The sequence below is a fragment of the Ochotona princeps genome, chromosome 28 (assembly GCF_030435755.1).
Source record: "Ochotona princeps isolate mOchPri1 chromosome 28, mOchPri1.hap1, whole genome shotgun sequence".
Taxonomy (NCBI): domain Eukaryota; kingdom Metazoa; phylum Chordata; class Mammalia; order Lagomorpha; family Ochotonidae; genus Ochotona; species Ochotona princeps.
The window spans coordinates 20374249-20496961 of record NC_080859.1 but is presented as its reverse complement, the minus strand read 5'-3'; the positions used below and the strand labels follow the sequence as shown (position 1 = coordinate 20496961).

General features: G+C 46.8%; 5 protein-coding genes, 8 non-coding genes and 1 pseudogene across 15 annotated transcripts; 9 read left to right on the top strand and 5 right to left on the bottom strand.

Moving 5' to 3' along the window:
• Positions 1-1324: 1324 nt before the first annotated feature.
• FAM169A (family with sequence similarity 169 member A) lies at positions 1325-33562 on the bottom strand. 2 transcript variants are annotated; one of them, XM_004586166.2, is made up of 13 exons: positions 33449-33562; positions 20089-20229; positions 18536-18635; positions 18133-18218; positions 13911-14082; positions 13145-13324; positions 12313-12441; positions 11749-11861; positions 10228-10267; positions 9328-9466; positions 7020-7176; positions 4970-5173; positions 1325-2309 (listed from the first exon to the last, which is right to left on the bottom strand). In XM_004586166.2, the coding sequence occupies exons 2-13, from the start codon at positions 20218-20220 to the stop codon at positions 1761-1763; spliced, it is 2001 nt and encodes a 666-aa protein (XP_004586223.2). In that variant the 5' UTR covers positions 20221-20229; positions 33449-33562; the 3' UTR covers positions 1325-1760. The 2 variants fall into 2 exon arrangements, with proteins under 2 accessions (XP_004586223.2, XP_058512298.1); XM_058656315.1 differs by lacking the exons at positions 18536-18635; positions 20089-20229; positions 33449-33562 and having other exon boundaries at positions 13911-13981.
• Positions 33563-50279: 16717 nt separating this feature from the next.
• On the top strand, positions 50280-60870 carry LOC101531661 (H-2 class I histocompatibility antigen, Q10 alpha chain-like). 2 transcript variants are annotated; one of them, XM_036497579.2, is made up of 8 exons: positions 50280-50377; positions 54001-54108; positions 55525-55785; positions 56794-57069; positions 59140-59412; positions 59516-59620; positions 59912-59941; positions 60168-60870. In XM_036497579.2, the coding sequence occupies exons 2-8, from the start codon at positions 54060-54062 to the stop codon at positions 60179-60181; spliced, it is 1008 nt and encodes a 335-aa protein (XP_036353472.2). In that variant the 5' UTR covers positions 50280-50377; positions 54001-54059; the 3' UTR covers positions 60182-60870. The 2 variants fall into 2 exon arrangements, with proteins under 2 accessions (XP_036353472.2, XP_058512250.1); XM_058656267.1 differs by having other exon boundaries at positions 59488-59620.
• Positions 60871-66361: 5491 nt separating this feature from the next.
• Positions 66362-70231, top strand: RACK1 (receptor for activated C kinase 1). The gene is made up of 8 exons (XM_058656268.1): positions 66362-66602; positions 67332-67503; positions 67950-68097; positions 68269-68364; positions 68536-68646; positions 69230-69370; positions 69697-69807; positions 70125-70231. The coding sequence occupies exons 1-8, from the start codon at positions 66494-66496 to the stop codon at positions 70188-70190; spliced, it is 954 nt and encodes a 317-aa protein (XP_058512251.1). The 5' UTR covers positions 66362-66493; the 3' UTR covers positions 70191-70231.
• Positions 66823-66890, top strand: LOC118760375 (small nucleolar RNA SNORD95). Its single transcript, XR_004996749.1, has one exon. It is a non-coding gene; the product is annotated as a small nucleolar RNA SNORD95 (small nucleolar RNA).
• LOC118760372 (small nucleolar RNA SNORD96 family) lies at positions 67750-67827 on the top strand. The gene has a single exon (XR_004996747.1). It is a non-coding gene; the product is annotated as a small nucleolar RNA SNORD96 family (small nucleolar RNA).
• Positions 70232-71363: 1132 nt separating the features above from the next.
• TRIM41 (tripartite motif containing 41) lies at positions 71364-81316 on the bottom strand. The gene is made up of 6 exons (XM_058656159.1): positions 80346-81316; positions 76732-76827; positions 74071-74301; positions 73564-73586; positions 73272-73399; positions 71364-72891 (listed from the first exon to the last, which is right to left on the bottom strand). Exons 1-6 carry the CDS (start codon positions 81168-81170, stop codon positions 72290-72292), a joined length of 1905 nt encoding a protein of 634 aa, XP_058512142.1. The 5' UTR covers positions 81171-81316; the 3' UTR covers positions 71364-72289.
• Positions 81317-83609: 2293 nt separating this feature from the next.
• TRNAV-CAC (transfer RNA valine (anticodon CAC)) lies at positions 83610-83682 on the top strand. The gene has a single exon. It is a non-coding gene; the product is annotated as a tRNA-Val (tRNA).
• Positions 83683-86752: 3070 nt separating this feature from the next.
• TRNAK-CUU (transfer RNA lysine (anticodon CUU)) lies at positions 86753-86825 on the bottom strand. The gene has a single exon. It is a non-coding gene; the product is annotated as a tRNA-Lys (tRNA).
• Positions 86826-87220: 395 nt separating this feature from the next.
• On the bottom strand, positions 87221-87292 carry TRNAA-UGC (transfer RNA alanine (anticodon UGC)). Its single transcript has one exon. It is a non-coding gene; the product is annotated as a tRNA-Ala (tRNA).
• Positions 87293-87918: 626 nt separating this feature from the next.
• Positions 87919-101084, top strand: TRIM7 (tripartite motif containing 7). The gene is made up of 7 exons (XM_058656160.1): positions 87919-89070; positions 89701-89796; positions 92408-92638; positions 95707-95729; positions 95946-96061; positions 96536-96571; positions 100449-101084. The coding sequence occupies exons 1-7, from the start codon at positions 88552-88554 to the stop codon at positions 100958-100960; spliced, it is 1533 nt and encodes a 510-aa protein (XP_058512143.1). The 5' UTR covers positions 87919-88551; the 3' UTR covers positions 100961-101084.
• Positions 101085-102890: 1806 nt separating this feature from the next.
• On the top strand, positions 102891-102963 carry TRNAT-UGU (transfer RNA threonine (anticodon UGU)). Its single transcript has one exon. It is a non-coding gene; the product is annotated as a tRNA-Thr (tRNA).
• Positions 102964-104241: 1278 nt separating this feature from the next.
• TRNAP-UGG (transfer RNA proline (anticodon UGG)) lies at positions 104242-104313 on the top strand. Its single transcript has one exon. It is a non-coding gene; the product is annotated as a tRNA-Pro (tRNA).
• A 263-nt stretch (positions 104314-104576) lies between these two features.
• TRNAV-AAC (transfer RNA valine (anticodon AAC)) lies at positions 104577-104649 on the top strand. The gene has a single exon. It is a non-coding gene; the product is annotated as a tRNA-Val (tRNA).
• A 12793-nt stretch (positions 104650-117442) lies between these two features.
• On the bottom strand, positions 117443-120907 carry LOC101532616 (inorganic pyrophosphatase-like; annotated as a pseudogene).
• Between the last annotated feature and the right edge of the window lie 1806 nt (positions 120908-122713).

The following is a 122713-nucleotide window of genomic DNA, read 5'->3' as shown; positions in this document are numbered from 1 at the left end:
AAACAGCATGACCGGTAAATCTGACTTAATTTCAACATTTGTTGAGAAAACAAATACCTAATTTTCAAAGTGAAATAATCTGTCTCGTCACTGACCGTAGGACAGAGTGCACAAGGCCTTAAAGGAACAGGAGGGTTTTAACTATTTTGCCTGCAGAAAGGTTTTAATTCAGCTAATTAGATCTTTCTAAAACAGCACCATCTCAAAGTATAATAATATGACATCATCTAACTAATGCCTGAATGAGCCTTCTACATCAATAAGACAAAAGTCATACTGTGTTTCACAGCAGGGGCAAGACCAAGCTGTATGAGAAGCACTACACACTCTCCTTTATCAACTTCAGTACAAATTTAAGTGCATGTAATACTTCCCGAATTTTGAGATTGTCTTTAGTCAGCAGCTAACGATTTTGTTCATTTTTAATTACATACGAAAATTGATAGTTGAGAATTATTTTCTTCCCAAATTCTTCTACTCAAAGGCTTTTAGAATGGCACTATGAAGCACAAAACAGGCTTGCTCACAACCAGTATTCACAGAAGAAATAATCCAAAAGGCCGACTGAAGTCTCCCTTCTGCCTGAACTGCTTTTAGCCTCAGCTGAGGGCAACTGACATTCCTGCCCTTTTAGTCTAAAATTATGGAATGCAGTTCCAAATCTAACAAGTGGACAGCAGGGACAAGCTACAGGCAGGCAGGCAGCAGGTCTTCTAATCGGGGGAAATCCTGCCATAAATGAGTTGCGGTGTTGCTGGCTGGGTAGGTGGAGGGGTGGGAACATAAATAAGACCCCAGAGTGAGGGTTGTGGCAGAAGCCTCAGAAAAGGGATCTTACAATACTGAAAATACAATGACAACTGAACAGGGACAACAATACACTCTCCACTTGAACCTAAGCACTGACAGGAACCAGGTAACCTGAGTTAAAACTCTACCTCTGAATCATATGAGTTGGGATGTTTACCTGATTAGAATAAGTAAAAGTAGATGCTTTAATCTTGCAAGCATTTGCAGCAATTCAGAGGGGAAAATTAGACCAAAGGAATACTTCAAATAGAGCCTGTTTGCCTCAGTTAAATTCCCAGCAGTACTTTTAATAAGAGACGTTGAAAGTCATAAACAAAACTTTCTGGATACCTTTCCACAAGCATTGAATTTAAGGAAGAAAATACATGTACAACTAAGATTACAATGGCTAAAGTCAATATCACTTCCACAAAATTTGTGACCACAAATATCTGTTTTTGTGCTCACATAGTTGAAGTTATATTTAATTTAGTGACATTTAATTTTTGCTTAGGCAAGCTTGCATTAAAAAAAATCCTGATTTATACTGAAGATAAAACTCCAAGAACCCTCAGCAAGTTTAACTATTAAAATCCTTAGTATAAAAGGTTTCTGTGATCCTTACAGGCAATGGAAAGCCTACTACTTTGATTTTTAGGTTGTTATTTTTTGAAATACTAATGGTCAGATGCCCCACCAGCTAAACAAAATAGAATATGATCTGGTTTCCCAAAATTGATACATGGTTAATAAAAGTTAAAAAAAAAAAATGCATTTACACAAATAGCCTGAAAAATTAAAAAGAATGGTGAATTTTAGATCCTGAAGGGAAGAGAAAAACTGCATGGTTAACAAGTTCAAATTGTAACTTTGGAAATGTGTGTCCTGTGCGCCATGCTGCTTATTAATTACCTTATTTTAAAAACAACAATAAGGTTACAAACAAGAGGGTTTTTCTCATCCACGTTTCTTCAGGTCAGCTTGGCTTTCTTCTTAGCAGGTCCTTTGTGCCCTTTGGCCTTTCTTCTTAAATTCCGCCTGTCCACCACAGGCACCTCCACCTCTATTTCTTCCGAGCTGCTATCCGCAGCCTTCTCTGCCGACTGTGTGAACTGATCGAGTTGCTCCGAAGATGCTTCCGACTGCTCCTCAGACTGGCTTTTCTGTCCTGCATTCTGGGAAAATGGCACATCTTCAAGTTCCACCTCTATGAGAGAACTCTGAGCAAGAGCAGTAGACGTTTCCTGGGGCTCAGTTACCCCCTCCTCACCCTGGTCTTCCAATGAGGAAGTGGGGATGGGCGATAAGTTCTCAGAGACAGGTTCTTCAGACAACTCGGGTGTCACAGAGTTTGGAAAACCACTGTCCAGTCGATCTTCATTGGACATAGCAGCGACACTGTCTGAACTCCCAAAATGTGCCTTCTTTTTAGAAACAAAAGGCAGTTTCTCTTCTGTGTACCCCTTTTCATCAGATGGGCCTTGGTCTGTCAACACATCTGAGTCGGTCGTATGTAGAATCTGAAAATAAAGGAGCTTTTGTAATACAGCTCAAATTTTTAGACGTGAACATGCAATGACTCTGATCTTCATTACTTTGGCAACTGTGTGTACTATTCTGCACAAATCCAAATTCTTCTAAATTGTCTCATATTCTGATACACTATTGTTTCTAAAGATACACTAAAGGCCCCCAGCGAGCTAGGCTAGGGGAGAGCCAGGCAGAACTAAGTGACTATACTCACTGTATGTGCATGAGCAACAGTGAGTACTGGCTGGCTGGGTTTTGCCACAGCATCGACCAGCAAGTGTTGAGGCAGGGGCAAATCCTGTCAGGCTAGACCGCAGTGCCACCCAGGAACTGCAAGATCTGGGCCTGGGACTGGGCCTAGTAGGGAAACTCAGCACACCTCTGTTGGGCTGTAGCTCCCACCAGTGAGCATTTGAACTAGAGCTGGGGGCAGGCCTGGCTGGACAAGCAATAGCACCTGCTGGCCTAAGTGTGCGCTGGACAGTAGGACTAGTCAAGGCAGAGCTAGGCTGCAGCACCAATACATGTCTATAAGAACCAATGGGATGCAGAACTGACTGGACTGGCCTGTTGTACTTACTTGCATGTGAATGGACCAAGGCTGGAGGGGATGGGCCTGGTAGGGGTCGCTTCAATTAAGCTGGGAGGGCCCGGTGGCGTGGCCTAGCAGCTAAAGTCCTCGCCTTGAACACGCCAGGATCCCATGAGGGCGCCGGTTCTAATCCTGGCAGCTCCACTTCCCATCCAGCTCCCTGCTTGTGGCCTGGGAAAGCAGCCGAGCACGGCCCAATGCCTTGGGACTCTGCACCCGTGTGGGAGACCTGGAAAAAGTTCCCAGCTCCTGGCTTTGGATCGGCATAGCACCGTCCGTTGCGGCTCACTTGAGGAGTGAATCACTGGACGGAAGATCTTCCTCTCTGTCTCTCATCCTCTCTGTATATCTGACTTTGTAATAAAATTAAATCTTAAAAAAAAGAATTATACCAAGAAAAATAATAAAAATGATAATAAAATAAAAAATTTCAAAAAAAAATTAGGCTGGGAGTTGCTTCAGTTAGGCTGCAGTTCCTGCTGGTGTGTGTGAAGGCAATGTCACCGTGGAGGGCAGCGTTGGACTGGGCTGCAGCATCCCTGGTTTGCATATGAGATGGGGCGGAAGCCTGAAATGACTGGGCGACAGCAACCAGAAGTGTGTGTGTGTCAGCTGATGTAGGTGATGCACTGAGCTGGATTCTGTACTGCCTGGCATACACAGCAACTAGATCTGGGGTCAGCTCCAGTGAGGTTTCTTTTGGGACACCACGCTGTCCTCCCCAAACAACTGGACACTGGACTCAAAATTCTAACCCCCAAGGAAAATCACAGGATGTGTGGTCTGACCGCGGAGTCCATGTGTCAATAGTAGGCCTCCTCTGTTGCCGAAGCCTGTTTAGTGCACGGCATGCTTAGATGCGCGTGGGGGATATGACAGATCACTGGGACCTGCAGAGAACATCTAGTATGATGGGTGGCAGAACAAATGGGAAAACTCTCCTGGCCAAGCTTGAACAGCAAGTATCTGGGCGAGCAGACATGCTAAGGTGGACCAGGTCAGTTCTTGAAAGGATTTCCTCAACCTTGGAACAACAAAAACACCACCACCTCAGAACTACCAAAACCACTTGGGCCATGCCCTCGGAACATGCTCCACACTGAGGACCCTAGGATGACACCGAGTGCTCGTCCCACGTCCCAGGGTACTGATGCAATTAGGCTGCTGGGAGCAGTCCTCTCCACTTCCTTCGTCCCGTCCTCTAGATTCAGGAGGGAAGGAAAAAACTGGAAACAACTGCCTCATTTACTTCCCCCATTCCTCCATCCTTCTCATCCTAATCAGTGTTCCACAAGGGCATGTATCCCTCTTGACAATGTAAACATCAAAAATAAAATAAGTATGGCCTGGCGCAGTAGCTTAGTGGCTAAAGTCCTCGTCTTGCATGCGCCAGGATCCCATATGGGTGCTGGTTCTAATCCCAACAGTCCTGCTTCCCATCCAGCTCCCTGCTTGTGGCCTGGGAAAGCAGTCGAGGACGGCTCAAAGCCTTGGGACCCTGCACCTGTGTGGGAGACCCGGAAGAGGATCTGGGCTCCTGGCTTCGGATCGGCACAGCACAGGCCATTGCAGTCACTTGGGAAGTGAGTCATCGGACAGAAGATCTTCCTCTCTATCTCTCCTCTCTGTATATTTGCCTTTCCAATAAAAATAAATCTCTAAAAATAAGGAAATAAATGATAAGACTAAACAAAAGACCCCACACCAAAATTTTTCTCTACCATCAGCCTGTGTCTTTAAAGTAACTAAACCACTGCATTGCTTTGACTATGAACACAAACATTTAAAATAAAATCTGATACAGTTTTTCTGAGTATTTCCCTCTGTAAAATAAAGCTCATTTTGCTACTATAAATTGTATCTGAGTAAGGTTTTATAAAATATTAGAATTTAGGGAATACTGCTATGCATTCACTTTCTTATTAAATATTATTAAATTTTCCTGAGAGACTGTGCAGGTAAATCTTAGAGAAGAAATATAGTCCAGTTCTTCCTCAGTAACACCAATATTTCTCTACTTTTATTATTTTAAGAAAAATGATGCTATTTGCTTCTTACCTTATCTGCTGCAACAGTCTCAGGGGGTTTTGAAGGCTCGACCACCAGGGGAGCAAAATTTGTAGGCTCTTCACTGGAACTGAAAGACTGCACCTTCAGTTCTTCATCTAACCCCTCACTAGCAGAGTCCTCCTCTTCAGTTACCAGCGAGGTCTTAAGGCTCTCATCCATCAGCTCACCATTCACAGGCTCTAATTCAGATTCCTACACCGTGCGGTGGGAGGGAGGGGAAGAAAAGTTACAATATGATTAAAAAAAAAAAAAAACTTGTTATGCAAGATGGGTCCCTTCTCAGCCTCTATTTGTAATCAACCAAATTGTGGATGAATTTTAAATATTCAAGGGTATCACCTGTCTTTATTCCAATACGTTAAGCTACCGCTTACAACACAAGCATCCCATACAGGGGCAATCTGAGCCTCCATTGCTGTGCTTGTGATCCAGCCTCTACTAATGCACGTGGGAGAGCAGCGGAAGATGGTCCAAGAGCTTGGGACCGTGCAGCTCACATGGGAGACCCAGACAGGAGTTTCAGATAGCTGGCTTCGGCTGCACTCAGCCTGGGGACCAGTGCGGCCATTGAGCAGGGAAAGGGGGCAAACCAGCTGCTGAAAACACTCTCTCTGGTTCTTCATCACTCCCTACCACAAGAAACTTAAAAAAAAAATCGTGCCTTCTAAATCTTTTTTTTTTTTTAAAAAACAACCACAGGATCTAAGTTAAATAACAGGCTTACTCATGGAAAGGGGACATGTATGTTTTAGGGTCAGCCAAAGGGAAGAATCTGTGAGTATACCATTCTCAGGCTCTTCTTGTACAGCTAGGACAGGACCAGGACTTTGTGAGAAACTCAGGAGAAAGGGTCTGCCTCCTCTTGTGAGCCCTTCATAGCAGTTAAAATTTATTTCATTTTGTTTTAAAGGCAGAAACAGAGATCTTCCATCCAATCACTGCTTTACTCTACAGCAGCCTGCAACAACCAGGACTTAGCCAGGTTTGGTCAACAGTAGAGAACTCAATCAGAATCTCCCATGTATCACAGGGATCCAAGCACGTGAACCATGGTACAGACCAGCAGGTAGCTGGAGCAGAAGAACAGGCAGAGCTCCAACCCAGGCACTACAACATTGCATGTGGGTGTCCCGAGCTTTATCTCGGCCACTGCGTCATTAGCCAGCCATTCGTAGGAGGAACTAGAGAGAATCCAGATTTAATGTGCATTGTATTGAGCCAGCTCATCAGCCTGGAATTCTTGGGCCTGTTAGAACTTATAGTTTACTCTGGAGCCCGGCAGCGTGGCCGAGCGGCTGAAGTCCTTGCCTTGAACGTGCTGGGATCCCATATGGATGCCGGTTCTAATCCCGGCAGCTCCACTTCCCATCCAGCTCCCTGCTTGTGGCCTGGGAAAGCAGTCGAGGATGGCCCAAAGCCTTGGGACACTGCACCCGTGTGGGAGACCCGGAAGAGGTTCCAGGTTCCTGACTTTGGATCGGCGCAGCACCGGCCATTGCACTCACTTGGGGAGTGAATCATCGGACGGAAGATCTTCCTCTCTGTCTCTCATCTCTGTATATCTGACTTTGTAATAAAAACAAAAATATATCTTAAAAAAAAAAAGTTATAGTTTACTCTGCCAGAGGGAGGAAGTAGCCATCTCATGGAAAGAGTCTCGGCCAGCTCACTTAGCCAAAGCCAGGACATCTTGGAATAATTCCGCACATTGTAGCACATTACTGAAATATGCAAATGAGATCTTTAACACCCTCCAATTTCCCAAACCTCTCTCTCTCCCCTTCCTAATTTTAAATCAATAAATACAACATAACCAACATAGGCATTCTAACTGCTTCAGTGAGGTTATATAATCTGTGCACATGTTTTTAGGAGTGCTTAATTCCACAAATTAATTATATTTTAAATGTAATAATTCATTTTACTAGTTAAATCTATTTTGCTTTCAATATACCTCCAATTTTTAGGAACTGTTAGAAAAGAAAAAGTTAAACTTTAATTTGCTCTCCTTTCTTTCACTGAACCCACGAGTCCACACCTTTTCAGCATCTTGCTTCTCCGGGCGTGGCTGTGATTCGGGGACAGGCCGCACATCTTTCTCGGTGCTTTCATCCTCAAATTCAATCGCTCTGTGCTCTGCTTCTTCTTCCAGGAATTCTTCTGAGCTCTCTGATGTGTGCGCCACCGTGTCCAATCTGAAAGAGCAAGAAGATATTCTTAGTTATTTTATTAAAGATAAATATGAAAGTTCAAAAATTCTTTGTTATTTTTTAAGGATTTTTATCTTTACTGGAAAGTCAGATTTACAGAAGAAAGAAAGAGAGAAAGATTTTCCTTCTTCTGATTCACACCCCACAACGGCTGGAAGTGAGCCTATCCAAAGCCAGGAGCCAGGAGTTTCTTCCAGGTCTCCCAGGGGACCTCAGGGTCCCAAGGCTTTGGGCCGTCCTCCACTGCTTTCCCAAGCCACAAGCAGGGAGCTGGATGGGAAGTGGGGCAGCTGGGATACAAACTGGCGCCCACATGGGATCCCGGCGTGTGCAAGACACCGTGCCTCTGTGCTGGGCCCAAAAACTCGTTAAGTTCTATGCAACAGCTCAGAAAGCTCAATGACTACCAAGTAAAATTGAGGTTCTTCAAATACTGACTAAAACCCCAGCATTCTAAACTATACTGTCAAGGTAGTACTACCGCTAAGTGCAATCAGTAACCCTGGGGAATTCCAAGGCAAACGCCCACATCAAGGCCATTCACCATACAATGAAATACCAACTCCCTTCTTAAGAACTGAACAATAAGGCAGGACACAGTCCCTGCAGGTAAGCGCGAGAAGCATGATTGGAAACAGCCCAGAATAGGCCATGGAAAGTTTCCCACTGGCATGCATTCGGCATGGGTCAGGAGCAGACCAGGCTGAATCAGTTCATGTCATCCTCTGGCAAATCCGATCACCAGAACAGAGTGTGGAATGGGCCGGGTTTGGTTGCGACAAAGCCAGTACACATTATGGAACGCCAGGGCGTGGTTGCCTGTACTGGATATGAATGCAGCACCCATCCAGCGCACGTGAGATCCAGGAAGGGAGGGGCAGAGCTGGCGGGGGGGTTAAGGGGCTGGTCCCCTCGCTGGACAACCACTCCCACTGGAGAGTGTTGGCTGGGATAGAGACAGACACGACTAAGCAAGGCTACAACACTTGTGCGCTGCATATGGACAAGATCAGGGCCACAGCATCAGCTGGCAGAAGCTGGCACTGGGGACTAATTCTGTCGAGTCAAATCACAGGACCACCTAAAGAGTGCATAAACCGGGACAGAGAGACCTGGGAGGGAAAAAGTGGGTTCCCCCTTCTTGGGTCACTATTCCCGTGGGAGGGCATGAAAACTACGACGGGGGCTGGGATGGCTAGATAGAGAGGTACTCAACAATATCTGTGAGGGCTGGATGGTTGAGTTGGTTAGATAAAACCAAGCTTTAATACCCATTGACAAGTACCAGAGCCAAATGGGATGGGGGACAGATTGGTCTTCTGCTACACATACTGGCAAACCAGGGTAGGGGGCGGTCTGGTGGGGGTTATTGTGGGTCGCCCCAACTAGGCTACAGCTCCCACTGGTTGATGTAAGGGCCGAGTATGTGCTGGGCCGAACCAGGCTGGACTGCAACACCCATTGGTTCCAGTGGAAGTAGGAACTGAAAACAGAACCAACACAGCAATTGCAACCACCAGCTGATCAGGGTGATGGACTGTGCCGGGCCCTGTGCTTGCTAGAACATACAAGAATCTGGTCTGGGAATACCTCAAAGTATCTTTGGAGATCTCCCCACTTGAACTGCTGGACTCAGAATTCTAACCAAGAAAAGACAGAAGACAGAATAGGACAATCATTCATCTCAGCTACATGTTGGCAGCGAAATATGGGACAAATGGAGACTTCATGATGGACCATATCAATCAGTGGACCACCTCATCGAGCGAAACTGGCAGTGACTCATAACTGGAGAACTATTAACTCCACTTGAGCACATATCTCAGAGCATGCCCCACATCCGGGACTTGGGGTGGGCGGGAAACCAGGTGGGGCTTCTCCCTCAATATCCCCTTTTACCTCAGATACATGATGGAAACAATATGGACATAATAGCATTGCCCACCTCCCTATCCCCCTGAACCTTTTTTTTTTTTCTTCTCTTTCTTGATTTCCCTTCAACTATAGTTAACTATGTAAAGATTGTCAACAACAATACAATAAAATGGATTATAAAAAAAAAAAAAAAAAGAACTGAACGATAAAACCGCAAAAGTCAAGAATAAACAAAATAAGGTAAGTAAACAACTTTATTACTTGTTTATCAAAGCCTGCCGGGTCTTTTCATCTTCACCTAGCGCACTATTCAACTCAGAATCCTGAAATCGTTTTCCAATCTTAGGCCGCTTCAGATGACCACTCCGAGTACGTGTGGAAAGACATGTTTTATCATGACCTGAGGGAAAACAACAGCAACATTAATCTTAACCATGTATTTAAAGGACCACTTATTATAATCCACAAAAACACTACAAACTCCTAAATGACTGCCCTTCCCTCAAGTTAATTTAAAAAAAAAACAAAGTTAGCTCTCTTTCTGTCTCTTTAAGATTTATTCATTTACTTAGAAAGTCAGTTACAGAGAGACTGGGCGAGACAAAGAGAAAGATCTTTCATTCACCGGTTCCCTTCCCAAAATAGCTGCAACACCCACAGCTAGACTGGTCCGAAGCCTGGAGCCAGGAACTTTTCCCGGGTCTCCCACACGGGTGCAGGAGCCCTAGAACTTGGGTCACTCCCTAGTGCTTGCCCAGGCCTTCAGCAGGAGGCTGGATAGGGAAGTGGAACAGCCAGGATACAAACAAGTGCCCAAATGGGATGTTGGCACTGGCATGTAGAGGGTTAACCTTGCCAGCCCCGGCATCTTTGTCTAAATTATCAATGTGAGATATTACTGTCCCTGTTTTTACAGCCAAAAAGAGAGAGGTACAACAGCTTACTTACTCAATACTGGCATTATGAAGTGGGTGGTGGTTATGGTGGCACTGGAGCCCAGATCTGGACTCTGGAGCTCAATAAGTTTTCTTCTGGTGACACAAAACCTGTGTGTGTGTGTGTGTGTGTGTGTGTGTGAGAGAGAGAGAGAGAGAGAGAGAGAGAGAGAGAGAGATTGTGAGGGTCACAAATACTTACTGAAAGAGTGGCCGAATTTCTTACCTTCAGAAGTGCTTGCGAAGGTATCTTTTAGAGAATCAATCTGAAACAGAGATGAAACCCAAAGCTGTAGACTGTATTTTCTGTCTTTATTCGTGTTATTTCATTCACAGGTTCAAAGAAAAACTCTTTCAAATAAAATTTGTGTTAAGAAAATTCACCTGAAGCAGAAAAGGGTCCTATTATAGCTTCATGTTACGAGTCTAAGAACCTATGCAAGCCATGTAGGCTAGTGATACGCACCCGAGCTACACACGCCTCTGTCCCCGGCCACTTGTCTGAGTTCACACTTTCTTCCTTCGCTCTCACCTCAGCATTTAAGGAAATTTGCTGGTGAATCCAAACATGCAGCCTAAGTCCAAACTTCCCTCCTGATTTCTGAAGTTCAGTTTCCAATGAAACACCTCCTGGAGGATTCTCCATTTACTATCTCATCTAGCCTTTTCCCAAATGAACTGTCTTTTTCCCCAATATCATTCCCTATTGTATGGTTTTTTTTTTTTTTTAAGATTTAGTTTATTTTACTGGAAAGGCAGATGTACAGAGAGGAGGAGAAACAGAGAGGAAGATCTTCCATCCGATGGTTCACTCCCCAGTGGCCGCAACAGCTGGTGCCGCACCAATCTGAAGCCAGGAGCCAGGAGCTTCATCTGGGTCTCCCACACGGGTGTAGGGTCCCAAGGTCTTGGGCCGTCCTCTATTGCTTTCCCAGGCCACAGGCAGGGAGACGGCCAAAAGATTTTTCTGTCCTTCTCTCTGTAAATCTGGCTTTCCAATAAAAAACAAATAAATCTTTAAAAAAGAAAATTCATCTCTCACAATGAGATAGGAACTTCGCAGAAATTCAGCCGAGGACTTCTGCTCTGTGTTCTTACACCAATGAGCTCTGTCTTCCTACCTTCAGAATACCCGGTATTTGCAAAGTGCATTACAAATCCTAGCGGAAACAGCCTTCAACGTTCCAGGAAAACGTCACAATCCCGGCTTATTACTAAATTTATATGTGCATGTACAATGATTTAAACCTAAATGCTTTTTTTAATCTAAATGTTTATTTATACACACTAAAATTAAAAATGGAAAAATCTCGGTATCTCATGTTAAGAAAAAATGAGTATCAACCTGTTAACAGAATAGACAATAAAATATTGTGCTACTACTTAACAATTATGCTTTGGAACAGAAAAAAAACAGTTAAAAGTAGCACAACAAAATAAAAACAAAAATGAACTGTATATAAATATATGCTTCATAATAGTAAACTGTGGTTATAGATTCCTATTTTCTTCTATATCATTTCATGTACTTCCTAAATTATCTTTCTTTAGCTTGAAATACTATTAATATCATTAGAATTATTTTTCAAAGAACGCTAAGTCCTAGAAATCAATTAACAGATGATACCAAGAAAATTAACATAGTTGAAAAACACTGGGATGCTAGCATGTAAGTTTAAAATGCTAACTGAATATATTTTTAAAGAAAGAAAAATGATGTTTTAACATAAACATCCAGTATACCTACCGTTAGCTGTGCCTCCCCGGTCTTAGGGTCTTCAGTTCCTGCTTCGTGTTCTGGAACAGACACAATCCCACAGTCTCCAGACACAGCTCTTTTAGCTTCATTCTGGGAAACTGCTGTGTATAAAGAATTTGTAATACTGAAACTCAACCGGGTTTGGGGCTTAGCTCTAACATTGTACTGATTTTCATAAAAGCTTTCAAGAGGGTACTGACGTTAAAAGGAAATTTTGAGATTGCTATAGAGTCTTCAATATTTATTTCAAGTATTTAGTCACCTTGGAGAGGCATGAAATCCGGGGCTACCTTGCTACCCTGGGATCTATTTCATATGCCACTGCTGGGTTGATTTCTAATCCAGAATTCCCATCAATCTGTTAACACTTAGCTGAGCTATTCTAAGTTCTCATAGTAGAGACTCAAAGTTAGGATATAATAAAAATCCAAACTTTAAACTAGAGGGTCTTTTACTAGAAAGCGCACATGATAACACATTTGAACTGTAAGACATAATTATTATCAGGAACTTTTTAAGCTGGACTTGGGTTCAAACTGAAAACACTGCTACCTGTGACTTTAAGCGCTTCTCTCTGTAATGCTCTGGTGGCTGGGATTCGCTGGTACCAGTGGCCAACACCTTCAACTTCCCAGAGCAGTTCATGGTCTCCGGGATATTTTTCAAAGTATTGCTTGCAAGCTGAAAAAGAATTAGAATTTTCTAGAAATCTCTTATTATCAACTTCTTTGAAAACAAAAAGAAGATGGAAAGTTAATCAACTTACTTAATGGAACCAGAACAACTTTTGTGACAACCTGCCAGGAAGGCAGCTCAAGGAAAACACACAACTGTCTAATTTATAAGTAATATTTAAGACCTCCCAAAACGTTTTAATATGACCATCCAATAAAACCCTAATAAAAACATGCTTTACCTTCACAGAGGAAAATACTAAATGTCACTGAGAGATACAGCAGAACAGAATAAAACAGCTGTCAGACTCAATCAAGCAGTATCAAAATACCAGTTCTCAGCAAATTAATTTGCAAATTCCATGAAATTCTTACCAAAATCCCAAGTTTATTTTTAAGTGAAATTTTACAAAATGTGATTCCAAATTTAAAATGAAATAACAAAAAGGTTGGGACCAGCCCAGCACGGTCTGCTATGTCAGAATCTTATTTTGGAGTGTTGGAAAGAATTCCAACTACTCTGCTGTTGCCAGCTTCCTGCTGATATGTCCAAGGGGGCACTGAATAATGACAGCTTAAGTGCTTGGGACTCTGTCATCAAAAGTAAGCCCTAATGGGTCAACAACTCCAAATGTAATTACTATCAATATATACATGTGTACAACATTCTGGGTCAGTCAGTCAGAATTTGTTTGAATTTAGTCCTTTACCTGTATACATGAGAGAAGACAGTGGATACCTCAAGCCAAGTGTGTCTTCTGTAAAGGAATCGACAAAGTCTTCTAGCATATGAAGCCCAAAATCTTTCCCTCTATGTTTCTTTCTTACAAACATTGTATCAAGAACTGGCAGTTGGTAACTTTGGGTGAGAAATGAGGCACACGTGCTTCCTGCAGTAATAACAACAGAAACCAAATATTTTTCACATTAAAATACAAACACATTTATCAAACCTGACTTAAGCATCTCCCGTACATTGCGGAGACTGGAACGGATGTTTGACACAGGGATTAACAGCACTGAAGATGCCCAAATCCTCAAACAGAGGGTCTTTAGCACAAGCTACAGTCTGGAATCTGAGGCCAGCTTCCTAATGGCGTACTCCCTGGTAGGTAGCCCATGATTCAAGTATGGGAGCCTCGCCACCACTCTTACTGGAGTTTACAAGCTCATGGCATTTAACTCAGTCCCAGACTGGCTCAGTTCCAGAAACTGCGGAAGTGTGCCAGAGGATGAAAGTTCTGGTTCCCCACCTTTCCGATAAAGTTCAAATAAAAACTTTAAAAAAGAACATTAAACATATAAATATTATAAAATATTTCTTTGTTATTATATGCCAGGCAAGAACGTGATAATGAGAAGAACTTTGTATCATATACTATAGGATAAACAGCTGTCACTGTTTGAAATACAGTCAGCTAGATGTATTATATATACTATTACTGTTCTATAGACTTACACAGCTTTAAAACTCACCTGTAGGCTTCACTGAATAAAACCCAATGGCCTCTCCTTTCTTCCACAGAATCTTAGCATAATCAGTACTGCTATGACACAGAAATGGGATCTCATTTCTTTCCATTTCCTGTTTCCTATAAATAATTCGATTCAGAACATACAGAACCACTCTCTCCCCAAGGGTGCTCACCTACAAAAGAGTCAAACAACAGGCCTAAGTTAAAATATGCATCAGTAAGGAGAAGCCATTTACCCTGCTCCAGCTCCCACACTTCACACCAGCATTCAAAACACTTTAAACACATCCATTTAAGCATTTTATTAACACAGGTGTGAGATTCACCATTTATACCACTAGCGATCACATTGGGGGGGGGAGGGGTGCATAGAACAATACTTTTTGGTAAAATTCCAAAACAAACTAAACAAGTGCCCAATATACCAATCACCCTGTGTCTCGTTCAGCATTGTGCCTTCTTTCTGCTTCCAGCTGCCCAGACACAGGGCCTTCCAAGCCCAAGCGCAGCCCCTCTAAGGACAGTCTCCTAGCTCATTTTCACTTCTGCTTGCCAGCACACTAAAATACACACACACACACACACACACACACACACACGTGTGTTCTTCCCTAAAGACAAAAAAGAACAATCACTTCATCTGACGAGGGAAGTCCTAATTATGCTCTTGGGAAAGGAATCTGTCACACCTTTTCCAGGTAAAATGTTCATTTCACAGCCCCATGTTTTGTTTGTACCATGGAAACAACCTCCATTCTCCCTCCATCTCTCTCTCTCTCTCTCTCTCTCTTTTTTAAATTATTGGAAAGGCAGATACACAGAGAGAAGATACAGAGAGAAGATCTTCCATCCAATGATTCACTCCCCAAGTGACCACAATGGCTGGATGGAGCAGCACCAATCCGAAGCCAGCAGCCAGGAACTTCTTTCCGGGTCTCCCATGCGGGTGCAGGGTCCCAAGGCTTTGGGCCGTCCTCGACTGCTTTCCCAGGGCACAGGCAAGAAGCTGGATGGGAAGTGGAGCTGCCGGGATTAGAACCAGCACCCATATGGGATCCCAGGCGTGTTCAAGGCGAGGACTTTAAACCCTACACTATGCTAACATGCCGGGCCCTCCCTCCATCTTTACTCCCCTTTTCCAGATCAAACAACAGAAGATGCTGCCAGAAACAAGGAGATCTAGTGAAATACACTTGGGACAACCACATCAAATAATGATATCAAGGAATCGGTCTTCCCCTGAGATACCTTTTACTGCTAAAATTGATAGCTCTGAACATAAAGTCTATTTTCTCCAATGTTACCAGAAAATAAAACAAGTTGGCCCTTTGATTAGATCAAAGAGGAAAAATAATGAATTTACACACACATACTATCAAAAACAAAGCTAGCAGGGGCTGGCTGGCACAGTGAAACAGCAGGTAAAACTGCCATCCATAGCACCAGCATCACACATCCTGGCTGCTCTAACTCCAATCCAGCTTCTGGCCCATATGCCCCTGCTCCCACGTGGGAGACCTGGATGAAACTCTTGGCACCCGGCTTTAGCTTGTTCCAGCCCTGGCACTGCAGCCATTTGGGGAGTGAGCCAGAGGATGGGGGATATCTCTCTCTCTCTTCCTCTTCTTTCCAATAAACAATTAAAAAAAGAAAACAAAACAACCTAGCAGGAGATGTCGCTTATTCAGCAACACAGTAAATGAAAAGAAGCTAGTTAGTATCAAGTTACTACTCCTCCGTCCCCAGCACAGCTCTGCACTAAAACTCCTTCCTCATACTGAGCTGAAATCAATCTTTCAAAGACTGTACCATAGCACGGCCCGTAAATACATTTGAAGAGAACCGTGATGTTACCTCCAGTTTTACAACTGAGTTCGAGAGACAAGCAAAAGAAAAGGCCAATTTAACACAATTTAGGATACGCCTTTCATTCCAATCCTCTCCCTTAAAACTGCTCTGGATCCTAATACTTCTCCTCTTGTGTGCAAACATGGATGAAAGCACCTAAGATACGGCTGCGAGAAAGAAGGTTTCCATGTAGGTTCAGACCCTTATTAGTTTAGCCTACATTCACTTTATGTCTAACTAACTAAAGCTCGTCTTTGTACATGCTGTTTTCGTTTGGCTTTCGGGGTGCTCCTCTACAAGGAATCTTTCTGAACCTACAGGCATCACATTACCTGTATCCTTATTCAATTGAATTTAATCCCTCTCTCTCATTTCTTAATTCTGCTTTCCAGAAATGTTCTCCCCATTCAGTGTTGTGACATGCAGAGTTGATAAGCAGGTCATCTATGTCTTCCTCTCAATGACTGATGCCATGGTGATAACCACAACAGAAATAAAGGACAAAGATCTGCCAAGCAGGAGTCTCTTCCGCCCAGTGGAGCTCTAGCTTTCAGGCACAGGGCTATGATCCTCAGCATCTCTTTTGATTTTCCCCACAAACATGTGAACAGGGGGAATAAGCCATACAGTCACTTGTTCGTTAAATAGAAGGATGGTTACTCTCTCCTGCGTTTTCACTAGCCATCTGTTTCTGACAGAGCAGGATTCCACCAGGATGGTCTTCACTGATTTCTCCACTTCTTAAAAGGCTAGGTATTGCCACAAAGGTGCTGAAGCTGAGGGAGACCTTACAGAAGTGCCAATCATTCCCATCACCTTGTTTTCTGCTTTGAGGCCTTCTTCCTTCTCACGTGAGGAAGGGAGGGTCAAGTATAATCAGTAATATTCCTCCTTTAACCTTGACATCCAGAGGTGCTCTATGATGTACAAACCTCAGCCACATGTAAATACCTTGGGATGAATACCTCCTTCATAGACTGGATTTCAATCATTCTTGACACGTTTTCTTGATTTCTTCTGTTTCAACCATCCCACAAAGATGAAGTGCAGCAGCTGGCACCCAGTGAACTTTTCAAGTTTTTATAGGTTTGAGCTTTCTTAGCAATGTCAGGTTGATATTTCTGTTCATTCTAGTCCTCTCAGCGAGGACCGCTGCACCTAGGAACGGGCAGCGGTGCTTCTCCAAAGAGCAGGCAGTCTCCTTCAGTCAGTCTAATACACTTCTATCTCTCCACTGTTACCGTACATCACTCTAAGAGCTACAAATGATCTCAACAATCTATTATCCTTTCCTACTTCCTGAAATAGTCTTATTTCCATAGATTCCTCATCCTGTCCTAATTATCCTCTCACAAACAAAACACCAGAGACGTTTCTTATACCCTTTTGCCTATAGCATGATAACCAATATACTTTCTTTTTGGCTACATTACTTATTTTTGGTAAGTTTTCTATTCTTTCCGGTCCCTAAAAGAGTAAGTCTCCAGCACTCTTCAGTTGACTCAATTCTATTACACCCTTGCACAGGGTAGAAGCTTGCTCTCTGCAGAGCCTGCTCACTCCACTGTCCCTGACATGGTGAGGGCACCCGAGGAGGCCCTGCTACCAACCAACCACCATTCCTAACATGGTGAGGGCACCCGAGGAAGCCCTGCTACCAACCAACCACCGTCCCTAACATGGTGAGGGCACCCGAAGAGACCCTGCTACCAACCAACCACCATCCCTAACATGGTGAGGGCACCTGAGGAGGCCCTGCTACCAACCAACCACCGTTCCCAACATGGTCAGGGCACCCGAGGGCCTGCCACCAACCAACCACCGTCCCTAACATGGTCAGGGCACCCGAGCAGGCCCTGCCACCAACCAACCACTGTTCCCAACATGGTGAGGGCACCTGAGGAGGCCCTGCTACCAACCAACCACACAGTTCCCAACATGGTGAGGGCACCCAAGGGCCTGCTACCAACCAACCACACAGTTCCCAACATGGTGAGGGCACCCAAGGAGGCCCTGTGAACAGTCAACTCTCCTGATCAGTCACTCAAGGGGACAGAGAAGATTAACACATTCACAGAACCAACTGTTTGCTACTAAAATCAGAAACTAGAAGTTAAAAAGCAGCCACTACTCAACTAACCCAAACATATTCATTCTGCATCGCCGCAATTTTCAAATACCTTTAGAATCACACAAAATCAAGGCAACCCAATCCGAGGGCCGGTTTCATCAAAAGAATTAAATTCTGGAATTTGAACCTAAGCTGATTGTTCTGAAACGGGAAAGAGCTCAATAATGTCAAGAGTTACCACAGGAAACACTGTGAAATGGTCTCATAAAAAGCCCTTTCATTCAAAACTACAGGATTTTGTTACCTGCTTGAGCCCTTCTCTAGAAGGGAGAGATGTTTTCACAATATCATCAATTGCCCACCACTGATCAGCAAGGTAAAGTGCCACAGCTAAAAGAGAATGAATGGTCATTAACACTTAGGACTTAAAACACGCAGTATCATCACTTGTAAACGTTTATACAGATGCTTTTAAATATGCCCAAACCTTATACTTCACATTGCAACCCCATTTATAAAATTTTTAGCTCATCCCTTAAATATTTAACTTTGAGCAACTGAGAATTAATGTTCCTAAAATTAAAATTTAAAATGTGTTTTAACAAAATACTTTCATGTAGCTACCTTTTAAATGAATTTCTGTACGTTTAGAAAAAAATTGTTTTTAATTTACAAAATTAAAGCAAAAAAATAAAAAAGAGTGAGACCTGTCAGTGAATCCTCAGGCGCAAACAGAGCCAGGATTTTCTGGGTCTGATCTCCACCATAAAGGGGCACGAAGCCTACATTTGAAAGACTAATAGGAATCTGAAATGACAATTAATTAAAGATTAATAAAGCATCTGCCCAAAAAACACACAACACCAACCAGTTCTCAGAGTACAGAACTTTCCCTGTAATAATTTTAGCTACATAACTTAAACTCACTGGAGATAACATATATTGTTTCTTTAAAAACAAAACAAAAGGAAAAAAAAATCAAACAGATTTCTGTTTTTGAGTTTTGTCTTCTTGGGTGAACCATGATAATGCTTTCTAATAAGCGTTACTGTGTTCTAGAAACATTTTTTAATTAAAAAAAAAAAAGCCACAAATAGCTCATAATTACTAAAAGAAAAAAAAAGAGCAATAATTTGTAATCTTTTATTTGCAGTATACAAGGACTAAGCTCTGTTTCCAATTAAAAGGTCTTTTATTTTTCCCTGTGAGATACATGCAATACTTCAATTAATCCATTGAGCCAACACTAACTTCCCATTTAGAGACATTACTACAGTTCAAAGAATTATAAATTACAGATATTACAGAAATCTTTTTAAGGATCTGTGCTTTGATGTTTCCTGAAGAAACCCCAAGGCCCACACAAGGTACAGAATCCACGACTTAAATCCACAGTCCACTTGGAATGACTTCCAGTCTACTAATCCATCATACCATATCACGGCTTATTCACTACAAGGAATCACTCTCCTAATGCAGAAAACAAAATTCACCACCCAAAATAGCAGTTCTGATGATAATTTTTAATTTTTGAAGACATTTTCGATCTCAAAAATTCTGATCTAAATGTCAATTTGCTCAAATAGCACAACTCTTACCAACTGGTCAATTTATTACCCATAACTTTAAAGGTGAAAGAGATAAATATTAAGCAATAACCTGTGCTTGATTATGATACTTCACTAACCAATATGTATGACTTTTTCAGAATCAACTTCTGAAAACTTAGTGAAAATAATGATCAATACTTTGAAAAGTAAACAGGGTTTTTCCTCTCTTGGAACCTTCTTGATACTACAGCAGGAGATTTCTATGCTTAATAAATCTCCCTCTGGGGGCCAGCATGGTGGCCTATCAGGCTAATTGTCTGCAGGGCTGGCATCCCACATAGGCAGCAGATTGTGTCCTGGCTGCTCCACTTCTGATCCAGCTCTCTGCTTATGGCCTGGGCAAGCAGCAGAGGATCACCCAAGGCCTTGAACTCCTGCACATATGTGGAAAACTGCAAAGAAGCTCCTGACTCCCAGCTTCGGATCAGCTCAGCTCAGCTCAGTTCAACTTTGGCTATTGCGTTCATTTAAAGAGTGAACCAGTGGATGGATTACTTCTCTCTGTGTCTCTCATTCTTTCTGTAAAAAAAATCTGCCTATCAAATAAAAATAAACCTGTTAAAAAAATTTTTTTAAAGAGGACACCGACTTCATGCATTATAAATGGAATAGAAAAAAAAATTGAGAAAAATCACTGTGGAATGCCTTACCGTAACATTGAGAAAAGAAAAGCTCTCTGGATTTTCAGGATCTCCACACCTTAAATCTGTCATGTAATCTTCCGCAGAAGTTTCCAGTTCCTCATGACTGCAATTATCCAGCATATCCACAGGGAATGCCATTCTTGTTAACTAACAACATAAAACAAAATATTTCACAATAAAAAATACTATCCACCTTTACTCACAGAAAAAAAAAAATTTACTGCAATACTGCAATATTTTACTGTATGATTTACGGAAAAGCAAAGTGACAGAGAAGAAAGGAGAGAAAAAGTGGAAGAGGGAAAGAAACGGGAAGAGAGAGCTGGGTCACTCCCTCCAAGGCCAGAAGAGTCAGGGCTAGGCCGGGCTGAACCAGGAGTTGGGAACTCCATCCTCGCTCCCAAGTTGATGGCAGGGGCCCAAGCTTTCCCAAGCACAGGGAGCTGGCTCTGAAGGAGGGCAGCCGGAACTCACAGCAGGATTCCGATATGTGATGCCACCATCCAAAGAATTGGCTTCACCTGCTGCGCGACAATGCCAGCCCTGTCATATTTTAAAAAGCTCAAAAGAATCTTCATGAAAACTATTTCAAACGATAAGAAAATAAAATATGATACGCATTAAACCTTTTTAAAACTCAGTAATGTATTTAAAATTCTTTGACATAACAGAACTCGCGCAGAACCAAGTTTTCCTATAAACAGTAATACTAAAAAGAAATAACGAATGTGAAAGTAAAAGTGAACAGCAAAGACCTCACTTGGGGCCCAGTGAGGTAGCCTAGTGGTTAAATCCTCACCTTGCAACCCCTGAGATCCTATATGGACACCAGTTTGATATGTAGCTGCTCCACTTCCCATCTAACCTCCTGCTTGTGGTCTGGGGCCTTGGGAACCTGTGCCCCCATGGAGGTCCCAGAGGAAGCTCCTCGCTTCAGACTGGCTCAGCTCTGGCCACTGTGGCCACTTGGGGAGTGAACCAGTGGATGGAGGACCTTCTCTCTGTATCTCCTTCTCTTTTTATATATCTGCCTTCCCAATAAAAATAATTTTTTTAATCACAGACAAATTAAAATTGGCTTAAATTTAAGACAGCATAAAACTATTAGAGGAAAACTATGAAACACTTCTGAAAGACTGAATCACAACAGGGAAGACAAATCGTTCCTGAATATTAAGCTTCAACATCGTAATACCAGTCCCCCCTAAGACAACCTACCAATTTAACTCGATCATTATGAAAATAACATTGGTGGCTTTTTTTCTTCCCCTGAACCCAGGTAAGTTGACTATGAAATCAAATTGTAAGGCCATCCTTATCACATCTAGAAAAACGATACTAAAACTCCTATGGAAACACAAGAGAGCCTGCATAGCAAAATCAACCTTGACAACAACAACAAAGCTGGGAGCATCACAATACTAGACCTGAAGACTTAAAATAGGGCAATTGCAATCAAAACAGCCTGGGACTGGCACCAAAAAGTAGACATATAGATCAACGGAATAGGATAGAGTGCCAGAAATTAATCCACACACTTACAGCTAACTAATATTTCACAAATGACCTGAAACCAATCCCTGGAGAAGGGACAGTTTCTTCAACAAATGCTGGAAAACTGTACCAACGTGTGCGGAAGTACGAACCAGGACTCCCTACTCACACCCAAAGATACCAACTCTAAATGGATCCATGACCTAAATCTACTCCCTGATAGAATCAAGTTACCAAATACAGGGCAAGTTCTCCAAGACACTGGAATAGGTAAAGACTTCCCGGACAAGATCTCAGCACAGTTAATTAAAGCAAAAAATAAACAAACCGGATTACATCAAGCTAAGAAATTGCTGCACTGGAAAGGAAACTATCCACAAAGTGAAGAGACTACGGAACTGAGCAAAGTTTTGCAACTCATGCAACTAAAAGGGTTAAGATCCAGGATGTATAAAGAGCTCCAGAAACTCAACAACAACAAAGCAAACCAGTTAAGAAGTGAAAACAGGACATGAACAGTTTTCAAAGGAGAAATGCAAAGAGCAGACACATGACAACAAAACGTGTCAGATCACTAACCATCCGGCAAATGCAAATAGCACCCACAATTAGAGGTCGCCCTACCCCTGTTGGAATGGATATCATCTAAAAGTCAAAAAACAATACATGCTGATGAGATGTGGGGTGAAAAGCACCCTAACCACTGATGGTGGGAATGTAAAAAACTAAGGAAGACAGCATGTGGAGCCCTCCAAAATCGGAAAATAGATCTATTGTATGACTCAGCCATTCCACTCCTGGAAATGAAACTATAGATTAGCATGTGAGAGAATCATTTGTACCGCCATGCTTACTATAGCTCAATTCACAATAGCTGAGATATGGAATCAGCACACCTGTCCATTAAGTGAGGACTGGACAGAGAAAATGTGGTATGTGACACACTACGGAACACAGCTCAGCCACTAAAAAATGAAATCCTGTCATTTGCAACAAAATAGGTACAACTGAAAATCGTTAAGTTCAGTGAAATAAGTCAATCTCAAAAGACAAATATGTTTTCCCTAACATGCGGTAGCTGATACAGAATACCACAAATGTACAGGATAGGAATAAAACAACTTTTAGTCCATTTTTAGACTCTCATGGAACTGTGACCTTCCTATTTTTCAGTTGTTGAATATTATCTGTGGTGAATTAAGCCTGTGAATACAGAGTGGATTAAACTGTGTCTTTGCAAAAACAGAGTGGAGGATGAGAAAGGCGCCAGGGGAGAGCAGAGGAGGGAGGAGGAAAACGCGGCTGTCTTCTTGAAGCTGTACCTACGGAATACATAAAATCCATTCCCTTTTTATTAAAAAATGATAAAATAAAACTAAAAAACGTTTTAAATGTGAATGTCACATTTAAATTTCTAAGATACAGGGCCTGTGTTCTGATGCCATGACCTCAGCCACTTCTTGCAACACAAACAGCCCCTCTGGGCACTGGTTCAAGACTCAGTTGCTCTACTTTCGATCCAGCTCCCTGCTGAAGTGTCTGGGAAAGCCGTGGAAGACTGACCCAAGTTCCTGGGTCTCTGTATCCGTGTGAAAGACCAGGACGTGAAGTCCCTGGATTTCAGACTCACCCACTGTGGCCACTGTGGCCATGTGGGGTGCTAGCCAGTAAATGGAAGATTTTCTCTGCCTCTCCTTCTCTCCGTAACTTGGCCTTTCAAATCAATAAATAAATCTTTAAAAAACAATATTCTAAACACACTTCTTTTCTTTTTCAAATTCTACTATTGAAAAGGAGAAATTCTACTGAATAAGCCAAATAAGTTATCTGAATAAAGAACCCAATGGCTGGGACAAGCATAGTACTGTAGCAGTTTAAGCCGCCACTAAAGAATATGTGAATCCCACGTTCAGCCTCCGCTTCAAATCCAACTTTCTGCTAAAGTGTATTCTGGGGCCTGGTGCAGTGGCTTAATTAGCTAATTCTCTCCCTTGCAAGAGCCAGTATCCTATGTGGATGCTAGTTGGTGTCCAGGCTGCTCCACTTCCCATCCAACTCCCTGCCTGTGACCTGGGAAAGCAGTCAAGGACGGCCTAAAGCCTTGGGACCCTGCACTCGCCTGGGAGACCCGGAAGACAATCCTGGCTCCCAGTTTTGGATCAACTCAGCTCCAGTCATTGTGATCACTTGGGGAGTGAATTGGTGGATGGAAGATCTTCCTCTCTGTCTCTCCTTCTCTCTGTTTATCTGCCTTCCCAGTAAGAATAAATAAATCTTAAAAAAAAAAAGTCTGTTTTGATTATCCTAAAATGCATGAAGTTCTGTAAAATCTTGCTTGAACACTATAAACTGCTAAATATAAATATAAATATAAATAAATACATGTATGTATGTATGTATATGTATGTGTTCATATTATATATATGAAACCTGTTGGAACCAACGCAGACTCTGAGAGGCAGGAATCAAGGCTCAAGCAATAGGCTTCCTGCCGAATGGGAGTTCTCCTGGCTCTGGCCTTGGTGCAGCCCCAGGAGGTACGGTAATCAAACCCTGCCCTCCAGCACGGGATGGCTTGTCACAGGAAGAGTCTGTTCTGTAGAACAAAAGCTGGTGGAAAATGACTGACATGTGGGAACACAGAGTCGTCATTTTCATTAAGGCTTTAAAATACAAAATAATAACTTGGAATTGTTATTAAAGACTATAATTTCACTTCTATAGAAAATTTTACTTAACTACAGAACAATTTTGCTTTCCCAAGTTTGACAAATTTAAATACCCTCAAATTTGCAAAATCCCACTTAATCAGAAGTTGCAATTTCACACAGTTAAATATATTTACTATAAGCTTCACTGTGAAAAAAAAATTAGAAGCTATTTCTCTAACTCCAAAGGCCCATTCATATACACAGACATCCCAAATTATTTTTTGCTTGCAAACTTGTTCTTATAGTCATTACTTTTTTTACTAATTTTTTATTACCAGTTCCCTGCTAAATTTTAATAGAACTTAAAGGAAACAATCAGAAATTATTTCATGAGTAACAACACTAGGTGATATGTACCGAGAAGCGTCATCCCTGCACCAGTCTTTAAAGAGACTGTCTAAATAATAAATAATTAAAAAAAAAAGAGAGACTGTCACTTTGAATATTCACACACAACAAGGGAGGTATACCACCAGCTCCATGTTACTGAGAGACAGCTTCAGAGTTTAAGAGAATTTTACATTACTAAAATCACAGTAGGAACCCAGCCATCAGAAAAACATAATTATTGTTATTCAGTACGCAAAATCTAGTGTTACAGTATTTGTTGCAATTACATAAAATTCCCTTCTGCAAAATACTGTAATAGCTCCCTACTATTAAATAGTCTATTCTTGTATTATTGTCAAAATGAGTACTTCGATTGGGATTCTGTGACCCGATTCGGGGGTCAATTCTGCCTCAAGCTTTCAGACTGCAGGCCAAATACTTACCCGCTTTAGGCTTCTCTCTTCTCATTGGTTATGGGGAGCAACCAGAGAAGATAATTCTAAAGACCTTTGGACCTCTAAATTCTTATCTTTGCTTTCTAAAACCTTTTTAAAATTAAGACTACGTAAATGGGTAGCCTTATGGCAGATCTGCTAATGTAGAAAGGCAAGAATAAGAGTGGTACGGTTCCAGAGGGAAATATAGATTTGATTCTAAATTCTCTTGATTTACCCCTCCTCTTTTTTGTTGTTTTTAAGCTTCTGTTCTGTTACATAATGATAAAGCTGTCAGACCAAATTTTGTCAAGTACTTTATGCTCTACCCATGCGATAAACTAAAAAGCCTCAGTTGATTCTACATGAATGAGGAAGCTTAACAGCCTCAAGCGAGCCAACTCACAAAAAAACTGACACAGCATGGACAGTGAAGTGTAAACAGTGTTCAAAATAACTTATAAACAAGTTAGTATGCCATTCATCCTGGCTAACCTGTACAAAGGCATAATACCCAGGCTGCGTACATCAAAGTTCTAAAGGGCCCATCAGTATCAGCCAAACTATCCATCTTTTAATGTTATCCCTTTTTCTTAAAAATTGTTATAACCATTTAAAAGAATGAGTAATATTTTCAACCAAAAAAGCCTGGAAAATAGCTGAAAAAAGAGATCTATAAATGTGTCAACTATAACCTAAAAATGGGAACTTCTTACAAATTCAGCTCCCAAACTATTTCATGATTGTTTTTTCTTGGCAGGCAAAGAGACAGAGACAGAGAGGGAAAGGTCCCATGCAATGCTTAATGCAGAGTGTAGGGGCTGAAGGAGCCACACAGCAGGAGCCAGAAGCCATAAATGCAACCCAGGTCTCCCACCTGAGCAGCAATAACCCAATTACTGAAGCTATCTCAGCTATCTCCCAGGCTTGGCATCGGTGAGAAGGCGGTGAATCAGGTACCAGAATCTGGAATGGAACTCAAACATTTTGATGTATGTAAATCTACAGGAACCTTGGGCCCGGCGGCGTGGCCTAGCAGCTAAAGTCCTCGCCTTGAACGCCCCGGGATCCCATATCGGCGCCGGTTCTAATCCCGGCAGCTCCACCTCCCATCCGGCTCCCTGCTTGTGGCCTGGGAAAGCAGTTGAGGACGGCCCAATGCATTGGGACCCTGCACCCGCGTGGGAGACCCGGAGGAGGTTCCTGGTTCCCGGCATCGGATTGGCGCATACCGGCCCGTTGCGGCTCACTTGGGGAGTGAATCATCGGATGGAAGATCTTCCTCTCTGTCTCTCCTCCTCTCTGCATATCCGGCTTTCCAATAATAATAAAACCTTTAAAAAAAAAATCTACAGGAACCTCATCTTCCTTTTGGATTTATTTCTTTTAAATGCAGAGTTACCAAGAGAGAGGAAGAAATGGAGATCTTCCACTTGCTGCTTCACTACTCAGCTACAAGAGTCACGAGGGCTCGCAGATGGAGCCCTGTGCTTCATCAGGGTCTCCCACAGGAGCGGCAGGGCCCAAACACCCTGCTCTACTGCTTTCTCAGATAACAGGAGACTTGAACCTGAAGCAGAGGACTCATACAGGATGCCAGCATTGCAGGTGGCAGCATAATAGGCACAACTCCAGCCCTAGCAGGCTGATTTTTAAGCTGATCATTTTGTCTTTTTTTTTTTTAAAGATTTATTTTTATTACAAAGTCAGATATACAGAGAGGAGGAGATACAGAGAGGAAGATCTTCCGTCCTATGATTCACTCCCCAAGTGAGCCGCAATAGGCCGATGCGCGCCGATCCGATGCCAGGCAACCAGGAACCTCCTCCAGGTCTCCCACGCGGGTGCAGGGTCCCAATGCATTGGGCCGTCCTCGACTGCTTTCCCAGGCCACAAGCAGGGAGCTGGATGGGAAGTGGAGCAGCTGAGACACGAACCAGTGCCCACATGGGGACATGGCTGTGGCAAGGTGAGGATTTAGCTGCTGGCTGCTGCGCTGGACCTGATATAATCTCTTATAGATGCATCTAACAGACAAAACTTACGTTATGGGCCTGGCGCCAAGGCCTAATGGCTAAGGTCCTCACCTTGAACGCGCCAGGATCCTATATGCCGGTTCTAATCCCGGCAGCTCCGCTTCCCATCCAGCTCCCTGCTTGTGGCCTGGGAAAGCAGTTGAGGACGGCCCAAAGCCTTGGGGACCTGCACCAGCATGGGAGACCCAGAAGAAACTCCTGGCTCCTGGCTTCAGATGGGCTCAGCTCCAGCCATTGTCACCACTTGGGGAGTGAACTAACGCACAGCAGATCTTTCTCTCTGAATCTCATTCTCTCTGTATATCTGCCTTTCCAATACAAATAAAAATAAATCTTTAAAATGAATAAATAAGCAAATCCTTAAAAATACAGTAAATTAATTTTTTACAATTCATCTTTTCTTTTTTTTTTTTTTTAAAGATTTTATTATTATTGGAAAGCCGGATATACAGAGAGGAGGAGAGACAGAGAGGAAGATCCTCCATCCGATGTCTCACTCCCCAAGTGAGGCGCAACGGGCCGGTACGTGCCTACCCGAAGCCGGGAACCTGGAACCTCCTCCGGGTCTCCCACACGGGTGCAGGGTCCCAAAGCCTCGGGCAGTCCTCTCCTGCCTTCCCAGGCCACAAGCAGGGAGCCGGATGGGAAGCGGAGCTGCCGGGATAAGAACTGGCGCCCACATGGGATCCCGGGGCGTTCAAGGCGAGGACTCCAGCCGCTAGGCCACGCCGCCGGGCCCTACAATTCATCTTTTAAAAAATATTTGTGCATTTATATATTCAAGGAACCTTTAACTTTTTAATCCACAGTACTTTACCTAACTATAAGTTGTGGCTTCTCCACATTTTTTTTAAACCTAAGAATTCTATCAAATCGCTCCATTCACCAAATATTTACACTGGAAGATCCCAAATTTGCATTACCTGCCTACCTCTCTCTCCCAAAGAAAGGCATATTTTCAACCATTCAATCAATACTTCTATCTGGATTTTTCCTCCAAGAAACCCAAAATGGAATAAAACATCCCCAAAATTAATTTCCAGCCCTCTGTAAGCCTATTTCTTCTTCCTTTCTATTGTTAACAAAGCAATCATCAATGTGGCTGTATCCCAAGATCTAAAGAAATCCCACTCAGTCATTTCTTCCCCTTAACACCTCAATCATCCGTCATCACTATTAACAGAATTAAACACATTACGGGTCAGAAAATGAGCTTTGGAAAAGCAAGCAAAAATTAGGGATACCACTGCTTGCGAAACCGGGCGTTTTAAGTCCTGCCTACTTCACTTCCAGTCCAGATCCCTTGCACAAAGGATGAGCCAAGTATTCGAGTCCTTGTTATTTATTGTTATTTCCAAATGGAATCCCTGGCTCCTGGCTTCAGCTTGGCTCAGCCCCAGCCGTGCAGCCAATTGGGGAACAGAGGCTGGAAGACCTAGCTCCCCACATCCTCCGCCCCTCTGTGACCCTATGTAAAGCTCACACAAGACGGAATTAAGAGCTGTTTTGATGCAAAAACATTTTTAATTCATGCCTCTGAAAGAATCTTCAAAAAGCTCATGAGAAGTATATTATTAAAAAACTATGTATGGATTTCAAAATTGGTAATAAAATAAACTTATTTTTTAATTTCTCCTTCCCACAAACATTTTTAAATTCATCATATTACTTCTTTTTTTAATTTAATTTGGGATTCCTCCCCAAACTCCCACCCACCACCAACAGATCTTCCCCATGCTGCTACAATATTATAGTCCTTCATAACGAGTCATAATTCCATCAGTCTCGTATTAAGTGTGCTTAGACATTACTGGTACAGTGTCAGACAGTCAGGCATCCCACTGTCTACACATTTCCACCAGTTTCACTGGGAGTCCACAGGAATCCTTGTTATATTGTATCCCCACATCTGGATATGGTAGAACCCAGTACTCCATCACTATACATTCCCATAAATGAGAAGCGATGAAACAAGGCCAACAACGGGTGTAGGAGGACATTGTGACCCGAAAAGGTCAGTGAGCACAGGACTACAGTTGGTTGGATAATATTTGGAGGAGAATAACCAAATGGCTACCTTTTGTATACCTTATTGGATATCATCTGCATATGTATATGAGAACACCTGGTGGAATATACAAGACAAAAGGAGTTCCAAACAAGCATTAATGGTTTTGTTGATAAGCTCAGCACTTCCTCCCTTATCCTATATGACCCTCAGAGTATAAAGTCTGAGGCTACTAATAAACCTCGGCTTTTGACCATCAGTCAGGGTCCACGCGTGTTATTATCGGCTCCGTGCACCAAGTCCATCGCTGCGGGACAGCGACAAACGGGTACCTCATATTACTTCTAATCATCCTGATAAGCTTTTAAAGTATATCCAAATTCTTTTTTTTTTTTTTACAAAGCCAGATATATAGAGAGGAGGAAAGATAAGAGAGGAAGATCTTCTGTCCAATGATTCACTCCCCAAGTGACCACAAAGGCTGCAACTGTGCTGATCCGAAGCCAGAAGCTTCTTTCCCTGGGTCTCCCACACAGGTGCAGGATCCCAAAGTACTGGGCCGTCCTTGACTGATTTCCCAGGCCACAGGCAGGGGGCTGGATGGGAAGCAGGGCTGCCAGGATTAGAACCAGCGCCCTTATGGGATCCCGGAGCGTTCAAGGCGAGGACTTTAACCACTCTGCTATCATGCCAGGCGCGCTTCTTCAGCTATAAGAAGAATTCGGGGGCCCAGCGGCATGGCCTAATGGCTAAAGTTCCATAAGGGCGCTGGTTCTAATCCTGGCAGCCCTGCTTCCCATCCAGCCCCCTGCCTGTGGCCTGGGAATGGAGTCGAGGTCGGCCAAAAGCTTTGGGACCCTGCACCCGTGTGGGAGACCCAAGGAAAGAAGCTCCTGACTCCTGGCTTCGGATTGGCTCAGCTTTAGCCGTTGGGGAGTAAGTAAAGCATAGGATGGAAGATTTTCCTCTCTGTCTCTCCTCCTCTGTATATCCGGCCTTCCCAATAAAAATAAATAAATCTTTTTTTAAAAAAAATAAAAGCTGAAGAAGGCAAGATTCAAAGAAGCATAAGTAATGCTCCCAAAGTTACATAACCACACACAGCAGAGACTTGATGCCCTGACTGGAACCCACTCAGACACCAAAGCTCTTATCTCTGCCCATCATGAAATGCTTCCTTTCTACTTTAGCAAATGTCTCTCAAATCCAGTCCTTTCTCTGTTGCTTCCTCTGCCACTGCCTTGCTCCAAGGCCTCGCAAAGATGTTCACCAGAGCTCCTAACTTACTTCATTCCAACCTGGCCTCAAAATCATCCTACCACATACACATACCAAAGGGGGGGGAACAAGCAGGGAGAAAGGGGGAGACAGAATGAGACCAGCCTAGCCACTCTTCCAAAATCCATCACTGCATTTCATCACCAAAGAGCAAAATTTACAACCAGCCCCTCTTTTGCCAAGGGACCTGGGTCAGCTTAACTGACCTCACTTTGTCAGAACAGGACCAGTCTACACTTGAGTGTTCGGTGGGACCATTTCTCATAAACACTTCTGGCAAATTCTCACTGGACTACTGTTCCAGAAAAAAATCAACTGTTCTTCCGCTGAATAAACCCTTCTTCTGCATGCCACATATCACCTTGTCCAATGAATTCATAGCAGTGTTTAATGCCTGTCCAAACTGTAAGACTGCATTTCTACATTACGCATCCATGATTTTGTCCCAGATTAAGAATGTCTCACTCACCTGCTAAGTACTTGCTTGAAAACTTTTCCAAATTATTCCTTACCTTAAGCTACCAATAAAGTGATGACATATAAATTGACACTTATTTTTAAACCGCAATTTACTCCACAATGTCTTTCCAATCTGTACTTTAAAAAAATCCTGCACATTTAATTTTAAGGAACTTAGCACTTCTTTAAACTATAAACTCCATGAGAATACGGTTTACCTGCTTCTTTGTGCCCTACGAAATACAGCAGATGCCCAGTGTTTGCTGAATACTTGAAAGCTACCTTTAGTTTAGCCTAAAACTAGCTCCTTGTTAGAACAGATAGTAATCAAAAGGTAGTCTTAAAGAAACAAAAAGTTGAACTAGGTAAGACACACACTGTCCTATCCTAAAGAGCGGGTCAGGTTAGAGCAGTTCTCGCTAGAGAGCACAACTGCTTTAGTATAATATATAATGATTTTATCACTTTAGTAGAGTATTAGCTATTCCTGATCAACCGTAAATCATCACACCTTTTACCTGAAAAGAAGCCTAAAGGTTGTGATGCGAACACCATCTTCACAGAATAATCACAGTTTAGTTCACAAACTCTCAGAAACGAACAGGAAGCGCTTCCTGTCCTACCCAACCAACAATCCGCTTGCTACACAATCCCTGACAGCATTTTTGAATTTCTGCCTGAATACTCAATTCTCTTGTATTTTAATTACCTTTAAAAGGTTGACCATTTTGTCTGGAAAGTAACACACACGACGGCTGCTCAGGTGGGTGTTGACACAGAGAAGCATGGGCTACCATCTCCTTTTCAACATTTGTAAGACAATGCTCAACATTTCAAGCCACCTTAAACGTAAGCACGCTATGATCACTTCCAAACTTGGGCCAATTCAATTTAATTATGCTAATGTTGACTGATTTCTTCAACTTCCGTAACAGAATCAATGTGCACATGTAACAGCTATGCTTGACTTGCGGGCGTGATGTGAAATGTTTACTACCAAAAACTACTTAATTATTAAGTGTATCCTTGTCTCCAGAATTCGGGCTTTTTGTTTATGTGGATATTACACTTTTATTAAAGAAAGTACACCTTTTGTAACAATTTGAATACTATTTCAAAGGTGAAAACTATTTGACTCTTTCAGAACTGGTAAGTCAACAAATAAAATATCCTAATTGGTGTTCATTCCAGTTAAGACCAATGTTACCGGTCACATAAGCTATTTCTGAGTTCATTAAGCTGAGCCTCACTGGAGAGCGGAGCCCACTGTAACAACTACAAACTTTGCTTGTATTGAACTCAATTTCCCAGGCCCCTCCTGCCATCTCATTGCCTTCCCTTCCCACCAAAACAAACAAGTGTTAAAAAAATAAAAACTTGAGTCTGGTCCTTATCAATCACTAAAACCCTTTCCTCTTGTCAACACTTCATAGTAAGGTACCAAGATACAGTGCTGGTACACCCCACGATGTTCAACAAAACCTAAAAAATAAAAAGCATGGCCACATCGGACTCGGTTGCACCTTGCTGAATTCCTTCTGGGGCTCAAACGCATTATGTAACAAGCCTCCACTCCACATGTTAAGCCTCATCTGTGATGCAGAGATAAAACACCAATGTGAGTATGATTCATCGATGCTTACAACCAACGAACCAAAACAGAAATTACCAAATACTCAGGAACCTTGAAAATGACCAATTGTGGAATAGTTCCAACAGAATGACAATTAAAACTTTTCCTTGGGGCAATCTTTTTAAGCAACGCGTCCCCCTCCTCCCTAAATCCTCATCCACTGGGGTTTCTGGGAACCGCCACCTGCATCAGGTGGTTATATTACAATCTACTCCTTTTAACACAGCGACACCAAAATTTCCAGAAGCTGAAAGGCCACAGTGATGTTTCATCTTTTCTCTCCAAGGACAACCATGTAAATGTAATCCAGACCCCTTAGCCACAAACCACCCAGGGTGCGAGGCTTCGGCCTTCCAACTCCCGAGGCACGGGCCTTTGGGAAAAACGCATAGTGGTCAGCGAACGGGAAATACATATATACGAATAAACGAGAACAAAACCGCAACGATCTGAATTCCAGAGGAGGGAGAATCTGTACAGTGCTCGTCCCAAAAGTAGCGACGGGTACTCGCGAAGCATCTCTGGAGACCACCTGCTTGGCCGCCCCCAAGTCTAAACCGCTCACGTTCCACACCTCACCGGTTCCGCCTTCCTCGCTTTCGGGGCACTCAACGAAAACCCACAGGCTCCAGGTGGGGAAATCGGGAGGAGGGGCTCGGCCAGCAGCAGCAGCAGCTGCGTCGCGGAAGGCAACGGAGGGGAGCGAGGGCAGGAGAAGCAAGCATTCCCTCACACAAAATGGTGGCGCCGAAGAGGAGGCCGACGCACCTGGGGGCGCAACACGGCTCTGCGCGACCCTGCCGGCTGCAGCCAGCTGGAAGCGCGCCCCAGGCCCTGGCGGCCCACGGGGCCTGCAGCGGCCCGAGTCCACAGGAGACCCCCCGCGTCGCCGCCCGGGATGTGGAAGGGCAGCGGGAGTCAGAGCAGACCGCCGCAGCCGGGGCCTGACCCCGAGGACCCGCCGGGATGGGCAGCGCACTCACCTCGGCTGCGCCCCGGGAGCTCCGGCGGCTCGGCGGAGGAGGCGGGGCCGCGCGAATGAATGGAGCCGGCGGCTGCTCGCTGGCCGCCTCCGGCCTGTCTGGGGCGGCGCCGTTCGGGGCTGCCTGGGCGAGCGCGGCCGTCTCCCCCCTCAGCCCGGACGCCCCGGTTCTCCGCGGCGGGTCGGCCGCAGCCCACCGTGCCCTCCGCCGGCGTGACGCACTCGCGCCGCAGCGCCTCCAGCCTTTGCAGCCGCGCCGCGCTCGCGCCCACCGCGAATCCCCCCGCCCGCGCCGCGCGGCCCCTCCTCGGCGCCGGGGACGCCGCCCCACCTCCCTCCGGGCCTGGCCGCGGGCGCCCGCCGGCCAGGTACGCGTCCAGCCGGCCTCCGGACGCGGCTGGTGTTTGCTTCGCTCGGCCCCGCGACGCCCAGCTTAAGGTTCGAGAGTGACCTTGGTTTAGCTATAAAAATAGATGCGGATAAGCCTCGGGGGCTAGGATGCTGAATTTGCGTGTTGCTTTGCTGTCAACCATTGCAGAATCCCATTTGCACGTCCCCGCCGGGCTCTCCGGTCCAGATGCGGCCACCGTAATTCACCCAGAGCCGGCGCGGCCACCTCGCCTAGCCTCCTTCGAACGGGGATGCCCAAGGGAACAGGTGAGGACTGTGGGCTGCCGCCCCACTACACCCCAAATCCTCTGGCACTTTAGAATCCAGAAAGGGGGGCGGGGAGTTGTGGCTCAGTTCACAATCCTGAGAGGTCCTGCACCTCGGACTTACATCTTGAACTTTCCTCTTTTAAGATGTAATCAGGCAAAGTAACCTAAACACCCAGATGACCAAAGGAAACCTCCCCTCCAAAGCATTTCATCTATCTCAGTTGGAAACCAGCCCAGGTTAGCACGACTGCAAGTCCCTGAAGAAATGTAAACTCTGTCCCTAAAGCTTGGCCTCTGAACATTTAAGTATGCTATCTATTTCTGAAAGTAATGCATAAGATGGCTTGAAAGTATTTCATAAATACAATGAGAAACTATTACGATTAAATAAGCTTAAGAATTCTGGACCCGGCACTATACTGTAGTGGTTAAAGTACTCGCCTTGCATGAATTGGGATCCCGTATGGGGGCCCGTTCTAATCCCGGCAGCCCCCTGCTTGTGGCCTGGGAAAACAGTCAAGGACGGCCCAAAGCCTTGGAACCCTGCACCCGCATGGGAGACCCGGAGGAAGAGCTCGTGACTCCTGGCTTTGGATTGGCTCAGCTCCAGCCGTTGTGGCCACTTGGGGAGTGAATCATCAGACGGAAGATTTTCCTCTCTGTCTCTCCTCCTCTGTATATCTGCCTTTCCAATAAAAAAATAAAATAAAATAAATCTTTTTTAAAAATTCTATTTTTCTGACCTGGAGGCTTAGCTGGTAAAGCTACTGCCTGTGACTGACATCCCAGATGGGCACTGATTCCATTCCTGGATCTTCCCACTTGCCATCCAACCTGCTGCTACAGCACCTGGGAAAGCCTCAGAAGACAGCCGAAGTGTCTGAGACCCTGCACCCACGGGAGACCAGAAAGAAGCTCCTGGCTCCTGGCTTTGCACTTTTCCAGCTCCACAACAGCCATTTGGGGAATGAACCAGGAATATTATCTGTCTCTCCCTCTTTTTGCTTATTCTGCCTTTCAATAAGTAAAATACATCGTTAAAAGGCAACATTTATTTTCCTCCTTTATATAAATGCTGGAGCATAAAACTCTCATCCTACACCCATGATATCATAGCCGTTATTAGAAATGAGTTCTTGGGAAATACTTAAGAATCTCAATGCCAGGCTAATAGCAGACTCTTCATGAATATACTAATGAGCAGTATGATCAAGAAATGCTTGAAAGAGTACTTAATGCAAATTTTTTTAATTAAAAAAATAGGCTTTTCCTTCTGCCATGAGTTACACATAAAAACCAACCTTAGATCTGTTGTGCTTTGCAATGGTTAATTCGCAGAAATGTCACATCTCATTTACCTTTATTAGTGGAGTTTAGCAATGAACTCAAACTAATTGAGCAGGTATTTTGAGTGGTTGGGTTCTATCCAAAAATAATTATGAATGAGTGAAATTATATAACTTTTGAACTTACCTATCTGGAACTAGTAGATTTCCCTAAATGGAATCCCAAACAATTACCGCTTTAGAAAACCGTGCCTGTTTTGGCTGCTAGTCTATTCTTTTTCACAAATGTTGAAGTCTCCAGTCTTACTATAAAGCAATGCAACTTGTTCTTACTTTAGGAAATGGCTCAATATGATTAGCTTCTTGCTATTATTTTCGAAGTCGGGGGTAATTTGTACCTGGGAAGTCTTGCTCCCAAATTATGTGGCCACAGGTAAATCAGAGTTACACAGACTCCGGTCGCACAAGGGACTGCAGGGGCTACCCTCCTCCAGGTGGCTAAATCCGGGTATTCTCTGTGATTAGCATCCTAATTTCCCAACACTTACTCAAGAAACATTTCCTTCATGTATGAAAGAGGACCTAATTTCCACTAGGACATTCACCTTCAATTCTTTTTTTTTTTTCTTCTGTTAGCATAATGTCACCATTTGAGAATATAAAACTGTTTTTAAAGATCAACATTTACTTTCCTCTTTGACTGAAGTACCTTAAATCCTACGAGGGAAAGAACTAAAAAAATCAGTCTGTATTACATTCATGCCTGATGTTTGTTACTACCAGAGATTTTTAAATATGCTTTGAGGTGTTCATCTGGAAAAATTTTTTAGAAAGTAATTGGATTATTTGGGTTTTGTTGTTGCCTGTGTTTTCATTGATTACTTTTTCATTATAAGCAGAAGGAAATAGTTTTGACTTTTGTAGTGTATTTTTTTAAAGATTTATTCTTTTTTTTTATTGGAAAATCAGATATGCAGAGAGGAGGAGAGACAGAGAGTAAGATCTTCCGTCCCATGGTTCACTCTACATACAAAGAGCCAGAGATGTGCCCAGATTTTTACATCCCCCGAAATCACCAGGAGTCTGAAATCGATCCAAGTACACAAGGATGGTTTTTTCAAGCTCAGCACATCCAAGCCTGGGTTCTTGCTTGAGAGAAAGTAGCTGGCTGACCAGCCCTCTTACTGGAGTGTAGCAACCCCCAGTACATTCCTAGGGTTTTTATAGGGGCAGTCCACAATAGCTTGAAAAGGGGCAATTCACAATAGTCTGCAAGGTGAGGGGAAATACCACACATTCCCTACCTGTCTCGGCTGGACAGCCCAGGCCTCCAGCAACTAAGTTAAGCACCCACTTAATTACTTGGAGCCACCTGTGAGATAACCAGACTTAGGTGGGCCATGATTCATGAGAATTGATCCTCTCGGTGCTAAAGGTCACATAGGTTGTTTGGCCTGCAAGCTCACAGTTTGTTAGTAGCAATGAGCCATAAACAAATGGTTGGGATTTTCATACTGAGGTTCTTCAATGGGAGAAGTTACACAAAATTGGTAAGAGGGTTGGTCAGTGTTAATGTGGTGAGGCTACCTTTGTCTGCTAATGAACATGTACACAGGCTAGACTCCAGGGCTCCATCGGAGACTGAGAGCTCCTGTCCTTTCTGCTGATAACCTTCAAAGGAAGGGCCCTCAGGTCCTTGAGTAGCAGGTGAAGAACCTAGATATTTTCTGCTTTTGTGATTCTGCCTTAATGGCTTGGCTGGGGGCTGTGTGAACTCTAGGCCTGCTAGTCTACATGACACCTGGCAGGACACCCGGCAGGTCAAGTAGGCAGACCACTCCTCAGGAAGGAGGTACATGGTGTTTGATGAGCTCCACAGCCCTATAGCTCATAGAGTTGTACTTTTTGAAAGTTGCTTGCTTCAAACCCACCAATAGAAGCCTGCTAAGCCATGACTGTATAATTAATAGCCTGAAATGTGTAAGAACCTCTAGACTGTTCAACACTGGGCTCGGGCGCGCTCTCTCTCTCTCTCTCTCTCTCTCTCTCTCATTCTCTTTTTTTTTTTATTCATTTATTATATTGTATTATGTGTCACAGTTTCATAGGTACTGGGATTCTCCCCACCCCTCCCCAAACCTTCCCACCATGGTGGATTCCTCCACCTTGTTGCATAACCACAGTTCAAGTTCAGCTGTCTCTCATTCTCTTTTGTCCTCCCTGCTGATCCTGCAGCAGTCTGGGCTGCCCCCCCACCCCCCAGCCCTGCGAGGCCGGGGGAGGTGGCTGAGAGACCTAGGTTAACCTGAATAAACCACCTTTATGCCTTAGCACCAACTCCAGACTTGATGATTTTCTGGGGATTTCAAAATCCGGTACAACATTGACACTAAAGACAAATATGCATCGCGAAGAATTTAAGAATCTGTAGTTACGGCCCAGTGCCATGGCCTAGCGGCTAAAACCCTTCCCTTGAAAGCGCCAGGATCCTATATGGGCACCAGTCCTAATCCCAGTAGCTCTACTTCCCATCCAGCTCCCTGCTTGTGGCCTGGGAAAGCAGTCAAGGATGGCCCAAAGCCTTGGGACCCTGCACCCACGTGAGAGACTTGGAGGAAGTTCCCAGTTCCTGGATTCAGATGGGCACAGCACTGGCCGTTGTGCTCACTTGGGGAGTGAATCATCGGACGGAGGATCTTCCTTTCTTTCTCTGCTCCTCTCTGTATATCTGACTTTGTAATAAAAATAATTTAAAATAGTTTAAAAAAAATCTTTAGCCCCCATTTCCTTGATGTCTTCCTCAGTTACTTTGAGGTTGACAAAGGCTTTTGCTCCTTGGCAAGGGAGGCATCAGTAATATTCACTGTTCCTCTATCACTTCCTTTGCTCTTGGTCTTTGCTATTCTGTTCAACAGATTCCTCTCCTCAAAGCAGGTTTCTAAGCTGTTTTGCCCACTGGTCTAGAGGTCAGTTTTACTTACTGTGTTCAGTACTGGGCAGTACTGGGTTCTTCATGTGTAGTCACTTGTGCCACTCTTGCCAACAAGTTTCAAACTTGGGTTATTGTGCTAAGCTTCTGCTGTGGTCTCTGTAACCCCAGCTCCTGGCTCACACTTTCCACACCCTGTGATCCTGTGCTGTGGCTGCCTCATCACCGGCACAGCCTTTCTGCCTCTCCCAGTTTAAGCAGTGCCTGGGACTAGGGAAATGCTAGCTGTCCTAAACCACAGGATTTTCAGCGGTGCTGGTGTTGCCAGAACCTGCTGAAGGCCACCCGATCTATTTTGGGTGGAACCTGTAGTATGCCAAATCAGTACTCTTTTCCCTGTGAACCAGTGCAATGCGTTGAGCTAGAAGTGGATTCTCTCGCAGCTCAGCACCTGTGCAGCTCACACAGGCTTGCTTAGTGTCCCTGCCACTTCCCTGGGACTCCGGGTGTCCCTCTGCCCTCGGCCTGGATCATGCCTCTTTGCCTTACCCTGGCTAATGATTCTCCATCTGTTTAAAAATGACCCCGCCCTTTTCTACCATCTTGGTTTTTTTTTTCCACTAAAAAGGATTTCAAGGTAAAAATTTGCATAACAAAGCAATAGACACTGTAATGAAGAACATTATAAATTCAGAAACAAAAATCCAACAAAGACCTTTGAGGACTCCACCTTGATTAGGAAAATAAAAAATATCAAGCCAAACACTTGGATTCTTTGATATTGGACAGGAAAAAAGTGCGAGAGAACAGAGAGTTTTGGAAGGTACATCCCACTGGGGAAGACATGTCCTGCCAGGGCTTGAGAAGAGACAGATTGCAGCCTCCCCGCATCAAGGCTGAAACAATACACAATGTTTCCATTTTTCAGCCTGGCCTTGGTCTGAAAAGGCCACAATTCAAGTAAAATTCTGAGATGTGGTGGGGGATGGGGTGAAATGAGCCCTTCAGTGTGGGGCCAGCTTCCTGAGGCTCCGTGGGTACTGTCCTCCACAAAGCTCTGCAGCTGGTGCGACACTGAGAAAGGTCGCACGTCCAAAGCAAAGTGAAGGAATTTAAACTTCTGATCTTTCTTTTATATTAAGGTATGAGGAATCTTCAAAAATGTTATAGAAATGTATGTTATGAAAAATTCCAGTGGTTTTGGTACCAAAACAAAAAAATGCTTAACTTTTAATTTTACATTCCACAAACTTTTTGAATTGGTCTTCCATAACATTTACAGAAAAGTACATGTGGGGGCCAGCATGGTGGCCTAACAAGTTAGTCCTCCGTCTAAGGCACTGGCATTCAATATGGGCACAGGTTTGAGGTCTGGCTGCCTCACTTCCGAGCCAGCTCACTGCACGTAACCTGAGAAAAGCTGGGGACGGTGGCTTAAGTCCTTGGGCCTCTCCACCCATTTGGGAGATCTGGAAGAAGCACCTGATGCCTAGACCTGGCCATTGTAGCAATGAGGAGAGGTCCAGTGGATTGAAGCTCTCTGTCTCTCTTTTTTTCTCAACTACATAAAGTCACTAGTATGCCCATAATTCAATGAACTATCAAGATGTGAATACCTAGATATACCATGAGCATAGATAAAATGGTGTGTGTCTCTCAAATTAATGTCTTTTTCTGTTTTTTTTTCTTTATTTTTGACAATCTTTACATGGTTAATTAGGGCACAAAGTTTCAATTTTTATTTTTTTATTTGCATTCTCTTTTCAAATTAATATGTTGAAGCATATTTTTATATTATCCCAGATGTTTCTGCCAAAAAAAAAAGTTCAGATTTTTCTTTAAACAAACAAACAAAAAAAAAATGGACCTGGCGGTGTGGCCTAGCGGCTAAGGTCCTCACCTTGAACACACCAAGATCCCATATGGGTGCAGGTTCTAATCCCAGCAGCTCCACTCCCCATCCAGCTCCCTGCTTGTGGCCTGGGAAAGCAGTCAAGGACAGCCCAGAGCCTTGGGACCCTGCACCCATGTGCGAGACCTGAAAGAGGAGATTCCTGGCTCCTGGCTCTGGATCGGCACAGCACCGGCCATCGCGCTCACTTGGGGAGTGAGTCATTGGACATAAGATCTTCCTCTCTATGTCTCCTCCTCTCTGTGTTAGATGATGACCACCGACTGCCCGCCCACTGGTGGAATAATATCAGCAAGTTGTTCAGAGTTGTAATGGAAACTTTATTGGACAATCCGCTCCTGGGCCCCCTTTGCGCAGTGGGGAAAGAAGAGGGTGGCGAAAAGGGCACCTGAGATACGTGTCCTGGAGTTTTATACTCCTCTAGACACGTGGGCAGGCAAAGGGGCTGTCTGTGCCCCAACTATGTAAGGAATGTCCATTCAGGTGTGCCATTGGTCAATTGGAATCCCGCCAGGTTGGTGACGTAACTGGCTCCTGTAGCTCCTTTTGTTCCAGGCTGAAGCCTGGGAGGTAGGCCAGGTCGGAGCAGACCAGCCCCTCGTCTCCAGTGCCCTGGGCAACCATCACTCTGTATATCTGACTTTGTAATAAAAATAAAATAAATCTTTAAAAAAATATTTTAGGGTCTGGTGCATTAGTCTAGTGGCTAAATCCTTATCTTGCTTGTGCTGGGATCCCATATGGGTGCTGATTCATGTCCCGGCAGCTCTACTTTCCAGCCAGCTCCCTGCTTGTAGCCTTGGGATCCTGCACCCGCATGGGAGACCTGGAAAAAGTGCCCGGCTTTGGATTGGCTCAGCTCTGGCCATTGCAGCCACTTGGGGAGTGAACCAACAGATGGAAGATATTTCTCTCTCTTTCTCCTATTTCTGTATATCTGTCTTTCCAATAAAAAGAAATAAATCTTTTTTAAAAATGTATTTTAGTTGTTTGACACACACATAAAGGAATACAGAGCGCTCCCATCTGTTGTTTTATTCCCCAAATTGCCCACAAAAGCTGAGGCTTGAATCTCGGCTCTACAATATGGGAGAGATAGAAGTATCCCAACTGATGGCTTAACCACTGGCCAAATGCCTGCTCATTTGCCTTTTCATCAGAATTACGTCAAACCTGTAGATCAATTTGAGTAGTATTGTTAGCAATCCCCACACATGTACATTGCTTTTCTTTCCATTAATTTAGATCTTGTTTTCTGTTGTTTTAGATAAACTGAGACCACTCCTATTGGCTTGCTCATACCCTAAATGTATACAACGGCTCCTGTCTGGTACTAATGCAAGGAACTGGAAACTAAATCCAGGTCTTCCACCTGAGTGCAGGAGCCCAACCACCTGAGCCATCACTGCTGCCCTCAGGATCCACATTGTAAGGGATGTGAGGTAGGAATCTAATCCAGGCACTTAGTCACGTGACATGGGAGTCAACCAGCTCAACTGTTAGGACAATCACTTCCTCTTTCTTTACTTGTTTAGAAACATTATCCCCAGGTAGTCCTTGGTATGCAAACCTCTTACTTTTAAAATTTAGAGCAAGCTACTTGTTTTTTTAAAATCTGTTCTTATTGGAAAGGGAGATATACTGTTCACTCCCTGAAGGGCCTCCATAGCCAAAACTGAGCTGATCTGCAGCCAGGAACCAGGAGACAGGAGCCTCTTCTTGGACTCCCAGGTGACTGAAGGATCCCAAGGCTTTCTGCCATCTTCTAGCTGGATTGGAGGTGGAGCATTCAGGACTAGAAACTGTGCCTATATGGGATACCAACTCTAGCAGGCTGATGACTAGCCAGTTAAGCCAATGCGTGTTCCACATTGCTTTATTCTTATTGATGTGTTTATAGATAACATGGTATTTTTGATTAATTTTCTAATTGTTCATTGCTAGAGGATAGAAATATACTGATTTGGGAGCCTGGTGCGATGACTCAGTTGGCTAATCCTCTCCTTGGAACGCTGGGATCCTATTTGGGCACTGGTTCATATTCCAGCTGCTCCACTTCCCATCCAGCTTCCTGTCCTTGGCCCAGAAAAGCAGCAGAGGGTGGCCCAAAGCCTTGGGATCCTGCACCCTTGTGGGAGACCTAGAAGAAGCTGTCCTCGACTGCCTTTCCAGACAACAGGCAGGGAACTAGATGGGAAGCAGGCTGCTGGGACGTGAACTGGCACCCATTTGGGATCCTGGCATGTGCACAGAGAGGACTTTACCTGCTAGGCTACCACACTGGACCCTATACTCATATATTTTTGATTTCTGTTTAGTCAGTTATGGTTTCCCTTTGGTTTCTGACTTTAGTAATTTGAATCTTCTTTTTGTCTTGATCACTCTATCTAGTGTTCTCATATTTTTTTATTTTGTCTGAGAAACTTTGGGCTCTATACATCTGTATTGCTTTATATTTTTTCTATCTCCACTTTGTTATTTATTTACTTCTTTCTTCATAGTTTGAACTTTGTCCAATTTTTGGTTTCTTAGGTGGAGGTAAAGGTAACAATATAAGGTCTTTTTTTTTTTTTTTTAAGATTTATTCAGTTTATTACAGCCAGATATACACAGAGGAGGAGAGACAGAGAGGAAGATCTTCCGTCCAATGATTCACTCCCCAAGTGAGCTGCAACGGGCTGGTGCGCACCGATCCGAAGCCGGGAACCTGGAACCTCTTCCGGGTCTCCCACACGAGTGCACTGTCCGAATGCATTGGGCCGTCCTCAACTGCTTTCCCAGGCCACAAGCAGGGAGCTGGATGGGAAGTGGAGCTGCCAGGATTAGAACCGGCACCCATATGGGATGCTGGGGCTTGTAAGGCGAGGACTTTAGCCGCCAGGCCACGCCGCCGGGCCCAGGTCTTTTTTTAATGTGGTGATTACTGGTATGTATTTCTTGCTAAGCACTATTTTTGTTACGTCCTGTAAGTTTTGGAAGGTTATATTATTTTTTTTTATTAACTTGAAGGTATTTTTTCCTTGATTCATTACTTAGGTATGAATGTAGTGTTTCGTTTTCACCTTTTCAGTTTCTAATTTTATTCCATTGACACCAGAGTCATATTTTCCTCGCTGATTTTCATTTAATAGTATAATCTTGTAGGGCATGAATTATTTAATCCCCCATCTTCTGTTTCATAGTGCAGAAATTTTCTTTTCAGGTCTGGCATTGTGGCACAGTGGCTGAAACCGCTGCCTACCATAGTCTGATGTGAGTGCTGTTCTAGTCCTGCCTGCTCCACTTCTTTTGTGGCTGTCTTCTAGTGCCCCTGACAAAGCAGCAGAGGATAGCTCCGGTCACTGGGCTCCTGCAGCCCACAGGGGAAACACAAATGGAGTTCTAGGCCACTGGCTTTGGCCTGGCTCAGCTCTGGTTGATGTTGCTGTTTGGAGAGTTGACCACTGGATAGAAGATCTCTCTGTCTCCCTCCATTTCTGTATCTCTGCCTTTCCAATCAATGAATGCATCTTTTTTTTTTTTTTTTTTTTGAAGAAAAAGAAGTATCCGTTTCAATTACGTTATCAGTGGATTTAAAAGAGTGATTGAAGGCTAGTGATTGGGAAAGAAGAAGGAGGAATAGGAGAAACAGAAGAAGGAGAGGAAGAGTGAAGAGAAGGAGGAGGAAGAAAAGAGAGGACGGGGGAGGGGGAGGAAGGACAAGGGAGGAGGAGAAGGAGCAGGACGTGAAGGAGAAAAAGACGCAGAGAATCTGTCGTTTATTGGTTTGTCACAACTTGTTCGTGACAGTTAAAGCTGGACCAAAGTAAAGCCTGGAGCCAGGAACTACAGTCCAGTCTTTGACATGGGTTGCAGTGGCGGCTGGTCTGTTGCCTTCTTGGACACATTAGGCAGGAAGCAGAACCAGAACTGTGCAATTGTGGAGAGTTGAATCAGCACGTTGATGTAGGATGCTGGTGTGCCAAGCAGTGGCTTAATTTGCTGTGTCATAGTATATAGCATAGGATTTGTTGAATTTTAAAGAAACTTTTAGTACAGGCAATATGAGTTTACGTGGGAAACAAATATTACAGTTTATGGCTCTATTGTGACCAAGACATTTGCATTTTGTGACAAATTTACATTTTTGCGTGCATGTTCATGTGATTAGTGTCCAAAGCTGTTAGACAGACATACAGTATTCTGCTCTAATTCTGAAGTTGGATATGAATCTTAAAACTGGAACGTGCTTTCACTTTGTTCGAATAAATTTTTTGCTAGTTCAGTTTTTTTAAAAGTGTGTATCATATGGGGGAAAATAAGTAAAAACTCAGCTTTCCTTCCCACTGCTGATCTTCCAAAAACTATACTTTGACCCCTTTTTTGTCCCACTAACTTAAAAGTTGCATTCATTGTTTTGAAAATCATCTAATGGGGCTTAAAAGCAGTAATAATAAAAAAATCTCTGATATGATGTAACATGTGTCATCTAGTAGTGTTGAATAAAAGAATTTTAGAGTTTTTTAGATGACAAAAGCTCTAGTTTTAACACAGCTAAATGTTTGTAAGTGCAATGTGACTTTATGAGATAAGCATTTCATACAATGTCTCCCTTTTAAAAATAAAAATGCAAACAACTACAGTATTTGTTACTTACTCAGAGGCTGTCATAAATCCTCTCTAACCAGTGACAGCACTTTCATAATCTAGTTAAGCTGTGCTCGCTGCTTTTGGCCAGTGTTGCAAGAACACATTTCTACATGTCTTCATCTCTCATTTTGATGGGTAACAGCTTTTAGTATCACTTTAGGAAAACATATTCAAGTGACATGAACCTAGATGCTGACAGTCCAAACTTTCTTTATTACTCCCTTTCTGTTAGAATTTCAGTGCAGGTTATAAGACTAGTTTTGAGCTTTCTGACTTAAGGTGCCTTCTACATTCCCTGCAACGTCCTGCATGTTATTAGTGTTGGAAAGCCACGTGTGTAATGCCATTGCTCTTCTGTCAGTCTGCCCCTGTGGGGAGCTATGTTCTGCACCTATGGGAGACTCTTGCCCAGTGCTTGCATAAATCAGCAATCAGTGTGAGGGTAGCTGATTTTAAAGTTCACATGCCTGAGAGTGCACACATTAACCTCTCACCATCACTGCTGTGTAGCATGCCAATTTGTAATTCCTACATGGGTGTTAGTCTCCCAGAATACCATCTTGTAGCAAAAGTGCATGAAAACTCTGAAATGCTTTTAATTTAAAACATTTAATCTTTTTTTTTTTTTTCCCTAGGAAAAGGTAAAAGCATGGCCACTTAATTATGGCATGAGAATGGAGATACTAATTTGAAAAAAAAAATTACCTGATTTATGGGCCTGGCACGGTAGCCTCACAGCTAGAGTCCTTGCCTTTATGCACCAGGATCCCATATGGGTGCTGGTTTGGATTCTGGTGGCCCCGCTTCCCATCCAGCTCCCTGCTTATGGTTTGGGCAAGCAGTCGAGAATGGCCGAAAGCCTTGGGACCCTGCACCGGAGACACAGAAGAAGCTCCTGATTTGGATTGGCGTAGCACTGAGCGTTGCGCTCACTTGGGGAGTGAATCATTGGACATATGATCTTCCCCTCTGTCTCTCCACCTCTCTGTATATGTCTGACTTTGCAATAAAAATAAATAAATAAATACATCTTTTAAAAATTACCTAATTTACTCAAATGTAAAGAGCTTTATCTTCTGGTGTCTTTGCAAAGTAAATGGATCCTTGTAATCCTTGAATTTATTTTATTTTATTTTTTTAATGTGAAATTTTTTTTTATTATTTATTATTTAACTTCATTAATTACATTGTATTATGTGACACAGTTACATAGATACTTGGGTTCTCCCCACCCCTCCCCAAACCCTCCCACCATGGTGGATTCCTCCACCTTGTTGCATAACCACAGCTCAAGTTCAGTTGAGATTCCCCCATTGCAAGCGTATACCAAACATAGAGTCCAGCATCTTATTGTCCAGTCAAGTTCAACGGCTTCTTAGGTATACCCTCTCTGGTCTGAAGACAGAGCCAGCAGAGTATCATCCCAGTAATCCTTGAATTTAAAACCTTAATTTGTTTGGACTTTCTACTTCCCTGCTTATATGAAAAAACAGTACATTTGTTGAGAAAAGGATACACGTCATTATTTGTTGCCTTTTGAAAGTGCGGCCAATGAATGGGTTTAGTTCTTTCAGATAAAGTGCCATCTGTATTTCAGTTCACAGACAGCTCCTGGATAGAAGGACCACTTTGTGACAGTCACCTGAACCTTACATGTGTCGCAACCCGCATTCTGTGTCCCAGAACTGGGTCAGTCATATGAGTTTTGTTCAGTAACTTAAGTGGTTTCATCATTGTTTTATCTACCATGCACATGACACAATCTTGGCAACAAATCTACAGTGAATCCCGCATGAAGAGTCAGTGACTAAATCCTTCCATGCAACTGCAGGGATCCCATATGGATGATGGTTCATGTTCTGACTGTTCCACTTCCGATCCAGCTCCCTGTTTGTGGACTGGGGAAGCAGTCAAGGATGACCCAAAGCCTTGGAACCCTGCACCCATGTGGGAGAACTGGGGGAAGAAGCTCCTGGCCCCTGGTTTCACATCAGCTCAGTTCCAGCCATTGCAGCCACTTGGGAAGTGAACCAGTGGATGGAAGATCTTTCTGTCTCTCTTTCTGTAAATCTGCCTTTCCCATAAAAACAGATAAAATCCTTTTAAAAATAAACGAAAATAATCACTCAAGTTGGATGACAAATGCATGCAAATGACTTCAGCAAGCTCTAGTAAATCTGTAGAAACTATTGCTTAAGTTTTGTTTGTGGTCTTTGAAATTACTAGGGGTTTATATGATTCGTGTTGCCTGCTTCCTCTAAGGAACTGTTTTATGAAGTGATTAATTATTAAGAGTTTCATGAAGAGGTATAAGGATTTTGTACTTACTGGAAGTTGTCAATTTTACACCCATGAACTTTAAGCGAAAACTTCAACTGAAATTCTGGCCAACAACAAGGAAACAACTCATACAACCATTTTAGAAAATGACAGATTTTTTTTTTTAATTTAAAGATTTATTTGTTTATTTGAAAGGCAGAGTGACAGAGCAGGAGAGAAAGGAATGAGAGATGTTCTGAATGTTGCTTCATTCCCAAATGTTTCCATCAGCTTGGGCTGGGCCAGACCAAGTCAGAAGCCAGGAGCTTCATCCAAGTCTCCCGTGCAGGTGGCAGAAGCCTGAGAACTGTGCCCAGATACATTAGCAGGAAGTTCAGTCCGCAGCAGCGTAGCTGGGATCCCAGCCAAGCATTCTTATGTGAGATTGGGGTGCCTCAAGCAGCAGCTTAATCTTATATGCCATAATGCCTTCTTTCAGAATGTGACAATTTTAAGTTGTCTGATCTACAGGATAGTTTATAGTTAAATTTATGAAGACATTAATAACACTGGAATATTCACTGTTTATACAAACATATCCTACAGAAAAACAAAACAAAACATGGAAATAACAAAACTGTACCCACACAGGTGGTAAGGGCTCAAGCGCTAGTGCTGTTCCCATTGCTTGACTAGGTATTTGCAGCAAGCCGGATTAGAAGGAGAGCAGCTGGGACTTGTGAAGGAACTTCAATCTGGAATGCCAGCCTTGCTGTAGTGGACTGTTGCTTAAAACTGTTAAGCAACAATGGTAATCCCCGGTTTGTCTGGGTTTGACTGCCAGCTCTGGCTCCTGACTCCAGTTCCTGCTGATTCAGATCTAGCAAGCAGTGCATAAAACAGTTTTCTGCCACCTGAAATGAGAAACCTAGACTGCGGTCCCAACATCTAGCTTAGACTAGGTTCAACAAAGTCCTCATCCTTCAGGCATCAGGAGGAGTAGACCAGGAAGGTGATGGGCAGTTGCCCTTTTCCTCAAACCAAACAAATGAATCTCCTATTGTGCGAAGAGGGGAGACTTGACACTATTACTGGTCTTTTGGTGGAAATGAGGGCTCAGTTGGCCAAGTGAGATTGCTCTCAGGTGAATCAGTACACAGTTGTGAGCTCCTTGTGGGAAAGAATGTCAAAGGAAATACCCTTGGGGCCTAAAACAAGGTCAGGGTCAGTCTGTCTTCAACCCACCAGGTGGTTGGGACCTTCCACTGTACAGTGCTAATTTACCTCTCTATGGCTTGTGCTTATATTTTAAGCTCAAAAAACTCCATAGAGAATCCATTTTTCTCTAGTTCAGAATGTAAAAAAAGACTGTTAACATGGTTAAATTCTGCAGGACCCTCAGTTCTTTAGGGATGAACTAAAGTGGCTGGCATCATTACCTACAAAAATGTACTGCATGTGACAGAGCTGAAAAAGAAATATTTTACTTTTACCTTTTAATTCCATTTTCCCACAAACCTTTTCTAAAAAAATATTTATTTTCTTTTTATTAGAAAGTCAGAAAGACAGAGAGACAGAGAAAGAGAGGAAGAACTTCCATCCTCTGATTCACTCCCCAAGTGGCCTCAAAGGCCGGAGCTGAACCAATCTAAACCCAGGAGCCCAGAGCCTTTTCAGAGTCTCCCATGCCGGTGCAGTGTCCCAAGGCCTTGGGTCATCTTCCACTGCCATCCCAGGCTACAAGAAGGGAGCTGGATGGGAAGTGGAGCAGCCTGGACACGAACCAGGACATGAACCAGGACACGAACCGGCCCCCATGTGGGATCCCAGTGCACGCAAGACAAGGACTCTAGCCACTAGGTTACCACACTGGGCCCCAGATGCTGTGCTTCTGACGCAGCATCCTGATAATGCAGCCAGGAAAGCAGTGGGATGATGGCAAAGTTCTTTCTGTTTATTTTGTTTTTAATTTTTATTTTTCATGACACAGTTCCTTAGGCTCAGGGACTTCCCCTTCCACCCTTCCCAATGCCCTTCCTTCCCTGCCCCCACTGTTTTCCCCTACCTTGTAACAATAGTATAGTCCTTCAATAACAGTCACAAGTCATCATTGACATTGTAGGTATAGACAATGATAGAAAGCCCAGCATCCTAGTGTCAAGACATATTTAACAGGTTCTTGAGAGTCCATGTTTTATTCGGAAGTAGTGATGTATACATACTGCGATGTAGCTTCACTTCGTGGTATGCCTGGATGGCCAACGTTCTTAGGCCCCTGACATACACATGGGGGACCTGAATAGAGGTCCTGGCTTCTCTCTGGCCAACATTTGAGTGTTGCAGCTATTTGGGGAGTGAATCAGTTTATGAAAGTGTGTGTGTGTGTGTTTCCTTATCTCTCCTCTCCTGTGACTCTATCTTTCTAAAAAAAAATAGATTTAAAGTAAATGATTAATTGTCGTTTAGCCTGGGGTCATCACAAGGCAGCAGGGGAGTGGCGACTCCAGCCAAGGCAGAGCTAGATTTTCATCATTCCTGGTCCCTGTGAGCAGGTCCTCCAAAGGGGTCCCCAGGAGTCTCCAAACATCCCAAACTACCTACCTGAAAAACACTGTCCTGAACCTGGAGATCCCTGGTCAAAATACAGGTGATCTGTGAACCTGGGTCGGGAAATAGCCTTTACAGATCACTAACCTCTAGAGAGGTAGTAATACTCAGTAGAAACCACAAATAGTTTCAAGTTACACAGCAGTGGCTACAAACAAGATCCCCAAAGCAGTAGCCTCGGTTCCACTGCAGGAAGCTGTGACTAGGCATTTAAGCCACAGAATTTCACAGTTATCTACATTCGTGGCTTCGTGGTTTTCTTGGTTTTCCCCCTTCCAGGACCCAGTGGAGGAGACTGCCTCGAAGAAGGGTGGGCTGTGATCACCCCATGGGACACTTTTTGTTTCTCTGACACCCACCTGCACCCCTGCCAGTTCCGCTGGTCGTTAGGGAACTGCAAGCGGACGCCAGGGGGCGGAGGGGCACAAAGGAGGCCGAAGCGCAGAAGCACCGAAAGCTATCCGGGTAGAAGAACCGAAAGCAATCGAGTCTCCTTCCGCGTAAGTGAGGTGAAGATTCTCTTCAGACGCAGAGCGCACGGTCCTGCAGCGCGTCAAACTGGCGGCCCGGCGACAGAGGCGCCCCTGGCGCACCGGCATCCTGCAGCCGACGCTGCTGTTCCTGCTTTTGCTGCAAGAGCGGGCAGCAGGTGAGGGGTGGATGGCGAAAGATGGGGGAGAGGGTGTGTCCTGAGGGCTGAAGACGGCACCCCTGTCCCAGAGGAGCGCGGGTGGAGGCAGGGAAGGAGGAGGAGGAAACTGCTGAGGGTAGCTGGCTCCGCAGTGCCGGTGAAAGTCAGTCACGGATCTGAGGGACCCCCACTGAGTCATATGGATCGGGGTGAGCAGTTCTCCCTGAACTTGATGCAGCCAATACCAGAGCTTTCCGGGGTCACCTAGGCTGGCATGGGCAGTCGCCTTGGCCTTCCAGGAAGCCACTATTTCAGCTTAGATGGAAGGTGGTGGGGTGGGGATAAGAACAGGTGTAAGGGTGAGCAGTTCATCCTTCCTCCGCCTAGCCCCGAGCTGGGGCTCTTCCTGGTTCCCTGTCCCAGAGTTCCCCTCAGCACTTTGCATTCCTTGAAATGTGGGGAAGGGAGTGGGGAGGAAGCAGGTGAGGGGGGAAGTTCCTGGCTCCTGGTGAGGGGGGACAAGTGGGTGGAGTGCTCAGAAGGGGGAAGTTCTCTGACTTGGCCTGGAATTTCCTTTCTTCTTTCTTCTTCTTTTTTTTTTTAAGATTTATTTGGGTCCGGCAGCGAAGACTAGTGGCTAAAGTCCTCGCCTTGAACGCACCGGGATCCCATATGGGCGCCGGTTCTAATCCCAGCAGCTCCACTTCCCATCCAGCTCCTGCTTGTGGCCTGGAAAAGCAGTCGAGGATGGCCCAATGCTTTGGGACCCTGCACCCACGTGGGAGAACTGGAGGAAGCACTGGCCATTGCGCTCAATTGGGAAGTTCCTGGCTACTGGCTTCAGATCGGCACAGCATTGGCTGTGAGCCAATCCGAAGCCAGGAACCTCCTCCAGGTCTCCCACGCAGGTGCAGAGTCCCAAAGCTTTGGGCCGTCCTCTCCTGTTTTCCCAGGCCACAAGCAGGGAGCTAGATGGGAAGTGGAGCTGCCAGGATTAGAACCGGCACCCATATGGGATGCTGGGGCTTGTAAGGCGAGGACTTTAGCCTCTAGGCTATCGCGCCGGGCCCTCGTTTCTTTCTTAATTTCAGTTCTGCACAGAGGTGCTGGCATAACCATTTGAAAATCCTCACCACACCCCAGGACACCCGCTACCTCACAGCAGAGATGCTGTGTTGCCACCATATCAGGAGTAACTGCTGATGTCCCTTAAGTCAGTCTGTCCGAATTACTTCACGTGTAAGAAGCCTTTTTGGCTCCCAGCCATTTCGCTGGGAGATAGGTTACAGAAATCCTGCCTCCCTTGAAATACCGAGATCCAGCAACTCTCAAAGCTCTTACATAAAGCAGGTAGTATATGCACATACTCTACAAGCACCCTTCTCTGTAGATTATCTATAATATTTATAGTATAGACTACAATATAAATACCATGTTAATAGTTGTTATACTCTTCTCTTTAGCAATAACAGGAAATGTTAAGAGCGGATGCACTTTTTTTCCTGAACATTTTTCCGTATGAGGTCAGCCAAATCCTTTGCCAAACGGACGGCCAGCAGTGCATACATAAATGACTAAACGGGGGGCTGACACTAGGTGGCAGCACTGCAAATTGTTTTTTTCTTGAGTTGGAATTTTCAGTTTTTTTTTTTTTTTTTTTTTTTTTTGCGGGGGAGGGGGGAGTCAGATATATAGAGGAGGAGAGACAGGGAGGAAGATCATCCATCTGATGTTTCACTCCCCAGGTGCCCCCATTGGCCGCAACAGCTGAGCCGATCCAAAACCAGAAGCCAGGAGCTTCTTCCCCTGGGTGCAGGGTCCCAAGACTTTGGGCCATCCTCGACTGCTTTCCCAGGCCACAAGAAGGGAGCTGGATGGGAAGTGGAGATGCCGGGATTAGAACCAGCGTCCATATGGGACCCCGGCGTGTACAAGAAAGGACTCCAACTGCTAGGCTTCCATGCCAGGCCAGGAATTTTAAGAGTTTTAAAAAATGCACGCATTTTATTTTTATTTGTTTGAAAGGCAGAACAACACGGAGAGACAGAAGCTGAGGGAGAGAAATGGGAGAGAGTGAGGTCTTCCGTTTTCAGTGTCTGTTACAACCTCACGGAAGGTGTAAGTCCTGACATGGTCAGCTGCCTCCCCGGTGGGCAGAAGCAGGAAGCTAGCTTGGAAGAGCAGGTGCAACTCCATCCAAGGCACTCCAATATCCATGCCCCAAGTGCTGACTTCACCTACTGTGCTTGCTCCACAGTGCCAGGAACCTCTCAGGACATTGTAAATTGGGGCCAGCACAGTGGTGAGCCACGCTAATCTGCCTGCCAGCATGAGCACCCATGTAGGCATCAGTTCGAGTTTCAGCTGCTCCGCTTCGGATCCGGATCCTTGCTAAGAGCAGCAGAGAATGGCCCAAGTCCTTGGGACCCTACACTCATGTGGGAGACCCAGAAGAAGCTCCTGGCTCCCAGCTAAGGATCAGCTCAGCTCTGGCCATTACAGCCATTTGGAAGTGAACCAGTGGATGGAAGATCTCTGTAACTTTAGATTTCCAAAAAAAATTATTTTTTTAGGATTTTTAAAAAAATTGTCAGATGGAGAGATGGAACACTGAGCTGATCTGAGACCGGGAGCCTCTTCCAGGTCTCCCACACAGATGCAGGGTCCCAAGACTTTGGGCTCTACCCCACTGCTTTCCCAGGCCACAAACAGGGAGATTAATCAGAGACAGAGCAGTCTGGACACAAAGTCCTGCCCCTACGGGATGCTGTTGCTTGTAGGAGGAGGATTAGCCAGTTGAACCATCGTGCCACCCCATATACAAAAAAAATTTTTTTCAGACTACTCTATAGGGCCTGGCGCTATAGCCTAGTGGCAAAATCCTTGCCTTGCTGGTTCAGGATCCCATATGGGCACTGGCTCATGTCCAGCTGCTCCGTTTCCCATCAAGCCCCTGCCTGTCTTTCTCTCTGTCTCTCCTTCTCTCTGTAAGTCTGCCTTTCCAAGAAAATAATCTTTTTTTTAAAGGTTTATTTTATTTTATTATTGCAAAGTCAGATTTACAGAGAGGAAGAGAGACAGAGGAAGAGCTTCTGTCTGATGATTCACTCCCTAAGTGACCACAATGGCTGCAGCTGCGCCAATCTGAAGCCAGGAGCCTAGAGCTTCATCCAGTTGTCCCATGCGGGTGCAGGGTCACAAGGTTTTGCACCATCCTTGTCTGCTTTCCCAGGCCACAAACAGGGAGCTGGATGGGAAGTGGAACCACTGGGATTAGAACCGGTGCTCATATGGGATCCCAGCTTGTTGAAGGCGAGGACTTTAGCCACTAGGCCACCACGCCGGGCCCTAAATCTTTTTTTTTTTTTTAAATAACCTTATTATCTGTGGTTTTAGGCCTGCACTGGGGATCTTGGGATGATGGGACTGCCACATACAAACACAAGGATGAGGCCAGGTCCAGAGGCCCAAATTGCAGGCCCGCTGTCTGCTGCAGGCAGGGGAGCTTTCCAGTGATACGTGAAGTGGGGCTCCCCCATCCTTGTTCCTGTTGAGCATACCTGCCAGTTTCATTTACAAGGATGCACTGGATGGTTTTGCATTGAGATTCATGCTATCTTTCCCTGTTTCTCCCCTTGCAGAGAGCCCATGGGGACTTCCCGTGGTGGCTGATGGCCCATCTCACTTTGCAAAGAAGGTGATGGCAGAACTGGCTAATCTGAAGTTAGAAAAGAAGGCCTGGCCTGGAGGTAAGCCCTGCTGTCTGCTGGACAAGAGGCAGGATGGTGGTGGTTAGTGGCTGCCTGTCTACAGCAGGATGTGTTCATATCTGGAATCTTTTAGACAGTCGTGGAGTAGAAGACAGAAACCACAGTTTCCATCAGGTGTCAGGACGCTAGATCTAGACCCCAGAGGCCTGGCTCCTCCCCTTTCATTTTTTTTTTAAAGATTTTATTTATTTTTATTGCAAAGCCAAATATATATAGAGGAGGAGAGACAGAGAGGAATATCTTCTGTCCGATGACTCACTCCCCAAATGGCTACAGTGGCTGGAGCTGCGCCGATCTGAAGCCAGGAGCCAGGAACTTCCTCCAGGTCTCCCACGCAGGTGCAGGGTCCCACATTTTTAAAATATTAAATAGACTTTAATATTAAATAGACTTGGGCCCGGAGGCGTGGCCTGGCGGCTAAAGTCCTCGCCTTGAACGCCCCAGGATCCCATATGGGCGCCGGTTCTAGTCCCGGCAGCTCCACTTCCCATCCAGCTCTCTGCTTGTGGCCTGGGAAAGCAGTGGAGGATGGCCCAATGCTTTGGGACCCTGCACTCGTGTGGGAGACCTGGAAGAGGTTCCTGGTTCCCGGCTTTGGATCGGCGCAGCACAGGCCCGTTGCGGCTCACTTGGGGAGTGAAACATCAGATGGAAGATCTTCCTCTCTGTCTCTCCTCCTCTCTGTATATCCGGCTTTTCAATAATAATAAATCTTTAAAAAAAAATTAAATAGACTTTAGCTTCCATGTGATTAGCTATTTTAGCTATCTGAATGCCCTTTTTCATTGTGGTAAAATAGACATCATACAAAACTTACTATTTAACTATTTTAGGTATGTAATTCTGTGACAATAAGTACTTTGATACTGCTATGCAACCATCATCACTCCATTTTCAGGGCTTTTCCCTCTTCCCAAGCTGAAACTGTATCCGTAAAGCAGTAAGCACTCGCTCCTCTGTCAAGCCTTTTGCACTCTCTTTTCATTTTGCTAAAATCTCCATTTCTTGATCTTTGAAATATATATATATTTGAAAGGCAGAGTTGTAATTCTCTGTAGAGATAGGTGGGGGGATATACAAAGAGCTCTTCCATCTGCTGGTTCACTCCCCAAATGGCTACAGTGAGCAGCCTGGGCCAGACCGGAGCCAGGAGCCAGGAGCTGGATCTGGGTCTCCCACATTGGTACAGAGGTCCAAAAGCTTGGGTCATGTTCCATTTCTTTCCTAGGTAATTTAGGGAGCTGGATTTGAAATGCAGCAGTCAGGATTCCAACCAGCTCCCACATGTGATAGTATTGCGGGTAGAAATATTACGCACTGTGCTACAACAGCTACTCTCTGGGAAAGTTTCTACCCCACCCACTCAGACTTCAGACCATTTCCATGTTTCCACAGGGACCCACTCTCTCCACTATCACTACCTGGCCCTGTCAGAGCCTGGCCCAGACCTCCCTGAGTTTCTGGCTGTGGGTTATGTGGACGACCAGCCTTTCATCCGGTATGACAGTCGTACAGGCAAAGCTGAGCCTCAGGCTGCGTGGATGGACCCCGTGGCTGCCCAGTACTGGGAGACAGAGACCCAGAAGCAGAAGGCCTGGGAGAAGGTACAACAGGTGGAGATGTGGACGGTGATGGGCTTCTACAACCAGAGCAGTGGTAAGCGCAGCAGGCTCTCTTTCTTGGCCTCATCTGCTTGCTAACCTCCCTCCGCCCTAGGCAGTTACGTCCATCCTCCAGGGAAAAGAGGCATGCCTTCCTGGTACACTCCTGACGCACAACTAGAGCAGAACCTTACAGTAGGTTGTCACAAATCCTGCAGAGCTATTGGACTTACGATGCCTGCCCTGGGCTACCCATAATTCCAGCCTTCAGCAGACCAAGGGAGGCTTTTTCCTGCCCCGGTAGTTTCCTGCCCTAGTTTCTTCAAATCATGCCTCCCCAGAGTCCCTCAAATCCATAGAGATGGAATGAAATAAGCAGATAGCTCAGCACGGGTAAGAACATAGGCAAGGACGCCTGTTCTTCCCAATGTGAGCGAGGGGGGAAGGGGCATTGCTTCCAGCCTCTGTCTTCATCTTGGCAGCACATCGGCTCGTGCCCTTGCTGGGACTGCGGCTGCTGTTCCGGGAGCACTCTGTGGCACTCAGCTTGTTCATGAGCACAACCAGGATGAGTTGTTCCTCCTGCTTTAGCTGACACACCTAAATGGCCAGCCAAGGTCTCAGGAGGAGAGGAGGAGGCGCAGAAGGGCTGTGCCTGGGGCATGTGTCCGAACCCAGCCCGGGGCCCCTGGGAAATCAGCAGGCTCAGTGGAGTTCACGTTAAAAATCTCTGAAATGGGTCATGTCTCAGTCTTAGCATTCAGAGGATCTGACCCGCATAGATAACCCAGTTCTCTCTCTCTCTTTTTTAATAGATAATAAAATAATGATGTTCTTATAATCATTAACATAGATGTTTTTCCTCGGTGAGGAAACGGGAGAATGGTGGGTTTCTCAGACCTGACTGTTCATGGCAATTACCGAGGGTCCATGTTTCAAACACTCAGGCCCTGCTGATCACTTCCCCTAGCCTTGGAGATCCTTGGGGGGTGGGGCAAGCCCCTTTCAGCTTTCAAGGTCTCTGCTCCCGTGGTGACTAGGGCCTCCTTGCCCGCGTGTACAGGCATACACAGTGCTCAGCGCATGTTTGGCTGTGAGATCAATGAAGATGGCAGTTCTAGAAGCTTCTGGCAATTTGGCTTCGATGGGCACGACCACCTGTCGCTGGATATGGAGACGCTGAGCTGGGTGTCAGCCGAGCCAGTGGCCATAAGAACAAAGAGCTGGTGGGAGATGGAGCACTGCTATGCCGAGTATGACAAGGCCTACCTAGAAGGCCTTTGCCTCACCTCCCTGCACAGGTACCTGGAGCTGGGAGGCCAGAGCCTCACCCGGAAAGGTAAGACCTCATCAGGGCCAATGCAAAGCCAAGAGTGACCCCTCCGCACCCAACTCAGGAGAGCCATGCCCATTGGCAGAGAAGCCTGCGAGGGAGGAGGTTGGGCTGTATCTAAACTCAGATGAGCTGATCACAGCCTAGAAGGTTGGCAAATTAGCAAACAGCTTCCTCAGGAAGGGGTGGGCCGCGAAAAGCCCAGACCTCAGATCACTACACCATGGGAAGTGGAGGGAATCGTTCTGGAGTCTCCTTTGACTCACAGACTGGCCTTGGTAATGAACCCCCAGATTCTGAGCCTCACATCCTTCACCTGTAAATCATTTCTGAAGCTCATTGGAATTGACTGTGCTATGAGACTGTCCTTTGAGAAATAAACGCCAGGTCATTCCAGGCAGCCATGGAGCTGGAGCCGTTTACATATCCCTTATTCTGAACATGTTCCCTGGACTCCACGTGCAGCCTGCATGGCTCCCAACCCCAAGAGGTGGAGATGCAAGGTCTGAGTGGCACACAGAGAAAGCGGGGTGCTCAGGACTGCTGAGGGGGGAGGCCTTTGGAGTGGCAGTGGTCATGGAGACTGGGAAAAAGCCAGATCACAGTGGCCTGCGTTTGTGAACATCTGTGGATTAAGGGATGGAATGGATGGGACAGATAACGTTAGGAGATGGTGTGACTTCAAGAGCACACACACAGTTCAGAGCTCAGATAGGAGAACCCGACCTTTCAGATCCAAATCCCAGCTCAGAACGTGCCTGCTGTGTGACCTTGTAAGAGTTACCTGACCTTTCTGTGCCTTAGTGTCTTCATCCAGTAACAGGGACTGCAAATCTGCCTGAGCCTTCCTGAGCTGGAGTTATAACACTGTGTGACATCACTGACTGCTGAGTTCTCACTCAGCACCAGACGTCATTCAGTGCCCTTCTCTTGGATTGGTTCAGTAATTATCACAACCTAGACAGGATCCCCAATAAGCTTTGAGGGACAGAGAGTTCCAGGGCCTCTCTAGGACTATGCAGCTATGCAGGGGCAAAGAGAGCTTCACACTCAAGCGGCCTGATGCAAGCCCACACGAAACCCACCCAGTGCCTTCACTTAAAACAACCACTCCTGGACTTGGTATGATGGCTCAATGGCTAAAATCTCGCCTTGCCAGTGCTGAAATCCCATATAGGCACCCTTTCACGTCCCGGCAGCTCCACTTCCCACCCAACTCCCTGCTTGTGGCCTGGGGAGGCACCAGAGGGTGGCCCAAGGCCTTGGGACCCTGTGTCTGCATGGGAAATCAAAAAGGAGCTCTTAGCTCCTGGCTTTGGATCAACTCAGTTCCAGCCACTGTGGCCACTTGGGGAGTAAACCAGAAGATCGAAGATCTTTCTCTCTGTCCCTCTTTCTCTCTGTAAATTAGATCTGGCTTTCCAATAAAAATAAACAAGTCTTAAAACAAACAAACAAACAAATAAAAACAACTGGTCCAATACGGTAGCCTAGTGGCTAAATCTTCGTCTTGCACGCACCGGGATGCCATATATGTGCTGGTTTGTGTTACAGTTTCTCCACTTCCCATCCAGCTCCCTGCTTGTGGCCTGGGAAAACAGTAGAGGGTGTCCTAAAGCCTTGAGACCCTGCACCCACAGGTAGTAGACCCAGAAAAGTTTCCAGCTCCGGGCTTCAGATCAGCTCAGCTCTGGCTGTTGTGCCCACTTGGGGAGTGAACCAGAGCATGGAAGCTCTTTCTCTCTGTATCTCCTCTCTGTATAATCTTATTAGGAATGTTCTACTGAGTCAGGGAGTCATGGGACGGGGCGGGGGAATCTAGAATTTCTATGAGAATAACAGAGTTTCTATAGACTTCTCCCTGAGTTCGGGGAGACTAGGCCACACACCTCATGAGATTACTCAGGACAGTGCCTCTTTGCTATGGTGGCCGTGGGTCTTCCACATCCTCTGTGGAGAGAGTCCCATGTCCTCCAGCCCAGGATTGTGACAGAGGCAACAGGGTGAGGCACTAGGGGAGAGTAGGGATGGGTAGAGAGGGGCTGCTCACCAGTATTCCTCTTCCTATCTCTGCAGAACCTCCCATGGTGCAGATAACAAAGCACAGGACTCAGGACAGAGCAACACTGAGGTGCTGGGCCCTGGGTTTCTATCCAAGGGATATCTTATTGAGCTGGTGGCTGGATGGAAAGGAGCTGACCTTGGAGACTGAGCATGTGGAAACTCGCCCCAGTGGCGATGGCACCTACCAGACATGGGTGGCTATTCAAGTGCCTGCCGGAAATGAGGCCCAGTACAGCTGCCATGTGCAACATTCTGGCCTGAACTATACACTCACCATGGCCTGGGGTAAGTAGCTGGCTTAGGTGGGAGAAGGCAAGGAGGGATTGCAGAGGGTACCCGGACACAGTGTCATGGTTTAAGGGAGACCCCTATTCTCTGCTCTCTTTAGAACCACCATCTTGGTTCGCTACCATTATAATCCTCACAGTCTCCGTTGCTGTCTTCATCATACTGGTAGCCATGTCTATAATATGCTACAAAACATGTCCTCAAGGTAGGTGGGGAAGAAACAAGTTGTGGGAGGTCTTCTTGTCTGGTCTATCCCGGTAGGGAGTCATTCTCTGCTCTAACCCACAGCCAGAACTATTTCCTGCTTTGGGGGCACAGTTTCTGTTAAGGCTAGGCCCCCTGTCCCATCTATGGAAAAGCCCTCAGCCCATGCCTTTTGAATCACAGTGAAACCACTGGCCTTGCCTTGGGAAGGGTGGAGGAAAGGGAAACTGAGGATCTGGAGCCACCTCATCTGTCTGTTACTTACATTCTTTTGTATTCTTTCTCCCCACAGTTTGTAAGAAGCCTTATGAGCAAGCCCCAGGTAAGTGCGGCATGGGTGGGCTGAGAATTCCCAGGTGCCCCCAAGTATGGCTGAGACACTTTAGAACCAAAGATGGCAGTGGGATGGTAGGCTGGGGGCTTTTCTTGTATCTAGCCTTGGTTTATCTCTTTTCCACGTTTTTCTATCATTTTGTCCTTCCCCAGCAGATGCCAGCATGGGCAGAGACAGAGAGGTTGATGCCATTTCTCCTTTTGTTCTCTCACAGGCCAAGATCCATGAATGTCAATGCCCAACAAGAACAGGAGCTGCTTAATTTCTCCACTGACAAGTTCACTTTACCAGGTCAAGGGATTGTTTTGTGGTTTGCCTTGGTGGCCTGGAAACACCTATGTTGGCTGGGTAACAGGTGTGATCTGAGCCCAAAAGGCCCACCCTGGGTCCAGCATGATAGCCTAGTGGCTAAATCCCCACCTTGCACATGCTGGAATCGCATGTGGGCGCCAGTTTGTATCCTGGCGGCTCCACTTCCCATCCAGCTCCCTGCTTGTGGCCTGGGAAAGCAGTCGAGGATGGCCCAAAGCCTTGGGACCTGCACCCATGTGGGAGACCTGGAGTAAGCTCCTGGCTCCGGATTGGCACAACTCCGGCCATTGTGGCCGCTTGGGGAGTGAACCAGCAGACGGAAGATCTGTCTGCAAACAACATTCCTCCTCCCCGAGCCTTGCTGAAGGCAGCAGCAGTTTGCACGCCGAGATGAGTTGGCTGACTTTCCAGTTCTAACCATTTCCTGTTTGGGGGATGGGGTGAGGAACTGCTATTCCTGGGACCTATTTCACTCTTGACAACTGGCAGAATGATTTCACATAGCTGTACATCAACTTGAGCTTCACAGGTACCCTGTCAGTTTGGCCATCCTCTGGGCACCACTTACCCAACGTGAGAACCGCAGAGGCTAAGAAAGAACAGGACATGGGACTTGTGTGAAAATATGAGTGTGGGGGTTGTGAATGTCCTGGCTTAAGTGAGAAGCAGCTCACAAGGACAGATGCCTTGAGACTCTCCGTCACCCTACGGGCAGCCGGAGGATGGACTACACACTTGTAATTTTCTTCCAGTCTTTTTGAATAGTTTGAATTTTTATATTAAACTCTTGTTAGTTTTTACAATAATGTTTTTTAAGTCTGTTTTTTCTGTGTCCTGTGGAAACACTTGTTAGGTGTTTGACCTGAGGGAGGCCTAGCTCGCTTGCCCTGTCTCGTCAGCACAGCAGAAAGCTCCTGTCTCCTCTGCGAACCAAACATCTCCTGGGACCACACGTTTCTGATTAGTCAGCAGGCAGTTACAGTCCATGCCTCGTAGGCAGAAAGCCAGGACTGGCATAGAAAAGCCAGAGCACCGGGCGATGCTCTGTTCAAACTGTTGGATTTCAGTGGACAGTGGACATAAGACTAGGACACCCTCTGCCTTTTTTTCTATCCATCCAATGGAAAGCCTCCTGGATCCAACATGTAATGGAAACCTCCCTGTTGGGAACTTCCTGGGGAAAGTTTCAGCTTGTGCTGGGGGCCTCAGCAGTGGGCTGAGGTCTGGTTTTATCCAAGAATGTGTCTTAAATGCCCATCTCAGTAACACATGACTATTGCATTCTCTGCCCGTTGTCCTCATCACATACCAAGAAAGGTCCTAGGTATGTAATTCTCATAGAACACCAGTGTACAAGAATTAATCTTGTGCAATGAGGAACCTACAGCCTGTAGAAGCTGATAGCTGATCAGAGTCCCACAGCTGCTTCATGGTCTGGCTGGAAGCTGGGCACTGGGTCACCGCATCAAAGCTTCAGTGGCAACCCTGCCATGCTATAAATGGGCAGGTAAGTACAAGTCCGCAGTACCCTACCTCCGATTCTGAAATCTAAAAGCAGGGATTGAGCCTAAGTTTGACATCAAAACCTGACCTGACTTAGCCTGAAGTGAGGTTATTCATACTCATTATTTACCTCCTTTATGTGCCTTTGTAGAATTTGCCACAGAAATATTGCCATATTTAATTATAGGCTATATAGACCCAGGCTCTCCAACAGTGTTCCGTCATGATCAACATCCTCAGCTTGGTGCTTTTTTAAAGACCAAAGAATTCTAAGTTCTGAAATAGGTTTGACTCCAAGCGTTTCAGGTAAGGAATTGTGGGCCTGTATTCATAAGGTTTTGTATTAATAATCGTGTTTTATTTATTCCTGACATAAGCACAGTTGTCTAGCTAGCTGTAGAGCAAAACTGGATGCGAGGAACGAGGTGGGAGGTGTGAATGCTCAGGAGAACCCCGGGGACTCCCGGGTCCCAGATGGCATGTCAAGGTCCTCTCGTGCCAGCGCCAGACCTCCACTGGTGCAGCAGTGGGTGGACAGAGGCATCCAGCTAGCCAGTCTCAGTCTGCATTGGTATTAAATTCTGTGCTCCTCTTCTATAATGACTGGTTCCTCCACAGACCTCCAAATTTAGGGTTGACCTTTCCTAAACCATTTCAACCCCATTCGCTATGATTGGGTCTTGCTGGGGCAATTAAAGGCCTTAGACTGGCAATTTTTATGCATTTTTTTGATTCAGTGGGCCTGGTTTACAAGGTTCAGGGAACCTTAGAGAAAGAGAGCTTGTCCCCCCTCCCAGGACTGAGTTCTGTAAAGGAAACCAGGAGGTGGAGAGGTGGGTTGGTCTGGACTTCTCCCAGGGAAACCAAGGAGAGATCTGCAGCTGTACTCTTGCTTCTCAAGCTATGATCTTTCACACTGAACTTCAGCCAGGGGCTCCACGCATGGTTAGCACTTCCCTAGTAACCCCATCTGGTCCAACCCAACTTGTTCCAGAAAAATGCCTGAAGAGCAGGGGAGTTTAATTCCAAGGTTTAAACATAAAGCTAGACACATATGTGCCTTTGACCCAGGGACTTTACTCAACTGCTTTCCTAGGCCACAAGCAGGGAGCTGGATGGGAAGTGGGGCCGCTGGGACACAAACTGGCACCCATACGGGATCCTAGCACATGTAAGACTAGAACTTTAGCTGCTAGGCTACTGCGCTGGGTTCTATCCTGTTCTACTCTTTAGGCCTCAAGAATGAAGTGGTGTGACTAGACTCTGGGTAAAAGGGATAGGATGGAGAACAGATGAATTAAAAGTGATAACCAATCTCTTAGAGATTTAACTGGATTTCAAAATAAAATCCTGGGCCCCGTGTGATAGCGTAACGGTTAAGGTCCCCGCCTTGAATGCGCTGGGATCCCATAAGGGCGCTGGTTCTAATCCCGGCGGCTCCACTTCCCAGCCAGCTCCCTGCTTGTGGCCTAGGAAAGAAGTCGAGGACAGCCCAAGGCCTTGGGTCTCTGCACCTGTATGGGAGACCCAGAAAGAAGTTCCTGGCTCCTGGCTTTGGATCAGCGCAGCACTGGCTGTTGCGGCCACTTGGGGAGTGAATCATCAGAGGGAAGATTTTTCTCTCTGTCTCTCCTCCTCTGTACATCTGCCTTTCCAATAAAAGAAATAAATCTTAAAAAAGGTAAATAAAATAAAATCCTAATTTCTTTGCAGCAAATGTCCTACTCCCTTGGATGTTAATGTCTCACCTTCCCTCTCAAAGGCAACCCTCCCAAACCTCTGGACCATGTGATCTTTCTTCCTGAAGCATCCTTACTTGTTACTATCCAGCTTACGTACAAGAGCCTTGAGAGGATTCAACCAGGAACCAAGCCGAGCATCAGTAGGTCACTGGGACGGCATGAAACCTGACCCAGCCCTGAGGGTCACAGATAGCTTCCCTGAGGAACAACCTGAGCTGGGATCCCAAGGGAAAGTAGATTTAACTATGGAAAGGGAAGTGAGAAGGCAAAAAGAACAGTGCACATCAAGGTCCTGTGTGGAAGAGAATCGAGGAATCTTGCAAGCGGAGGATTAGTGTGGGACAGCAGTCACGCTGATTCCACGGACTGAAAAATTTTGACTTTAATGTACATGGAAGAGCAACCTGCCTCAGTTTTCTCTCGTCAGTTTCCCATCCTCTGCCGTAGAATGTCAAATGAAAAAATTGGTAAATAAGAATAACAAACAAAAGGCAAAGTGCTTGTGGGTTTTGCTCACAGCTACTCTGCTAAAATCTAAACCACAGCCTGGTATTCCAACACATGCTCTCTAGGCCTTGCGGCCGTCGCTCTGCCAGCTGGGTTATGGGCAGCTTTGTTCACTCCTTCCTACTGCAATGTCAGTTATTCCCAGTCTCATTCCACAAGTGAGAAACTAGGGCTACTGCTTAGGACAAACAAATATTATCACAAATACATTACAAACAAGTGAATATATAATTCTGTTTCACATAGATATTAGGACTATTAACATCTGTGTCTCTATCCCCACACCTTTAAAAAATGGTTGACACCAGCTGATCGGGGCAATGGACTGTGCCGGGCCCGGTTCTTGCCTGTACATACAAGAATCTGGTCTGGGAACACCTCAGAGAAAGTTTCTTTGGGGATTCCCCCCAATCGAGCTTCCGGACTCAGAACCCTAACCATCAAATGACAGAGGACAGAACAAGTCAATCAACCACCTCAGCTATATGTTGGTAATGAAAATGCTGGGCAAACGGAGACTCTACAATGGACTGTGTCAATCAGTGGATTCTCCAACGACCGCATTGTGCTTGGAGTGGTGAGAGTGGCAGCAATTCAGATCTGTAGAAATATCAAAACTACTCTGCCGGCTCTACCTTCAGACCAGACGGTCTCCCCAAGAAACTGATGAACTTATTTGGACAATAAGATGCTGGACTTTATGCCTGGTAGATGCTTGCAATGAAAGAATCTCTACTGAATTTGAACTGTGGTAATGCAACAGGGTGGAGGAATCCACCATGGAGCAGGGCTGGGGGGGTTTGGGGAGAGGTAGGGGGAATCCCAGTGCCTATAAAACTGTGTCACATAATACAATGTAATCAATGAAAAAAAAATGGTTGACAGCTCCCCCTCTGTCCCCTTCCTCACGTCCAACCCTGGGCAGTGGCGTAGTACTCTAAATCTCTGCCTGCAGCTTTCTCATTCCATATGGATGCAGGTTCAAGTCCCAGCTGCTCCACTTCTGAACCAGCTCTTTGCTTATCTGGAAAGACAGGGGAAGCTAGCCCAAGGACTCCTGCACCCACGTGGGAGCACCAGAGGAAGCTCCTAACACCGCACAGGCCCACCTCCAGTCATTGCTGCCATGTGGGAAGGGAACCAGCAGGATGGAAGACCTCTCTCCTCTTCCCTGCTAACTCAGCCTTTTCAAGAAAAAATTAAAAAAAAAAATTAAAAGATAAATGTAATGATGGAGGCACTCACTGCCAGAACAGTTTACAGTCAAGAATGCAAAAGAATGATTTGTAATACTTATTTACCTGTGGCTGGACAGAAGGCCAGCAAGTAACCTGTTATTTCTATGCCACCCCTCCCTGTCAGGCAAGCCTTGAACACAAGCCTGGATAAGCGGTTCCCCTGTCTTTCCAGATAAGCAACCAGCTGGTTCAGAAGTGGAGCAGCTGGAACTTGAACCTGCGTCCATATGGAATGAGAAAGCTGCAGGTGGAGACGTAGAGTACTAAAGCCTGCAGCTTTCCTGCGCAGTGACCAGGCCTCAGAGAACTTTTAAACACAGTCCTCAGAAACGTCAATGTGGATGTCCTTCTCCAGGTCTCAGCTACCTCGGCGCTCCGGTCCTTCACTGGATCAGCGCGGCAATGTTCTCTCCTGCACTAATCCCACACTTGATTTAACCAATCTCCAGGTTCTTCCCGCCACCGGCTGCCTCCAACACCCTCGCAGCGCCCACACACCTCCCGGGTGGAAGCTGCGGGTGCACATCGCTTCGTCCTGGGACTCCACGTGTGCACAGTATTAGGCTTTTATTTATGATTAGTATTAGTTTACTATCGTATTCAAATTGCTTACCCCAAGGAGTAGTTCCCACTTATCCTAGCCACTTGATACGGAACTTACAGCCCGCGGAATACAAGCACACAAATTTCTGTTCAAAAAACCAAACTAGCAAACCAAACCATTAAAAAAAAAAAAAAAAAGCCCACGACAGGAAAGCTCCTTCCACGTTTCCGCCCAACGCACCAGGAAAGGGCGGGACATGCTCTACGCCGCCAATAGGCGAAGACAGCCGTACACGCTTCTTCCGGATGCCGTACGCCTTTTTATTTCGCATCTGTCACATCACGCTGTAATCATCTGAGGAGCCTTTTTCAACATCATGCAGTTTTTGTTTCAGAAATCTGGTGGGCTGCCAACTTTTGCTATGTGGCAGAGGGGACTATAACTGTAGAGTTCGTCTCGCCTCTCGCCCTAGGTAGCTTCGCCATCTTGAACAGCCTGGGCGCCTCCCTCTTGAGCAGAGGTGAATCATGGGTGTAGCCATTTTGCTCGGGCGGGAGGGTATTTCCGCTTCCGGCGGGGACCTGCTCTCTCTTTTTCTCGGCAGGGCCGCCGCGCGAGTGGCTGTGCTGCTGGGCTCTGTGAGCCATCCGCTGCCATCCTCCTCGCTGCGGCGACGCTTGAGCCCGTTGCTAACATGACTGAACAGATGACCCTTCGTGGCACCCTCAAGGGCCACAATGGTTGGGTTACCCAGATCGCCACCACTCCCCAGTTCCCGGACATGATACTGTCCGCTTCTCGAGGTTCGTACTGGTTAAGATGTGGGACGGGGCAGTGGAGGGACTGCAGAGGTCTGTGTGTCTTGGAGTTGGACGGAGGTTGCGTTAGGGTCTTGGGCCAGCGCGTTGGGGCGGCCCACGTTGTGGACGAGCGCTCCGAGGCGTGTCAGCCCGGGCTGCCAGTGAGAGTGGAGCTGCTTGCCTCGTAGTTGGCACCCAGCGTGCCCAGTCTGGAAGGCCGGGCGGGGCGGTGATGAGTCCAACATGCCATCTGAGTGCCCGTGCAGAAACCCAGAGGCTGTTTCTGAGCTGCCGCCCGGTCCTTAGCTCGCTGGGAAATGAGTGAACTCGGGGAAACTTGAACTTGTGGCCCCGATCTGCCCTTTATGTCTGTGGTTAATACTTCGTTTTCGTTCTCTAACGGAATTTGGAGCCCTGTGCCTCCGGTTTGTGCCTACGCTGTTAAAAAAGATAACGTTAGGGTCATATCTAGGCCTTAAGTAGCAGACTTTAGAGTCGTAGAACGTGTAGGAAATTTCCATGGCATTAACAATGTTACGTTTGGGTTTTTTTAAATAACCTGAAGACTGGGAATCATTGAATACAAGGGTACTTAAAACTTCAAGATCCTTTTTTTTTTCCCTGCTGCCTCTTTAATTTGGCAGTATGGCTCCGTATTCCGGCTTCCACAGCTCACAGTTCCTCTCCCGCCTGTGCTCTCAAGTTACCATTTTGCTTCTGTGTTTCTTTTAGACAAAACCATCATCATGTGGAAGCTGACTAGGGACGAGACCAACTACGGCATCCCGCAGCGGGCTCTTCGGGGTCATTCCCACTTCGTCAGTGATGTGGTCATCTCATCAGATGGCCAGTTTGCCCTCTCGGGTTCCTGGGATGGAACCCTTCGCCTCTGGGATCTCACAACGCAAGTAGCTGCTCACCCAGCTCTGGGGCCTTGACGGGGGGCAGGGTGGATGCGTTGGGAAGTTGGTGCTCAGGGGAAACCTGGGAATCTTAAAGCATAAGACAGCTACAGAAGATCGGTATTTGGGCCCCTCTGCTTTGAGATACTTAACGGTTGCTGATTGTAGGCCCAATAGTGTGGGAGTAGGCAGCAGTTGGAGCAGGCTTTATTTTGAATTTGGGTCCTAGATTGGCAGGGGTCATGGAGGATCCTGGTGATGACAGATGACATTGTCAACCAATCCCCATGTGGGAGTGAGGACATGTCCTGCAATTCTGATGGAATTCTCTGATATAAACTGAGACAAGGCTTGTGGTCAGAGACACAGGCGGAGTTGGGATGCAGTGCCCTGGGCTCATGATAAGGCCAGGAGAATGTCCAAAGAGTGACAGAGCTCTCCTCCGCAGGGGCACCACCACGCGGCGCTTTGTGGGACACACCAAGGATGTTCTGAGTGTGGCCTTTTCCTCCGATAACCGTCAGATTGTCTCTGGATCCCGAGACAAAACCATCAAGTTATGGAACACTCTGGGTGTGTGCAAGTACACTGTCCAGGTAAAAGGAAGGCCGGGAGCCGTTCCCCCTTGGCTTGTGCAGTGACTGATCTGAGGAGATACGATTCTTAATGGGTCCAAATTGGGAGGTGTTTCAGCAACCCACTGAGAACCGGGAGGGGGTTGTGTATATTTTCCTAAGAGAAATATTTGCTCTGATGTCCATCTCCAGGATGAGTCTCACTCCGAGTGGGTGTCCTGCGTCCGCTTCTCGCCCAACAGCAGCAATCCCATCATTGTCTCCTGTGGCTGGGACAAGTTGGTCAAGGTGAGTTTCAAAGTGGTGTTTGTGGGCTTTTAGAGCTCTTTAACCTTTGTGTTAGCTAACAGAATGATAAAGAACTATTATCCAAGAGTGCGACACCTGTGCTTGGCTTCGCTGTTGCTATTTCTGGCTAATCAGGGCTAGTCTTTACTGTAGACTCCCCCGTTCACACAGGTATGGAATCTGGCCAACTGCAAGCTGAAGACCAACCATATCGGCCATACCGGCTATCTGAACACTGTGACTGTTTCCCCAGATGGGTCCCTGTGTGCTTCTGGAGGCAAGGTATTTGGGGCCCACGAGCTTTAACTCAATTGAAAGGATCACATCTTTGACAATTAGCCAATTTATTCTCAACATCGCCTACTGAAAAGTACCTGCATGAGGCACACTGTGCCGAATTTCTTGAAATGATAGATCTTGTGTTGTGAGTCATCAGAAAGTGTGTGGGGCTACTGCGCGATGTTTTGAATTAAAGTTAGGACTTATAAAGATTGTTAGAGTCATTTAAGTTTGAAGAAGGCCTGGGTACTGGAGGAAAGATCAGGTTCGAGTCTGCTGAGCTAGTGAGGGTTGTGGCATAGCCCTTGGAAGCCGCTGCTTTGGGGTGGCCACATCTCATTGGAGTGCCAGATTCGAGTGTTGGCTGTCTGCTACAGCATGACCTGGGAAGCAGCAGGTTGAAGTAGTCCTGCCACCAGGTGGGAGCTTATCTAACTACAGTTGTCGAAGACATTTGGAAAGTGAGCCAGAAGATGGGAGATCTGCTGTCCTCCTCTCATTCGGCCTTTTAAGTGATGAAAATCTAAAGTAAATTCGAGGGAGATCCAGAGGTGGGTGTCATTGTGTTGACCGGCCTTATCTTTAGGACGGTCAAGCCATGCTGTGGGATCTCAATGAAGGCAAGCACCTTTACACGCTGGATGGAGGAGACATCATCAACGCCCTGTGCTTTAGCCCCAACCGCTATTGGCTGTGTGCCGCCACGGGCCCCAGCATCAAGATCTGGGTAAGTGTGCTCTGTAACCGAGATGCGAGTCCTGCTAGTGTGACTTAAATGCCATCTGGACTCAGTGCTGTGGCTCCTGTGTCCTAAACTGTCAGATGTTCGTAGAGGAGACCGAAGAGGGTTTAGATGCCTGAGATTGGGGTTTTATTTGTGGGGGAGTATCTGTAAAAGGCCATGCAACCTCCTGCCTTGTTAGGCAATACCTTGTCCCCTCAGGTGTTAGAGGGGTCTTTTGAGAGGTTCTCTCTGATCTGTAAGAAAAGGGGAAAAGCATCACTGGTATAAAAGTGTTAAGTGTTCTTGCTGTGGTTTTGACCTGTTCTCAGGACTTGGAGGGCAAGATCATTGTAGATGAACTCAAGCAAGAAGTTATTAGTACCAGCAGCAAAGCAGAGCCACCACAGTGTACCTCTTTGGCCTGGTCTGCCGATGGCCAGGTGAGTACATCTGACTGCTCAGTCGTGCCCATTCTTCCAGGGTTACTGTCCACTGGGTCAGACCTTGAGAATGTAGGGGACCAGGGTGACATAATGCATGCCCCTTTGTTGTAGAGATAATTGGGACATGGACTTAGTGAAAAATTTTATTTAGTGTGTCAGTTTCGGCTGTTTTAATGATTTAATCCTTAGTAACAATTGCTACCACATTCTGGTTTTTTTTTCCAAGTTAAGATCCTTTAAAGCAGCTCTGTCTTTGATGCAGTGGGATTGAAGTTCACAGCTAAGCCTGACTTACTGTCCTTTCTCCCTTGCAGACTCTGTTTGCTGGCTACACAGACAACCTGGTGCGAGTGTGGCAGGTGACAATTGGCACCCGCTAAATATTTTTGGCGTAACTTGAGAAATAAACTGGCTTTCTGAATTACGTGTGCCAAGTGTTTTTCTGAGAAGCATACGCAAAAAGGGCTGATCATTTTGCAGTTGCCGTCATTGATGAATGGCAGACTCCTCAAAATCAAACAAGACGACTGAAGATGGTTCATTTTTCCAAAGGCACAGAAGTCTTACCTGGGAGGATCCAGGGATCTGGCTTCCACCTGGGAAGCAGCAAAGGATGGCCTGACTTGCTGTCATCCATGTGAGATAACTGAACTCCTAAAGGTAGCTCACTGTACTCAATCATGACTTCAAAATTTATTTAAAATGCCAAGTTTGAGAGGGCAAAGGTCCTCCATCAACTGCTTCTCAGATCCTCAGTAGCTGGGCCAGGAGTAGTTAAGGGGGTGGTACACTGTAGGCCACATCTCTGCACTGTAGATTGGTAAAAAGTGCACCTTAATGGTCATTAGGGGAGGGCCTGGTGCAACGGCCTAGTAGTTAAGTCGGCCTTGCAAGTGCTGGGTTCCCACTGGTTAATGTCCCAGCTGCTTCTCTTCCCATCTAGCTCCTTGCTTGTGGTTTGGGATTCTGCACCAATGTTGGGAAACCCCAAGAGACTCCTGGCTTCAGCCCAGCTCCAGCCATTGTGGTTATTTCGGAGTGCTGACCGATTTCTTTGAACAGCACCCATTCACTATACACAGGTTTATTCGCCTAATCGCCATTGCTTTTATTGCAAAGTCATATACTGTGAGGAATATCTTCCATTTGATGATTCACTCCCCAGTGGACAACAGCTGGTGCTGCACCCATCAGGAGCCAGGAGCTTCTTCCAGGTCTTCCACACAGTAGCTTTGGGTCATCCTTGATTGCTTTCCCAGGCCTCAGAGTGCTGGCTGAGGCACTCTGCTGTGAGCCTGGGAAAGCAAGAAAAAACAGCCCAAGGTGCTTGGACTGTAACACAAAGACTTTGAAGCTCCTGGCTTTAGCCTGGCTGGGTATTATCTGCAAGGGGAATCAGATGGAAGAACTATTATAATTTCAAGCAATTCTGGTAGAAGCAAAAAATAGTTTGAACTTACCTGACCCTCAGGCTTTTTCAATTACACCCAGCTAGTAGCCTTTCCTACATCAGTGATGTACAATATTGCTCACTTGGAAGAAATACATTCCACAAAAGAAGCAAATAAACATTTTATTTCTGCAACACAAACAACTTTCCCTTTCACCCCCAAGAAATGAATTGACCTCAGGCTTCGAAGCAGAGGACAAAAGTTGGTAAGTGACAGAAGGCAAGGTGTTACTATAAAAATAGATTATACCAAGGCTCTTCTTCCAGGGATCCAAACCCACTGCCCCCATCCCTGCCTGCATGTCAGGGCTTGCCAAATGGAGGGAGTAGAAGCTAACAAGTTGCAAACAAAGGACTAGAAGGCCTATAGGAGAAGGGTAGGAAAACATGGAGATCTGTTCCCAACTTGCATATTGGGAAAACAAGGGGGAGAAAATAACTTAACTGGGTTGTAGAATGGTAGTTGGAATCTTACTGACCATTCCAGATCTGTCACAGAAGCTAAGTTCTGGTTGGTCTATGGAGGTAGAAATTTGGGGAAGGAAAGAATCCTACTTCCCCAACAGAGTGGGCACTTCTATACCCAGCTCTACTCTTCTGCCCAGCCTGCCTCCCCAAAATAGCTTAAATTTGCACCAGAAAATTGAGTTCATTCAGGATGCTGCAAGACTTGCCCAAACACTGCAGCCTCAGGATTGTTCAAGGTTGAAAAAGAAGGATGTTAAGGAGTAAATCTCTCATCCCCTCCTCAAAACTGGCTCCCAAAGCTGGACTGGGCTAAATGGGGAAGACCAAACAGCTGATCTCATTATGAGGAACCCATGCAGACCAGTTGGACAAACAGTAGGTGAGGAGGCAGAACTGAGGGCCAGGATTCTGTAAGGCTCCTAGAAGGACAAGCAAGGGACCGGAAGCAATGCAGTGACATAGTGGGAGGAGCCTTCGAGTCTCCAAACCTATGGGCCACCCTCTTGTTACCACCCACGCCCCCAGTGCTGACCAGAGGGGCCCCTGCGGGTGGCACGCTGATCAAGGGCAGAGTTTGATTCGAGTACCCTTGGAAAGCACCCGGAAAAAAGGGAAGACGCGCTCGCCTAGGAAGGCAGCCGAGAAAGTGTGCACGTGGGCTAGAGTCTCAGCATTGTAGAATCCCAATCGCCCAGCCTCATAGTCCAGGTAGACACCAAAGCGCCGTGGTTTCTCACTTGGGCTCAGCAGTGTCTGCTCTGTTGAGCTTTGTGCCTGGTAGCGTTTACCGTTGGTGCCCACACACCACACTTCCCGCTGGAGCAGGGGCTGTTGGGCCAGGTGCAGACGGCGGCGACGGTGATGATGACGTGAGGAGCTGGCATCCCCAGTGCCCACAGAGGAGCCCCCAGAGCCCAGCTTTTCCCTATGATGGGTTGATTCACGGGCAGCACCCACCGCCCAACCTCTCCGCCCACCCACCTCTACCTCCCAGTAGTGCCGGCCAGAGCGAAAGCCCTGTGCCCCCAATACACAGCAGTCAGTTGAGAAACGTTTAGGATGGTCGACAACCTCCTGCCTCCTTTCTGCCAGCCGGACACCACGGCGATCAGGGGACAGCATCAAGGCTGGATGAGCTGTGTCGGGGTCCAGCGTCAGGTCCACTTGAGGAGAGAGGACAAATAAATCTAGGATGGAACATGTGTTCCCAACAGCAGCCAACTCCCTAACTTCGACCTTTACTGTTGCTCTCCTGTCCCTACCTTCAATTCTGTTCTCTTCAGTTCCCTAAACCATGCCAGGGCCAAGCTCCAGTTCTTGTGGGCTGCCCTCACCACCCTTTCCCTACCTCTTGTTCCCAGGATAGCTGACAGATGTTCTCTCAGGCCTGGCCCAGCCTAGCCCACAACATCTGGGCTAGAACAAAAGCTATGCTTAAAACCTCAGGGCCTGCTTGTACCCTTTTCCATCTCGTCCTCCACATGTCCCCTGGCACTCAATATTCCTCAGAACCCAGTCTCAGTCTCAGAAATGCAAGGCATACCTCTTGCAGCCTGACAGAACATTCGGCTCATTTTCCTCACAATGGCATCTGTCAGGAAGTCGTGGCTGTGGGGCTGACACAAGTCAGGAGACCAGATCTCTGGTGGCTGCAGCTGCACCTCTTCACACCTGGGGAGAGGGGACCAGGTAGGGGGTGGGACCATGATATTCTCAGTGGGAAGGGCAGAAGTTAAGGGATGACAGAAATTCGGGTCATTGGGAAGGACAGAGAGGCACCCAAAAGTAGCAAAAAGATGCCACTGGGTCACAAAGGGTACTGCGTGGGAACACACCTACTGAAAGTCTCCTTGATGTCCTGGGAATGAAAAACAAAAGGAGAGAGAGAGAGAGACAAAGAAGAGTGTCAGCTGCATAGGAACTGCTCCTGTCTCCCAATACCCACCTAGACAAAGGACTAAACACCCCTAAAGCCCTTGATAAACATGCTTCCGCTCAGGTACCACCTGCTCTATCAATAAACCCCATCCTGCCATGAGCCCATTAACGAACAGAATTTACAGTACATCCTGTACTTTTTCAAGATGTCACCGTTGAGAATTCACTCCTGAGCTCTCATTCAATTCCAAACAGCTTTTTTTTTTTAAATGGGTATAATAGTCACAGTTACCACATTAAACATTAGCAGTGCCTCTAGCCTCAAATGACTGTTTTGGTCTTCAGACTGAACCACGATGGGATACTGCCAGTAAAGAGAGCCAGCCCTGGGCAGTGTTGGTAAGCTCTCTCTGATAGGGCCAACAGGGTGCAGGGCTAACGAGGAGAAGAGACACGCTGCTCACCTGAAGCAGCCGGAGGCCACCCTGCTGACTCCGCTCCTGGGCCTCAGCCAGCAGGCGGCTCAGCTGCGTGGCCTGTTCCGAGAGGCGGCTGGCTGCGGCAACGGTGCGCCCCAGCTGGGCTTCATGCATCTCTCGGAGGCGCCGCTCCAGGCCTGCTTGCTCCTCAGCCAGAAACCGGGTTAGCCGCCCAAACTCCGAGGCCACAGCCGCCAGCTCTAACTTCATCTGGCTCTGGAAATAGTGCAAAGGGAATAGTGGCTATCACTTCCACACAGATAAATGTCCAGTTATGGATTAGGCATTTAGCACAGCAAGTAAGTCACCATTTGGAGTAACTGTATACCAGAGCACCTGGTTTGAGCCCTGGGTAGTCCACTTTATTTATTAAGATTTATTTTATTTTTATTGGGATGGCAGATATACAGAGGAGGAGAGACAGAAAGGAAGATCTTATGTCTGATGATTCATTCCCCAAGTGACCACAACGGCTGTAGCTGAGCCAGTCTGAAGCCAGGAGCCCAGAGCTTCTTCTGGGTCTCCCAGGCAGGGTGCAGGGTCCCAAGGCTTTGGGCCGTCCTTGCCTTCTTTCCTAGGCTACTAGCAGGGAGCTGGATGGGAAGTGGGGCTGCCGGGAATAGAACTGGTGCCCACATGGGATCCCAGCACACACAAGGCAAGGACTTTAGCTGCTAGACTACTGCAGCCCACACTGCAGTTTTAAAGATAATACATTATCCTGGGCCAACAAAAATTTTTTAAAGACGTATTTACTTTTATTGAAAAGGCAGATATACAGAGAGGAAGAGAGACAGAGAGGAAGATCTTCCATCTGATGATTCACTCCTCAAGTGACCGCAACTAGAACAGAGCCAATCCGAAGCCAGGAGCCTCCTCCGGGTCTCCCACACAGGTGCAGGGTCCCAAGGCTTTGGGCCGTCCTCAACTGCCTTCCCAGGCCACAAGCAGGGAGCTGGGAGGGAAGTGGACTGCCGGGATTAGAACCGGTATCTATGTGGGATCCCGGCGTGTTCAAGATGAGGACTAGGCCATCACGCTGGGCTCAGTACTCCTCTTTAGATCTTGCTTCCTACTAACATGTACCCTGGGAGGGAGGGTGGCTTAAATACTTGGGTTCGCGACATTTACAAGGGAGAATCGGACTTGAGTTCTGGTCTCCACGCCTCAGCCGGCTACTGCAGGTATATGGGGAGAGAAGAAGCAGAGGGAAGGCCTTTCTCTCCCTCCCTTCCGAACTAAAACAATGAATACAGATGTGGCAGTAGACTGATGGAATTATATCTCCTTATGAAGGCCTGTTCTATTGCAGCATACTGTCGGGGGGTGGGAGTTTGGGAGGAGCGAACCCCCCGCCCCAAAAAAGGAAAGCATAAAGATCTGGCAGTAAAGACACCCTTGTCTTCCTTCCCTTATCATGTCCCACCTCCGTTCTCCTGGTGCCAAACAACCTCTGCCTGGAATATTTTTGTCTATAGTTTCTACGTGATTTGATTCACTCTTTAGGTCTAAGCTTACGTATTTTAAAAATGCCTTTCATCCTTCAGGACTACTTCCATAAATACTACAATTTCATGAGGGCATGTACAATATCTGTAATGGAATATTTGTTCCCACTACACTCTACGCTCCTGTAGGCAGGGTCTGGGTTTGTCTTTGGTCAGACGCCAGCAGAGTCCTGACCACACGATAGGCACTGGGTAAGAATATTCTAAAATTAATAGGAGAATTCAGGAATTACGACTGAATCAAGCCTCCACTGGGCTCCATTCTGAATCTCTAAGACCCACCTTGGATACCAAAACCCACTTACAGTAGTAGTTGCATATAACTTACATATATTTGTGCACTTTAAATCATCTGTAGATTATTCTTAATACTCAATACAACGCAAACTCAATGTGAATAGTTCTACTGTATTGTGAGGGAATAATGCCAGGGAAAACAGTCTCTACACATTCAATGCAGATACATTTTCTCCCTGAATTAATTTTAGCTCTGCAGCTGGCTTAAATCTAAGGTTGGAGAACCCACAGATATAGAGGGCTAACCACACTTAACATTCTCTAGCAGAAAACAACCCCAAACAGTGCCCCCTATTTGACCACAACAGACCATTGGTGAGAGTAGGCATATTTTTCAGACAATTAACATCAGCTAGAGACATTTTCTGGACAAAAAATGACTCCTTAGAGAAGAACGAGTAACGAAAAGGGCTAACAAAAACTGCATCAGGAGATGCTGGGCCTCCACAATGCTAACATTGGCTAATTCTTCTCTCTTAAACACACCGGCTCCTTGCTTCCCCAGCAGCAACTTTCTCAGGACCACGTCTCCATGTGTTGCTGTGTGGGGTCTGCCTGCTCCTTTCTGCCCTGTGTGTTATCCAACACAGAAGGCATGGCAATGTGGAATACAGGTTCAATTGAAAGTTGAGCAGAAAGTCTTCCCCTGTAGCCTTAGGTTAGACACACATCTCTCCAAACCAGGCCTGATTTCACTCTATGCAACATAGGAATGAACGGACTCTGGGAAGATGTCTACACCCCTCCGTTCCAGAGGATCTAGTCACAGCCTTAGAGTGAACAGCCCCATCCTCCTCGCCTGGCCGTGAAACCACTGAGCGTGGCAAGGATATTCACCCACCTTCAGCTCCGTCATCCGTCGCTCTTCCTTCGCCTTCATCTTCTGCACGACCTCCAGGTGCTTCCTCAGCGGCTCCAGGTGTCCTTGCAATTTGGCCTGCGGGAATGCAAGCGGAAGTTAGAGGCGGGAGCTGCGAGAAGCACCTTCAGAGCTCACCTTGCCAACCCTTCTTCCAATGGGTGCCTCTCAAATTCTGACACCTCTCACCTCCAGCGTCAAATGCGCACAGAACTCTCTCACTCCTCTCACATCTCTTAGGTGACAACAAAGGCCTCCAACTGCTGTTGTACTCATGAAAAGAAGTCTTGTGTGAATTCTCTAAAGCAGGAATCCTTAGGACTATACTCCCTTTCCTATGCTCACAGCTGGGGTGCATGTGCTATAATCTCATGACGTTCCACATACTAAAGATTTATTTATTTTATTGGAAAGGCAGACGTACAGAGAGGAGAGACAGAGAGAAAGATCTTCCCTCTGATGATGCACTCCCCAAGTGGCCGCAACGGGCCGGTGCACGCCAATCTGAAGTCAGGAGCCAGGAACTTCTTTCCAGGTCTCCCACACAGGTGCAGAGTCCCAAGGCTTTGGGCCACCCTCCTCTGCTTTCCCAGGCCACAAGCAAGGAGCTGGCTGGGAAGTGGAGCCGCTGGGATTAGAACTGGCCCCCAGTGCTTGAAATAGGCTTAGCCATTTGAGCCTTTGCACCAGGCCCAAAATCTTCCACAAAACTATCTTTTTAAAAAATTAAGTTATTGCTTAGAAGAGCAACAGACTGAAACATCCACTGGTTACTCCTCAAATGCAGATTCCAGTGAGGGCTGGGTCAGACTAAAGCCAGGAGGCTGGAGTTTCCATGTGAGTCTCCCACGTGGTGGCAAAGCGCCCGGACCCAGCACCACTACCCGCTGCCTCCTAGGATGCAGTCACAGAAAGCCCAATCTGAAGCAGAGTAGCCTGGACTCCAAAAACTGGTCATTTTATTGGACACTGGTGTCCTACAGGCACAACACAAAACACCAATCTGTCTTTGCTTGAACATATTTCCAGGATATTTTCCCTGCCTATCTATCTCCCTTTAAAACCTAGCTTCGGGCCTAGCGCAGTAGCTCAGTGGCTAAAGTTCTCTCCTTGCATGCACCAGGATCCCATATGGGCACTGGTTCTAATCCCGGCAGCCCCCCCTTCCCATCCAGCTCCCTGCTTGTGACCTGGGAAAGCAGTTGAGGACGGCCCAAAGCCTTGGGACCCTGTACCCATGTGGGAGGCCCCGAAGAAGCTCTGGGCTCCCAGCTTCGGATTGGCACAGCTTTGGTCGTTGCAGCTGCTTGGGCAGTAAATCATCAGAAGGAAGATCTTCCTCTCTGTCCCTCCTCTCTGTATATCTGCCTTTCCAATAAAAGTAAATAAATCTTTTTTTAAAAAAATGTTATAGATCCACAATATAAAATGCAGTTGTTGCACAACATAGTGATTCCAGAAAAAAAATCACAGCAATGATAAAATTCACATCAAGTATGAGCATATTATAAACAATTATAAAGTTTGTCTTGATAATACCTTCTACTCTCTCCAATCAGTAAATAATCCACTAATTCAGAAATTGCTGACAGAAAAAAAAAAACCCAAATCCAAATAGAACACTATTTAACAGACATTTTCAAAGGTATTTAGCAGGACCTGGTGCAATGGCTCAGTGGTTAAATTCTTGTTTTGCACACACTGGGATCCCATATGGGTGCCAGTTCGTGTTCCAGCCTTCCACTTCCCATCCAGCTCCCTCTTGCGGCCTGGGAAACAGTGGAGGATGGTCCAAGGCCTTGGGGCCCTGCACCTGTGGGGCAGACCCAGCGGCAGCTCCTGACTCCTGGTTTCAGATTGGCACAGCTCCAGCCATTGTGGCCATGTGAGGAGTAAACAAGCTAATGGAAGATCTTTCTCACTGTCTCTCCTCTTCCAATAAGAATAAATATTTTTAAATAAAAAAATCTTAAAAATACATATATATATATTTCAAAGCAACAAAGTGTGCCAAACCACCATTAACTGTTCATATCTGGAAACAGTAAGCTATTGTCTATAAAAGAGCCTGTAAGTCATAAAGGGAATAAAGTTATTTCTACATAATGAAGCTTACATATTTATATCTGTTGATCAGTTACTGTTGGATTAGACGTGTAGCTCTGGCCCACCCCAACAGTTTAGCAGAGCCTGCTAACCTGATGAAAGGGATTGCAATTGCTTTTAACTCTTCACCTACTGAACTGCCTAGTGAAAGATTTTCAGGCATCAAGCATTCAACAGACGTGGTTAATTCAAATTTAAATCCAGTTGCACTAACTTACAGCTGTCCTTCAAGAACAAAGGTGGATCCCCATGGATAGTACATCCTAGTGCCCCTGTTTATAATGCCACTGCACATTGTGTGACACACTTAATTAGAAATCAGCAGGCTATCCAAGAGGCCAGGGGCCAGCATTGTGGTCCTGTGGGTTAGGCTGCCACCTGGGAGGCCAGCATCCTCTACCAGGCCTAGTCCTCGCAGTCATTTGGGGAAGGAGCCAGTAGATGGATGATATTTCTCTCTGCCTCTTCTTTCTGCAACTTTGCCTTGCAAATAATTACAAAACAAACAAACAAACAAACAAACAAACAAAAAACATACTGCCTATGACACCTGTATCCCTTCTCACAGTGCCTGGGCTGGAGCTGAGCGTCTCGATAACGTGTTCCCCGGCTGGCTCCCGCGCTCTGGCCAGGTCACATTTGATCCCGACAGCTCCACTTCCCATCCAGCTCCCTGCTTGTGGCCTGGGAAAGAAGGCAAGGACAGTCCAACACCTTGTGAGAACCCTGCTCCTGTGAGGGAGACCCAGGGGAGACTCTAGCTCCTGGCTTCAGATTGGTTCAGCTCCAGCCATTGTGGTCACTCGGGGAGTGAATCATCAGACGGAAGAGCTTCCTCTCTGTCTCTCCTCTCTGTATACCTCACTTTCCAATAAAAGTAAATCTTTAATGAATGAATTAAAAAAAATTAAGACACTTTGCTGTCAGACTCCCAATTTTACATTCTTCTTCTTAAAAGATTTATTTATTTGTATTTCAGAGTCAGATATGTGGCGCGAGGGAGGACAGACAGAGAAAAAGATCCTCCCTCTGATGATTCACTCCCCAAGTGACCCCAAGGCTGGAGCCCAGCCAGGAGCCAGGAGCCTCTTCAGGTCTCCCACATTGGTGCAGGGTCCTAAGTCACAGGGATTTTGGCCGTCCTTGACTGCTTTCCCAGGCCACAAGCAGGGAGCTGGATGGGAAGTGGTGCTGCCGGTACGAACGGGTGGCCTAATGGGATAACGACGTGCAAGTCGAGGACTTTAGCCGCTAGGCCACGGCGCTGGGCTCGAGTTTTTTACATTTCTGACAGATTTAACAGAACTGCAGGAGAAACAGAACGCAGCCTTTTCAGGTCCTCTCCCAGCGACCTGGCCTCATGGCCTTTACCTTACTCCCTGTTCTTACACGCGTGTGCTTGGTCACCGTCCGGGACCCCTCCGACGGCAAGGCACCTTTACAGCCGACAAGGACTGGGAGGCAGCGAGCCGGGCAGCCCACCCTCTCACCTTGTACTCCTGCACCACCTCCTCCAGCGGCACCACGCTGTGCTGCTTGTGGCTCCGAGACTCCCGGCACACCACACAGATGGCCTCTTCGTCTACCTCGCAGAAGAGCTTCAGGGCCTCTTGGTGTTTGGGACAGATGCCCTGCTCGCTCACGCGGCTCCCTCGGACCGGGGTCGGGTGCATCTGCCGGATCACCTGCACCATGTTGGCCAGCTGCAGGTTGGGGCGGAAGCTCCGCCGGGGGAAGCTCTTCCGGCACTGGGGGCAGGTGAAGCACCTCCGCGGGGCTGGAGGCGGCGGCGGCAGCGGGGCCACGCTGTCTAGCTCTTCCTCCTCCTCCTCCTCCAGCACTTCTTCCTCCTCCTCCTCCTCCTCTCCTCCCCTGAGGTCCTCCCCCATGTCCCCTAAGTAGTAGTCTAGGTCCTCCTCCTCCTCCTCCTCTTCCCACACGTAATCCATGTTGTCCCAGTTAGGCCCATCCACGCCACTGGTCCAAAACACATCCTCCTCCTCCTCTTCCTCGACCTCCTCCTCCATGTCACCCTCGTAGTCTTCCTCCCCCATGGGGGTGTCCCACCCGGCGCCAGCTCCCACCGCCTCCACTTCCTCCTCTTCTCCGTCCTCCTCCTCCTCCTCCCCCCGCCCTATCTCATCCCTGTCCTCCTCCTCCTCCTCCCCGCCCCACAACTGGGTTACACACACTCGGCAGAAGTTGTGCCCGCAGCCGATGGACACGGGGTCGGTGAAGTAATCGAGGCAGATGGCGCACACCGCCTCCTCCTGAAGGGTCTGCACGGGGTTGGGTGTCATGGCAACGGCAGCCATCTTAGTGTCCAGCCCGTGGAGCTGTGCGGTGTGGGGGGGGGGACGCGGGGCGGCCGTGGGGGTGTCTTCCCTTCTGGACGCCCGGGCGGCCCGGCCCCACCTCCAGCCCTGCCTCTCCACACCTCGTCACCACACGCGCAGACCACTTATCCGCCCGAGGAAACCCCACACACTCCCCCCCTTCCTGGACGACAACCGGTGTCTCGGCGGGGGCACAGGTGGGCTGACACGGCCGAGCGCCACCGCCACGTCCCTCAGGTAGTCCTGAGTGCAAATTCGCCTCAACGCTGCCCTGGCCTGCTCCTAAAGCGCCCGCCCCGCCTCCTGCCCGGCCCCGCCCCCGCACTTCCGCCTCCGCGCAGCACTTCCGGGGCCTGCGCACCAGCGCCGCGGCTCGCGCCTTCCCTCCGCGGCGGTGCGACGCTCCTCTCTTCCCCCGCACGGGGCCCCTGCGCGACAGGAAACGGCGAGGGGACGCTCTAGCCGACACACGGAAACACGGCGGCAGGGCTAGGACGGTGGAGGCCCACGTCTCTGTGGTACGGAAGAGCAGGGAAAGCCGATCGAACAATCCCATCCGCCCCCATCCCCCGCCACTAGCGAGAAACTGCGGGGTGCGGTTGCAGCGTGGGGCGGCCGTCTGCTCTCGGTGCAATGACCGCCTCGGCCAGGCGCCATCCTACCGACCAGACACGGGCGACCGCAACAGGAACTAGCCACAGCCGGCGCCGGAAGCGGACGGGCGGGCCCCCATGCTCTTGCTGAAGTGTTTCCGGCCCCTCTAGGCGGACGACTCGTTGGAAGCTCGCGGCGTCCGGCCTGGCTGCAGCGGGGCGGGGCCAGGACGCCTCACCCCGCGCGGGGCGGAGCCGGCGGCTCCAGGGAGTTCCGCGTCTCGGAGTCGGCTGCCGAACGTTCTCGAAGTGGAAGCCTTAGTATATAGAGAGAATCCTACTCTTCACGGAGGTAGCTAAGGTGGTGAACACTGTGGAGTACCACCTCGTGGCAAATCCGATGTTAAATATATTTGACAATTTCATATTCCTGTTTAGGTATGTGGTAATTCCTACCTCAGGGTTTGATGAGTTAATGCCGTGTAGTATTACATGTGTAATTAGATCATAATCATTGTGAAAGAGTACTGACGACATTTCACTGAGAAAGTTGAAAGGCAGGAGTGCTTTACATGCCCTGTAAAGAACTGTCAGAACTGGTTTTAGGGGTTGCCATGAGACCTTCAAAACTGGATCAGGTTGCAACAGACCAGTTACTGATATCCAGCTGTTGCTGAAAACTAGTTGACTGCACTGGAGGAGCAAGGAGTCGAGTCAGCTATGGCTTAATTTCTACACACCCACGGGGAGTCAAGGCAGTGAATCCTAGAATTCAGAGTTGGAGATGTACCGTGCCCTCGGTCACAGAACGTGTGCCTTTTTGCATCAGTGGTAGTGAACTGCTAGTCCGTGGGCTCTAAGAATAAATCGGGTGCTAGTTTCTTTGCTCAGGATTTGAAGTTACTGAAAAAGAAAATATAACTCAATGTCAAGGTGTACAATCCGGAGTCCTGCAGGCTAGTCTTCAAATGCTAATTCTGAAAAATTAGTTAGCCTTTGCAGTGAAATTGCAAGCCAAGAAAGACACTGGGACCTGATAAAATCTATAGCAAAGGCTACTTCGAATAGGACTCGGTCATAATTTTTTTAAGCAGTGCTGGAAGAGAATTTCATATATGTTTATTTGTAATTGACAATGTACATAATTAGGGGGCACAGTGGGTACTTCAATGCATGGATACTTTGTGTAGCTATTAATTAGCATATCAATCACATCAGGCGTTTATCATTCGTGTTGGGAACATTCACAATCCTATTAGCAGCGCTTATAATCCTAAGTGGGTTTCCCCAACTAAGGGCCATGAGTTAATTCTAAGTTCTGTGTTCCCGTCCTGAAATATCTCAAGGCATGTCTTCCGAAGAGCTGCGATTTAAGAGCAGGGACTCAGATTCAGTTTGTGAAAAGGATTTTACTTGAGAGAATAATGCGTGTATTCGCAAAGATGCTGCTGTAATGGTGTGCCAAGTGAATAGTTCAGGACCGTGGTTTATATAAACAGTCCGTGTTGGAAACTGCGTGATGCTGAGGCTGCAATACGGAGAAAACTTGCTCTCCAGCTGCCCGGCACGTGGGACAACCCCGAGTGGACACCGTTTTTCGGAAGGAAATTGTACAGGGCACCTTAGGATTTATGAGAAAAAAAAAAAAAGGCACCAAAGCATGGAGCCCTTTCGGGTGAAACAAATATTCTAGGCTCTTCCGGAGTCAAAGGCGCTCTTGTGGCAACTCCTGCCGGCTGATCTTGACGCACGTGACCCAGCGGTCTGCGTCAGTCTGGGCCGAGTCTGGCTTCAGGTCAACGTTAGTAAAGCTCTCCAGCATGTGGTTTCCGTAGTGTAGTGGTTATCACGTTCGCCTCACACGCGAAAGGTCCCCGGTTCGAAACCGGGCGGAAACAGTGTCTCTTTTTCTTTCACTTTGAAACTGCTTCTCTCTGGTCGAGAGTCCTTAAACTTTGGATCATGTGGCTAGCTGTAAAAGAGAGTCTCTGGGGTACCTCCACTCACTTTTCCAAGGAAAGCTGCACAAATCAAAATTCGGCATAGTAAAAGAGCAAGATAAACACACTTGGGAAAATTGTATTGCAATATTAAATATTTAATAATATTTTTAAATATGCATATAGGCAGTTCAACCTATCATTAAGCCTCAACTGTACATTAAATGCTGATTGGCTAGTTTTATTTTTAATAAAAATAATATAGGTCTATAAAATACACTTTAGAAGTTCATTTAAATTTTCAAGTTGCATGACAGTCTTAAGCTTTAAACAACATGAACTTAAAATTAGCAGTAGTTAAATTCTTTTACTCTTAAAAACACTCTTCCCCACATCAGGCTAAGGTGTATCATTAAAGGATCACCCCTCATCCACGGATGCTGATACAGTTTGACAGCAGTCAGCAGCCCCATTCCCCTTCTTCCCTGAGAAAAACAAAACCTGAAACATTTGTCCCACCCACCTTCCTCCGTATTTGACTCTCTCCACATGGGCAGGCATCCCTCTCAACTATGTAAACAATATTAAAAAGAAAATTTTAAAAAATTGTTAAGACACAATTTCACTTAGTCATTCATTTACATTGCAATGATAAAGACTGCAAGGCCCCTTGTTCGCTGTCCTGCAGCGACGGACTCGGTACACGGAGCCGAAGGAATACATTGGGACTGCCAACTGATGGTCAACAGCCGGAATTCATCAGTGGCATCAGGCTTTTCTAGAGTGAGGGTCACATGGGATAAGGCAGAAAACACTGAGCAGTTTACATAGTTCGCGTTTGCCTCATTTAAATGATATCCAATCAGTTCTCATACAAATGATATCCTGCTAATTGTCCTTCTACAGTCCCTGCCCCCGGACGTCAGCTTTTAATAGGCAATTTTATTTAAATTGTTCATTATTCATGAACAAGAAAATACATCCAGAAATAAGTGCGGAGTGACAAGAACTGTAAGAAAATGTAGGAGTGGCCTGTAAATAACATTAAGGAGAAAGGATAGAGAGATAAAACGTAAAGGTGATGGCATTGAGCGCAGTCACGGAAGGAAACAGTCTATCTCCCAAAGATCTTAAGAGAGCAGAGTTCTAAGACTTTGAAGTCCCGACAGAGGAAAGACCAGGAGCATCATAAAAGCAAAAAATCACAGCTGTACTTCTGGGAGTCTGTATTTGAATAACTCCAACCACACGATTTTTGGTTTTGTTTTAAAGCAAATAGAAAAATAAGTAGAAGACACGACATCTGTAGTTACAGGGGCCTCTCGGGCAGTGAAGTGCTGTGGGCCCGTGAGTCCACAGCACAGAATCCTCGGTGGTACAGCATTCAGTTTTGACTCTAAGCTGCCGGTTGTGTGTCCTTAACTTTGAGACCCTCCACCCGCTCATCTGCTAACTGAAGGTTCAGAAATACGGTTTGTAACTATAATTTGAAATGTCTGAAAGAGTATCATGAACTGCTTAGCATTCGAGATGGCTTTATTCAGTGGAGACCACTGCTCGAAGGTTCTTGGCAGAACAGATGTGAGACCAGAAAGTAAGCCTCCCAGGCAAGGTTAACGAACAGGTTACATCAGACAGATCAGGCAGGCATCTAACCCAAGGACTGAGAGGCTAGATTGGATTCACACTGGAGTTTTTATGGACATAAATATGGATCCCCATTTTTTTCCTCCTCTTCTCCTTTTTTAGGGTCATTATGATAGGAACTTTCTGGATCTAGATTTCCTAAAAATTCTCCCCAGGACTTTCTCTGCAGTGTCATTAGACCCCTTTATTGCAGGGCACCCTACCCACTGAGCTGCATCAAGGGAGGAGGTTGAAACCTTCGAACACGGTTATTGAACAAAGAATGATTACTTGATACAATCGCTGCTCTGCTTGTAGGGTTTGTTCCCGCATTCCATCACATGGTTTTTTTTTTCTTTAAAAACATCGATTTTCTTTAGTCCCTTTTAGACACATACGCTAATATCTACGTAGATAACTTAACAATTTCATTTGATGACCCTAATTTGTGAGAAAACCAGTGAAATTGTTCTTGTTTCAAAAACTGCTGACTTTGCTAAAAATAATATTTGTAAGTCAAAGTTAGAGCTAAAAATAGATGTTTAAAATATTTATACTTGTCAAGAAATTGGCTATTAATCAAAAGCAAATATGTATTCTTTTACATGTGCAAAAATCTCCCCTCACCCTCAAAAAACATCTCAAATGACAGTGATAAGCTGGGAAGGTTTCCCAGAATACCCAGTTGGTCCCTGACACAGAAGAGGATCAGGTCACCCTGGGTCATCTTTTTGGCCACGCTTTGTTTGCAGTCAGTCTCCCAGAGTTATGATGCCCTGGTGGATATTTTAGCTCCCCGATTGATTAGAATTCATCTTCCCTGAAAACTGGTATTTAACTGAAACCAGCTTTGTAGTAAGGGGGACTTGTATCCTCAAGCCAATGTTACATGATGTCAACAGCAATAAAATAATGAAGTGAATATTTGATGATTGACTCATGACTACAGCTGCTACACAGACCTCCAAAGAATGACTTTCTCAAGTTTACTAACAGAAAAACAGTGACTGGTAAACAAAGAGATACTGTACTATTTTGGGACTAGTTAGGTAATAGCCATAAATATATTAAACGTAGAGGTAATTTCCACCTCAAAATAAAAGTTTTACATGAAAATACTCAAGTGGGTAGCTGATGAATAATTTACATATAAAATAACTTTTAAATTAACTTATATGCAGTAGACCACTTCACAAAACAACTGTAACAATAATTTACAGATACTCCACATGATACCAAGGCTGCTTATAAATCACTTTTTGATTTCTTATGTCCAGTTGGACTTTTTGTGTTTAAGAAAAATTGCAATGTAATAAATAATTGAAATGGCTTTGTGATAGCTTGACTCTGCAAAAAAAGAGAATATGATCACCTCCTTAGAGACAGGCCAGAAAATACCATGCGCCCAACGTGGGGCTCGAACCCACGACCCTGAGATTAAGAGTCTCATGCTCTACCGACTGAGCTAGCCGGGCACCTGGGAGCAGCCACCTTGGAGTTTTCATAATTGAACAACTTTTCCTTTATGTTAGGGTTGAATAGGTGCATTCACTTGTATTACAACTGCAAAACTGTTTAGCTAAGAAAGCAGAAATTCCACCGAGCACGTATGACAGCGTCTCCCACTGACACCCACTTTCTGTTTTTACCCTACCAGAGACCAACTCCTTTTCATATTGTCTTGAATTACACGTAGAGAAGGGGAAAATAGAATATTAAGTAGGCACTCGTTTTGTGAATTTTTAGTAAGGAAAAAAAATCCCGCTGCTGGGGGAGAGTAGAGGGTGATACGAAGGATCCATACTCTGGGGTTGTCAAACTGTTCTGAAAATATCAGATTTTGAAACTTTAGCTGTAGGTAAAAAGCAAGTGGAGATGCCGGGGATCGAACCCGGGGCCTCATACATGCAAAGCATGCGCTCTACCACTGAGCTACATCCCCAGATAGGCGGCACCTGCTCGTTTTGTTCTCTTAGTAATCATTTGGCACACTGCTGACGCCAGAGGGCCGCATTGATTTTCATTTGAAAACAAAGGGAGGTCCTGTTTTGGATGTGCACTTGAAAACTGGTGTAGAGATGAAGACTGAGGGTGTGTGGGGAGCTTGGGGACAAAGAACAAGCAAGGACTGCCACTTTTACTCTGGGGAGTTTGGGGGAAGGTTGGCCAAGGGAAGACTGGGATGTGAGCCAGGGCATCTCCAGTGGAAAGAGTGGTTACAGTTACACAGAGTGTAGACAGGAGACCCTGAGCAAGGGCAGGCAGAGGTAGAGGAAATGGCAGGATACACTAAGAAGAGAGGAGGAGCGATAGTCAGGGCCCGGCAGTGTTCTAGAAGGTGCTGAGTAGGGGTGTGAAGTGAGGACTTAACATTCGGATTACAGGTCTCCGGTGATTCTGGGAGTGGGGTTGGCGGAGGTGGGTGGGTCACCAGAGCGATTACCAAAGGAGGGTGGGGGTTTAAGCTTGATCTGAGTGGTCTCAGAGGAAACCCGATGAGAGTGTGGAAGTAGGTGAGGCTGTGGAAATGAGCTGGAGAACAAGAGGTTTTTTTTGGTGGGGGGAGGGTGGCGGGGTGCATCGACACAATTACACCAAGTTGGACGGAAAAACTGTGCAAAAATGTAAATAAACACAGAATGCACGGAGGCAGTTGTCAGATAGGTGGAAACAAAAGTGGAATCAGAGGCCAAACTTAGGGGTGGGGGAATGGGGCCAGGTGCCAGACCCTAAGTTTAGCTCGGCATAGCGGCCAGGACAAACCTGCGCTCAGGGAACCTGGCGCTGTCACTCAGGCGCCAGTGCCTTATTCTGTCCATGCTGGGTCGGCTCAAGTGCAACCTGAAGTGGCGTCCAGTTGGGTTCGCGCGCCCACCTGTTGCGGCCTGTTTGCCAAAGTTGACTGCTGGAGCGGTCTTGAGGATCTGAGGCAACGGGTGACAAAGAGGAGGCTGCCGGCCAAGGTAGGGGCTGGGGGAACCTAGAGCCGGGGCGCAGGAACCTGTCCTCTCCCGTTGTTAAGTTGCTTTGTGTTGCCCTGCCAGCTGTCGAGGTGCATCCTCTGGCCCGGGATCCGTGCCAGGTGCACTCTGAGCTAACCTCTGCCTGCCAGGCGTCGGCCCCGCCCTTCCTCTGGAAGTGGGCAATAGGAAGCCAGTAGGCTCCCGGTCGCCGCCCGTACCGGGTGCTCTAAGAGTTTGCATGGCGGCAGTCGGACCGCAGACCGGTCCTGGAACCGGAGCAGAGGCCCTGGCGCTGGCGACAGAGCTACAGGGCGAGGCGACATGCTCCATTTGCTTAGAACTCTTCCGGGAGCCTGTGTCGGTCGAGTGCGGCCACAGTTTCTGTCGCTCCTGCATTGCCCGCTGCTGGGAACGCCCGGGCTTGGGGACCGCCAGTGCGCTCCGTGCGCCACCGCGCCCACTGTCCTGTCCCCAGTGCCGCGAACCGGTGCGCCCCAGCCAGCTGCGGCCCAACCGGCAGCTGGCGGCAGTGGCCACGCTGCTGCGGCGCTTCAGTCTGCCTGCCGCCGCCCAGGAGAAGAACGGATCCCCGGAGGCGCAGGTCTCTGACAGCGCGACGGGTTGCGCACAGCATGGAGAACCGCTCAAGCTGTATTGCCAGGACGACGGGCGAGCGATTTGCGTGGTGTGCGACCGCGCCCGGGAGCACCGCGAGCACGCGGTATTGCCTCTGGACGAGGCGGTGCAGGAAGCCAAGGTGAGTCCCATTCCTACCGGTCTCGAGGACTTTCTGCATTGGTCCAACCTTTGAGGTGAGCCCCTGATTCCTCTTTCCTATTCTAGGGTGCAGAACACCGATTCTGAGCTTGGTCGCCTCTAATCCCCAACACCGTGTTTCCAACACTGAGACCAATACTGACTGAGCCGCAGGCAGGACACCCCATGCACTCGGCAATTTTCCTGCAGTCTGTACCGGGTCTCTAGCGGGTTGTGCGCTATTGTAGTTCTTTCCTGCCATTTCCAGCGTCTGCCACCTTGTGGAGCGGAGTGGGACGACCACGGTGCCAGGAGCCGGCAGGGACAGAGACTGCAGAGTTCAACAGAGGCAAGGAGGTTGAGTCTAGGCTGCTGCCCACAGACAGCTTGTTCGTGGGATGGACTGGTTGATGGGGGGCCTTGTGTACCTGCCTACATTGTGCCGAAGCCAGACTCCCCGGCCCCGCGAGCTCCTGCAGTTAACTCTGCAGGCTGTATCCATCTTGGTGTGCACACATGACTTCCACCTGGCGTCCTCCTCAGGCGGTCAGAACCTTCCTTTGGCTCCCGAAGGGCACATGCGAGAGCTTTTGCCATCCTCTTCCAACAACGAGTCCCCTCTCCCCCGCAGGAGCTCTTGGAATCCAGACTGAAGGTTTTGAAGAAGGAACTGGAGGACTATGAGGTGTTCCGGTCCACGGAGGAGAAGGAGAGCAAGGAACTCCTGGTGAGTGCAGTCACCCTCGCTTCCCCCAGGTTGGGAGGCCACTACCATCAAGGTCTTGTCCTGCACGGCCGCAGTGTGTGCCTGTGTAAGAACAGGTGAATTGTAGAAAGATAATGGGGTACATTTTATAAAAAGTGACTGAAGTTTCCTATACAAACTAGGACGTTTGAGAGTGAAAGGGAGTACTAAAATAATTATTTGTAGAGGGTCGGGCACCGTAGCCTAGTGGCTAAAATCCCATATGGGCACTGCTTTATGCTCCTTCCTCCCCAGTCACTTGGGGAGTAAATCAGTGATGGAAGATCTGTCTCTCCTTCTCTCTGTACATCTGCCGTTCCAATAATATTATTGAGAGAAGGAGAGACAGAGAAAAATATCTGTCCACTGGTTTACTCCTCAGGTGGCCACAACAGCCGGAGCTGAGCTAATCTGAAGCCAGGAGCTTCTTCCAGGTGTCCCAAGGCTATGGGCCATTCTGTATTGCTTTCCCGGGCCACAGGGAGGGAGCTGGATGGGAAGTGGAGCAGCTGGGAGATGAGCTGTTGCACTTTTGGGATCCTGGCATTTAGCCACTGAGCCATCGCACTGGGCCCTCTTTAATGAGTTTTACATGTACAACTTGGAGGGTCTTCTGACAGCATAGATAACTTCTTCTGAACCTGCTCCCCAAAACCTTACTTAGCATCTTTTCTTTCTATCCTTTCCCAAAACCCTGCTCCTAATTTCTGGCCCACATATTGTTTATAATAATAAAATGTCAAGATATTTTTGGCTGCCAGCATCAGGACAGGGATACTCCTGGGATTTAGTGGTAGAAGCCAAAGATACCGCTAAACATCCTTCAATGCACATGACAGGTCCATGCAACGAAGAATGGTGTGACCCCAACTATCCAGAGTGCCACAGTTAGGAAATCCTCATGTAGAGCTGTCTTATTTTGTTTTCTTTTGTTATACCACAACACAATGAATTAATGATCTACAAAGAACAGAAGTCTAATTGGCCCATGGTTCTGGAGGCTGGGAAGATAAAGGGCCTGGTGCTGGTGCCTGGTGGGGGCCTCCTTGCTACACCAAAACAAAGCAGAGGCGAGCACCTGCCATGACAGAGCAAGTGCGTTAGTTCTAGGGGCCTGTTCTCCAGACCTCATCGAATGTTACTTACACCCTGAAAGCCCCATATCCAAATGCCATTAACATATATACATTTTAGGTATGAAGTTTCTAAGCGTGAATTTTGGGAGGACACATTCTAAACCTATGAAGAATATTCTGGTAACACATTCACCTGTGTTATTTTCTAAGCAGTCAATATGGTATAGTTGTGAGTCCAGGCAGTGGGATCAGACTCTGGTTTAGGATGCTGGCTTGCCACTCACTAGTGCTACATTGTCTCCTCACCTGGAAAATGAGATGAGACCTGTGCCTGACCTCATAGAAAACTCACATAGAAGTTTTCAGAGAAGAGTAACTTGGGCAGTCAAGCTTTTCCTCCTGATGGGCCAGAACCGTTAGCACTTGTCACTAGCCACGAGAGATCTTGCTTGTGCTACAGCAGAAATATCAGAGTCTGGTTGGAGTATCAAAGTGAAAATGAAAGTTAATTCATCTAATCATACTGAGGATTTCAACGTGGAATGAGCTGACTGCTTTACAGGCAGTTTGGTTATATGCCTTATACTGTTCTTACAAGATGGATACATGCATTGAGTGAGGTTTTAAAAAGACAGCTTTCTGTGTGGTTGTCAATTAAAAATCAAGAAAGATAGCAGCCAGTAATTACGATCATTGTTATTGATCAAGGAGCACATGACATTTCCACACTTGGATGTTGTCTATGAACACGAGCAGCCAAACAATAGGACCATTCATCATTCAGACAGTGGGGTCACGAATCACTTTCTATAATGGCTCTCTGACAAGCACCTCTTCTTAAGGTGCAGCAGATGTTTCGTGGGTCTCAGAGTGTTTGGAAGTTATGTTACCTGGAGTGCTGACTGCAGGCCATCTTCACAGTATCCCAGCTTATGTAGGCCTCTGCTGTCACCATGCCACTCTTAAATCCACTGTTACTCATGTGTTCCTATAAAGTACAAGAAGAACGAGTCTGTGTTTGAAACCCAGGGCTTAAAAATCCCATGTATGTTGTTAACAGAAAGAACAGAATGTTGGGGCTGGCACAATAGCTCAATTGGCTAATCCTCTAACTTCCCGCACTGGTAGGTGATGGTTCATGTCTCGGCTGCTCCACTTTCCATTCAGATCTTGCTATGGCCTGGGAAAGCAGTGGAGGATGGCTCAAAGTCTTGGGAGCCTGCACCCATGTGGGAGATCCGGAAGAGGCTCTTGGGTCCTGGTTTCAAATTGGTTCAGCTTTTGGCCATTTGGCCATTTGGGATGTGAACCAACAGCTGGATGATCTTTCTCTCTGAGTACAGAGCTGGGATAATACTCTAAGGGGAGTGTGTGTCCAGCATGTGTGTGAAAGTGTGATACTGGGAGCAATGAAGAGAATGAAACCCTGACTATGCGATTATTCGGAAGCTACTGTTGAAATATTATACCTTGATGCCTAGGAACCCTTACGTTTCCAACTTCTCCTCCTGAGACAGAAGCAGATGGCAGCTGAGAGAGAGAAGGTTGGAGCAGAGTTCCAGGCACTCCGGGCCTTCCTGGTGGAGCAGGAGGGGCGGCTCCTGGGTCGCCTGGAGGAGATGTCCCGGGAAGTGACACAGAAGCAGAATGAGAACCTGGCCCAGCTTGGGGATGAGATTTCCCAGCTTTCCAAACTCAGCAGCCAGATCCAGGAGACAGTTAGAAAACCTGACCTTGACTTCCTCCAGGTGGGTAACTCAGCCCAGTAGTTTGAGTCATTTAGTTTGAAGCATTGGGAACATCAGCCACAAAAGTCAAATCTTGTGTGCTTTTAAAAATTACATGGCTTGGAGCAGAGTGGGGCTAGAGTCACTTGCGTTCTCCTGCAAGTTGAAGGTCGAAAGGGATATAATAAAACTTCCTTGTCAATGAGCCACAAGAATATATCATATTTTTGTATATTGGCACACATAGTTGAAACAAAAGGCTCAGAAAATAATATCTACCTTTGCTAACCACTTTTGATTTTTTAAAGTTCTATTTTTCTTTGTTAAAAACAACAACAACAACAATAAGGGGCTAGTGTAGTGGATGAAGTCATGGCCTGTGACGCTGGCATCACAGACTGGAGTGCTGAACAGAGTTTCAGAAGCTCCACTTTCCTCAACTAACTGCTAATGCACTTGGCGAAAGCGGAAGTTACCTAGTACCTGGGGCAGCTTGGCTCAGATCAGAGTGAACCAGAAGCCGAAAGAGATCCCTGTTTAGTGCCTCTCCCTTTCGCTATCACTTTGCCTTTCAAATAAACATTTTCAAAAATAGTAGTCACAACCCACTAGATAAACTTTGAGAGCTGCAAATGGGTCAAGAACAATGACGTAAAAGATACTGATCATGCTGGAACACACTGCCCTGGCCCCTGAGCATGCCGGTGGAGGACTGGGATCATATTGGAATAGGGGCCTGGTCAGGGAACTTTGGAGACTCCCCTATTAGGCTGAAACTCTCACTGGTGAATGTGAGGGCTGAGGCTGGGGTCAGGCTAGGCTGGGCTAGGCACCAACACCCACTGGTGCTATCATGAGCTGGAAAAGGTGTGGGTAGGGTTGGGCTAGGCCGAAGCACCTGCTGGTAAGAGCTGGAATGGGTATGGGACAGTTGGGCTAGGCCACAGTACCTCCAGTGTGTGCTGGGACTGGAAGGTGGCCATGTTAACCTGGGCTACAGCACCTGCTGGCGTACAAGAAAAATCCATGCGATCAGGGGTTGGGAGTAAGCCTGGTAGGGGGATTTTGAGAACTCCCCTACTAGGCTTCAGTTCCTGCTGATGAGTGCTGAGGGACTAGGCTGAGGGAAGGCCAGACTGTAGCATCCATCATTTACATACATATGAACTGGTTCTGGAGGCAGGCTGGGCTGGGTCAGTCTGTAGCACCACAGGCATGCATGAGAGCCAGGATGGGATATGGGCCAGGCCAAGCTGGGCTGCAACACCTGCCAGTTCACATGAGATCTGGGGCTGGGGGCATGCCAAGCTAGTCTAAGCTGCAGCACCCACCAGCAAGAGCTGAGACTGGGGGCAGGCTACGCTGAGCCAGGTTGGAGCACCTGCCAGCAAATGCCAAGACTCCGGGCCATGCCAGACTGGGCTGCAATACCCACCAGCATGCACAAGAGCCAGAATTATGTGGGCTGACTGGGCTAGGGCACCACACTCACTGGGGGACGTGCCAGGGGACAGGTTATGTTAAGTTGGACCGCAGTTCCCCTTTCAAGTGTAAGATCTGAGGCTGGGAGCGGAACTGATAGGGGAGTCTTGGGGACTTCCCTAATGGGCTGTGGCTCCTGCTGATGGGCACAAGATCCAGGGCTGGAAGAGAGCGAGGTTGGACAAGGTGACAGCATTTATTGGCATTATGCATGGGTCGAGTCTGGGGGCAGATCAGGCTGAGCTAAGCTCAGAAACCTTGAGTGTGCATGAGAACTAGATGGGATGTGGGCTAGGCCAAGGTAGGCCACAGAACCTGCCAGTTTATGTGAAAATCAGGGCTGGGGGCGGACCTGGTAGGGGTTGTTGGGGGTTGCCCTAACTAGGTTGTAGCACTTGCTGGTGTACATGAGGGCTGGGCTTGTGGTAGGCCAGGCCTGTGGTTGGCTGAGCTGGGTTAGGCTGCAGCATCCACTGGTGTGTGTGAGAGATAGGGCTGGGGTGGAACTGACCAGGCAGCTACCTCCACCAGTTTGTGTTGGCTGGTGCAGGTGATGAAACCAAACCTGATCTTTTACTAGCTGACACACACAAGAATCAAGGAGAGGTTTCTTGGGGGACTCCTCAATTAGGCTGTTGGACTCAACCCCAGGCCTCAGCAAAAGTCACAAGATACGTAGTCTGACCTTGGAGTGCAGGTATTGGGACTCAGCCTCCTCAGAACATGATGCCCATGCAATACAGAACCTACCTTGATGCATACACAAGACAAGATAGACGACAGCTCAGCTAAATCAACAGCGGACATCAGATACCTTATCACAAGATGGAAAGCAGAACAGGTTGAACAACTCTCCTGGCCAGGCTTGGCAGCCGATGTCTAGATCTGTGGATACACTGAAGTAGACCTGGTCAAACAACACCCGCTAGAAAGATTTTTTTCAACCCTGGTGCAGTAATGCTGACAACATCTCAGAACTATCAAGACCACTGAAGCAGCACCCTCAGAACATTCTTCCCCACATTGGGGTCTCTAAGGTGACACAGAGTGTCTGCACCCCTGGGTGCTGATATGGTGAGACAGAAAGGAGAGGGACCCCTTTCTCTGTTCCCACCCCCTCCAGCCCTACCACGCAGGGGGGAGAACAAGAAAAAAAAAGGAACTGTAACGTTTATCTCACCCGCCTTCCTCTGTACTTGACCTCCCCACTCTAATCAAAGGCCCACATGGGGATGTGCAAACAATATTAAAAATAAAATAATTAAAAGAGAATAAAAGGCATTGATCTAAGTGACCACATTCTATTAAGGCTCTGACCGATCTTGAGTGGTCTGGAAGGCAGAGGCTACACTAAGTTCCACTGACTGGCTCCTGAGACGATTCTGTAACAAAGCAAGCTCTGCAGAACTGTACTGTGGGTCAGGCTTCCCTTGCATACAGGAGACACACGGCAGCCAGCCACAGCTGGAAGTCATTGCTAACCTCTATCTCTGCAGTCCATGCATACTGATGATTCTTTTGGAAAGAGGGCAAGGGCAAAATTCTATTTTCTAGAAGGTGAACAAAGGTAGCTTGATACTGATTTTTTTTCCCATCTTTCCTTTTAGGAATTCAAAAGTACACTAACCAGGTGAGTGAGCCTAGCATTTCTCTGGGCCTCTCCACACTTCTCCTTTCTCATTGAGCCCTCTTTTTATTTTCCATCTCCTGGTCTCTCTCTTATATAAGGCCCAGCTTTCCCTTTTCCATTACCAAGAGGAACATTTCTTCCTAGTGTTCACAGCACAGGGGGCATGGGATGGTATTCTTAGTATTCTTGAGCCTCATCAGGATCCCTGTCCTGCAGGTGTAGCAACATTCCTGGTCCCAAGCCAACTACAGTGTCTTCCGAGATGAAGAATAAGGTTTGGAATGTTTCCCTCAAAACTTTTGTCTTAAAAGGGCTCCTAAAGAAGTTCCAAGGTAGGTGCCTGGGGTTGGCCATGAAATGTGGGTGTCAGTGTGGTGTGTGATAATTTAGACATCCTGAGTGATGCTTTACAGAACTTGTTTGAGAAAACAAGAACCTGGGTGTGCTAAGGTTGGTGTGAGGAGGCACTGGTGAAAAATGTATTCAGCCTTTCTGGGACATGCAGCTTCTTCTGCTGCAGAGACTGATGGGCTAGGAGGGCAGTACTGAGACAGAAGAAGGGGAAGAGCTCGGCTCAGAGCAGCTGCCGACAGGAGCTAGGGAACGGGGGAGGAGCCAGAACCGAAATGCTCAGGGCATTCACCCTCACCCGCTTCTCTCATATGTGGCCCAGCACCTGGATCTCAATTCCTGATCACGGGAGTTTGGGAGATGGGGGAGGGGTTGATAAAATGTAAGTGTTGGAAGAGGTCGTGTTCTTGTCAGGTCACCTACTCTGTCATTCACACTTTGCTTTTCTTCCCCAGAGGATCTTCGGGAAGAACTGGAGAAGGAAGAGAAAGGTAGGGCCAGGGCCGCGGGGACTCGGGCAGTCTCCTCTCCTGATCCTCTTGCCCTTGCCCCGCCAGTTGGTTACTCTCATCAAGCAGTGGGGCCTGCTGGCTTGTAAACTGTGTGTTGTTCAGAAGTAACGTTATGGAAGGCTTGTCAATACCCTGGATAGGCTTTTCTCCTTTGTCCCCACTTTCAGACAAATAAGTACCTGTCCTGCAGATATGGATTTGAGCCGAGGACAGGAGCGGAAGAGGGATATAGCCAGGAAGGAAGAGGGTTCTTATTCCTGCAGAGTTCTGGAATCCAACACTCAGGGGAAGGGGATAGAGGACGCATGAACCTGGTGCTGATTAGGAAGTGATGTGGGCTTTTAACTGGGTGGAATCTGGACGAAATGCAATGATGCTTCTTTTCTGCTCAGAGCCCTGCCTTGGGCCTTCCCATCCGGGCAAGGCCTCAGGCAAGCTGGCCTGTCTGTTTACTCTCCTGCTGGCTGGCTCTGAAGCCACACACCCTCCTGGCTGCTCCTCGATGCACCAAGCGCACACCTCCCTCAGGATCTTGGCACTGTACTGGCTACCTCTTGACAAGCACTGTACGTCTCCCAGACTGCTGCTGACCTGGCCTCCTCACCTTCTTTATGTCTTTGCTTACCAATAAGACCTGATATAACCACAAAATGAAGCTACAATCTGGGTCCAGTGCTGTAGCCTAGCAGCTAAAGTCCTCACATTGCATGTGCCGGGATCCCATATGGGTGCCAGTTCTAATCCCGGCAGCCCTGCTTCCCATCCAGCTTCCTGATTGTGGCCTGGGAAAGCAGTCGAGGACGGCCCAAAGCCTTGGGACCCTGCATCCACATGGGAGACCAAGAAGAAGGTCCTGGCTCCTGGCTTCAGATCAGCTCAGCTCCAGCCATTGTGACCACTTGGGGGGTGAGTCAGGAGACAGAAGATCTTCCTCTCTGCCTCTCCTCTCTGGATTTCTGACTTTCCAAGAAAAATGAATCAATTTTTTAAAAAATACAAAAGTAACTACAATCTGTTACCTTGATTCTTCTTGTCTTCTATGTTGACCACTTGTTGTTGCTTTCCCTGCTGGAAAGGAAGCTGCAGGAAAACAGAGCTACTGGGCTGTCTTACTCTCTGTGGATATTCAGAACAATGTCTGGAACATAACAGTGCCCGTAACAAGTGCATGTACTTGAAAATGTTATTACAAAAGCATTTGGAGGGTTAGCCTTGTGACACAGTACGTTAGCCGCTGAGTGCAATGCAGGAGTCTCCCGTTGGAGTGCAGCTTGAGAGCAGACAGCTCTGCTTCTGGTGCAGCTCCCTGCTAACGCACCTGGGAGAGCAGAGGAAGATGGCCCAAGTCCTTGGACCCCTGATATCCACGTAGGAGATCCAGAGGGAGCTCCAGGCTCCTGGCTTCAGCCTGGCCTAGCCTGTGCTGTTGCACCCAGCTGGGGAGGGAACCAGCAGATAGGAGATCTCTTTCTTTGTCTCCCTCTCCGTGTCATTTTACCTTTCAAGTAAACAGGATACATTTAGAAAATATCAACAAAAAAGTTAAGCATGGGGTTGGTGCTGTTGTATATCAGATTAAGTCTGCCTGTGGTACCAACATCCCATATAGGCACCAGTTCGAGTCCCAGGTGCTCCACTTCTGATCCAGCTCCCTGGAAATGGCCTGGGAAAGCAGGAGACACTAGGCCAAATCCTTAGGTCCCTGCAGCCGTATCGGAGACCAGGATGATGTTCCTGGATCCTGATTTCAGACTGGCCCGGTTCTGGCTGTTGCGGTCACTTGGGGAGTAAAGTAACTGAAGGAAGATTTCTCTGCCCTTGTTCTCTGTAACTCTGCCTTTAAAATAAAAAAAAAAAAAGATAAATACTACAAAAATTAAACAAAAATGGAGAAAAGAATATAGCAATTGTGTGAACCCTCATATGCCACCAGCTATGATCAATTATCAATTGTGGCTAACATTTTTGTAATCATCACTACTCACTTCTTCCAACTGGATTATTATGAAGTAAATAACAGATATCAATCAATTTCCATAAAAACCTCAGTGTGTTGGGACTTTTTCGTTTTTTTTTTTTAAGATTTGTATTTGAAAGGCAGAGTTACAGAGAGAAGGAGGACTGTTTCTGTCTGCTGGTTCCCTGCCAAATTGATGAGAGCAGTCAGGACTGATCCAGACCTAAGCCAGGAGCTGGGAACTTTTTCCACGTGTCCTACATGGGTGCATAGGGCTCCAAACTTGGGCCTTCCTGCATTGTTTCCCAAAATACATTAGCAAGCAGCTGGATTGGAATTTCATAGGCTCATATTGGCACCCATATGGATACCAGTGTTGTGGGTGATGCATAGCTTTGCCATGGCGATAGCCCCAGATATATGCTTTTCTTTTTTCAAAGATTTTTACATTTTTATTGGGAAGGCAGATTTACAGAGAGAAGGAGAGACAGAGAGATAGATCCTCCATCCTCCATTGATTCGCTCCTCAGATGGCAGCAACAGCCAGAGCTGAGCTGATCTGAAGCCAGAAGCTTCCTCTGGGCATCCCATGTGCCTGCAGGGTTCCCAAGGTTCTGGGCCATCCACTGCTGCCCTCCCAGGCCACAGGCAGGGAGGACCGGCACCCAAATGGGATCCTGATGCATGCAAGGCAAGGGTTTTTGCCACTGAGTCATTGGGCCAGGTCCAAGACATAGACTTATTTATTTATAAAGATTTATGTATTTATAAAGATTTATTTATTTTTATTGGAAAGGCAGATATACAGAGAGGAAGAGAGACAGAGAGGAAGATCTTTTTTTTTTTAAAGGGGGGAATATTAAGATTTTATTTTTAAGGATATTTGATTTGTCAGCTTATCCAATAAACACAGTTCTATAACCAACTACAGCACAGAGGAAGATCTTCTGTCTGCTGATTCACTTCCCAAGTGGCCGCAGCAGCCGGAGCTGAGCTGATCCAAAGCCAGGAGCCAGGAGTTTCTTCCTGGTCTCCAACACGGGTGCAGGGTCCCAAGGCTTTGGGCCATCCTTGACTGCTTTCGCAGGCCAAAGGCAGGGGGCTGGATGGGAAGCAGGTTGTCTGTGATTAGAACTGGTGCCCATATGGGATCCTGGCATGTTTAAGGTGAGGATTTAGCCACTAGGCTACCGCGCCGGGCCCTGTTTTCACTTTTTTATTTGAAAAAAAAAAAAAAAGAAAAAGAAACAAAACAGAGAGAGAGAGAGAGACAGACAGACAGACAGATAGAGTTGGGGTAGGCTGAAGTCAGGATCCTGAAACTCTATCAGTGTCTCTCACATGGGTGACAGGAACAGAAGGACACCTACTGCCTTCCGGGACATGGGTCCAGAGCAGAGGAGCTAGGACTCCAACCAGGCACTCAGATGTAACCTCTCATGCAGGGGCTTCACTGCTTTTCTTTTCCTATTGCCTTTTCTAAAAAAAAGAAAAGTTATGGCTTATTTGCCTCTTATTGGACAGTCAGAGACTTTACGGTCTCCCATCTGCTGGTTTGTCCAGCAGATGCTGCAGGCATAACTGGACAAGCCCAAACCAGGAGCCTAGAACTCTCTCCAGTGCATGGATGGTAGGCACAGAGACACACGAACCGTCACCTGCCACCTGCTGGAGTGTGCACTGACAGGCGATCTGAATGCAGGTGCTGGCTCCTGATTCATCACCAGCTGTTGCGAGTATTTGGGGACTGAACCAGTGATTGGAAGATCTGTGTCTTTTTTTCCTCTATCACTCCTTCAAATAAAAAAATAAACAAATACAGGGAGGGTGCATGGGACTGGGAGGTGAGAAACCGAGCTGGAATTCTGACGAGGGACATCTCTCATGTCTGTCCTGCAGCCGAGCTCACCTTGGACCCCAACACGGCCAACCCTCGCCTCCTTCTCTCGTTGGATCTGAAGAGCGTGCGCCTCGGACCGCGAGTGCAGGACCTGCCCAGTTACCCCTGCCGTTTCGACACCAACACCCGTGTCTTGGCGTCCTGTGGCTTCTCCTCTGGGCGGCACCACTGGGAGGTGGAAGTGGGTTCCAAGGATGGCTGGGCCTTCGGTGTGGCTCGCGAGAGTGTACGCCGCAAAGGCCTCACGCCCTTCACCCCCGAGGAGGGTGTCTGGGCACTGCAGCTCAACAATGGGCAGTACTGGGCTGTAACCAGCCCTGAACGGACACCCCTCAACTGTGGGCATCTGTCAAGGGTGAGGGTGGCGCTTGACCTGGAGGTGGGCGCTGTGTCCTTCTATGCAGTGGAAGATATGCGCCACCTCTACACCTTCCGCGTCAACTTCCAGGAGCGGGTGTTCCCCCTTTTCTCTGTCTGCTCCACTGGCACCTACTTGCGCATCTGGCCTTGAGAGCCATTGCCCAGCCAGATCTCCACACTTCTAGCCCAGGTTGCCCAAGAGTAGCTGATACGGAACATAGCGTTGGAAGTATGAACAATGAGTGATTGAGGAACAGGGGCCTGTGACCAGCTGAGCACCGGAAGAGCTGCCTTGGACCTTAGAGCCTGCTCCTTGCTGACAGCATGTGCACTGGCCTTCACTAGCAGGTGGAAACAGTGAGGGCGGATGAGAGAACAGCTCCTGACCGGAGTGCTTCCTGTCGCGTGGCTCTAGGTCCCGACTCTCCCGGCAGCAATGTCACACCCTGGTCTGGAGCTAGGGTGCGCTTTGGGGCTTTGCTTAGCAGGCTTCACAGTGTCTTCTGCTTTGCTTCTCATCAGCTGCCAGCTCTGCCTCCTGAGCTCACGAGAGCTCTGCCTCCGGAGCTCACGAGAGCTCTGCCCTCAGCCAGGCTGAGGACGCACTTAGCTCAGAGGACAGTCTGGGCCACAATTGGGAAGAGATCCTTTACGCTGCTACTGTCCAGTACGCCTTAGTCTGGTGGTAAGAGTGAAGTGCCTAACTAACCACGGTGATAACCAATATGTGTCGTCACTCCTACTCGGCTCCATGTTTTCCAATGCCAAAGTACTCTCATGTGGGGAAGGGGAATAAAGACTCGGGAATTTTGAAACACGAAGCGGTGCTTATAATTCTATGCATGCAACTAGAACCAGGTGTCTCCCAGAGATCCTTTCTGGGGCCCAGGACTTCTCAGCCTGCGTCCACTGTTCATTCTGTTTCCTTGGCTAACTGCTGCCCAACGTCGACTTGGTCGTATCGTGGGAGGAGTGTGACAAACTGTTCTCTGCTTAGTGGGAAGTGGGACAGATAGACGGAAATGCAAATTGTGAGCATGCGGCTTGGGGTGACCTGAGTCAATTTCCAGTGCAGTGACGCGGATAGTGCAATGTTGGTGTGAAGATATGGGTATCTGTGGTTTCCTCTCAACCTTTGAGGTGCCACGAGGTTTCTTGGTCCCAGATCCCTGACAGCTGGAGTCCGGAGAAGCCGGGCAGCAGCCACCAGACACACCCTCCCAAGGCCTAGAGCACGCAGACTTGGGGAAACAAATGTTTGTCCCTGTGTGCAACCAGCAAGGGACTCCTAGGCTCCATCTATAGCCTCATCCTCTTTTTTTTTTTTTTAAGATTTAAAAATTTTTTTATTGGAAAGGCAGATCCTACGCGGCTGCTGGGTCCCAAAATTTGGGGCCATTCTGCCTTCCCAGGCCACAGGCAGGGAGCTGGATGGAAAGTGGAGCAGAACTAGTACTCACCGGGGCCCAGATGGGATCTCAGTGCTTAGAAGAGGAGGATTTAAACCCCGGGACCACTCTCATCTTGTTCTTCACTCTGTGGATTCTTTCAGGGCCCTGCCAAATTCCCTTCTGGGGTCGAGGCACGCCCTAAGAGTTTCCGTTCCTTAATTCCTCTGATCAACACCTCCAAGCACCCCCACCAGGTGCCACCTCATCAGCTCAAGCCTTTATCTCCGCAGGACACACCTAACTGTCCCCTCTCCCTAAATCCTTTCTACTGCCAAATCCCAGCACCCCGTCGTAGAAGACTTAGAATTCAGCGGAGGACTAGAAAGTCTTCTGGTTTAAGGATAAAAACGTTCCGCCCGGTCCCTCCCACCGGAAGCACGACACCGCGGGTCCTTCAGCCCCTGCGTGCGCGTGCGCGTGCGCGTGCAGTGGGCCGCAGGGCCCTGGGGGATCGAGCTTGTCAGCTTCACTGACAGGTGTCAGCGCTGCAGGCCAGGCAGCTGTAGCTGAGACGAAAAACAGTAACTATATTTCATCGTGCAGCATTTATGTTCATGGAGCAATGTTCTGCGGCTGCGCAGTGATGAGAACAGCACCAACTACTGCTTTGCAAAAACCAACCACATCGTTGGCTCCATAGCTCAGGGGTTAGAGCACTGGTCTTGTAAACCAGGGGTCGCGAGTTCAAATCTCGCTGGGGCCTACTCATGTTTTTCTACCACACGTTCGTCAAACTCTCTTGAAAAACCAACCAGAATTTGCAGCTTTCCGGAAGATCGTATATTTGGGCGGGTAACTTTCGCTCTAAGAGACAAGTATCCTGAAGTAACTTATGTCTTTGAAAGGGTTGCAGACGGCTCTGGCCCCTCCTGCAAGGTACGCTGCTGTTTAAGTCCACCCCTTTGCTTTGGTTTTAGTTTGCTCCTAGCAGGAGGTCACCCTCATTTCTCGTGCTTTCTTTTCGGAATGGGACTCTCTGTCCCTCTTTGTAAGGATTATTGTATATGAAGAAAGTGCCAGCGAGACTTAAGGATTTTCAGGGTTTTTTTTTTTTTTTTTAAATAAACGTATTTGCCTTCTTTTAAACCAACACATCACCCAACTGTTATGTACTGATTTTCTAACTTCGAGGTAAAAGTTGCAAAATAGAATCCGAATCCAGTGCACCTGAGCAGAGAAAAAAGTTCTTGGAGACCTAAGCAGGGTGAACCGAGGGATGTACGAGCAGTGCAGCCCGCCCCAAGAGGCAACCCCTTTCCTTCCTGCAGAGAATTAAGACCCAGACAGCCTCGCTTGGGGTGGCCGTGGACGGGTCTGACCCACGGGAGGGTCAGGAGCTGGACTTCCAGACTAACGACGGCAGAGCCCAGGGCCTCGGCACCGAGCTCAGAGGGAAGCAGGGTGGCCCCGGGCGGGGTCAGAATTACAGTCAGGGAGGAGCAGGTGGAGCCGAGTGCAAACGGGAACTTGGGCACCGTTTTTTGGGGTTTCTCCTTGAAATCTCCAGTTTCCCACACCGTCCTTCTTGTGTAGGATGAGTCCCTGCTGGTGGCACAAAAATAAAATCTGTGCTTCAGCTCCAGGTGGATTAGCGCACATTCCACGCAGGGAACCCCAATCCCCCTTTTTTTTAAAAAAAGCGACCTGCAGTCTGAGGCCCAGGCGGAGGAGAGCGCCCTGCTCAGGAGGCCGCTCCTGTGGGATCCTGGAAGAAGCCAGCACCCTTGGGTTCCCACAGCCCCTCTGCCCTCCCGCGGCTGCGGCTTCCGGCCGCCCCACGTTCCTTCACCTCGAGAAACCCCGGAGAGCAACAGAGCGGCTGAGCCGGTGGTGGATGCGGCGGCCAGCAACGCAGGGCTGGGCTTGCGGACTCCGGAACCCAGGAGCTTGGTTTCAACTTGCCACAAATAATGTGCACTTTCGGTTATGAAATGATGCCTAGAGGACATGATTAAGGTACTGGCCAACCAGTGCGGCAGCTGGCTCGTTGGTCTAGGGGTATGATTCTCGCTTTGGGTGCGAGAGGTCCCGGGTTCAAATCCCGGACGAGCCCTGTTTTTCTCTCTCAACTTTTTAAAAGCAGTGAAGGCGCTTGTTGGTTTCCGAGAAGTTACTACAAAAATGTGAGCAGTTCCTAAGGCAAACAACAAATAGCAGATTGAGTAAAATCCATAGGAATTTACGACTCTCCCCCGGCAGCTGCATGTATTATTCAACAGAATACTTATTATGTATGATTTATAGTATAAAGTCAATAAACGCAAGGTAATGTCGATGAACGATCAAATACATTTTAGCAGAAAACCGCCATCGTGGGTTTCCGTAGTGTAGTGGTTATCACGTTCGCCTAACACGCGAAAGGTCCCCGGTTCGAAACCGGGCGGAAACAACTTTTTCCACTTTTTGACAGTGTTAGGCTTGGGGAAAGCTGCAGAATTGTTCCCGTTAGGAAACGCAAGCAGAAGAAGACACATGATTAATTCTTTGAGCTCTTGTACAAAACCCGAATGCACCTCACTTTCCAAGACATCTGGGCACACATCTCTGGTTCAGTTCTGGTTGTATCTGTAATCTGATGCATCTTAAATCAAATTCAAGCTACAAGCAATATTGGGGGAGACTGTAAGTGCCCTTTATGCAAATTCACGAGAAAAGTTAAACTACTCTAACCCTCAGCAGCTGTAGAATTCAAACCAATCAAACTCCTTCCCCTGCGTGGAACGCCAACGCAGCGCCTAGGACGGAGGGCGTGGGGAGGGCAGGAGGGACGCCACCCGACTGATCTTACTGCTCATTGCACGTGGTTTCCACGCCAGGGATCCTGGGCAGCTCAGTGGCGAATCTGCAGGTTACCGCTGAAAACACAGCCCTTCCACCAGGGCCACGGGCTCGGAAGCTGAGCTGCAGGAACGCCCTGACAGGCAGGACTGCGGGAGCCGCAGCTTCAAGGCTGGCGTGGTCGGGAAGTGCGCCGAGGAAGTCGAAAGGTCTTTGGAGAGCAGGTGTTAAAGTGGGGGTAATTTTCCACATTTACATCTAGAAACATTTTCCCCCAAACCACTATGAACTTGTATTGTTTTTAGAAACTAAAAGAAAATGGGGCCAGAACCTGTGCGTCCATTCCTACTGTTTAAAAAGTCACAGCATTTTTTTTTTTTTTTTTTTTTTGGTCTTGGCGCTGTTTCGTGTTTCTCTAGCCTTCCCGTTGACCTCCGTGCACACACTTCTGTGTGCTGTCTCAGCTCAGTAAACAAATTTCCTAGAAAAGATGTCAAAACACCTCATTGCATACTACAGGGATTTTTTTTTTCCCATCCTGAGTAGAAGAATTAACTTTTAAAAAGTAATCAAATCCAGGAAAATTTATAGGGAAACAAATCACATAAAAATCCACAACAGTCGATATTGGGGAATGAATGTCCAGATGGCTTTTTTTTAAAACTGACTTTTCCCTGCAACTATACAGCTATGTTCTTAGTTGGTATCTGCTGTAGATACAGACTTGAATTGTTTTTAAGGTTAGATTTGCCACTTTCCAAACTTCATTTGAATGGCAGCTTGAATTCTAGAATATGAACAAAACCAATTCCTGGTTATGGGACCCACACTTTGGGAAATTCAGAGGAAGAACTATACAGTAGAACACAGTGTGTTCACGGCTACATTCCAGCGAAAAATTACTTGCTGTGCCATTCACCTAATGTAATAACCGCGGCGTGATTCTTTTTTTTTTTTTTAGATTTATTTATTTTATTTTAAAGTCAGATATACAGAGGAGCAGAGACAGAGAGGAAGATCTTCCGTCCGATGATTCACTCCCCAAGTGAGCGCAATGGCTGCAGCTGTGCCAATCTGAAGCCAGGAGCCAGGAGACTCTTCCAGATTTCCCACACGGGTGCAGGGTCCCAAGACTTTGGGCCAACCTGACTGCTTTCCCAGGCCACAAGCAGGGAGCTGGATGGGAAGTGGAGCTGCCGGGATTAGAACCGGCGCCCACATGGGGTCATGGCTGTGGCAAGGTGAGGATTTAGCTGCTGGCTGCTGCGCTGGACCTGATATAATCTCTTACAGATGCATCTAACAGGCAAAACTTACGTTATGGGCCTGGCGCCAAGGCCTAGTGGCTGAAGTCCTTGCCTTGAACGTGCCAGGATCCCAGATGGGCGCCAGTTCTATCCCGGCAGCTCCACTTTCCAGCTCCCTGACTGTGGCCTGGGAAAGCAGTCGAGGACGGCCCAAAGCCTTGGGACCCTGCACCCGCGTGGGAGACCTGGAGGAGGTTCCTGGCTCCTGGCTCTGGATCGTCACAGCACCGGGCCATTGAGCTCACTTGGTGAGTGAATCATGGGACATAAGAATCCTTGGCTGTCAACCACGTTCTCAGCGTCTTGGGTGAGTCTTCCATTTGTCCCCAGGTGGGGTCACCTTTCTTGTGTTTCTCATTGGTCCTCTGCATTGCCGATGACCTTCTTTGGAATTCTTTCATGAAATCTCATCCTGTTGACCATGTCTAGGCTTTACTCACCAAGCACGCAATACTGTCGTCCAGCTCCTGTAGAAACACAAGCATATCCTCCTTCCTATATTATTATTTCCCCAGGATTGGATTCCGTTTTCCTGTAGCTAGATTTTCCCACCAAACTGGCTGTGATGGGGGCGTGGAATAGGTGGATATCCCATCTGCTGCTGTCAAGCTTCCTGCATCAGCATTTTAAAAATTTGAAGTGTAAGGAGCCTGAGATAACTGCACATCAGATTTATGACTATACATTCTCCCCCTTTGCTTTAATAATTGATATTTTAGTGTTAAATGTGTACATTCAACAATAGCTTGTCCTTGAGGATTAGAAGGATTATCGCTAATGAGATATTCCTCTTGCAAAAATGAAATTTATCACTATTACAGACTGGGCCATTATCTGCTTTTTTTTCTGTAGGAGCAGATCTAATAATAAAAAAGCAGAGAATAACTGATTAATAACATTTGTGCTGGCTCACTTGTAAATGCTGTATCCCAAATAAAACCGGAAAAACATGAATGATAACATAAACCACACCCAGTTTGCTGAAAGCTGGAAAATGAGTAACATCCATTTGTCAAATTGCAGTTGGATGAAGCTCTTGGGGGTTCCCATTTGCATGAAGAGGTGGAGAGAGTTAAGAGCAGGCAGGGACTGGGGCACAGTAAACTGTGCTTGTGTTCTAGAAACAGGAAGCAAATGACAAAGATCTTCGGAGTTTAAATGAATGAGATTATGCCAATCTTTTAAAAAATTTATTTTAATTTTTTATAAGGATTTATTTAGTTTTTTTTTGTTGTTGTTAAAGATTTATTCATTTTATTACAGCCAGATATACACAGAGGAGGAGAGATAGAGAGGAAGATCTTCCGTCCGATGATCCACTCCGCAAGTGAGCTGCAACGGCCGATGCGTGCCGATCCGAAGCCGGGAACCAGGAACCTCCTCCGGGTCTCCCACGCGGGTGCAGGGTCCCAATGCATTGGGCCGTCCTCAACTGCTTTCCCAGGCCACAAGCAGGGAGCTAGATGGGAAGTGGAGCTGCCGGGATTAGAACCGGCGCCCATATGGGATCCCGGGGCCCTCAAGGCGAGGACTATCGATTTCACCAAACCAAGGATGAGGACGTGTCCATTGGCGGATGTAGTCAACCTTAGAGATCCAGCTTTTTAAAGGTTTATTTATTTATTCATATATTTATTTATTTATTTACGATTTATTTATTTTTATTTGGAAAGTCAAATTTACAGAGGGGAGCAGAAATGGAGGGGAAGATCCTCCATCCATTAATTCACTCCCCAAGTGACCGCAATAGCCGGAGCTGCACCAATCCAAAGCCAGGAGCCTCTTCCAGGTCTCCCACATGGGTGCAGAGTCCCAAGGCATTGGGCCATTCTCAACTGCTTTCCCAGGCCACACGTAGGGAGCTGGATGGGAAGCAGGTAGGTTGGGATTAGAACCGGCGCCCATATGGGATCCTGGCGCGTTCAAGGTGAGGACTTCAGCTGCTAGGCTACCGTGCTGGGCCCTCACCCAGATTTTTGCTGTCATCGTTTGGCTGGGGTAGTTGTCCAGTTTCTTCTGTTCTTCTTCTGCTGTAGTACCCAGTGGGCCGCCATATTCTCCATATGCCTCAGGGTTTGCGTCCACTGCTCCGCCTTTTCCACCGAGAAGCATGCGTTTATGCAGGTGGGCCCAAGGACCTGGGAGAGGCGAGCCAGGCCCACTGGATCCCTGCCACTGGGGCTCAAAAACCTGGCACCCACCACACAGGCAGGCCAAGAGACTAGGGTTAGGCAACCTGGGCCCCAATGGACCCCTGTCCCTGGGGCTCAAGAAACCAGCACCCACTGCACAGATGGGCCGAGAGACCTGGACTAGGTGACCTGAGCCCTGCTGATTCAACAATTTTTGAAAATCATTTAAATTTTTGAGAGAATCTATCCTTATGTTAACCTTTTCAAAAACATTATTTTTTTGGGGGGAGGGGAAGGTAGATTTACAGAGAGGAGAGAAAGAGAGGAAGATCTTCTGTCTGCTAGTTCACTCCCCAAGTGGCTGCAACAGCCAGGGCTGAGCCAATCCAAAGCCAAGAGCCAGGAGCCTCTTCAGGGCCTCCCACACAGGTTTAGTGTCCCAAGGCCATCCTCAGCTGCTTTCCCAGGCCGCAAGCAGGGAGCTGGTAGGGAAGCGGAGCTGAGGAACCAGTGACCACATACAATCCCGGCGAATGCAAGACAAGAATTTTGGCCACTAGGCTAAGGTATCGTGTCCCTTATTCAAACTTTTTTTTTTTAAAGATTTACTTATTTATTTTTTATTGCAAAGTCAGATACACAGAGAGGAGGAGAGACAGAGAGAAAGATCGTCCATCTGATGATTCACTCCGCAAGTGACCACAACAATCTGTGCTATGCCAATCTGGAGCCAGGAGTCAGGAGCTTCCTCCAGGTCTCCCACATTGGTGCAGGGTCCCAAGGTTTTGGGCCATCTTTGACTAATTTCCCAGGCCACAAGCAGGGAGCTGGATGGGAAGCGGGGCTGCCGGGATCAGCGCCCGTATGGGATCCTGGCGCATTCAAAACAAGAACTTTAGCCGCTAGGCCACCACGCCAGGCATTGGGACCCTACACCCGCGTGGGAGACCTGGAAAGAAGTTCCTGTCTCCTGGCTTTGGGTCAGTGCAGCGCCGGACGTTGCGGTCACTTGGGGAATGAATCATCGGACGGAAGTTCTTCTTCTCTGTCTCTCCTCCTCTCTGTATATCTGCCTTTCCAATAAATAAATAAATAAATAAATAAACAATTTTTTTAAAAAGAGAGAGACCTAGAAGAAGCTCTTGGATCCTGGATGCTGGTTCATGTCTGTTCTTACCCATCCCTGGCCACTATGGTAGTTTAGGGAGCGAACCAGCAGCTGGACAGCATCTCTCTCTCTCTGCGTCCATCTGTAGCTCTGCTTTTCAAAGAATAGAAATAGATCTTTTAAAAATTCGTTATGCAGAAATAATATTATTAGTAAGTTTTTGAAATACCAAGTAAATTAACATGAGATGTTGCAAGCTCAGAAAAGTTGGGATGTGGTACAGTGAGTCAAACTGCAGCCTGTAATACCAGCATAGTATATCAGAGTGCTAGTTCTAGTTCTAACTGCTCTGCTTGCAACCTAACTCCCTTCTACTGTTTCCTGGGAAGGAAGTAGAGACTGGTTCAAGTACCTGGACTCCTGTCACTCACGTAGGAGACAGTTGTATAGAGCTTTGGTGTGGGCCAGCCCTGATTGTTGAAGTCATTTGGGGAGTGAACCAGTGGATGGAAGATCTTCTCGTTCTCTCCCTATAACTATACTTTCTTAAAAAAAAAATTAGGAGGAAAATCATGGGATGTGTCATATCCCAAACTGTCAAAGCTGAGAATGGAATGATGACTCAAACAACAATTCAGTTTACGGTAAAAATAAGTGTGCTGGGCCCGGCGGCGTGGCCTAGCGGCTGAAGTCCTCGCCTTGAAAGCCCCGGGATCCCATATGGGCGCCGGTTCTAATCCCGGCAGCTCCACTTCCCATCCAGCTCCCTGCTTGTGGCCTGGGGAAGCAGTCGAGGACGGCCCAAGGCTTTGGGACCCTGCACCCGCGTGGGAGACCTGGAAGAGGTTCCAGGTTCCCGGCATCGGATCGGCGCGTACCGGCCCATTGCGACTCACTTGGGGAGTGAAACATCGGATGGAAGATCTTCCTCTCTGTCTCTCCTCCTCTCTGTATATCCGGCTTTCCAATAACAATAAAATCTTTAAAAGAAAAAAAAAATAAGTGTGCTACCCAAAAGTGTGTGGTTGGGGTGCCAGTATTTGTGTGTATATCTGTGAAGTTCAAAGCACTCATACTTAAAGAAATAGAGAGGTTTCACCTTTTTTTGTTTCCTGCATCCATCTTTCTAAACTATAAAAGTTTTTGCTTGTGGGCATTTGACTTTACAGGACACAAAAGAGTGTGTGTGACACTCTAGAAGAGCCCACCCCATCAACATCAGCTCCTCTATCCACTGTTTAAGTTTTAGCTACACTTCATGTGTGATGGGGTGAAGTTGAGTGATAGTGCTCCATTAGTAGTGGACAGGCTTGTTAGGATCATTGCATGTTTCAACTACATGGAAACTTTGGGCTGTTTTGGCTCCACGCACCCAGCCCTTTCTATCTCTCCCCACGTGAACTGCTGTGAGGAGTCAGCTGCATGAGTGGGAAGTTGGGCCCATTGGGATGCAAGGGGTCAGACCCACTGATGGGAAATTAGGGCAGTTGGAAGGCAGTCAGTTTAGTTAACCACTCTCAGTTTTTGAGAGCTTACTTCAGTTGGGTAGTATAGTGGCTTCTGAAGTGTAATGAGGGCTGCTGTCGCCAAGCTTGGCCAATAAACACTTCTTACACTTGTGTCTAGTGTGATCTCTCTCTCCATAACAGTCTGCAAATCCTTGTTTCTTATTGCAGAGTTGGGTCATAGGGTGGTGATGAGGACTAAATGAACCGATACACCTGCAAGTCCAAAGTAAGGGTTATGGGAATGCTCACTGAATTAACAAAGAGCTGAAGCAGGCTCCCTTTCATGCTTAAGGAGCAATAGGAAGGAAAAAAAACGAGAGGATCCCACTCCTTGGGGATGAGGAACAACGGGAAGACAGATATACCAACACACACACACACACACACACACACACACACACACACACACACACACACACACTCTGCAGAGATCTTACCGGGGCGAGTGGCCAAGCATTAAGCAAGCAATGAAAGACAAAGGCAGAAGTGTTGAGAAGACACAGCTGCTGAGAGACAGGGAGTTGGGTTAGTGATATCTATGAAAATAACAAATGTGTTCATGAGAACATTTTCTGGAGCTTTAATATCTCTTTTTTTCTATTAAGAAAGAAAACATGTATAAAGCACCTCAGGGCCAGGGACTTTCAGAGCTATTTTAATCTCCCCAGGTGGGAACACAGGACACAGTTAAGGTCACTCTAACTATCCCCTTCCGCAATTTTCTCTTGGGCTCCCTTGTTTGGAGAACAGCAACTTTCTGAACATCCCTCCAGGGCTTGTTAACCAGAAAGTTTCTAACAAGAGTTCACAGCTATTCCCAGGCTACTTAGGGGAATGGATGGGTTCATCCCTCTGAACCATACATAATAGGCTCCCTGGTGGCACCAAGGAACTTCCTCAACCTACAAATCAGCTTGAGGGAGTCTCTCCCCAGTGGACACTGGCTGAGCTTATTGGGTGCTCCCAATGGGACAGGATCTAAGTTTCTGGAGCTGGACAGAAGCCAGTGTTCTTTGATAGTCTCTGCAGTTGTTTCAGGAGGGATCTACTGGGGCTCCAAGGTGCGGGACAGCAGCACTGTAGCCATTACAGAAGCAAAAACTTCCACCTTCTGCTGGACCTTCTCTCTAGGAGATGCGTATGTGGGATTCCTTCCTTCCAGCACCCCTGCTTTTTCCTAGCATGGCTCCTGTCCTGCACTGTGCTCTTGGATGGGCTATTTAATGGGAAGCATCGTGAGGGCCATCCTCACGAGAGGATGAGAGAGGGAGAGAGCTTTGGGTACTTACTCATTTCCCAAAACAACTGAATAGAAGTACTGTGTTCTGGATAGGGCGAAACTGAATCAAAAGGACAGGGAAAGTGCTGAGAAAGCTGAGGGTGATGACATCTTCTTGGAGACACCAGATAGTCATTTTGAACGGGTGGGGTTCTAGACCCATCTCCTGAATGAGTAAATGAACTCTGTGAGCCCCAGCTAATCAAGTACCCAAGTCATTTGGACCTGGAGGCTGTCTGTACTTCCTATGGGACTCCACCCTGGAACTGGATCTGGGCAACTGTTACTGTTGCCTATGAAAACCTCTGTCTTAATTTCTTGAGCTGTCTGTCCTATCAAAACATGACTGACTGGATGACTTTCCAGAGGGTATTTATTTTCTCACTGTTCTGCTTGCTAGCCTGAGATCAAGGTGTCAGAAGGTTTATTTGGATGGAGGTCTCTCTCAGAGAGATACCTTGTCCTTATGTGCTCACGTGAACTTTGATCTGTGCAGGAGCAAACTAAGTGTCTTTCTGTGGGACCTGTTTTTTTTTTTTTTTTTTTTTTTCTTAGAAGACCATCAGTCAGATTGGGATAGGGCCCACTCCAATAGCCTCATTTTAACTTAATCACCTCTTTTTTTTTTAAAAGATTTTATTATTATTATTGTTGGAAAGCCGGATATACAGAGAGGAGGAGAGATCTTCCATCCGATATTTCACTCCCCAAGTGAGCCGCAACGGGCCGGTACGCGCCAATCCGATGCCAGGACCAGGAACCTCTTCCAGGTCTCCCACGTGGGTGCAGGGTCCCGAAATTTTGGGCTGTCCTCGACTGCTTTCCCAGGCCACAAGCAGGGAGCTGGATGGGAAGTGGAGCTGCCGGGATTAGAACCGGCGCCCATATGGGATCCCGGGGCGTTCAAGGCAAGGACTTTAGCCGCTAGGCCACGCCGCCGGGCCCTTAACCACCTCTTTAAATGCCCTTTCTGCAAATATAGCTACATTCTGAGAGACAGAGATAGTCAATACATGAACTCACAAAATTCAGTTTATACAATGTCTTTCAGTACTCAGGTTCTATCTTAGCATAGAGGTAGATCCCAAACTTCAAAAGGAAACTCTGAATATTTTCACAAGCAGCACACTCCTGTGTCATTTTATGTGATTTGGGAAAGAAATGACTGTCCAGGGCTGGTTGTGATATGGTATAGGCAGGCTGATAGTTCAGGCTCATGAGTCTGGAAGCCTGCACCTCCCCTGGCTGTATAACACTTTTTGCCTATCCATGTGTCAGAAAAGGTGTACTTTCATTACCTTGGACTAGGGAGTGGAGGGCGGAGTTGCCTGGTTAGATAGCCACTCCCCTCTTAAGTCCTATAGGAGCCTGTGTAGGGAGGTGCTTGCCCATTTGGTGGAGTGTATCACAGCATCATTGATTGAATTTTCTCTTGCTTCATCTCCCCTGTGCTCAGGTTCCTGGACTTCTCCTCCCCACACTCTCTTGCTTGCTGAGAAGCAATACCTTGCTCTAAAAACACATGGTAGCAAACTCTCTTCCTTACCCTTTTGCTTTTCGGCTCACTTTGCCTGAACGTGGTCCATATCGTGTTGGTGCAGTGAAAGGCAAGAACCTAGGAAATAATTACTTAGCCCAAACCCAGACCACAACAGTTGCTCCTACACATTTAGAACAGAAAGTGACAGAGAGCTGGGTTAGTTGGATCTGTGCTCATTTGGAAATCCGTGTGAATTCACTTCCAGAGCTGTTTGGACTGGGAAACCATGGGATGTGGATCCTACGCTCAGACTGTGGGGCCATACTCACTGACCACAAATCAGGCATTCACGCATCTGAGTCCATTTCCACAGCTGGTTATTAAACTCGGAGTTGTCTTGATATTTGGGTTTATCTGTTTCTAATCTCTCTGCCAAGCATTCTGTCTTTCCTCAGAATGAGATCAGACCAAGATGAAGAGTCTCTCCTTTGAATTACCCTGAAGGACAGTTGGAAAAGATGGCTCATATGGTATATGATGGTTCACTCCCTAAATGCTGTAGCAGCCATAGCTAACACAGCTAAGCCAACTCAAAGCCAGGAGCTTCTTCCAGGTCTTTCAACTGAGTTCAGGGTTCCAATAGAACTTGATCCATCCTTCGTTGCTTTGTCTGGTCATAAGCAGGGAGCTGGATTGATGAAGCAGCTGGAATATGAGCCAGTGTCCATATGGGATGCCGGCACTGCAGGCAGAGGATTAACCTGACACTTTACTGTGCTGGCACCTTTTGATTTAGGGCTTTAAGCACCAGGCTCATTAGATGACCCAGTTCAGTTTTGTCAATGTCATTGTGAATCCCTTTTGGACTCTTAATTATTTCACTCTCCACATGTCTGCCCTTTTGAGGTATGTGCTAGCTCAGGATGCTTGTAACAGTGAGCTCTGCAAAGAGAACTGTGTTCTAAATCTCATCCTTTCATCCACTCTCCTCTTCTGTCTTTTAGCTCATGCATGTGATAGTCCACCCTTGATAATATTAAACGGGCTGATTTCCACTTCAGTCCTAGGAGAATTTCTTAAAGACACATACTCAGGTGAGAGCTTGGTTGCTCGAAGCTGATTTTACCTCACTGGCTACTATGCCAGCATATAAACACACAGCAGTGTCAGAGAGCAGGCAGAATACTTAATGACTTTGTTTATCCCACAAGAATTTGGAAGACTAGAAGGCAATAGAAATTAGAGCCAAGATGGCTGTAGCACATCAAGCTAAATCCCTATTCCCAGGCTAGGAACGTGTCTTCTGATATTCTTTTAAAATGCTGGGCACTGGCAGTGCACCATAGTTAACAGTCAGCCACAGGATCCTGAACCAAGCAACCAGCAATTTTCAGATACAAATATTCAATGAAGTTCATGAATTATTCAATATTTATCAGTTTTGTATTAGATGATTTTTTCCAACTATAGGTTAATGTAACTGTTCTGAAGTGTGTAGGATAAGCTATCATGCTACTTTGTTAGGTATATTAAATATATTTTTGATGTGTTATTTTCAAATTACAGTGAGTCATCTAGATATAACCCCATTGTAGAAGGTTACAGCAGGTACACAGTCTTTCTGTGTGTTGGGCCCATACTTATTTTCAAAGATTTTATTTATTTTACTCTCATATCAATCTCTGGAGAAGTTGATATTATTTTTGTCATTTTATAGATGAGAAGACAGAAAATAGGCAAGATGGAGTAGTGTGGACTATTTTCTGCCTGTTGGATCTATATTTCAGCACTCAGCTCAGCTCTCTATGAAAATTCCCTAGTTTAGGGCCCGGCGGCGTGGTCTAGCGGCTAAAGTCCTCGCCTTGAAAGCCCCGGGATCCCATATGGGCGCCGGTTCTAATCCCGGCAGCTCCACTTCCCATCCAGCTCCCTGCTTGTGGCCTGGGAAAGCAGTCGAGGACGGCCCAAAATTTCGGGACCCTGCACCCGCGTGGGAGACCCGGAAGAGGTTCCAGGTTCCCGGCATCGGATTGGCGCGCATCGGCCCGTTGCGGCTCACTTGGGGAGTGAATCATCGGACGGAAGATCTTCCTCTCTGTCTCTCCTCCTCTGTGTATATCTGGCTGTAATAAAATGAATAAATCTTTAAAAAAAAAAAAAGAAAAAAGAAAATTCCCTAGTTTAGACCAAAGTGATGACATTGTAATAACAGCTGCAACAAACAAACAAACAAACCCACAAACACATGAAACAACCCATCGCAGCTAAGACGACCCTATGTCTTGTGTCTAATATCACTTCTTTAAGAAAAATAATGAACTTCAACTCCCACACCCTTCTTATCATCTTCCCTGGTTGGGCTCTTGCTTCTCTGCCACCGCCCAGGGCTCTTTTCTGGGTGGAGATGGACGACGGTGTCCATGCTCAGTGCTCATGCATGGCAGCCGCTATTACTCCTCCTGAGGTTTTCTGTGGCGGGATACAGTGTGCTGCTATGAAAATTTCAGCTTGAATTTAATCCACAACACAAACACGTACAGTCTTTCCCAAAGCAGACGTAAGTTGACCTACTCGGTCATAACAGATTTGCCACAACTACACCTTAGTATCTCCCGAAGAGCAAACTGACAACTTGCTGGGAAATGATTTGGTAAGGACGTTGGCAAAAGCTAGTGTCCTGTGAATATTAAAGTATTTAAAATATTCAGGCACATGCAAAAGTGAAGCAAGAGCCACACATTCCCATATGTCCAGCTAGAGTCATACTCCTTCTATCCACTTATTTTCTTAAATGTTCTTTCCATGTTTCATTTTTAAAAAGATTTATATTGGAAACTCAGATATATAGAGAGGAGGAAAGACAGAGAGGAAGATCTTCCATCCATTGATTCACTCCCCAACTAGCCACAAGGGCTGGAGCTGCACCAATCTGAAGCCAGGAGCCTGGAGCTTCTTCCAGGTCTCCCATGCAGGTGCAGGGTCCCAAGGCTTTGGGCCATCCTCACCTGTTTTCCCAGGCCACAAGCAGGGAGCTGCCGGGAAGTGGGGAGGCTGAGACATGAACCAGTGCCCATATGGGATCCCGGCATATACAAGGCGAGGACTTTAGCTGCTAGGCTACCACACCGGGCCCTTCCATGTATTTCATTTTAAGAAGAATATGTCTTGGGCCTGGCACAGTAGCCTAGTCGCTAAAGTTCTTACCTTGGCATCTGCCTGGATCTCGAAGAGCACCGGTTCGAATTAATTAATCAATTAATTAATTTTCAGGTTTGAGCAAAAATAATTTTATTTCTTCTTACACAGGCAACTTATACATAGAGCACTTGTTCCTCTCGTACATCTGTTCACAAATGACTTCCAAATCACCTTTGCAATTATGTAAGCAGGTAAGTACAAGTTATTTTAGGTGAGACGTGAACAAAGCTTTGAGTCAAATAATATCCTGAGAGCTTTGGCTGAGTCACAGCACATGTTGCTTTAGTGAGCTAAAACCCGTACATGTAGGCCTTTGAAGAGCTACGTTTGCATCTGAAGTTTTCAGATGAACCGGCTGTGGCAACAGCAGCTTGTGTTCCAGAGAAACCGGCTTAGTTTTTCTGGTGGTGGAACCACTTGTCCACATCTGTTGGTATTGTCAGGCAGATTCACGTGGTGGTGGTAAACATCCACAATGACGTTGGCTTTCCGCCACTGTCGTATTCGTGCAGCTAATTCCCTGTCCACCCATCTTCTTAGTACTACAACTTTCCAACAGCCACGAGTGCTTTTAATAGTACTAACTGCAAAGTCCTTATCTTTAGATTCCGCATTGAAAGCAAATTCATTTTCTGGTTTTCCATCAGGAACCTTGTACCTTCTAAACCAGTCCCCAGTAGCTTCTAGGTAGCCAGGTGTCTGCCGTTTGACATCATTAATATCATTGTAATTGGTCACATCAGGATCGTCCTCATTAATAGCAATGACTTTCCGGTCGCTTTCCCCTTCGTCAATCATAGCCAATATGTCCAGAACTTTCACCTTGATCATTTCACCTCTTGCACACTCCTTACTTCCAGTTTCACACACATGAATTGGGTCATTGCCGCCACAACAGCCGTATGTTTATCATTGTGTCCTGGGTCTTCCCGAGTCTGAGGGATGGCGCCGTAGTTCCAGATGTATTCCTTGTAAGGGAATAAGTTGGCCACGTATCACAGTTTTCCTTTCTTCACATCTTGTCTGATTGGATTTGAAGGGTCCTTGGTAATAATCTCCATTTTCGCGTTAGACCAGCACGGTGCTGCCACCACCATGTGGCGCACGTCCTTGTCAGCGTAAACCGGAACATGATGAGAAGGAGTTATGTGTTGTCCTTTTTCACTTTTGAGGAAGATGCGGTACCCGAGGGTGAAGGGCGCGGCGCGCTCCTAGCCGCTGAAGCCGTTCAGGATGCCAAGGACCAGCTGCAGCCACAGAGCTCCCAGCCAGCACTCCAAGCTTCCTTACACGGAGAGGCCACGCCTACACTCGATTTTACTTATCTTTATTGGAAAGTCAGATATACAGAGAAGAGGAGAGACAGAGAAGAAGATCTCCATTCCCCCAGAAATTTGCTGTTCAAGCTTCTCTGGGGGTAGTCAATCATTTTGTTCTGCCCCTCCTACCTCTGCAAATCAATGAGCGCTGTAGACCATCTCAGCCATGCCCAACACATGCTCAGCCCTCATGTACACCAGGGGGAGCTGCAGCCCAATCAGAGTAATCCCCAACAACCCCCGCCCCACTGAACCGCCCCCCTGCTCTGGTTCCTGTGTCTGTCAACATGTGCAGTGGACTAATCCAGTCTGCCCCGCATCTCATTCAAGTCTCATGTAAATCATTGGGCATTGAAGCCTTACTCAACCCAACCAACTCCACCTTCCAGCACACACTCATGCCAGCAGGTGTCACCATCTGTTCATCCAGGCCCGTCCACAGTCTTGGTTCTCATTCTCACCAGTGGGAATTACAGCCCATCAGAGAGGTCCCCACAGCCTCCCCACTGGACCCACTCTCTGCCCGAGATCTTGCACTCTCCAGGTGATTCTGCAGTCTAGCTTGACAGGACTTGCCCCCTGTCCCAGCACTTGCCAGCTGATATTGTGGCATAGCCCAACCTGCCTGCCCTTACCACGGTTCATGCCTGCACCAGTGGATACAGTCAGCTAGCCCAGCCTGGCTCTCACTCTAACCTAGTTCACACGTAGGCACAGGTGTTATCGGCCTGCCCAGCCAGGTCTGCCTCTAGCCCCAACTCCCATACTCATCAGCAGGAGCACTGTACCCGGCAGGGGAGTCCTCCCACTCAAGTGTGCTGGTGGGTGCTATGGCCCAATCTGGCATGGCTTGTCTCACCTCAGCATTTGCCAGTGGGTGCTGCAGCCTGGCCTGGTCAGGTCTGCCCCCATTCCAGCTCTCACTGGGGGGTGCTGTGGGCTGGCCCCCATTCTTAAGGGTTGCTGAAGGCTGTAGATTGATCTCATGTTCTGTAGCTACTTCTTGCTAATTTTAAAAGATTTATTTATTTTTATTACAAGGCTAGATATACAGAGAGAGGAGGAGAGACAGAGAGGAAGATCCTCCGTCTGACGATTCACTCCCAAGTGAGCTGCAACGGCCGGTACTACGCCGACCCGAAGCCAGGAACCTGGAACCTCTTCCAGGTCTCCCACGCGGGTGCAGTGTCCCAATGCAATGGGCCTCCTCGACTGCTTTCCCAGGCCACAAGCAGGGAGCTGGATGGGAAGTGGAGCCGCCGGGATTAGAACTGGCGCCCATATGGGATCCCGGGGCGTTCAAGGTGAGGACTTTAGCTGCTAGGCCACTGCGCCGGGCCCGGACAATAGGCTTTTCATGTCGTGGTTCAGAAGTCTGTATCTCATTTAATGAGTTAATTTCACAAGCCATAGAAAATGTTACCAATGTGTGTGTGTCCTCATTATCATTACCCATGTCTTTTGACATGGGCCTCAACTAGTTCAGAAGAGCCAGTTCATCATTTGCTTGCACCCATGCACACTCCTCTGTCCTGCGTTGGGTCGAGCATAGGAGAAAGGCACAAACTGCTCTGTGTACTACAATGTCAGAGTACACACTTGGGCTCCTATCTGACTCTTGCGGATGTAAGTATTTTATTTCCTTCTTTCTTTTAGAAGTATTTATTTATTTACTTGAAAAGCAGAGGTACACACACAAAGAGAGAATGAAACAGAGAGATACGGAGATTTTTAAATTACCGTTTTACTTGCCATATTGCTGCAAAAGGCACATCTGTGCCAGGCCAAAGCCAGGAGGCAGATGCTTCATCTGGGTCTTTCATATGTGTGACAATGGTCAAACACTTTGTCCATCTTTAGTTTTTTTTTCTCTGGCATTGTAGCAGGGAGCTGGATCAGAAGTGGAGCGGCTGGGACTTTAATTGGTTCCCATATGGGATGTTAACATTGCAGGAGATGCCTTTTCTGACTGTGTCATTGTGCTTGCCCAAGAGCTTTCTTTACTCCCCTCAAGTTATAAACCAGTGTTTTGTTTAGTGCCCATCTGTGACTCAAGTACAACATCCCACGCAGTTTTCTGCATGTCGCAGGTGACCGATTGTAGACTGCCATTGTCAGGTAAAAGGTATGGATTGTGCAGTTCAGGGAGTCCGAAGAATGCATTTGTTAGGAGATACTTTAAGGGTCCAGGGGTTACAAGGATAGTACTGAGGTGTGTGTGTGCCTGTAGTACGTTGCGAAGAAACTTTTACCCCTGTCTTTGCAAAGGTTGGTCCCATTGGCCTCTCCAATGTATTTCCTCATTCTGTCCCCACTGGCCCTGCTCATGGTTCCCTCTTTGGGTCCCTTTAATTGTTGGCTTGGGAGCTTCTGTTTCAGGATGAGAGTTTGTGAGATCCTCTGGGACTCATAACCTTCATCTTCATTCAGTTTCTGTGTTAAGTACTTGCGTGGACAGTAGGAGACAGCACGACAACCTAGGGAGAGGCTTCTGCTTTGCGAAGGTAGGTGTGGACTAGTAGGCAGACCCAGATGCATTTTTGCTGGTCTAGTCTTCATCTTCCAACTGTCATCTCCTTCACTAAATTTATATTCTCCATTTCTCCCTTTTTGAGAAGTATAACCCCCCACTGCCTCAGCTAGGGGTTAGGCTGAGTGTGGGCTGGACAGCCGAGGTCTAACTGGGTAAAGATGAAGGCTGTAAAAGGAGGTCAGAGCCTGGGAACGGCTTTTTCTTGTCCCCTCTTAGCCAGTAAGTGCAAACAAATAAAGAAACCAAACCAAACCAACCAACCCTCGAAACCAGGGGGTGAAAATTCAAAGCTAGAAACTCTTTCATGGAATATCGTCTGTATTTGTTTCCATGCAAGAAACTCTCTGAAGAGATTGTTGCCTGTTGCCTTCTGTCTCTTACTTATATGCTTATCAGCATTATCTTTTTCCTCCCAGGGCTGCTTCTATTAAGGTGCCATTTTCCTTTCTTGGTGGAGGTGGAGTATGAAGGACACTCGTCTTCTAGTTCTAGGCTTTTCCTTATTCATTTTTATTGTCCTTTTTTTAAAAAATATTTTTTAAAAACCTTCTCAATGTTTTCTTGATCTCATTCTGGTTTTTCCTTTTATTTGAATTGGGTGTTGAGTTACAGCGCTTTGAATTAAAGAACGGCCTGTAGCTGGAGAACCAGGGATAAGTAGGAGAAGTGAAGGTATAGGGCAGGAAGGAGAGGGCTGATGAGGGACATAAAGTTATCTGACATGTCCTCAAGAGAATAATGTGGGGCTCTAGTGGTTTACTCTATCATTTAAGGGCAGAAAATGAGATCATTAGCTAAATACCAAGCAGAAAACTTTCAGGTTAGGACATGAAAAAATTAGTTTGTGAGATTTTGGAATAAATTTCAAAATTGCTTTACATAATACAATTGTTAGTCATTCAATGAATGCTTATTAAGTACAGGCTACATAAAGACTTCAGTCATTGCTCAAGGAGTCCAAGTTTCAGTCAGGAGCAAAAGTGAAACCAGGAAACATAGACTTTAGCTAGGAATGCAGAAAATAAAACCAAAACTCCGTATGAATGAAATATAGTGTGCTCAATGGTTTTTCTTATTATCGGAAAGATAAGATAGGATCTAGATGAAGGATTTCAAGTGTAAATAGAGTACTGAGAGAACCTTCACGGAAAAGGTGAGGTGAGTGAGCAGATACAACAGAAGGATCTTCCGCAGGGAGTGACAGTATCAGGGCCCTGGAGGCTGGAATCTGCCTGCTGTGTGCAGGAGCCACAGGGAGGCCAGTGAGGTGGACTCTCGAGGGGACATTAGGGAGAGTAAAAGGAAGGGCGGGGGGGGGGGGCTAACTGAGGAAGTCTTGCTTTTAATTTGGAGGCATGCTGGCTTTTATTCTTACAGAAATAAGTTCACTTCAGTGTTACATGTCAGTAGACCGGGTGGGAGCTGTTCAGTGTGAAATCAGGAGATTGGTTTAGTCAGAAGCCATTGATACAGTGAAGGGAAATAATGACAGTAATGGGGCCAGGGTGGAGGCAACGGGAATGAGAAATGGCTTGGGGTTAATGTGTTTGGAATAAGAGCTGGCAGGAGCTTCTGATATAGGCATGTATGTGTGAAGAGAAGACTCAAGGATGCCCTGTCTGTTGTGATAAGGGCAGCTGGATAGATCAGCCATCTACTGATCTGGAAGGGAGGTGGGTGCAAGAGTTTCTCTTGGGGATAGCAAGAACTCTGCTTGACTATTTTAGGAAGGAGAAGCCCACTGGGTGTGCAGAGGAAATACTGGGCACACAGTGAATATTAGATATGAATTAGAAGAGATGTCTAGGATA

Coding starts and splice junctions, on each gene's coding strand:
- FAM169A (XM_004586166.2), bottom strand. CDS start 20,220: ATGGCATTCCCTGTGGATATGCTGGATAATTGCAGTCATGAGGAACTG. Junction 10,268..11,748: donor CCGGGGAGGCACAGCTAACG/GTAGGTATACTG, acceptor TCTCTGTTTCAG/ATTGATTCTCTAAAAGATAC. Junction 9,467..10,227: donor CTTCGCAAGCACTTCTGAAG/GTAAGAAATTCG, acceptor GTTTTCCCTCAG/GTCATGATAAAACATGTCTT.
- LOC101531661 (XM_036497579.2), top strand. CDS start 54,060: ATGGCAGAACTGGCTAATCTGAAGTTAGAAAAGAAGGCCTGGCCTGGA. Junction 59,413..59,515: donor TACACTCACCATGGCCTGGG/GTAAGTAGCTGG, acceptor TGCTCTCTTTAG/AACCACCATCTTGGTTCGCT. Junction 59,621..59,911: donor CTACAAAACATGTCCTCAAG/GTAGGTGGGGAA, acceptor TTCTCCCCACAG/TTTGTAAGAAGCCTTATGAG.
- RACK1 (XM_058656268.1), top strand. CDS start 66,494: ATGACTGAACAGATGACCCTTCGTGGCACCCTCAAGGGCCACAATGGT. Junction 68,647..69,229: donor TGTGTGCTTCTGGAGGCAAG/GTATTTGGGGCC, acceptor CCTTATCTTTAG/GACGGTCAAGCCATGCTGTG. Junction 69,808..70,124: donor CCTGGTCTGCCGATGGCCAG/GTGAGTACATCT, acceptor TCTCCCTTGCAG/ACTCTGTTTGCTGGCTACAC.
- TRIM41 (XM_058656159.1), bottom strand. CDS start 81,170: ATGGCTGCCGTTGCCATGACACCCAACCCCGTGCAGACCCTTCAGGAG. Junction 74,302..76,731: donor GACGGATGACGGAGCTGAAG/GTGGGTGAATAT, acceptor CACTATTTCCAG/AGCCAGATGAAGTTAGAGCT. Junction 73,400..73,563: donor ATCAAGGAGACTTTCAGTAG/GTGTGTTCCCAC, acceptor CCCTCTCCCCAG/GTGTGAAGAGGTGCAGCTGC.
- TRIM7 (XM_058656160.1), top strand. CDS start 88,552: ATGGCGGCAGTCGGACCGCAGACCGGTCCTGGAACCGGAGCAGAGGCC. Junction 89,071..89,700: donor AGGCGGTGCAGGAAGCCAAG/GTGAGTCCCATT, acceptor TCTCCCCCGCAG/GAGCTCTTGGAATCCAGACT. Junction 96,572..100,448: donor ACTGGAGAAGGAAGAGAAAG/GTAGGGCCAGGG, acceptor TCTGTCCTGCAG/CCGAGCTCACCTTGGACCCC.